General features: G+C 36.7%; 4 protein-coding genes and 1 long non-coding RNA gene across 5 annotated transcripts; 4 read left to right on the top strand and 1 right to left on the bottom strand.

Annotated features, from left to right (window-relative positions):
• The first annotated feature begins 8205 nt into the window (after positions 1 to 8205).
• Positions 8206 to 10311, top strand: LOC306887371. Its single transcript, XR_013785677.1, has 3 exons — positions 8206 to 8380; positions 8702 to 8795; positions 8880 to 10311. It is a non-coding gene; the product is annotated as an uncharacterized lncRNA (long non-coding RNA).
• Positions 10312 to 13383: 3072 nt separating this feature from the next.
• LOC306886849 (kinesin-like protein KIFC3) lies at positions 13384 to 24253 on the top strand (the record flags this gene model as incomplete). The annotated part of the gene is made up of 19 exons (XM_079444180.1): positions 13384 to 13482; positions 13842 to 13938; positions 14031 to 14194; positions 15076 to 15328; positions 18865 to 19037; positions 19328 to 19393; positions 19568 to 19705; positions 20085 to 20282; positions 20359 to 20532; positions 20699 to 20846; positions 21458 to 21588; positions 21696 to 21807; positions 21894 to 22075; positions 22238 to 22342; positions 22479 to 22609; positions 23232 to 23352; positions 23428 to 23557; positions 23662 to 23891; positions 24122 to 24253. The coding sequence occupies 19 exons, from the start codon at positions 13384 to 13386 to the stop codon at positions 24251 to 24253; spliced, it is 2784 nt and encodes a 927-aa protein (XP_079300306.1).
• A 1959-nt stretch (positions 24254 to 26212) lies between these two features.
• On the bottom strand, positions 26213 to 33002 carry LOC306887392 (coiled-coil domain-containing protein 12-like). The gene is made up of 7 exons (XM_079445078.1): positions 32847 to 33002; positions 31956 to 32029; positions 28537 to 28616; positions 28287 to 28348; positions 27458 to 27492; positions 27270 to 27346; positions 26213 to 26589 (listed from the first exon to the last, which is right to left on the bottom strand). The coding sequence occupies exons 1-7, from the start codon at positions 32928 to 32930 to the stop codon at positions 26510 to 26512; spliced, it is 492 nt and encodes a 163-aa protein (XP_079301204.1). The 5' UTR covers positions 32931 to 33002; the 3' UTR covers positions 26213 to 26509.
• Positions 33003 to 35707: 2705 nt separating this feature from the next.
• On the top strand, positions 35708 to 99058 carry nbeal2 (neurobeachin-like 2). Its single transcript, XM_079444903.1, has 54 exons — positions 35708 to 36128; positions 48662 to 48750; positions 49372 to 49533; positions 49735 to 49816; positions 50331 to 50443; positions 51116 to 51198; positions 52719 to 52804; positions 52922 to 53234; positions 54908 to 55014; positions 59372 to 59455; positions 60244 to 60342; positions 61707 to 62338; positions 62766 to 62898; positions 64111 to 64230; positions 64316 to 64658; positions 64760 to 64842; positions 66645 to 66737; positions 66940 to 67111; positions 68414 to 68547; positions 69433 to 69592; positions 69779 to 69881; positions 69990 to 70140; positions 70690 to 70848; positions 70973 to 71132; positions 71217 to 71305; positions 72282 to 72968; positions 73779 to 73954; positions 74596 to 74752; positions 75160 to 75306; positions 78124 to 78441; positions 80322 to 80471; positions 80688 to 80845; positions 82334 to 82458; positions 82672 to 82789; positions 85853 to 86013; positions 86782 to 86915; positions 87046 to 87153; positions 87355 to 87450; positions 87870 to 87994; positions 88234 to 88374; positions 88856 to 88986; positions 89076 to 89185; positions 90096 to 90213; positions 90305 to 90402; positions 90827 to 90940; positions 91082 to 91168; positions 92387 to 92496; positions 92908 to 93080; positions 93951 to 94045; positions 94878 to 94994; positions 95099 to 95260; positions 95479 to 95627; positions 96698 to 96833; positions 98047 to 99058. The coding sequence occupies exons 1-54, from the start codon at positions 36078 to 36080 to the stop codon at positions 98152 to 98154; spliced, it is 8310 nt and encodes a 2769-aa protein (XP_079301029.1). The 5' UTR covers positions 35708 to 36077; the 3' UTR covers positions 98155 to 99058.
• A 6002-nt stretch (positions 99059 to 105060) lies between these two features.
• On the top strand, positions 105061 to 118115 carry nradd (neurotrophin receptor associated death domain). The gene is made up of 6 exons (XM_079444675.1): positions 105061 to 105442; positions 110669 to 110801; positions 110915 to 111283; positions 113621 to 113852; positions 114032 to 114174; positions 116292 to 118115. The coding sequence occupies exons 1-6, from the start codon at positions 105389 to 105391 to the stop codon at positions 116603 to 116605; spliced, it is 1245 nt and encodes a 414-aa protein (XP_079300801.1). The 5' UTR covers positions 105061 to 105388; the 3' UTR covers positions 116606 to 118115.
• Positions 118116 to 121896: the final 3781 nt, after the last annotated feature.

The raw sequence follows: 121896 nt of genomic DNA on the forward strand, positions 1-121896 counted from the left end.
TACAGCCCTACAACGTCAGGGTAGAATACAGAAAAGGTGCAGACAACCCTGCTGATTACATCTCCCGTCACCCCATCCCGATACAGACGAGCGAAAGCACAAGAGCAGTGAAAGTGGCAGAGGAGTATGTCAACTTTGTAGCGGAGCATGCCACACCAAAAGCCATGACTCTCCAGGAGATAAAAGATGAAACACTAAAAGACCCAATCCTGCAAAAGGTTAGTGCCCACATCAGAGACAACACATGGCACAAAATTACAGGCGACACACAACATGCTGGAACACTGAAAAAGTACAGACAGATTAGTGGGGAGCTCACGGTGTCCCACACCGACGACATCATCCTGCGAGGTACGAGAATTGTCATCCCTGCATCCCTCGAGCACAGAGTGTTACAGCTAGCCCATGAAGGACACCAGGGCATTGTAAAGACTAAGACACTGCTCAGGTCAAAGGTCTGGTTTCCTAACATAGACCAGAAAGCAGAACTGACGGTCAAGAACTGTTTAGCATGTCAAGCCAACACGCCTATAACACAGTCCGAGCCACTGAGAATGTCTGAGTTGCCAGAAGCCCCCTGGTCTAACATCAGTGCAGATTTCTACGGGCCACTTCCAACTGGAGAATATCTACTAGTTGTCATAGACGAATATTCTCGCTACCCAGTTGTTGAAATTGTAAGATCTGTCTCAGCCAACACAGTCATCCCAATCATCGACAAAGTGTTCTCGATGTTTGGAATTCCCAGAGTTCTAAAAACAGACAACGGGCCCCCTTTTAACAGTGACCAGTTTTCTAAGTTTGCAGGCCATCTAGGCTTCCATCATCGGAAGATAACACCTCTCTGGCCTCAAGCAAATGCAACAGCAGAACGTTTCATGCGCACGCTTGGAAAAGCAATCCTTGTGGCAGAGACACAGATTACCCCGTGGAAACAGAGACTCAACACGTTTCTCCGCGAGTATCGCGCCACACCACACAGCACCACAGAAGCGTCACCTGCTGAATTGTTGTTTAAGCGCAAAATGCACACCAAGATCCCGTTAATCACCACCACCTGCGAATATAACAATGATCACATCATCAGGGAGCGGGACACTAATGCAAAAGCAAAGATGAAATCCAACTCAGACGCGCGCCGTCGTGCTAAGCCAATCACATTCACCCCTGGTGACAAGGTACTCTACCAACAACCCAAGCATAACAAACTCACTACCCCATACAACACCAAACCATACGCTGTGGCAGAGGTCAATGGCTCCATGGTCACAGCAACCAGAGATGGACATTCAATAACAAGGAATTCGTCTTTCTTCAAAAAAATAATCTCCAAGACAAAAGATGAGCCTACTCTGGATGAGGAGGATGAGAGAATTGTTGATAATGAAGACACTGTTGCTGTGAAACCAAGGTATCCCTTTCGAGGTAACCGCCAGCGTCCATCATACCTCAAAGACTACGAGCTTGAGTGAAGAATACTTACACCCAATCCAGCAATAGATTAGTCTAAAGATTTCTGAATGACTGTTCTTTCTCTTTTCAAAACCATTTGCACAATGCATAAGTGTACTTCAGTGACTATGAAGTACTGTTGCACTTTGATACTGTTCATTCTAAGCACACTTGATAAGTTACCTGAATGTGTTTGTTCTAGCAAAGTTCTAAATTTTATGTTTACATTTGTACTGCCGAGCTACGTATGAAAAGTTATGTTGTTGTTACAGACGACAAGTAAATAAGTCACGTATGTCCAAAGTAGTGGATCTAGTGGTTAAAAAAAAAAAAAAAAAAAAAAAAGAGTGATGTAGTGTTTAGGATATGCAGTATGATGTTTACGACAGTGACGTTTGACGTTATGACGCACGGGGGTACGCCTGCCGTATTACACTGTGTAAGAACAACAGAGCACTAGCATTAAGCCCGCGAGGGACGACGGCTGTCTGTGTAATAACTGTCAAGATATCACAGTAAAGTATACTGAATGCACACGTCTGTTTTCTTGTCAAATACTCAAACGAGAACATCACAACATCATGTACTAAGACTGACGGAAAATTAAAAGTTGCGATTGTCTAGGCTGATATGGAACTATACTCTCATTCTGGCGTAATAATCAAGGAACTTTGCTGCCGTACCATGGGTGCAGCAGGCACAAAGATATTACACAGCGCCTGAAAGTAGTCCCCAGCTATATCATAACTAGTTACCTAGCTGGGGACTACGTTCAGGCGCCCCCCCTTTCTTTTATTTTTGTTATTTATTTGATTTGGATTATGTTTTAAAATTTCAATTTAGTTTTGTTATTTACATTTACATTATATTTACATTTTGTTATTTAGCAACTTGAGGAAAATAGAAGCAATCAAAACCAACAAAAGAGCAATAATATGCAAGTGCTGTATTAGTATATTATTATAGTGTAATATTTCAATTTCACAATGTTACGTTCCCGTTCCCCAGTCTAGGGTTGGGAGTGGGAGTAACAGGTTTAACTAAAACTATTAAGGAAGAAATTAATAAAATGAGGAGGAATCACCCCAGTCCTCTGCCCAAGAAATTCAACAACTACTTCGCTTTGACAAACTTAAACAATTTATTTAGAAAAGCAAGAATCATGGAAGTAATAAATGTTTTCAGGAGAGGGCCTGGCCAAAATAACAAACAAAACCGCAGATAACTAACAGGAGGAGTTCTAAATAACCTATCCAGGTAAAAGAAAAGAAATCAACAACAAAAGCTTTCCTCAACTCCCTCACGAACCAAAAACAGGGATAAACAGGAGCACAAAATAAAATGGCACCCTCTCCCTACAGCTTCCCACTTAATCATAAAGCAAATAAACAAACAAAGAAAATTACAATACCTTTTAATACTGTAACACAGAACCTAAGTAAAAGGTAGACACACTACCTGTCTAGTATCAGCCCAACACTGCTAAACAACAGGAATGTACTTGTAACAATCAAAAGCTATTTAAAGGATAAATGTTCAAAGTTTGCACCACACTCAACAGACAAAGATTTAGTCAACACCCAACACAACTCTGGAGCAGAGAAGAAGTGAACCTCTCCCAGCAGTGTTCACTCTGCTCTTTTGTAGACGCACACTCCGCAGCACACTCTGATGATCACCACCTGTGTTTAGTATTGCAGGCCATTTCATCCCCAAGAACACAATAATCATTCCTAAACTGTATGGTGCCCACCATGATCCAGAGGTCTGGGATGATCCATACAGCTTCAAACCAGGTACAAAACCACACATTTTCCATCTTTTCTAATTTGCATATTTACATGGTACATAATGCAGTGCTCTTTAACTGTGACAGTGAATCTGATTTATTGCAGGACGCTTTTTGGAAGGTGGTGGCGGGTCCCTTCGTGCCCTGATTCCTTTTGGAGGAGGGGCCCGACTGTGTCTGGGAGAGGCAGTAGCCAAAATGGAGATGTTTCTTTTTACGGCCTATCTGCTACGAGACTTTCAGTTCCTGCCTGCCAGTAAAGAGGAGCCTCTGCCTGACCTGCAAGGTGTTGCCAGTGTGGTTCTTAAAGTCAAACCATACACAGTTATAACAAACCCAAGAGAATGGTAACTGATTATGAATAGATAGCCGTAAGGAATGAGTCCTAAAACCCAGATACGAACTGACATTTTTTAACTTCCCGCTCCATAATCCCAATGTGAATGGGTTTTTTTAACAAGTTTTGCTTAAATGTCTGAAATATGGTCTGTGGCTAACACAAGCTCAAGATTTTTCACATTTTATTCTACAGCAAAGTACATTAGTAATAACCTACTCATGATTTTGTTAAGCTTTTATGTGGTTGCTAACAAGTGGCTAAATGGGACTACAGAGGTTGTCAGGGACATTAAACGGCATCACACCTAGAAGACTCATCAAATCTCTAGTCCACATTTAAAGTCTTGTTGTGTTTATTGCCTTACAATTCTGACTCAAACTTTCCAACTTGTAGATATTAAATAAAAATGGCAAGAGCTGTCCGAAACTTAAGAGTGGTGATGCTGAAGCCATGTGACCATAGTGTAGTTCTTCAATAGCCTAATTTGAGCTTTTTACTTCTGGCGATTGTATTTAGGCTTCAAAATTCATAAAAGCTGTGTTCATTTGTATCTTTAACAAAATCTGTAGGAATCATAAACTTCTATTGGTCACAAACCTTATTTTCTAACTATCCAAAATACATTAGAAACATCCTGCTAGCTTTTTGTCGAGGGAACCAGGGTGATGCTATCTTCCAGGTTCTTGGCCTATGAAAAAAATGTCATCCATGCACTACTCTTTCTAAATTGTTTTATAATTTAAGTTATAAACACCCTGTATTTTTTCGTATGTATTTTAGGTCACACATCACAATTTTTTACAATATTGTTTAACAATGGAAGTCCTATTGTTGACTACACAACAGTTCATTGGTTTTGTAAGATTTTGTCATTATTATTGTCTGTAAACATGGTGATGAGTTAGGCCTATGTAATTTTTAGTAAGTCATTTCTATAGCACCTTTCAAGAGCAGGTGTCACAAAGTGCTTTACAACAAAAATGTAAAATGAAGAATAAAAACAGATATAATCATTAAAAAAAAAAACACAAATTAGACAAAAGCAAATTTGAAAAAGTGAGTTTTCAGCTACTTTTTAAAAATGTCGACAAGTCCACAGATTTCAGTTCCAGAGGAAGAGCATTCCACAACTTGGGAGCAATTACTTCAAAGGCACAGTCTCCTTTTTTCTTCATTCTAGAGCGTGGAACAACTAGCAGGATCTGATTTGAGGATCTCGGATTCCTACTAGAGTTATAGGGTTTCAACATCTCTTTTATATACACAGGGGCTTGACCATGCAATGCTCTAAACACCATCATGAGAATTTTAAAATGAATTCTAAATTTGACAGGGAGCCAATGTAAAGAAATTAAATTTGGGGTTATGTGAGATCTCTTATGTTAAAAGCTTAGCAGCAGCATTTTGAACCACTTGTAAAGGTTTGAGGGATGAATTACCAACACAGGTAAAAAGAGAGTTGCAGTAATCAAGGCCGGAGGAAATAAATGCATGTATAATCATTTCCATCTCCGCTTCTGGACACAACTGGACTCAATTTTGCAATGTTTCTCAACTGATAAAAACAGTTATGAACCAAATAATTCACATGTTGATCAAGACTGACGGCTTGTCCCATATGAACACCTACATTACAAAGGGTAGATTTAACAGAATGTGATAAAGAACCAAGACTTTCTATCACTTTTGTGAGAACACCAACAGAATCCGAGATAAGTAATTCTGTTTTTTCTGGATTTAACTGCAAGTAATTATTTGCCATCCAGACTTTAATAGACTATACAATTTCATGAGAAATTACAAAAAAAAGAAATATATAGTAGAATATCATCTGCATAGCAGTGATAGCGAGTGCCTTCAAAATTACTTATCAATTGCCCCAGAGACAGCAAATACAAAGCAAAAAGCAATGGGGCCAAAACAGCACCCTGGGGAACACCACAGGACGCAGGTACTGTTGAGGTATACTTTTGAACTCTTACTGAAAACTCTTACAACAACTTTTTCCAGGACCTTAGCCATAAAAGGTAACTTCGAAATAGGTCTATAATTTTGGGGTAAGGATGGATCAAGATTTATTTTCTTTAGAATAGGTTGAACCACAGCTTGTTTAAAATAACCTAGAACTTGACCAGATGTTAATGAATTATTAATTATAGATAACACACAGGACATGTCAATAACATTTTTAAACAAGGCAGTGGGTACCACATTCAGAGGACTAGAAGAATTTTTCATAGAACTAACTACCTTAGTGAGATCATCAATTGTTATCTTGGAAAAAATCTCCAGGGTTACTGACCTGGAGACACAAGGTATTTGAACTGAAGGAGAGAGAGTAATATTATTTCGTATATATTGTTTATCTTATGATTTGAGATTTGAACCACAGGTGATGGAGGAGAGACAATGTTATGTATAGTGGCAAACAAAATTTTGGGATTATGTCTCCTGATAGATATTAAATTACAGAAATACTTAATATCCTTAACCTTGTTGTTGAAATCTATTAAAAGTTATTTTAAATGCTGATAGTGAACTAGTAGTCAAGTAGATTTCGAAAGACGCTCGGCTTTACAACAAATATGTTTAAAAGAGCAGATACTATCATTAACCAGGCTTCCATCCAAGAATTTTTTTGCGAAAAAATATTTAGCGCTTTAAAATATTTACGATATAGCTGATGGAAATGCCAATTATCGATTAAATTTCTCATGTGTAGACAAAATCTTTTTCCGTTTAACTTTAGCGCATAAATTCCATATCGATACTTCAAATGTCGCAAAAATTTGTTTGGAAACTATTTTTGTCGAGAAAAGGGGCTTTAACGCAAATAAATGTGGTGTCACATGACAGAATTAGCCTATAGGAAGCCAGTTCATGGTGTTGCTCACGTTAAAGCACCGTTTCCCTATGGTTCAAAAGCGCATTAAATCATATTCATATTATTAAATTGTATCTAAAATTATTTTATACATGGTAAGAAAAAGAGGAGTTACCTCTCAAACATACTTATCTTAATTTGGTGTTAGTAGGCTAGCCTATGTTTACATGATTATTTTTTTTTTTTTTTACAGTGCACGGTTCAGTTTAAATAGCCTGTAGTCCCAGCTTGACTACCATAACCCTGTGATATTATGCCAAGCACGTTTTACATATTGGAATGTGAAGTACAAAAGTTTAAATTAATTTGTTTTGGCTTGTTAGCTTCTTATATTTTTATTCTTGCTTTGTTCTGAGTTCTTTCTACCGTTAAATTTAAATGATTTGTTGTGGAGTGAGGGGAAATAAAATATTTTTTTCATGTTTCTTCAATATTTTTGGCTGACTGTATTTTATTATGACATGAACAGGCTGTGTTGTGGAGGCTATGCTTAACTGCACATGAGGCGCCGGCGCGATCACTCCTGTTTTTGTTTTTTTTTTCCTTGTAAAAGTGGAAACAACTTACACTAGCATACTCCTTCATTTGTGGTCATATAAGACTAAGACATTATTCAAAACTATTCAAAATATTTATTTTATTTGTGTACATTCACAATAAAAAACAAAACGTACTTTTGTGAAATAAAGGGAAACTGAGGCTTTCTCGAGTGCATCACAAAAATTTACCGAAATTCTGCATATAGGCTGCTAATTGTTGCAGTTTTTTTCTTTCGTTTTGTTAATTAATTAATGATTTAGAAAAATATATTTTGCATAAGGGCCTGTTTCTTTTATATATTATAGCTTATGTTTTTCTCCATTTGCAGAAGCGCTGCAGGTGTGTGAATCCTCACCTTCATGTTGTTTATGCTGCTTTTTGCGTGTATAAAATGAATACCTGGAAAACAAATTTAGGTATTTGTAATGGGTCAAGCCACCTATCAATTTAATTTAATTGTAATTTAACATAATCTTGTCGGTTAACGGTTAATACGGCTTAACGGCCGTCGGTTAGGAGAAATAAAATAACCGGAATGAACATTCATATTTCCTATAAACATTTATCAGAAAATTATAATACAACTGCAACTGTTTATGATCATTGCTTGATTATCAACAGTAGCCTATCTATCTAGTCTATAACAAAGTACAAAAAAATATCCAGGCTGTAGACAGCAAATTTCGCAAAGTTTTTTTTTAAGGCGTATCTCTTTGTCGATAACAAAACAGCGCAAAATCTGGATGGCAACTTAATTGATCCAGGGGGTGGAATTTATCAGACAAGCTGCTCTGGACTTACAGGAGCAACTTCATCCAAGACTGAAAGGCAACTTTTACACTAATAAAACGCATATACTTTCAAGAATTTTATATATAGCTTACCTGTCCAGAAGAAACTCCGCCTGCAATGTTGTGTTGAACCCATTTCATCAAATTCCTCCCTCTTGTAAAAACACTGCGGTCCGAATTCAGTGATTGGACGAACATTTTATGGTCCTGAGTCTTCCACAGAAGACATATATTTGTATTTTTACATTTAGCCCACCTTAGTTATAAATTAATATCAGCATGTGTGAAGATACTCTAAAGAGGAAAATCACTGAATGCTGCACCATCGTTTTTGACTACTGGTGCTGTTCCTCTGTCTTCCGCTAGAGGGCACAACACACACTTTACCCGCTAAACGCAGAACAGCAGGACACTTCCTGTGTTCGCTCGAGTTGTTGATAAACAGCGAGCATGCTGAGCACAATTTTTGTCTCATAATAAAATGACAACAACTTTGATTTAAGTACTAATTTAGTAGCTTGACATTTTGCAGTTGCCATGTCTCTGCTATTACACGCTGCACTATGAAAGACTTCACTACTCAGGTATGGTGTGGCAATCCTATTCGCTACAGTTAGATTACAGTATGCAGACATTAATGTAACTGTATTAGATAGTAGCTTAAATTGTGGTCGTATGATTACTACATGGTGCATTATTTGTTTTCATTATAGCTGTTTTAACTGCAAGTTTATTGTATTATCCAGTGAGAGTTTGTATCTGCCAGTGCAAAACTATTTCACGTTTTCATTGTGATTCCCATCCTTTGTATTGCAGTAATGTTATACTTAAACATCATGTTTATAGTGCAGTGCACACTTATAAGTGCACTGATTTACACAGCTGTGTTTTATGTGTTCATATAGGACATTGATGGATTTTATAAGCGAGTTTACCACAGCTGTGGCATGTGTGATTTTGTCTGTCTCATCATTGCATGCTGCTTATCGGCTATTCAAGGTAAATATCCATTCAGTGTCTTGAATTCAGCAACTGTTACAAACATGCATATGCACTGTTTTGACTTTCTTTCTTTGTTCACAGGACCACAGAGCCTCATCAGTGGGCTTCCTCCTGATTGGCTTTTCCTCTGTCCTTTCGCTCTTTTCTCCCAGTAACAAAACTCTCAAATCACTCCAGAACGATCTAGAATGGGCAGGTGAATCACTTGGTCCTGCTCTTATTACTTTTGACTTCTTGTGGCTAAGTGAGGACCACATCACTGCTCGTATCCTCCTGATTGGCTCTACTTTTTTCATAATGCTCTCTGATTGGTTATCGTCAGATGGGTTGGTCATTATGTCACGCTGCCTGGCATTTTCCACCCTCTCCTGTTCGCTGACAGTGTGTGCGTTTGCTGAAAATGCAGCAGGGGCAGTAGGGAGTGTTGCCCTCAGTCTGCCTTTATTAGTTTCGCCGAGGACCACATCTGGTTCTTTGGGTTCCCTCGTGATGCCTACAGAAGGACTTCTCAGCTGGATCCTCAAAGTCATCATAGCATTAGGATGCTGGACCACTGGGAAGGCCCTTAATAAATACCTGTATGATTTAAAAGGCTGGGACTGACTGAAGCAATGTTTTCCAAAGACAACAGAGAACCACAAAATGATTATAATCAGGCTTACACACTGTGGGTTACTGTTGCACGTAAAGGCCTTCTGTCTTAATAAGCTAACATTATATTGTAATGTACTACAGAAACTGGAGTGTTTTTTTTTAATGTTTGTAATCAAATGTAATAGAGTTTGCTTATAACATTAAATCCATTACACCGACATTGAGGGCTAGTAAAATCCAAGAGCAATGAATAAATTGTTTTAGCATCTTCAACAATGAAGTCTGTGTAAAGAAAGAATGGGACTCTGTTTAAACCAGTGTTGCCATGTCCAGTCATTACGAGCAACTTTGGTAAATGTGCATGATAAATTTAGATGTCCAGTTATGTGAAATGTTTATTTTTGTAAAATAATATAATTATTAAGATGTCAAAAATGGCACTTAAATGGATAATTCACCCAAAAATGACAATTCTGTCATCATTTACTCACCCAAACCTGCATGAATTTACATTTATTCATTTAGCAGATGCTTTTATCCAAAGTGACTTACAAATGAGGTATAGAACAAGTGATTCATCATCATTTCTTTCTCCTGCTGAACACAAAAGAAGATATTTTGTTTAGTCACTGTAGGTACATGTAATTTGTTTTTCTTGCGAGATCTAATCTCTGACAACACTGGTTTAAAGATGCTTAGTATTATATGTTTGTGCAGAGGACAGGTTGATTCAAACAATGAAGCACAGAAAAGAAACATCAGTATGCTGTTACAATTTATTTTTATTTATATATTTTTAACCTGAATTGGCAGGTTTGGTGAATAAGTCACTAATTTATGTAATTCAAAATTAGGATTTTGCATACACTTAATTATATGAAACATGTTGAATAAAATATTAAAACCAAATACAGACATTATTTCTTGCTCACTGGATGTGATGTTATTTTAGATATCATGCTGATGCATCTTGTTAATGAGGTGTTCGGCAATCACGAAGGACACATGGGAATCGCAAGCCTAGATTTAGTGCTTGTAGTGCACTAATGTAAAATCCTTTTAGGAAGTCTCCATTGAGATATGATTTTAAATTAGCCAGAAGACTTTTATTTTTTCAATATTATGAAACTTGTATTAAGGGAAGGGGAACGCGATTAGGATGGTCCATTATAGTCAGCATTTAGTATCCTGGAGGCCTGAGCATAAGGCACTTTAATCATTCTGATTGATGATTATCCCTGGCACTTTGCAAACGATTGTATCATTAGACAGAGCATGGTATCAATAAAGTGTCCCATCAGTTTTACATTTATTATAGTAGCAGTAGCCCTCCTACTTCTGCCTCAGGTTAGTGGTGCTAGCTAAGGGAGGCACCTTTTGGGTTTGCTTATGCAATTGACCGTGGAATTGTGTTTGCTTGTACTTTTTAAAAACTTCTGACCCTCCGTATTAAACTTAGAGGCAAATGATACCCTTTATACCTTATTTTTGCCTAGTACACAATTAAACAGACAAAAAAAAGTCCTAGTATCTAGGCACTGGAATGTCACAGAACCTTGCAAATGGGCTCATTTGACTTGTAAACTACTAGCAACCACCTAGCCCCAGTCATCCAGAACACCCTACCAAACAACATGCAACTACTCTAACAACTACCTAGCAAACACCTATAGTCAACCAGAACATTGTAGCAAACATCCAGCAACCATGTAGAATACTCCAGCAAACACCTAGACCCCAACAGCCATCCAGAACATCCTAGAAAACAATTATTTACTTGTTACAAAACCATAGCAAACACTTAGCAACCATTATAAACACCCTAGCAACAACATAGAATACTCTAGCAAACAACCTCTAGCCCTAGTTACCGTACAGAACAATCTAGAAAATATTTTGCAACCATCTACAACACCTTAGCATTCACTTAACTATAATAAGTACATTAGCATATCTTAGCATAGTGTAACGTAACTTCAATAACAAAATAAATGCCATGTTCTGTCATGAAACTATAGATGGCGCAGGCTGATGGGTCGTTTATGATTTGAATGATAATTAAAATTAATGATATTCACAGCGTTAAACTACTTGGACAGCCAATAAGCTTGCTACTTTGTATTTATATGGCTGGTTAGCATCCATCGTATCGGCATATGTATTGGCAATAGCAAGTTCCTGTACTTGCTTTGCAGCAGCAGCAGCAATAATCTACAAAAACAAAAGCGTAGCAGATCTATTCCGCCAAGACCAAATACATTAACATTGTCATATCCATTACCATGCTAAAATCTTCAGAGAGTTGTCATGAGAGAAATATAAACACGGTTTTCCCCATTTCCCCCTCCATTGAAATTGCGTTTCAGGGAGATCGCTTAAACCCGCAGACTAAGAAACATTCTGCAACAACGGTGTAAAAGTAGTTCAATTTTCGCATTCATTAAGATTCGCTTCACTGTCCTCACTCTGCTGCCCACCCTGCATCATGCCACAATATTATATTTATTTCTTTCATGACAACTCATCATGATTTAGCATGGTAATGTACATGATAGTGTTAATTTTTTTGGTCTTGGTGGAATAGACCTGCTACACTGCTGCTGCGGCAGAGCAAGTACCGAGACTTGCTTCTTCCAATACATCCCCAACATGCTACTGTAAGGATTTAAGAAATACTGCTGCTGCACATATAACATAAATGAAATAGCCCCCATATAGCATACATGAATCCAATGGGTCTATAGCAGATCTATACAGGTGGAGCTGGGGAAGGTGGAGGGTTTCTGAAGCAACTGCTATAGCAAGCACTAGCCAAGTATTTAAATGTTGAGCAGCAAACTAATTGGCTGCTGATAAATTTTTTTTTTTTTAAATCTGTTACGCCATTTGATGATGTCAGATTGAGGTAGACCTATCTAGAGTGTCATGACAGAACTTTGGATATATGGATCATGTCAATATAAAAGAAACTATTTAAGAAACAAAAAAGGGTCACTCCTAAAAAAATTTGAAAACCAGTGCCCTAGCAACCATCTAGGATACCCTACCAAACACCAAGCAACCACACAGGACACCTTAGCAACCACTTCGCACATAGCATCTTGAATACAGTAGAAATCATATTACAAAATGCTAAAACCACTCAAAACACTTTAGCAACCTACCACAACTCCTTAGTTGCCAATGTTTGCACCGCGCAACACCACTCACATTTTCTTTGGAAAAAGTAAAAATCTAGTTATTATCACCACAGTCGTTTGATTACAGGCTGAATATATTATCATCAGACTTTAAGCTCTATGGGTTTTTTGTTCATTCACAATCTTGCTGTGTTAGAAACTAAGGAAAGAGCAAATACTTTTGGTTCTCAAGATTCATCACCATAGAATCCTTTTCTATGGTTGTCACTTTTAATTTAGCGATATCAAATTGCTTTGTTGAGGACCTGACATCCTGTTCCCCCTCTCTCATCAATCTCCATTAGTTTCACCCCACCACTGCAGTGCATGGCACCTCTGCGCTGAGCGCACTCAAACACTGGTGAGGAGAGAGAGAGGAAGGGGGAGGAGAGAGATGGATATTGAGAGTGGAGGAGAAGAAGGAGGGGGAAAAGGAAGCCAGGAATAGCAGGTTGGACAGATGTGCAGAGTCAAGAGCTGGTGTTGCCATCCAAATCCCGGAGAACAGGCACAGAATCATCATGTAGAGCTTCAAAGCTGAAGAATGAGAATGCAGTGAACGCAGTTGTTGAGGATCAACCTCAGCAGATGGTAAGACTCTGCGAAACATTGGGAATAGCATCATTCTCTGGAGCTTGACGACAATGGGAATTTCATCCAGACTGGATTTGTTGTGTTAGATTTGCTTCTGGTGCAGCGCTTTTGTAACACATGTCTGATTGCATTGCAGTGTGAGAAGAGCAGAGGGATGCTGTGAAGCCAAAGCATTTATTTCCAGCCGCTGTCGTTGTAACATCCGCACCTCAGGAAACATGTATGCCTTCTATTCTCTGCTGGTGTACATCTTCTACACGGTTTTCAAAAAGGAGGAGGAGGCAGCACTCGAGGGGGCGTGCGGAGAAGCCTCGGAGGTATGTGTGGCCACAGCAGACAGACGCCGATAGACATGCTATTATATGCATTCTCTATTGTCTGCATAAAATATGTGCAAACAAGTCTTGAATGTAATGATTAGATTTTTTTTATATTTAAGTAAAAAATAATACAATTTGTATAAAATAAATTGAAATATAAAATAAGATAAAAGGTTTTTATAAAATATTATATAATCAATATAAAATATAATATTATAGGCAAAATAGAAACTAGAGGCAATTTCACTGAGGTGACAATTTGATAATGCACGCATGCACACTCACGTATCGTATGTCCTCAGCGGTGGCTTTAACACCTTCCAATAATCACATTTGTCTTCCTCTGTAACTGACAGGAGCCTGGCCATGTTTCCATGGCAACAAAGAGCAAGGGGAAGGGTAGCCACACCCCCAGGTTGGGCAAAAGAGGCTGTGCAAGTCTGAGTGATTCGAGTAAGACTGTTTCTGTAATATTGTTTCATTACATGATGTTCTAAATACAATGAAGTGCACTCAGTATGCCACAATTGCCTTTTAAATTGCAGGCAGCAGTAGTGATAGTGATGGGACGTCCCTCAGTGATGAAGATGATGAGTTTGATGAAGGTCATGGATTACCTGCCAAAACACCATTAACAGCTTTCCTGTCTTTCAAGCAAGAGGCAGAAAAGAGAAGGGCCACTAATTGTGCAGCAGAAGCAAATGAAAAGGTTCAAACTACATTCACATTTGCCATGTTTCATAGTGGTGTTTTGGTGAAGTAGTTTGCAAGATTTGAAAAGACCACTAATTGTATGTTTAACTTAGACACACATCTTAAAATGCAAAGTTTGTTCTGTGATTATGAATAATACCTCAAATTTTGAGGCTTGAAGAGGTGTGCTATTGTGTTTCAAAATAAGTAAATTTGATAAAATGACAGAAAAGACTTGCATTGAAGGATGGACCCAAGTCAAGGACCTTATTAGACCTTAGTCAGGGTAGATGACATATTTAATTTTTTCATGAATTAAAATGAGGCTGAACATTGATGGTACTGTACATCATTACCGAAAAAATCCAATATGGTGTCCTTGGGAAAGTAACCACCAAGAATTGATATTTCTTACTTCGAAAAATGTCAATTTTAAACATATTTTCTGTTTACATTTTAATTTTAGTTAACGTTTTAGTAATGTTGTTTTGTTTTTATTAGGATTTTTTTTTAAATGGCTACATAGTTTTTAATTAATTTTTATTTCAGTTTTAATTTTAGTAAATAAAGATAAACTAAATTAAATTGAGAAACAACTTGAAGAGTTCCTCTATTATGTCCGTTACAGTTCATTTTATAAGAATTATTATTTTTTTGTTTTTAGGTTATATTTGATTAAATAACCCTGCCCAAGTAATCACCCAAAACCCTAGCAACCTCTCATAACACCTTGGCAACCACATTGCAACATGCAAAAAAACCTCAGAGAACACATTAGCAATTGTTTAGCACACATTAGCAACTGTTTTGTAAGCACTGGTCACAGAAATCTAGTTAAACATGAAAAAACTGTATTTATTAAATAATTCCGTAACATATTGAATGTGTATTTTACAGGTGACAGAGTCTCCATTGCTGTCTGTGATGTCACACCTCCTGAGTTTCCTGGAGCAATATTCCCACCTGCAACAGCTGCAGCAGCAGGCGGATCAGTACCGTCTGCAGCTGCGCAGACATCGCGTCCAGCACCGGCGGAAAATGAAGGCCCTGCGTGCCTCCTACCGCCAGCGCCTCAGAAACAAGAACAGTGTGATTAACAGCCTGGAGGAAGTGATTGCTCAGCAGCAGAGCCCATCATCTGAAAATGAGGGTGAGACCTTTTGAACCTAAAGAAATAAGAGAATGTGTGAATAACAATGAGTTTCATATTAGATACCGCTTGATATTACCCCAATATTGATTTGTTGGGGGATGCTAAATCTGTTACTATCCTTGCTGTTTTCCCTGTTGAAAAAAACCGCATATACTGGTTAGGTATGTTTTGAAGCATGGCTGCTAGTGCATGAGCAGGAGCTAGTTGCTTAGGACCAGCTTAAACCAGCACACGACCAGCTCAAACCAGCAGCCATTCTTCAAAACATACCTAACCAGCATATGCTGTTTTTTTCAACAGTGTTGTCTGTCTGAAGGTATCAGACTATGACTAGTTCATTATAGTCTTTGTCGGCGATTCTGTTGATTTCCACAAAATCTTTGGCCCGGATTCATGACTTTTTCAGGTTTCTTGTACAGTAGTTTGACCTCAGTCACGAACTAGATGAGGACATGTTCACATGATGTAGACAGCTAAAAATTGTACTTTAACTAAATGAGAACAATTGGGGGGGAAAGTGCCAAAAATAGCAGACTGATGGTTTTAGAAACCACATCTGGCAGTGACCTCAGAGCTACAGAGGTCATCTGGACTTTCTAGTTGTCTGTTTCTGCTCAGACATCACCAGATGTTCCTCTGTCAGCTGTTACAACAGGTTTGCTGTCAGCCAGACTCTCACTATAAAACATTGCATGGGTTTAAAGTGCACGTCTCTTGCACTAATTCAATGTCAGATGTACTTGTCTTTGTAGTTCAGTGCATGCAGATGATCCTTAATGCCATCAGGATTTACTGAGCTATATTAAGCCCAAAGGTGTTTAAAAACGAGGTTCAAGATACTGGCAAACTTGAGAGGAAGCTGACAGAGAAAATATAAGTCCATTTCAAGGTTTTAAGATCCCTTTAAAAAGCAATCATGCACTGGTAAAGTGTCTAGTATTATATAATGAAATATATGAAAAATTAGTTTATATGTATTTCGATCAAAGGAGAAGGTGTATTGTTATCCTACAGCAGGGCTAACTGGGCTAAAAACCAGACAAACCTTGCCAGATTTTTTCATGAGACCCACATGTCTGCAGATATTTAAATGTATCCATTAGCCACCTGAAATACAGATAAGATTCATGTTAATCAGATGGATAAATGTCATATGCAATACATGTGTTTGTTGCTCCTGAGACCTCCATATTTTTTACTAGCCATGTAGTAAAAATACCCATCTGCTAGGCTGGCACGTGTCTACAGTACTTGGCTTGTTTCTCCGAGGCTCACAGAGATGAATAAAACATTGTGAGAGCTGCTTCTCTTACAAATGCAAGTGCACTTACAAACACTAGCAGAGCTGAACTTCACGTGCACCATTGCTAGATACTATATCTGGTGTACAGTGGAAAGGAAAATCACCTTTAAAAGATGAAGGTACACTTTTAAAAATGAAGGTTTTTTATTGGAATCAATGATTCTATGAAGAACCTTTAAAGGGAAAGTTCACCCAAAAATTTAAATTCTGTCACCAGTTTCTCACCCTCAAGTTGTTCCAGACCTTTATGTGTTTCTTGCTTCTTTTGAGCACAGAGAAGATATTTTGAAGAATGTTGGTAACCAGACAGTTGACGGTAGCCATCGACTTCCTCAATATGGAAAAAAATACTATGGAAGACAGTGGCTAACTTCAGCTGTTTTTGGTTACCAACATTCTTCAAAATATCGTCTATTGTGTAAAAGTAAATGATGACAGAATTTTCATTTTTGGGGTGAACTATCCCTTTAACATCTCCATTTCACAAAAGATTCTTTTTAGTGGAAAAAGGTTCTTTAGATTTTTAAAATGTTCTTCACATAAAGACAAAAAATGGATCTTAAAAATAAAAAGCTTTACATTTTAAGAGTGTAAATATGATTATACATTATTATTATGTAACAAGAAAGAGAACAGTAAACCTTCAGTAGCACAGCTAGGAAACTGGTGCCAGTCAATTGCAGTCAGTTATGAAGTTTAATGTTCATTGTAAAAAAAAAAAAAATGTGTCAACAGAAATCAGAATCAAATAGAAATTTGTGTAATACTTAATGAGCTTTTTGCTTAAGCCTGTTCCTCTATCACGTTTGGTCCACATCACGTTTGCAGTGGCGTCCCCGTGAGCGAGTCTCCATTCATCCTTCCCACCAATCCACTCGCTCCCCCCGAGAGACTGACAGCGCAGATCTGACACCGCCTGCCTCAGTAATTAGTATACAGCACAGGAAGAGACAGAATCTCTGACTCCGCAGATCAATAATTAATGGCAGGAATCTAAATAAAATGTTGCAGAGCAGTTAGGCCGTCAGGCACGTTGCATGGGACTTTGAGTTCAAAACTCAGGTTTTTGAGGTTGTCTTGAGCCATTGCTTAATGGAGTTCTGTCATTTCTTAAAAAAAAATAACAACTGGAACAAATTTTGAAATGAAATCAAATTAATGTGATTAGCAAAGGAGTCAAATTAGATTTTTTTTATATATTTACATTAAATTCTTGGGCTTTGATTTGATATCTTGGCAAACCTGAGAACGGCTTGCACAACTCTGGAGGAGAAACATGATATTACTGGGCAGTTTTTCTCAAGAGTTTACAAATGTCACATCTCAAAAGGTTTTCAGATGTTCTCCATTTAATGCAGTTGGTATCCAGGAGAAACAATTTTCTTTGTGATGTTGTTATAAAAAGGAACCTGGGTGATCTACATAAAACATTCAAACGTGGATATTTGGTCTTGTCTTTAAGCCCTTTTGTGTGTGGAGACATGTTTGAGCCGATATCATTTGGAAAATCTATCAACTGAGAAATCAAAATATCAGTTAAGCAGTTGTTGTTCGTGCAAATAAAAAGATAAAAGTCTGCAATTAAACAATTAGTCAATTAAAAATGTTAGAATAACTAGAAAAAAAACTATATTTTACTTTATAAGTGGTAAAGATCAAATATATTTATCAATGCAATTAATTGCATTTTCAATTTATCTACTGCTTTTTTCTTTTTTTAGTACCGTTTTAATGATTTAATCACTTGATTGAGTTAAAGTCAGTATGAATTAAATTATGTTAAGTTATGATTAATTTCTTATTTATCTTTGTTTTATCAAGTTTGTTTTTTATGGCAGGATATGGTAATGCTGTCATTTCTTACCTTTTTTATTTGTAAATTAAATTAAACAAATAATCAGTCATTTTAATTTAGTGACCCATAAAACCATTTTTTTTGTTTGTTTGTTTGTTTTTAGCATTCTTTTGGACTGCTTTTGAAGTCAGATGAATGAGTTACACTATAAAGAATGATTTTTTTGATGTGTTAAATAAAGCAAAGATTATTGGAGTACATTTTACAAGAAAATACGATGTTAGTCTACTTCAAAAGTTTATGTTTAATTCAGTGTGTTATTTGCTGATTCTTTGTAATTTTTTGTGAAATTTAGCTATTTCTGAGTGAAAATTGTTTTACATTTTTCAGTGTACTTTTGAAATTCCACTCTAAACATCTATGACGTGTGTGTAGGTGACTGCATGCTTCCTGTAGCGTCTCCGGTTGGGCTGCATAAGTTGGTTCAGTCTCTTTGCGGGCTGCAAGTAGAGAAGAGTCAGCTCAGAGGAGAGCTACGATTGCTTCATTCCCAGCTTGAGCAGAGAGAACGAGATCGCCATACTAACATACAGGCTTTCCAACAGCAGGTGCTCAGCATTACACTTCCCTTCTATTCATTCAGTCACTGATTCTATTCATTCATCTGCTCATTCAACCCACCAAATGTATTCATGCAATCAGCCATCCATTGACAATCAGTATTTTAATAGCACACTGTCTGCCACACCAATGATTGTTAAAGTATATTGGGTTTCCAAAATCAGGTATTAAACTCTATTGACATTTTATCCATGTATCTGTTAATTCAGTTTCACCCCCTTCACCCATTTTTCTTTCCAGACTTGCTAAGTTGACAGCATTGATTCTCTCCCTGTAGATTGATGAGCTGAAGAGCTGTATTGAAGAAAGAGAAGAGGAGCTGTCCAAACTCAGAGTTGCATCGGTAAGCTTTTGGAAGAATCTGTTCCAGTGCTCTGCATTTGAAACTGAGCACATTAAAAATCAGGCCAGACAGTCTCAAAATGATTCATGACCAACAGTTTATCTGGGTTGTTTCATCAGATACTTTTTTCAGGCCAGCTGTAACTTTTTTTGGTGTGGTTTTTTTTTACACCAGGGAGTAACAGACTCAGAAAAAAGAGTGCTTTGCTTATCAGCAGAGAACGAGAGTTTGAAACACAGCCTCACAGTGACACAGGGTCTTCTGCAGCAGCTGTCAGTCATCCCATCCCAGTCCAGCTCCGTGCTCATCAAGGTAAGGTTTTAATGCACTGGGTATAAATCTAGGAAATTAAAACTCCTGACACTTGTCTTTATTCCCTGTCTGATTCCTTTGTGACATTTTCATTGCGCTTCACCACTGGCATTGGCTTGCACGTATTTGTAAAATCTGGCTCTACAAAAGTTCACATTTTTTGTATCATTATTTTCTATTTTAAATAAAATACAAAATGCAGCCTGTGATGTGAAGTTGTACTGCAAGCCTATTTATGGACATAGGACATGTTTCATACAAATTACAAGGTGCACACACTCCCTCATTTAGAATGAACTGAATTCTAAACCTTCTAATCCTCTGCACACGTAAATGTGGAAATTGTATGAAATTATTAATGTACTGTCTTACCCTGTAGGAAAATGAGAACCTGCACAGTCGCGTTCTGCAGCTGGAGAGTTCACTACAGCAGCGGGCAGAGCAGTTGTCACATCTGGAGCACCAGAGGGAGCAAAGCGACTGGAGAAAAGCAGAAGAGCTCAGGAGACGAGAGGAGAACGTGAGAGAGCTGCGGCTCGAATTGGACAAAGAACGCAACAAGGAGCCTGTGGTTAAAGTAAGAAAAAATGCAAGAATATGAACTTAAAAACCTTACCAACAAACTTGATAAAAATTAACTTTTATTCCTATAGTATGTTACCCAAACTGTGGAGGTAGAGTCACCTGCAACTCTACGCCAACTATCCGAAGCCAGAAAACAGAATGAACATCTTTCTGAGAAGCTAAGCAATCAGAGACAACGATGCCGACAATTGGAAGAGAACATCAGGCATTCAGATGAAGTCAGCTGCAATTTGCAACACAAGGTTTTTCAGCTTTATCCATTTGTGTTTATAATTACAGTATAACTGCAGCTAAAGAACTCAACAACCTCTGTTGCTGGTATCTCAAATAAAAAAGTCATGAATTATACAGTGCATGTCAGAACACTGTAAAAAACCTCAGCTCTTCTAAAAAGTAGTAGCTTCACAGATTGCCGCATATGAGAGGGAGATTGGGACGTTAAGGGAGGAGCTGCTGAAGGAGATTGGACATCTTGAGGAAAAGAAAGAAGCAGCTGTAAAAGCGGCAGCTAACTGCTCTCAGGAGCATCTCCAGAGCCTGCAGGATCAGTTCACAAGTGAGTTTTCTGTATATATAGTACAAATCTTATACTTCTTGCCTGTTTCTTAAAGGAACAGACAATACAAAAATGTCTCACGAGTTTGTTTCTGTATCTAAACATTTGGAGAAATGTATAGCAGTACATAATTTGCTCACTAACAGATCCTCTGCAGTGTCTGAATGTTTTTTTTTTTTTTTTTATTATGAGCACAAAGTTTTTAACTTCACAAGAAATTAACTGATGAACTGGAATCGTGTTGATTATTTGTGGATTATTGTGATGTTTTTATCAGCTGTTTGTACTCTCATTCTGACGGCACCCATTCACTGCAGAGGATCCATTAGGGAGCAAGTGATGTAATGCTCAGTTTCTCCAAATCTGTTCTGATTACGAAACAAACTCATCTCTATCTTGGATGGCCTGAGGGCGAGACTACTTTCAGTGAATTTTGTGGGTGAACTATTCCTCTAAAATGGTTTTGGTGATTTCTAGAATGGCGTACTTTATATTGGCTTAAAGTCTTCGGAGTTTGCTCATGAGTGCCCCTATTGTTGACATTGTTAAATGTGCAGCTTAAATGCAGCAAAGTATTCAGCTTAGTTTATGTTTATGTGTGGAATCTCCAGCCCTCCAGAAGCGTCTGAGTGCTCTGCCTCCCACATTACGCACCATGAAGACCGATTATGCCAGCCTTCGCAGCCAGGTCCGCAACTTTTCTGACTTCTATGGAACAGCTATCAAAGAAGCCAAGAAACAGGTACTGCAAGCTGCACAAACTTGTACTAAATGTAGAACTTCTAAGATCTGACAGTTGATATAGTCACATTTTATTTGTTGCATTTCATTTATGAATCACTACAACAGATTATGGCAGCTATAAGTGAGATGTCAGAGGCCAACAAAGACCTTTTGGAAAAATATAGAAAGGAGGTAGCTCTCCGCAGAAAGTACCACGAGCAGCTGGTTGAGCTTAAAGGTAGGCAGTATTCACCATTCTTTCACCATATTTTTGATCTAAAATGCAAAACCTAAAACAAGTTTTTTTTTTTTTTTTTTCACCAGGTAATATCCGTGTGCTGTGCCGTGTAAAGCCAGTACTGAAGGAAGATCAACATGAGGAAGGCCAAGCAATAGTTGTGACAACAGACCCCAATAATGAATCTGCACTCACAATTTTAAGCAAAGGAAAGGCTAAAAACTTTGAGCTGGATAAAGTCTTCCACCCTCAGGCCACTCAAGAAGAGGTAAGCAGGGTAAAAGTCATATTCATGAAAAACTACCTCACTATCACTAAATTGGTCATTTTCATGGCCAATATTAAAATTATATTTTTTCTAAAGCTATAGCTATCTAAAAGAACTCTTTTTGATGTGTATTTTTGACTATTCTTGGTCTTTATCTCTCAGGTGTTCCAGGAAATTGAGCCACTCGTCACATCCTGTATAGATGGATATCATGTTTGCATCTTTGCTTATGGCCAGACAGGATCTGGCAAGACCTATACTATGGAGGTAACATATAGGGATCTGTATCGATAAACCTGTCATAACACACAGTTCCAATTTCATACTTTTGACCCAGATGATCTGTTTCCATTAATTATTCAATAAGACTGTCAGGTCTCATTAACCATCCGTGTCTGTTCAGGGAACTGTTGAGAACCCTGGCATCAACCAACGAGCCCTGAAACACCTGTTCAATGAGATTGAGGAAAGAAAAGACATGTGGACATACACCGTCAGTGTCAGCTCAGTGGAAATTTACAACGAGGTCCTGAGGTATTGCATTTTACCCCTTTATCATGCCAAAATCTATGGTGGTTGCAACTTGAATGTAAAATAAATAGTTGGCCATTAAAAAAAATAATAACGTTAGAAGCATCAAAGTAAAGTGAGCTTTTAGATCATGAAATAACCTGACATTCGATTGATGTTTATGAGGAATATTAAAGGATTAGTTCACCCCGAAAATGAAAATTCTGTCATTAATCACATTCATGTTGTTCCAAATTCATAAGATTTCCTTTCAACTTTAAAACTGTAATAAAGATATTTTTATGGCACGTAAAAGAGATTTCCGTCCTTTCTTTAAAAGTCAATTCCAAAACTTTGGTTCTTAAATATGAATCACTTGTAAACATTGATTAACACATACATAGAGCACATCAAATATGGTAAGTGAAAGCTCAACTGTTCTTGCTTTACATGCAAGAAAAAACCTCATTGGTAAACAGCTAGAGCTCCTGTTTTCTTTTACAGTCGCTTTATGAACTTTTTAATTTGTCAAACTTTTGGTTTAATGGACTTTCAATGGAGGAACAGAAATTTCTAGATTCATTTTTGGATGCACTAAGCCTGTATTACAATTAAATCCTTAACATTGTTTTATTATTAATACCAGAGATCTGCTCAGTAAGGATGGAGAGAAACTTGACATCAAGATCAACCCAGATGGGACAGGTCAGCTTCATGTGCCAGGACTCAGGGTCATGGAGGTCAAAAGCTTCCAGCATATCAAGAAAGTGAGTTCATATGTCAAGATAATGCTGACTATACAAAGACCACTCTCTCCAATCATCTGTTGTAACTTTTTGCAGATTTTGGCCATAGCTCGAAAGAACAGGATTACATTTGGAACACAGATGAACCAGCATAGCTCTCGATCCCATGCCTTGCTCACTGTGACTGTGCTGGGTACAGACCTCGCCAGTGGAGCCAAAACCACAGGTCAGTCCCAGCGATTCTGGATCTTCAGATTGCTTGAGTTGTGCGAGAATTCTCAAAGTCATGAGTTCCCCTTCTAAAAACCCTGGCTGACCTCTCCTTTACAGGCAAGCTGAATCTCGTGGATTTGGCTGGTTCTGAGAGGGTGTGGAAGTCTGGGGCAGAGGGGGATAGACTGAAGGAAGCCCAGAATATCAACCGTTCACTGCTGGCTCTAGGAGATGTAATCCAGGCCTTGAAGGCCCACCAGACTCATATACCCTTCAGGAACTCACGGCTCACCTACCTGCTGCAGGACTCACTGGGAAAAGGCAACAAAACCGCCATGGTTGTTCAGGTACAATGATTTACAAAGACTCGGCAAGTAACCCTGTTAGCTTAGCTGTGCCAAGCCCCTTTCAAAACGACAAATGTGAAAAATTGCTCAGGATTAAACGCGGGGTTTAAAAAGGCAATAATCCAGAGTTGGTTCAATCACAGTTAAAGCACCTCCTACATTATCATGTCAATTTTTAAATACAGACAATGAACAACAATGCTCATGTACAAATCATTTGTTTTCTTTAGGTTTCTTCTCTTGAGAGCAATGTTGGAGAGACCCTGTGCTCGCTAAAATTTGCCCAGCGAGTGTGTAAGGTAGAGCTGGGCCCTGCTGCACGAAAAATTGAGATGGGGGGACATAACGAAAGCAAAAATTAACGCATACCATCAACCTTCACAAGTAAACACCAGAAATGGCATCAACTCAAGTGCAGATGGACAAGCCTTGCACTTTTCCAATCCTACTCAAGGGCTACAGTTCTGGAAACATCTGTGATGCCACATAAGTTTCTTCTTGCTACCTAGCAATGGTTTTCTCCACCAGCTGATCTGCATGTCAAAGTCTCACCAACACCACCAGTATCAAGACAAGCTCTCTGTCACCATAAGTTCAAGATATCACAGAAAATTCTCCACAGGGAAGACTGGTGAGGATATTTCAGTAAATCTTGCATAAAAAAACTTTGTGGAGTGACTACACAAGAGGCCACAGTATCTTAATTGTGTAATGCTTGAAGTTTCTACTGATATTTACACAGAAACCTTTAAATTGTTTGGTATAATATATAGACTAGAAAATAATGGCCAAATGATGTCTTTTTTGTGTATGATCAGTGTGGACTTCTATGATTATGTGTGTTGAACCAGCCAATCTGTCTTTTATTAGGTTCAGAGGATGTGAGTTCAGCCAAATTGCATGAGATCAGCATCTGCTGATTTTATTTCTCTGATAGAGGTGGTGGCTTAGCGTTTCAAGATCCAGGGTAATAAACATAAGGTCTCATTTTCAACCCATAGGGCCTCATTTATAAAGTGTTCGTATGCACAGATTTGATCTTAGAGTGTGTGCTCTTAAATCCATGCTCATGTTTGTAAAAACTGCCTTTGACATGGAAAAGTGTTTATCGTCATGTCAGGGTCTGAGCAGGCATAGGCCTACATACTTTTTCTTGTCGGAGTGCTGCAGGTTTTTGGAAATGTAAGCTGTTCTTGCAGCTCGCTGTTCTAAATTAAAGGATTTGGATGATGACTGGTGATCTTTTGCGTTAATGACATTAGTTAGGAGTCATTTACAAGGCAAGAGAGATGAAACCTTTCAGTTGCACTCAAGTTCAAGATTAGTTGCGATTCATAGATTTCACATCTGAAAGAGAGGCATACGTCCATTCTATGAATCCCACATACGCATATTTGAGAGATGATTGTAAGATCAAATTTAGGATGGTTTCTGCGCAACATTTTATAAGTGAGGCCCCTAAAACGGTGATTCATGAACTGGCTGATTCTTGAGTTATTTGATAACACCACTCTGTCACTGAAGGAGGAAATAAAGCCAGGATTTGGATAAGAAAGCATCTGCTAAAGATGAGAACGAATGTATCTATACTTCGCAGTGCCGTAGCACCTCTTAGTGGTGAGCATCTCACTGAGAGTGACCACACAGAACAAAATGTTACTCTTAAACAATAATATATATATTTTCATTATTAATTAGTAATAAATGTACAAGCATACAACATATCAATATATTTAAATTATATATGATTATTAACTATTTAAGGATGTTTAGAATAAGTTTACGTTTAATGTGAAATGTCATTATTGGTTTTTCAGTTTTAGCCATGTTACAGAGGGCGGTGAGGAATGCACTTTGTTGTCAAAGACTTGGGTCCATACAACTTGTCTTTTAACCAAAAACGTACAGTAGGTCTATCAGCTTGTTTTCTGAAAATTTGCATCTTTTAAATCATGGCAGAATAATTCTAGAAAAAAAAAAAGACTGATTTAACGCTCCTTTAAGCAAAAATATGCTTGATTTTATTAAGTACTTGAATAGACTGGCTCATGTACACACACTAATTTATTCTAACTTATTCTAAATGTCTTGAAGCCAGAATAATGTACTGCAGTTTTATCTGTACTGTTCTCCTCAATTATGATATTGTGTTCTTCTCTGTAACATGTCTGATTTTAGAACGCTCTCATATTAATGAGAAAGAGAAAAATACATGAAAGTATGAATTTAGCCCTTCTTTATCAGCATTCAGGTTCTGTTTTAAAAGAAGTGTACTGAAATTGGAAAATGTTTTTATCATAAGACCCAGAAAGGAAAAAGACTGAAAAGAAAGAACTGTTTACTTATAAACAACAAAATAACAATAAAAAGGAGAAAGTCGTCTTTGTGTATTCCATATGAAATCACAAAAACACCTGTATTCCTCTCATTCTTCCTTTCTGTATCTCCCTCTCTCTCACACAAACACTCACACTTCTAATCCCCTGATCTGGATGTGTGTGAACTCATGCTGAGCTCAGCCTAAGAAATCCATTTTAAACACACACTGCTATGTAATGAGGATTTGGGCAGGAAACTTCTAGAAAATCAGTTGTGCTGGACCATCATTCTCAACAGATTCAATCCGAGTCTCCCTCTTCCACGCCAACTGCTCCGACCGCTCCAGCCAGCTCTTCCTCACTTCCCTTGAGCCATTCACCTGTGGAATGACACAAATGCCCAGACATAAACAAGCTATGAACGTCAAACATGTGTTTCACCAAAAACTCTTGTGTGCTCCGACCGCTATGTCTGATTTGGTGATCCATAAAATACTTGTTTTTAAGAAATTACAGAATTTTCATTGAAATTGTTGGTTTAAGAGACAAAACTAGTAATGTTAGGTCTAGTTTGTGCCAAAGGAGCGTACAGACACAGGAAGTCCATATATGATGTCATTAAGAGACATCAGTTCTCCAGAGCTTTTGAACCTTCTCAGCAATTAGCCTTACATCAAGTCCTGCCGGAGCTTAATGCAAAAATTCTCTACAACTATAGTTTCAATATATTACTGATAAAAGAAGTGATGCAGAGATGGATTAATGCTTTAGTTATACATTGTACATTATATTAGTGTCCACACCAAAGGGACGTTCTAACATTCTTATTAAACGCGTGTTGCAGTTGTCATCGGTCACTTTAAATGCTCAAGCTCTTTCAAGTTAATGTTTTTATCATTCATCATCAGCTGGAAAATTAATTCTAAAAGTGATTCCAACGATATGATTTCTCTGTCATTATCATTGTGTAGACTTGCCTATTGTCATAGAATTAGAACAATTATTGAAAATTTGTTAGAAATCATCCTTGGTGCCTTAGTCTCAGTCATGTCATACTCACGTATAAGTTCAGCAATGGCTTTCTGTGTTCGCCTCTCTAATTTCTCAAGCTTCTTGGCAACGTCCCTCTTTAGATCCCTATTACAAACACACAACACAAGCATTAAATGAATGAAATTTAAATTACAATGGATCTGAATGAATATGATGCATGATTGCGTTTTAGCAGTAATAATTTAAGGTTTGTACCAGTCTGGTTTTCTGGGGGCAAGATTGGCCAGATCCTGAGAACACAAGTCAAGAGTGAAAAAAAGAAAATAAGATTAGTTTCAAGTCAGGCAAGGGCTGCCCAGTGCTTCTTGCACTGTTTGAGATGACGCTTTGCCACTACAAAAGAAAATTAAACATAATGAGAAATAATGACAAGTAAATAAGTCTACAAAGACAGAGCACACATACAGCGTAATTTGATTAATGAGCAAACAACTCTTGTGAGCTGGTTCTTTTAATGAATTGTTCAAAACAAAACTCACAAATTATAGGTTACAAAAAGTTGTTTTTTTTTGTGTTTTAGTAAATTAATACTTTTATTTAGCAACGAACTTATCAAAAGTGAAAGCAAATACATTTATGATGTTACAAAAGATTTAGATTTTAAATAAATGCTGTTTTTAACTTGTCAGGGATCAAAGAATCCCGATTTATGGTTTCCAACCTTAATAATAAGAACTGGTTTTAATAATTGAGCACCAAATGCAAATATCAAAATAATTTCTGAAGGATCATGTGACTGAAGACTGGAGTAATGGCTACTGAAAATGTAACGTTGCATCACATAAATTACATTTTAAAATACATTAAACATGAAAAATTATTTACAAAATACATTTTCACAATATTACCGTATTTTTGATCTAATAAATGTGGCACTGGTGACTTCTTTCAAAAATATGTTTTAAAAATCTTAATTATTCAAAAATTTTGACTGGTAGTGTATATATATTCAGGAAACACTGGTGCTCTCCATATGGCATCATGTTTGAAAACTGAGATTTGTATGAAGAGACAATCCACTCACCACTTCCTCAATCACAGGCTCTGGGTTTGCAGCTTCCAGCTGGTCCTTGACCTTGTCCTCCACTAAAGTAATATGAAACAAGACCAGTCAAACAACCTGTAACCCAACACCTGATCACCTGCTGTAACATTATCACCCAGCATCACTGTCACTGAACGGTCTGTTTAATTTGCACGTATAAACATTTGAAAATATAATTTAAAGGTACAGCCAGTAATCTGTCTTGCAGATAAGCCAGAAGTGTTCACACCTGATGCAGGTTTTGCTTTGGGCACCTGTCGCTCCTTCAGCTCCTCGTCCTCCGGCGTGTAATTCCTCAGCTTTAGCTCTCTGTAAACATAATTCCAGAATTATGTAATTCACTCAGTTATAAACAAGTGTTTTGTCACTGCCCCATTATAACATATTCAAGGAGATATTACAAAGGCGATCACACAAGCAATCACAGGAAACCCCCGTAACCACCAGGTGGCAGTGCAGATAAACATTTAGTTTGGACCGTCAGCAGCTGGTGCTGTTGGATCTCTGAATCCGGCCTGAGACACCATCCAGAGTACATTCGCTCACCATGTGTAGAAAGCATCCCTTCATCTTTGTAGCACTAGCTAATTAGCATGTAGCACCTGACTGTGTCAAGGGACTGCTGCCACCCAGCTGAGAGGAAATAAAACAAGCCCAATGATGCCATCGCTCAACTGGCAGGTCTGTTAACATCTTTGCAAGTTACAACAAAATTGGCTGCTGGACATCCAGGGGAGCATAGAGCGTTCTTCACAGCATGATCAACAGAAGATGCATGTGAAGGTTCGTGTAGGAGACTGAGAACTCATTTTCATTGAATTGCTCACTTGTTTGTCTCCAGAGATGTGTGCCCATTTTGTCCTCAAAAAAGGGGTCTACATTCATCACCACTTTATGAATAAATCAATTATATTTAGAAAAAAAACTGATGCATACACTCACATGTAATTAAGGTAAATGTAATTACTTTTGACATGACAGTTATACCACATGACGTTTGCAATCATTTAACTGAAGCTTTTCTTTAAAGTGGTATAAATGTTTTCAAAACCACATGAAACCAACGTCAATAAACATACATTTAAACACAAGAACCTGATACATATAGTGTTGAACTAGATTTTTGAAAGATGATTCCTCTTCCTAATTGTGGACACTCTTATTTGTCATTGACCAGACTACATTCATCACCAACTTTTTTGTCATTTTGTCATTATACTTTTATTCAGGGTTTAGAACGACATTATAAAATGTTTGTCCTCCAAATCAAAGACATGTGGTGCGACCAACATTAAAAAAATGATATGAAGGACAATAAGTCCATTTTGCGACTTGTGACTTTTTCATGACAAAGCAAGATTAGTGCAACTTGTAAAATGTCATGTGGTGCGACTCTACAAAAACTAAAGATTGAAAATTATTTTTAAATGTTTTGAAACAATTATTAAGATCAGGAAAACGTGTACTAACATTTTACTTGATGGTTACACCACCTGACATTTTTGAAGCCAATAAACTAGAAGTGTAGAATTTAAATAATAAGCATTATTTTAAGTGGTGTCTAAGCATTAAACTTTTCTTTAAAATGGCATAAAAAGTTAACAAACCATAAGAAACCGACATGAATAGAGAAAGTACGCGTCCTTTTAAACTAGACTTCTAAAAGATTATTTATTTTCCTTATCATGGACACTCTTATTTGTTACGGACCCGACTATAAAAAGCTCACATTCATCACCGCTTGATCTATATGAGTGCAAGTAGAGTCAAACCATGTAATTGGATGGGCTGAGACCAAAGAGATTGTTAATGTAAGATGTGTCACTATTCTTTTTCAATGCTCTTGGTTGTTGGGTTATCAAACTAAAGCATAATAAAATGGAAACACATGTCATCAAAAACAAAGCATTGTGACCACTACCTTAACAATACTCAATTTCACAGCCAAACCCTCTCAAGGCCTTGCAAAGCTGCACCAAATATTATGACCCCAAACAAGAGCATTGAAGGGTTTTGGAAAAACACTCAAAACAACAGACTGAAACAAAGAGCTGGGAACTCCTCCCGGACCCTGGCCTCAACTTTCCTGAAAAGACTTCCTGACCACCTGCTGGAACAATACAAGACCACTGGCTTTCCTCATCTACAGTAAAGCGGCCAAACAATCCAACACTTTCAGAATGTCAACAGCTGTTTGTCAAACTCTAAGTGAGCATTTCGAACATCCTGGAGTCCTGAATAATTTGTGGCCAAGGGACTGAGCGAATTGGCTAGAACAGTATCCTGTTTTCTAATTTAATTACATACAGAAAGACGCATTAATGCTCAAGGGAAAGCTCTTGTGTTCTTGAAGTGCTCAGAGGGACGAGCTGAACTGAGGGCCTTGACAGTTTGGTGGAAGGTCTCTCGTTTCTCAGAGCTTGCAAAACAACCGAGGGCACCATCATCAGGCTTCCTTCAACCTAAAATAAGCAGCAGCGGTACAGTAAATCCTGACTGCTGACAAAACTCATTTAGAGAGAACAGAAATAACAAATATGATGTGGTAGGATGGGTTGCTTTGCTTGGGAAAATTCCAAGTCAAGTTGGACATTTGACATTTGTCCTACTGCAGTGCTTAAGCTGTGACCAAATAATACTATCTGGCACAGGTGAAAGACTGAGCTGCATTCAAAAGCTGAGCAGATATTCATTATCTGCCACACCTCACTTCAAAATTTTGACAGCTTAAACAAAAAGACCAAGCTGTTGCCCAACAAAAGTATTCAGTATGGAACTCAATAAGCAGAAAACACTTATGCACAATAAAGTACACTACTATTGTCAAGGTTTTTTTAATTACAATAAACAATAATTACAATAGAAATTGTTGCTTTGCTTTAAGTAGATTCTCTGTCAGGTATAGCAGCAAAGGAAGTGTTAAAAACAAGTGTGCTGGGTGGTGAATCGCCTCTCATTGTTTACAAACTGTGTTGCCATTTTAATAATGCATGTTTAAGGAGACACACCTTGAAACATTCTCTGCCTGACAACCTTCAATATCACCTTCATTTCAAAAACCAAAGTTAATGCCTTATAGCCACAAAATTACGGATCTATTAAGTGTTAAATAGGTTAATTCTGTTAATTACCCAGCCTCATGTTGTTCTAAAACTGCATCATTTTCTTCTAAGGAACATGAAATAAGACTGTCATACAGGTTTGGAAGGCCATGAGCTCAAGTAAATGACACTCTTTTTTTTATGTGGACCATTACTTTAACATCTACTAATGGAGACAATGTCCAGATATTGTGTAATGATTGTTTAGGAACCTTTGCAAACTGTCAATGCCAAACACCTCTTGAGCTCAGGGAGGGAAGCACAACGGCTCTGTGAATCTGAATGTAAACAATGGGGGGAAAAAAGCAAAGAGCTTGAGGCCTTGGCTTGAGCCTGAAATAGAGCTGAGAGCAAGAGAGACCTTTACCTCACAGCCCTTCTTAAGATCATGTAAACAGACTACAGCTTTATTTATTGTCCATTTAGAACAGGCAGTCTATTCAACAAGGACCTATTTGGTTCTAAAGGATAGAACTGAGAATTTAGTTTAGTTTCCTTATGTATAAATGGCACTAGTTTTTATATCTTTGTGGGGGGTTTTCTTTACCTGTGTCTGTCCTCTGTCTCGAAGTCCTCCAGAGCTCTTTTTCTCTCAGGCTCTCCATCCTCAGATGCCTGTCCCTAAACAAGAACAACAACAACATCTAGTTAATATAAGCAAAGAGACAAAATCCAAATGATGCGCCAAAACTCGAATAAGATTAAGATACAATGAAGCACAGGCAAGTTCTGATACACAAAGAAAGAACCAAAGCTCTACTGTGCACATTTAAGGAAACGAAAAAATAAATATTCAAACAGGGTTAAACGGAACTTCCCAAGTTGTAAGTTAAACTCTAACAATATCTGTGGCATGCCGGAAACCACTGATAATAATTGACTTGTTCCTCCTCATCCAAGGCAAACGACAGGAAGCCACTAGTTATGTTATTGTAGCCTATATAAAGAGAACAAATCCTGATTCCATTAATTGTGTTGATTATTTCTTTATTCTGTAAGCTGCCAAAATTGTTAATCAGTTTACATGAGACAAAATAGCTAAACTGGTTTGCTGTTCAAACTTTTAAACAGTGTAACTGAATGTAGAGGAGTCACTGAACTAAACAGGAAAGCATTCTACTTGTTACACATTAGTGTAATACAAATTAGTGAAAAACAGTATTTAACGATCATTCAAACACAAAATCAATTGAAGCGTAACTTCTAATATTTATTTAAACTAAACTTCCTTCTTTTGATAATAATAAATGTGTTTAAAGACAAGTGGTGGAACAGTCCATAGCTAAAATTATTAGAATGCATCTTCTTGACTTCAACTGATGCTAAATTGCTTATAAAACAATGCAATGCTTCACTGTTATGCTAACTAAAGCATGTTAGCCCGTGAGCGCGCATTTCCCCTGTATCTTAAATAAATAACATATATTATCACACTCACTTGAAATTGCCGGTCTCGTATAGCTTTTAATCTTTCTTTTCTTTTTAAAGCTTGCTCTTGTAAAGAACCCACAGGCTTCTCCATGGTGAAAATAAAGCATGGGTAGCCGGATCGATTAATCTATTATTGATTATGCAGTCTGTTCAGGGCTTGATAGAAGAACACCGAACACATCGATTCCTCAACTTGTCAGTCTTGAACATAATTAAACTAGCGGTAAAATATGTAAATAATAATTTTTATATATTATAATTCACTGACTATAATACAATGATAACATAATTATAATATTACATTCCTTAAAATATAATAAAAAGAGTTAAACATAAATAATAAATTAATCTGTGCATATAGAATGATGGTAGACATATAGATAATTTGATTATAGTGACATAATGCAGGAGTTTGATAATTGACTTTGTGCGCATATGATATGTTCAAGACTTTAATGTAAGCATGAGCTCAGGTTAGTACTCTGGATGTGTATTTGTTTTCTATAGCCTAACGAAAAATCAAATATATTGTCATTTAAGTAGACCTACTCCAATTACACATAATTGTCTTTTTTCCATGAGACACAAAAGATGATTCTGGAGCTTCTGTTTTTCACACAAATACCATGGAAGGTGATTTACAGGCTACATATGTTAGCTATAACACTAGGCTAATGAGCTAATAATTTCATGTTTGTACTGGAAACCGATAAATGACTGATTTACACACACACAAAGAAAAACTACACTAAAAAATACAATCAAATAAAATCAACAGTTTACAACTGCATATAGACTTTAAAACATCATAACAGTAAAATATGTAAGATAGATAACCAATATGCTACTTTGCTCTGGTCTGTTTAAAAAGCCTAAGATAGAACAAGTAACACTTGATTGTGCAGATTTAAGTAATGAACAACACATTTTAATACATGAACACTCACAGCTCTATGCATAAAATAAAAATGAAATCAAAAACAAATTCAGAGATCGCAACTCATCTGAATAGAAATAAATGACCCAAACAAGTTCCCCAAACAGGCGAACAAACACCCCGAACATGACATGGTGTGGAATGTAGGGCATTGCCATGGCAATACAGCTGCCTCTAGGTCCATCCTCTTCCCAGTGACCAAACAGTCACAAAGATGCACTTAGCAATGGGATTAATACAAATGGTGCATTATGACCCCCTCTCTCCTGGACTATCATTCTATTTGATTACTAAAAAGGGTAAATATGTGCTTTGATTTAGAAAGGATGTATTGTTTAAGTTGTGGTATCTTTTAATCTATGTCAAAAGGTTACCGTCAAAAGCATATTGTTGTTCCAGTCAGGCACTAAACACAATAGACCCTTCAGAATTATATTAAATGGTGGTGTTATTGCACATGCAGTTATAGACAAAAACAAATGTGCCAAATGAAAATGGAAAGACACTAAATGAGATCATTCAGACTCTTTACTAACACAAGTTTATTTGCATAGAGTTTGCATGGGCTCTAATGGGATCCAATTACCATATGGATCTTGAATCATTTTGAATGTAAAATAATGAAGTTTTACTCTCAAAAACTTGAGCTGTGGAAAAAAAAAACATAATGTCACACTCTTTTTGTGATTAAAACAAGAAGGAATATTAATACTTTATAAAACATGGCAGACTAAAGGCATGTATTAGAAGAAAAAACAAAGAGGAAAATATGTTTTATTTATATGTGTGTGTGCTTCATCTCTAGATCCCGTTTGCTTCTAAATGGTGAAGTGAGAGTGTGTTTTGTGGAGAATAATAAACACTGCAGTGTGTTGTGTAGAATGATGACACACTGTGCCAGTGTGTGTGTGTTGATTTTACCTGTGCTTTCAAAGCTTTTTCAGGCTCTCCAGCCTCAGGTGTCCACCCCTGTAGTTAAAATAAATTACAACTAATGAACATGAGCAATGTGACAAATCCCAATTATGATCCAAAAATCACAGCTAAACCCTGAGATACAATGAATCAGAGCCAATGTCCTAATGTGCAAATTTCAATCAAGATGGAAACATCAAATATTCAGGCAGCATTAACTGTCCATAAACAACTTTCTTATGCATTGCACTACCAGAACAAACAAACACTCATCACCAATGAAGGACTGAGACCTCTGTAGGCCTGAAAGAATAAATTTCCTGTCACTTTCATTTTTAATAAACTTGTTAGTGAGGCTTCATTTGATTATTGTTTTTCTTTCATTTTTGGTGAACTATACCTTTAAATAGGATGTCAGCACTTCCAAATCTTTGGAATTAACTTTCATAAATAAATGTATAAATGAATGAATGAATAAATAAAAATGATAATAAATAAATTAAATTCAAGTAAAATGTAATAAAAATTTAAATATTTTATACATAAATTTGATAAATAAATAACCTTCTCTTCCATAATTATATGACCTGGACCACAAAACCAGTCATAAGGGTCAGTTTTTGAAATTGAGATTTATACAACATTTGAAAGCTGAATAAATAGACTTTCCATTGATACAACTATATGAATATCTGAATATCTGAGGGTGCAAAAAAAAAAAAAATTATATATATATATATATATATATCTTTTTCTGTGCACTGGAAGCTACACAAATAAATGAATGCATCTGATTTTGATTCTGATCTTGTTTATTTATTTAATGTAAATTTCCTTTCTACGAAGCAAGTTACCAGGAGAAGTTCCTGTTCTCCAGTGCCATTCCATCCCTGCTAATTCTCACAATCAGCTGTGACACTATGATGCTCAATGGTTTTCCTTCATCTTGCGCAGCTTTGAGGCAGAACTCCTCCCGGCTATTTCTTGCTTTGCTCTCTGCTGCCACTGTAACGCTCGAGAGGAGGGGAGTGAGTGCGAACAGGGTAATGAATGCGTGCACAGGCAACTCCTCTAGAATTCCTCCAGCAGAGATGTGCGTTTATCCAACGCCTAACCTGCGAGATTTCTCAAATGTTGCGCTCTACATTCTGTAGTTTCTTTATTCGGAATTGTCATTTTTACCCACCCTCCATCTAAAAGACATGCAACTTTGGGGGAGCTTGGCAACCAGGTGGACAGACAGCTGTACAGCAGCATGCCGTTTCTAGCAAACAGTATTCCCTGGATCTTCGCCGAGTCAATCCATGGCCACATCGTTTGTGTATGTATATTCAGATGGTTTGATTGACGCCTAGGTGGAGAGAATACGCAGAAGGGCGAGGGAGAATGGCTTCGAAAGAGCGACTGTACGAGCTGTGGATGTTATATTATACTAAGGTGAGTCACTCGACACCTGTTGGCTCCGGAGTTTATTCTGTCACAAACTTGCCACTACTGTCATTTCATATCATGTTGCATCCTGCATATAGTTAAAAGGCAAACATTCTCGCCATAATTCCCTGTACCTTTGTGTAGAAACAGTTTCAGGAAGTGCATCCGTGGTTATTTTTTGGGAAGGTTGCGCGTGCACGTACACAGTGAAAACATTTGACTCTCGCTTAATATTTCATGTTGTTATGAAGTGACTGACCATTGGGATGACAAGGACTAATGGCATTTTCGCTAAGCATAACGCTACGGTTCACAACAACAGGTCAATTTAATGTTTCCAGTTATTCTGTGTAGTTGTAGTGTTTACCTGTGAGTCAGGTAATGCCATGCCTCTTCCTGCTCACTTCTCTTTTCCTTTGCATTATGCAGATATAGTCTCTAATTCATAGACAACGTGGTTTGCAAGTTCTTTTATTTGAAATAAATCAACAGCAATACAGAGGATACATGTTTAATGTTTCATTTAAATCTTTAATCACAATACCGGGGAACTTTAATTACATGCTTGAATTGTTTATAGTTTATTTAAAATATTCATTTTATGTATTACGAGCTCGTTGAATAGAGAATTGTATGTTTAGTTTGAGAGTTGACAGTTTTATCAGCAGTTTTATGACTGTTTTTATGAGCTGAATCGTGGTTGTATCAAAGTAAACACTGGAGCCTATGAAATTACAGTATACAACCCGTTTATAATAAAGCTTTATCAAGTTAATGTCCTGGCATAATAATAGGCCATATCAATATGTGTAGCCTACTCATGGATTATTTTTTTCCTGAGACATTTAGAGTATGTAATATTCAAGGATGTTAGGGGCCATGTGATTATGTCATGATTTAAAAGAATCGCTGAATCATTTTTTTAGCCGTTTGAAAGAAACTATTCTGGAATAACCTGATTCACAGAAATGAGTCGTGAGAAATGGACATGCCACATAAAGAATGGTTATGTTGACAACACCCTCTGGCGGAGTAGTGCATACAAAGACTACACTGCACTCTTACACATTTTTGAGAGCAATTATATTATTAAAACAATGTGTTGAAGTTGGGTGTCCATGTATTCTTTCTGAAACTCTGTCATGATGGCCACTTTACTGGTGAGCAGATGAAGTCAGCTGTATTGACTCACTATAGCAAGTGTTCTTTATGAATTGCTACCATGGTAACCAAAACAGCAGGTGCAGGATACAAGAAGCACCAGGGGTCACCATAGAGAAATGTATACTTGCAGATCACTGTTTTAATTTGACACTCTTTAAAAAATATTGTATAGTTAGCAGATTGCATGGAAAATAAGCTTTATGAATTATGCAATAGTGTTCCAGTCTGGTCTTGCTGGTCTTGGCACAAAGTTCTCTTGATAGCTGGGAGTGTTTCTCTAGATCGCGTTCATTCATTATCTAAAAAGCAACCCTTTGTCATTCCATTCCCTTTTATTAAGAACTTCACACATAGAGCTAACAGGAATCCATACCAGACATGCAGAGTAGATGGACTGGTTCCTCTGACTTGTTGCAGCAGGCAAATGTGTCTGCCTTTTTCCGCAGTTACACTGATATAGATGTGATTTTTTAGTGAAACAAGGATAAAAGGCGTATGTGATTTTTGCACACCCATATTTGAGTTAGTTTCCCCTGCATGGTTGACAGCACAATGCTTTCCAATGTTTTGAATCTGGCTTGAAACACCCATTTTAAATGCCTCTGCTGACTACTGTCTGCTGCAATTTAATCAAGATAAGGTTGAAAATTTGCTTGTTTTCCTCTGGGCTCATGAGGCCTTGCTCTGTTTTAAACCCATGTAAAGCTCTCCTCACCTATTATGCAGTCTTTTGACCGTAGAATGAGTCCTATGTTCTCCCAATGTAATGAGGTCTCATGGGAAACTGACACAATGTATGTCGTCCTTTATTAAGCTTTATTTTAGTTTATGTTTTATTTTATATGTTTTATTTTACATGTTATTTTGTCTGGTTGCAGGCATAAAATGTTTGCTCAAGATTAGCATAATGTATAGTATTTAGCATAAAGTAAGCTTAAAATTAAAATTCACCCTGTTTATTTTTAAAATGCATCTTAATGATCTTATTGTGAATGATTAATTCATTGTATGTCATTTTTAATAATTTTTTGACAACATAATTTTTTTATAAAACAAATACACATCTCTCTTTGGTGACGCATGTAGGACATTTCATCATTTAGTGTGCTTTTTCTTCAAAGTGTTAAATATAATAAGACGTTATTATCCAAATTGATCTTTCTTTCTATCGAACGGTTAGAATTTTCAGCACTGACAACAAAAACAGCAGATGGGCTGAATGACAATGCAAATTCATTCTCTGACACTAGGTGGCTCTTTTGGACAAGCAGAAATACAGTGGTTGCTGTGGCCCCTGTAAACAAAGCAGTGCTGCGCTTATAAACACTATTTTACTAGGCATTTATACAGAGATAACATGAAAAAATGTCAACAAAACGTTTCTGAAGAAAGTCAGTTCACTTTCATTCATTATGTAAATACCGGTAAATACACTCCCACACCTTGCTCATCTTCCTAGTGAACATTTCTCTAAGCCCACAGTGAGTGACGCAATGAAAAAAACGTGTGTGAGGTGAAATGAAATGATTTTGTTTTCTGCTCTAGTTATTCACTTTTCAAAATAATGTATTATTTTTAAAACGTAGCATTAATGACTGCATTTCGACTAGTCGACTGGTATTTCCGATGTCAACTAGCAGCTACAGTTCCATTTAGTCAGCTAGTCTTGCACATTTCTACTTTACAGAAGACAAACAAAACTGTTGTATTCAGTAATATTTTATTTTTTAATCATCTTGGACTTAGCATTGCACAAAAACAAATGTTTGCCATTATAGAAATGCATCATTTGCAGTCAGACATGATTAATGTATTCTGTGAGGAAATGTGCTCGGTTAGGGGTGAGCCTACCAAGACAGAGTGAATAGTATTTTGCTGGTCATGTGATCTTAAGATGGCTGCCCCCATAAGGTGACCCTCTCCATGTAGAATAAAACAGATTTATTAAGTTATGGCAGGAGACTTCATCACATGTGAGTCTAAACATATTTTTCATTAATTTCTTTAAGTGTAAAACTTCTGTACAGAAGAGCTCACTGTTAAGCAAGCATTTAATATTTCAGTGATATTAGACTGCATGTGGCTGAATACTTTGTCCCCATCAGAGGCAGCTGTACACAATCGCAGAAGAACAGCAAAGTTTAACGTCATGTCATTCTGGTGATTTTGCTGTATTTGTAATAATGTGCCAGCTATTTTGTCTTTTGGCTGCGAGAGCAACACTGCCTCTGTCAGACCACTTCCTCTTGAGTGTGCTGTTCAGAGGACAACATTGATGTGATAAAAACCACTTCCTGTCATGGTTGCTACCAATTGTAACCTCCCCAAACAACCTGTTTGTGATGGTACACATCATCACCCCAATTCAGCTGAAGACCAATTGAGGAAGAGGTTTTGGAAAATAACAAGTTTGTGTTTGTGTGTTGTGATTTTTGTGAGTTTGAGGGTTGATGCTCTATATTCTGTAGAGGATCTTCATGCAGGATGATATACAAATAAACTTGAGCTAGTTATCTAGATCTGTATTTGAAATGGCTTTCTACAATAAAAGGTGACAGACCTGTTGGATGCCCTCATGGTTACGCAATCATGCATATCACGTTATATTACAACTATTTTTCGGTCGTTTGTTGCTACTCGCACATGCTCCTCCTAGGAGGAAACTGACTTGGCAGGTGTGTATATTTTTATAGACGATAAACCTGCTTGTACATCTGAATAGATTTTAGTATGTTGTCACAATAGGCTGAGAATCCTGGCAGCGGTGAAAAAACATCACCCACCTCAGTTCTCTGAACTGCCATTGTGTACCTTTGTCATGTACCTGTAAGTCAAGTTTTTGAGATTTACGTCACATTTAAGATAAATGTTTGCATATAGTTGCCTTTATTTGACCTTAATCTGGTGTGAATACCAGCGTTTCGCATGTGAGGTTCTTAAAAGCATTTTCAGCTCTTGTTTTATCTTCCCCTCACAATTCTGCAATCAGGGTAACAATTCTATTCAACAGGGCTTTGCCTTTCCGGAGCACTTGTTCATTGTCAGAGAAGTTGGAAAAACTAATTTAACATTCACATTTAAATATAAAAGTTCTTTGGCATTTATGGCTCCACGAAAAACCTTTAATGTCCATGGAAACTTACCATTGCACAAAAGGTTCTTTATAGTGGAGAATGGTTCCTTTAAGAAGGTTCTTTGGCATCACTGTCAAAATCCACATTTTGGAGAGAAGGTGCTTGCTGTAGAGCAAGTGGGTATAGCTTGATGTCCAGCTCGCCTTCTCTGAACATAATGGGTAAAACTTGGAGGTCCAACCAGACCCTAACCCTAAACAATAACCCTATTCCTAAACACCCTGAACACTAGATCAAGCTCCACCCATTAGGTCCACATGGGTGGAGCTTGATCTAGTCCATTTGGCTCTGCAGTGAGTACCACTTTTGCTGGTTTTGGAACCTTTTTTAAGAGTATTGTGTTATTCAGGCAGTCTAATGAAATGTTTGCAGTCCATTTATCCAGAGAAATCTGATTGATTATTCTAACAGTACAAAGTTTAGACATTGAAGAGTTTAGCTGATTTATTGGATTGCCTGTGTTTTTCTTTATAAGAATCTCTGATATTTTCCCTCTTTGATATATGCTACACCATGTTTAGGCACTGGATGATTATTTATCTAAACATAATATTTTGAGAAAAAATATCTACAATATTTATTTATTTGATTAAATATTCAGTACCTCATTACCTTTTAAATGGATTTTTATTTTCACTTGATTAAGCTTGCAAACAGTTGACTAAACTGTGTTTACAAAGTTGTACTGCGTACTTATCACTTTGCTGAGGCCTAAGGCCACTTACGGCCCAGTTTTGAAGAATGAAACATCTTCATAAGCAGAACGCATACATGGCAGTTACCAATGCTTATCTGCCAAAATCCTCTCTCGCTACGTAATAGTAATGTTTTATCAGCAGAAACAAGAACCCGTTACAGATCCATGATAGACCAACTAAATGATCTGAGTATTAGGTGGACATGAGAATGAATCTGCGCTGTCAAACCCAAAGAGCTACAACATGTACTTTGAACAGCACATTAATCAAAAAGATACAAATAAAAGTTGTCTACTTCCTGATTTTGTAATGCATTTTATGACTATCACATATTTTGTTTGAGTCATTGACGCAGCTGCTGACTTCACCTGCTTGAAGACGCAGAGGATGTGTGCGCACACAATCAGACTGTCTGGATAAACCAGAAGGCTGTGATCTTAGCTTTGACTTGCATTGATGTGCCGATGCTGTTGTTTTTGTACAATGGCTTTGTTTTTATGTTGCAAGATGTTCTGTGTTACTCAACTGCACGTTTTTCTGGAGACCACATAGAACTCATTCTGTTATTGTAAATCTTATGAATCAAGATTTTATCTACGTGTTTGCTTATAATTCAGCAAAATATCAAACAGGAGAGTTTACAGTCATAGTTCTGTTCCAATACCTAGTAAGTTGCCTACCTAGACACCTTTTTTGGGGGGGTTAATAGGCCGCTTTTGACCGAAATCTAAGGTAATCTCAAAATGCATTACGTAGGGCTGCACGATATGGGAATGAAAATTGTGACTGCGATTTAAATTGTAATTAAAAAATGTTAGGTTTGCTGTGCTTGTTTTGTAGGGCTGCACAATTTGGTCAGAATTTTGTGATGTACAGGTGCATCTCAAAAAATGTGAATATCGTGAAAAATTTCAGAATCAGAATGAGCTTTATTGGCCAAGTATGTTTACACATACAAGGAATTTGTTGTAGTGACAGAAGCTCCACAGTGCAACAATTAACCAAAAGGCAATGTACAAAGCAGCAAAAACACAATATATAATATAGACAACTATGTATGTACAGGTCAAGTATGTGTAAATTAGAAATGATAAAATTAGTGAGTGTGGTAAATGGATAGTGTATTATAGTTGTGTGTTCCACGTTTATTGTTGAGTGTTCATGAGATGGATTGCCTGATGGAAGAAACTGTTCCTGTGTCTGGTCTAGACACAGGAACATAATAATTCTAGATTCATTACATGTAAAGTAATACATTTCAAAAGTTGTGTTTGTTTTAATTTTGATGATTAGAGCTTACAGCTCATGAAAGTAGTATATAAAAACAAATAAAATCCAAATAAATAAATAAAACCAAATAAAAATAATAATAATTGATATATCCATCACAAACTTTTGGCCAAATTAAAATCCAATATTATTACTACAACATATAAAAAATATATACCTGTAAATGACTAAAAAACAGAATAAGAAATGCTACTATTTTAATATATCATTGTAATGTAACAAAATCACATTTAAGAAAAATAATACAATTAATAATACTAGCAATTAATTTTACATTACCACTGTAAAATTACAATGCTAATATTTAGTCTTAATTTCTTAATTTACAAACATTAAATCAAATTTTTATGGAAAACAGCGCAAATAATATTTGATGATCATACTAAGCCATATCATGATTTTGTTTAGTTTTTTTAGTTTGATTGGGCAGCTCTAGCATATAGTATACTTTCCTAGCATTTGGAAGGTAATATGATTTTGGTTTTGGAAGTGATACTACAACTATTCTCTAACCTAACTGAAACCAGTTCCTTTGTGGTTAACGAGATGTAACAGTTGTTGTTGTTTTTCTGTCATTGATCTGTATAGTATTGCATTTATGTATATTACATTTCTATTTAACATAAAAGATTTTAATATGGGCAATGCAGCATTTAGCTGAACATTGGTTTCTTATTATTGTTTGTCATCTTCAGTTTTTCACAAAAATTCTTACATTTTTATTAAGTAAATGGCAGACCTGTTAAAAACCAGGTAGCAAGAGGTGCTTTAACGTTTTCAATGCTGCAGGGAAATCCACACAGATTTTTAGAGAAAAACTGTAAAAAAAAAAAAATCCCCAGGTGGAGGGATAAGTCCAGGCCGCTGCTGTCAAGGAGCTCCAGTACTTTCCGAGACTTACCCGTGGGACTGTTTAACTATATTTAGCCCTCTTTGACTCATTTAGCAGCTTCAATAATCTGGAAGAAGGCTAATCAAGAGCAGTAATTCAGCCATACTACTACTTTGTTCAATGGTATGTCATGCTATTTATTCTGATCTATTATAATTTTGATCCCCCAGTCAGTCTGTGGCCTAATTAAGAGGAAGTTATCATTTCCTTCTTTTACATTGATGCTTCAAGGACATTATTCAGTTTGCTTGTGTAGTGGGTGAGGCTAGTAGCCGTTGGTGGAGATGCGGGCTGTTTGTATGGCAACTGGGTGGGCCTTTTTTATTTGGCTAGGTGTGTATAAAGTTCATCTGTCTTAAATAATTGGGAAAATCTTAAAGCATTTTGAATGTGTGTTGCCTCCTGAAGAATATTTGAGGATTTTCACATGTATCCTGAGGCCTGTGTTTACTGACATTGAGAATAATTAATAGAAACCCAGAGAAAAACTCTCTTTGTGTCCGCTGTGCAGCTGCGAGCTCTCAGGGCCGCCAGGAATCTCAAACAGAATGGCTCATCTGTGATTTGCCATCTTCACAGAACACCACTGAAGTCAAATAGCATTCAAGAACTGACCTGAATTTAACTAACTCTACTTTATCATCACTAGACAATTATCATATTAACAGAAAAGGGAAATGAATAGCAATTAGTTTCCATGAGTAGGCTACAAATTGGTGTCTCATTAGAGAAATGAATTTGATCAAATATTGTCTAGCATGAAATTAATCTATAATAAAAAGTAGTTCATTCTAAACGCATCAAATGTCTCCATCCCCCCTTAAAATGGGGTTTTGGCCTTTTCCACATCAGAGGTTTGGACTTTCTTGACTATATCAAACAATGAAATCGCACAACAATGTCATAATTTCAACATCAAATTACATAATATTCTGACACCCATTAAGTATTATGAACAGAAAGACATAAATAATCTGATTTTAATTTTTTACCCATTTTAACTATTTCATTCTATGATCAAATAAGGTATTGTATGAAAAAGATATTTGAATATAATTTAAATATAGGCTAAGTCCAATAACTTAACTAGAAAATGCAATGTTTTTATTTATTGTTAATTACCCAAATTCTAGTATGTATTTATTTCCCAATTTTGACTGATTCGTTCATGTTTCAAGCCCTGTTTTGTACCTTATTCATGGTAAGAATCAGAAAGTATTTACTGTTGCTCATGAATACAAAAAATAACGACGGTTTCACAATATCTGTTTCAGTTCTTAGATCTGCATAAAACTTTTTTCATTTCCCATAATCAATTAAAGAAATTTAGCATGTTGGCTGTTGCTGTTATTTTTGACTGTTTGTTTGAGGAAGTGCAATTTATAATTGTTGAAATGAAGCAACCCTGACAGATCGTCTAGTGGTGTAAGAGAGGTTACAAGACTGCCCACCCTCTGTGTAGTACGTACAAAGTACGGTTATATAGTTATCACATATTTCATATGTCAATAAATGTTTTTGTTTCTTTAGAAAAGCATCCAGAATAGAACATGATTGCCGTAGCTGTCTCGTAAATCTGGTAGTCTCAATAAATTAAATCTGTGTCAAGTTCAAAATCTAATTTACTGGATTCAGCTGTGCCAGATCTTAAAATGGAAAACTCATTAAGGGTGATGATATAAACAGTAGGCAACACTGGGGCCACAGAGACTCACTGTTGGCATTTCCCCCTGTTAAGCTCAGCACTTAGTTAGGATCAAGTGATCAATCGGCAAAGTGACTCAATACCAGCTCAACTTCAGTTCCGTGTCATTGCTTTATGAGTTTAAATTTAGGGTTCATTCCGAATGTGGTTGTAAAAAGTGTTTTTTCATGCATCTGGTCAAGTCAGGGCATGTCACTTCCATCTGACTGCTGATTCATAAGATGACTAAATCAGTGATCGTTGCTCAGTCTTCAGGTTTGCCTCCAGCTATTACTTGAGAGCCACACCAAATCTATTTGTGGGATAAAAGCATGCTTTTACAGTGCTCTCAACCATGGTCTCTGTACCAAAATGAGAGGATTCTCTGTTGCACAACTGGGCTTTCAACTCTGTCAAGGTCTTTAGAAATAATTAAATTACATCATCACATTTTTGTCAGTTAGCTTTAGGTAGCATGATGGTTTACAAAGCAGTTGTTGTTTTTTCAGTTTATTGAAAGTGATTGACAACTGGGTTTGTCCAGCTTCAAAATGACATAATGGACTGTAGGCTATTACAAATCATTGTAGGCTAAGTCATATGGTTAAGTCATATGTCTTGTTAGGATCGGACAATATTTGGCTGAGATATAACTACTTGAAAATCTGGAATCTGAGGGTGCAAAAAAAATCAAAATACTGAGAAAATCGTCTTTAACGTTGTCCAAATGAAGTTCTTAGCAATGCATATTACTAATCAAAAGTGAAGTTTTTATATATTTACGGTTTTATGTATTTACGGTAATTTCCAAAATATCTTCATGGAACAGTAATTCCACCAGTAAATCTTATCAGACTTGCTATCCTAATGCTTTTTGGTATAAAAGAAAAATCAATAATTTTGACCTGACAAATATACCCCAGCGACTTAAGACTGGTTTTGTGGTCCAGGGTCACATATAAATCGAGCGGTTCTAGAGACGTGCTTGTTTAATTTAGGCTTCTATTCAAACATTTTATAAATCATACTTGCTTGACATGTAAGATCAAATCTCATTGCTTCAAGCAAGTAGTTTGAGCTATCATTTAACATAATTGATGTGCTCTATGTATGTGTGTTGATCAGTGTTTGTATGTGAGTAAAAGCCTAAATTCACAACACTCACTCTCTTGAGAAGACTTGGGTTAACCCATCTGTACATATGGGATTTGTTTTAAGGGTTTAAAAGACATGAGTGTGAGTAAATGATGACAGAATTAAAAAAATTTCATGAGTCAGATTTCGTTCAATGATTCAATTGATCCAGTTAACAGAACTGATCTGAATGATTTGCTCAAGAATCAGAATGATCCTGTTCTCAAATTTAACTCAGTGACGTTAACAGCTCTCTGGACAGGAAGATTAGCAGTGTGTAATGACTTCAATTCTGAATTTTTTGTGACACAAAGACTCAAACTTTATAGACTTTTATAGTGCTTTTTGTCATTTTTGAAGCTTGAAAGCATGTAGCTGCATGGGGAAGTGCAGCCAGTCCGTTATTCTAAATTTCTCTTTTTGTGTTCCTCAAATGTAAGAAAGTCATGGTTTAAAACGACATGAAAGTGAATAAATAAAGACAGAATTTTTATTCAAAATGTTGTGAAAGGTTGCATCAGGTGCACTGTAGCTTACTGGTTTTAGTTCGTAGCAAGGCGAACATAGTCTACCAATAAAGCTGTTGTAGTGGCAAAGGAGGAAGAGTACATGGTGACGATGAGCCCAGCTCAGAGAAGACAGGAAATATGGCTCAGTTAAAGTGACTTGCTATTTCCTGGTTGCTTGTCAGAAGTACAGACAGCAAGAGAGCAGAAAATAGCAGAGAAGTAAACCAGCGGAGGCATCATGATGGATTCCGAATGATTCTGAGGCTTACAGGCAGATACATTCTGGACTTTTTAGAAGCAACTTGGTGGGGGCTCAGCAGAGAACGGGGTAACAAGAGCCCCTCCACCTCACATCACTTGCCATGAGACATGGACTGGCCCCTAAATGAACAACAATTGGTAAAGTTTGTTTCTTTCCACCTTGAACAGGTCTAGTCTTATTTTACAGTTGCTTTCTGCTGTAGTGCACATTGTTTTGGTATGCCAGAAGCCCTCTGTATTTTGCTATCAGAGTGTGTACACACATCAGAGCGTGTTTTACGAAGCTGTTGACAGCCCAACTTCCCCTGAGTAGGCGGATCAAGCCGCATCATTTAAGCTAAGCATAGCTCCTCGCTCTTTGAAATGTTTTCCACCAGCAGCTTTCCAATGACAGTCACATGCAAGGTTTTGTTCATGTTGGTGCACATTTGACTCATTCTTGACAGAACTTTACAGTAAATGTTATTGTGATCTCTCCCTCAAAGATTAATAATATCAGTAGCTCCTTTTATTCATTGATGGTGATGACCGAAAAAAAAGTCAGAGTTATGATTCTACTGCATTCTGCTTACATTGCATTCAAGGTCTACATTTGATCAGTTTCAGTTTTCTTTCTTCTGTGACTAGTATGCATTGCTACGTGAACCTTCTACAAAGACTTTATCTTATTAAATTATCCAGAAAGGATATGTGATCTGTTTAACTAGGCCTTCTGTTTCAGTTATTATGGATTCATGAGATCATATAGCAGGTTTGCAGTATGGCTGAGGGTGTATGCACCTTTGCTGGCATTAGATGCAGGTGTGTGCATCAAAGTTGTTTCTTCACGCTCATCCATGACCAGCTTTCTTTCCTCCTGCTCATTCTCAACTAGTGAAAAGATGTCTGAATTTCATGCTTCAAAGCTCAGAAAAAGGGACTTCTAACAAAAATATGATTTGAAGAGCGATAATGGGAATTTCTCATAGATTAGGTTGCAATGGTGGACGATTTTAAGATCTGTTTATCAAAGAAACGAATACAGCTACTGATAATGGTTGGCATATAGCAAACATTATAATGTGTAAATGTGCACATTAGGTGTTCAAAAGGTTTTTACTCGGGCAGTACAACATGTACCTCATCTACACCTAAAAGGTGCATATTTGTACCTTCTTTTATATTTGCACAAACAGTTTAATGCAAGACATTATGGATTCAAGTGCTAGTCGTTTTTGTCTCATAGATAAAACCATTGTCACTGCTTTTATTGCATTATGAATTCACAGTATCCACTCTTACACTGCACAAGTTTGCATACCCTGTAGTTTCCTGTTGTGTTAACACAAGTGTGTGCATGCTCTGATTTTGGAGATAGCACCCAGTCATGCTCATGGTGTAAAGGCTTTCTACGTCTGTGCAAAATTACATAATTTCCAAGCTGAATAGTTTTTAAGTTGCCTGAGAGACTGTTGACTGGGTTAGTTGATATTAAGGAAGTTCAGAATAATCTCGCTTCGGGTTCATTTGCCCCCGATAAGTTGTGTTTCTCAAGGGGCTTTCACAAATGATGTGTTCAAAAACAACTGGACTGGGCACAATGGATGTGGTTTTAAAAGTAGAACTTTTCAATGTAAATGCAAAAGGAGTACTCATAGACACAGACAGAGATCAGCAGTTTGGATGGTCTTAAGTGCGAGTTTGTAACCTAAACCTCTCTAACCTTGGGGCTGTCCTGTCAAAAAATGTTTTACAGCCTCTTACTTTTTCCTTTTATCTCTCTCTGTCTTTCAGAAAGATGTCGTTTACCTGCAGCAATGGTTGGAGGCATTCGTGGTGTCTTTTGAGAAGGTCATTGATGTGCAATCGACGGAGCCTCGCCGGTGAGTCAGTAACATGCTGGCCTATTAAAATGTCACAGGCACAGGGAGTTGATCTGTAGGTGGTCAGGTCCAGATGGAACTCTAACTATGATGGTATTTTAAGGCCTATATTTGTTTAATTGCTCATTTAACGGTTGGTGAGTTAGAAAAATCCATATTTTGAATACTTTCATCTCATTCTCCAGATCTGATATCTTGATGTTTGCTAGTGCACACCAGATCTGTGATCTAAAGATTAACACACATACTATGTTGGAGATGAAGGATCAATTCCAGCCCAATGTTGTGGTTCAGCTAGGGTTGCCTATTTAAAATTTAGAAAAAGATCAGTTATATAAAAAATAACTTGAGGCTTTCTGGAAAAGATTTTGAGTAACATCAAAACAGCAAAATGTGATGCACCAACTTAAAAAAATTGAGCAAACGAAACATTAACTTGTGCTCTGTGTGGACAACGCCAAGGTGTGAGTCCAAGACATATGTTCAATGACTGAAACAGTGTTTTGACATTTTTAATGTCTATTTATCAGTGCTTCATCAAAACAAAATGAATCAAAATAAAACAAAAAGCAAAACAAAAAACAAGCAAAACAAACAAAACAACCTTTTTTTTGTCTGCAGGCTGGAGGAATGGAGCGCCGATGTCCCCCTCCTCCCCAAGGAGGTGTTGGTGTTGCTCAGCACCCAGCTGTGGCACAGTGCCCTCCACATGTCAGGGCAGGATCAGATCAGCACTGCTCCACACCCACTGCTCCTCATCAAGTTCTTCATCATCATCTGTAGGTCAGTGCCCACTGAGCACAGAGTGAATACCATCATTCTCTTTGCGATAATGCCCCAGTGACTCAAACCCCTCTTGATAAGCTTCTATCTTCAAACAGCAGGGATAATGCAAGCCAGCAGTTTATGCTAAATTGCATAGCTGATGTGGATCTTCCCTGAGTGTACAATAATACCATTTCTGATGTGAATCTCTGCTTGCAGGAATATGGAGAATATAGACTCTGAAAAGACCCCAGGGTTTGTGTTTGAGACAATCAAGCTTCTAAACTTCTGTTTGACTCAGGTAAGAAGTCAAAAAGACTATGAAACCATTTCATAGCTGCTTGCACCCCTGCTGATACATTGAATCATGTTGCTCATGTGGGAAATGCAAGTTTGAGTCTAGGTTTCATCATTTCATAATCCAGTTCCCCTTCATCATTTTATTTTTTTCTTGTCACCTCTCCATTATTCTATCAATATCAGGAAGCCATAAAAAAATACTAAGTAAAACTGTTATATTCATGATAATTTTTCTAGATTTACTCTGGTATTGTTTAAAGCTAGTTCAAATTTGTTGAATGTTTGTTTATTCCAAACATACCAATGAAACTTTAATTTCTTAATTTTATATTACTATGCATGTGCTTTTGGTGTTATTGTAGGTTTCTGAACTAACAGAACAGGTTGAACCAGAAAGCTTTGGGTGGAAGACCTCTGCTTTATTCAAAGGAATGTTTGTGTGTTAACAAGCCAAAAACAGATAGGTTTGTGTATTGTGTAAGACTCAGTCGAGTGCGTCTGTATGTGTGTTACAGCTGAAGAAGCAGCCAGATGATCAGAGCACTTTACAGTCGGTGGTACAACATGGCCTGCTGCTGTGCGAAAATCTCTTTGACCCTTATCAGACGTGGAGGAGACGGCAGGCAGGGTGAGTGTGTGTCTGTGAGTTGGGCAGGGTGTTAAACCACAACAAGAACATTGTATGAGCCATTAAGAGCGGCTAGCTCTGTGTTAGCTCCACTCTAACAATTAATAGCTCTCATTTTTTGGTGCAAATACATTAAAGTAACTTGACATTATCATTGTAGTCCAGCAATAAAACATAATGGCAATATATACATGTCAAAGTCAGGCATGCCCCTTTGCCAGCTGTGATGCCTGGTTACTGGTTTAAACTTGGCCCAGGTTTTTAAAGGATTTTTGGGTCAGCACACCTTAATACTGAAGCTTTAACAATTGATTAAATACTCGTAATTAGACTACAGTTACTTTTTTATTGATTACATATTATTCACCTAAGAGCAATAATTTATTCATAATTCATTGATTCTCCCTAAATTTTTTGTCATGTAATTTGGATTCAATAACGGATTACAATTTGCAAGTAATCTACCCAACTACACTACTGTTGTTCATTATTATTAAATAATATTTTTAACTCTTTGGTAGATTTGTGCTTAAAACATGAAAATTCAAGATATATTCCTGACTGTAGATTAAGAAGATGATTTACTGCAGTGTCCTGTAGCTTATTGCTTTAGTGGTAAATAGGAACTAAGTAGATATTTCCAAAAAGAGCTTTGATTTGTGTGTTTTTCAGGGAGGAGGTCAGTATGCTGGAGAGAAGCAAGTATAAATTCTCCCCTCTTGTTCTACCAGAGGAGCTTCCTTTGCTCTTCCACGGTATGTCACCCACTCCTGCCTTCTGATACAATCTTTAACCTCCATTTACTCCAATCTTCACATCCTGGGAGATATCGCACATCCCGGCTCCTAGGAGACAAAATGTTGTTTGTAAAGAAATGGCGATCTGGTCCCTAAAGTATTAATCGATAGTGGTTAAAGGCTCTGTTGTGTCATGTTATTTGCCTTTAAATATGCTTCATGTAAATCATCTTTAATCAGCGAAGTTGTCCTTTTTTAAGTGATAGATGGTTATGACTTGTTTCTTCTGTTAGTTTGTGTCAAGCTCTGTCTGGACATTCTGTAGAAGCAACCTTCCATGTATATGGATATATAGGGAGAGATCTGCATTTTATTTATAGATTATTGAGATAATGTGATGCATAGGACCGTTGAGGCAGCAAAGAGTGAGGAATGGGATTTGAACATGATGCAGTCTAGATTTGACATGGACTCTTTAGAAGCACACAACTTAACAAATCTGAGAAGCAGGACTGTTGCAGCCTGCAGGGAATGACTAAAACAAATAACATAATCCTGATAGTGAAGCAAGATTTGTTCAAGTGATTATAAGCTCTGTGGAGCAACTTCCACATCTATATGTAGTTAGTAGGCAAGCTGCAGTGAGTCCAGGTTGCCTGTGGCCGTGAGGTGAGGTAAACTAGATTGTTATGCTGAAAAGTTGTTTTTCACCAAAAGGTTTCTCCACAGCGTATTTATGATGTAATGCTAAACTTGTTTGTATGAGGTTTGTTCGATTTTCTCATCTATTCAGCATGTCCTAAATTCAAAGGTTGGGTGGCCATATGAGCACACACTTCGGGGTTTTGGAACAGAATTTTGTGTTTATGTGAGTGGCACGGCAAATCCCCCTAAAATGAAATCTCAGGTCCACACTGTGGAGGAAATTAAAACTCAAAACCTCTCCAGGTTTTTTGCTTTGCTTTGCTTTGCTTTGCTTTGCTTTGCTTTCTTTTGGTTTTGACCTTTTTGTTTTGCTTTTGTTTCTTTAGTTTTTTTGTGGTGTTGTTTAGTTTAGTTTTGCTTTGCTTTGTTTTTTTGTTTCAGTGTTTATTATTTCTTTCTTATAGTTTCATTAAATAGAACAACAAAAGAATTGATGACCCTGTTAATTCTGACTATCTTTGTGTTTTAAGTTTGATGATCTGTATTCATTTGAAGCATCAGGGTTTTTGTATGATAGGTGGTTTCTATTTCATGACAGTTGGTTTTTAAGGGATAGTTCACCCAAAGACGAGAATTGTCAAACAACATTGGACCACATTGACTTTATTTGTATGAAAAAATTTCGAAAATTGTCTTCAGTGTTTTAGAAAATAAATAAATGCGCATGTTTGGAAGTGAGTAAATGATGACAGAGTTTTAATTTTAATTTTAATTTTAACTTTCTCTCCATCAAAAATAGTTTTGTGTGCCTTAAAATGTAGAAATAATGACAATTGCACAAGCAATGCTCAGCTTTAATGTTCTTGTGACTAAATGACTGGTTACACCCACAGGCTACCTACAAGAGAGCGAACTAATCCCAGAGCCACTTGTGGTGAGACTGGTGCATCTACAGGGAGCTGTAATCAGTGGATGCAAGGTAAATGAGACTCTCTGGTCCTGTTTACATTAACATGTATTAACGCATGAGGGATTTCAGCAACTACATGCCTTTCTATATCAGTGTGTAATGTGCTGTTGTTTGTGTGTGTTTCAGAGGAATGGCCTTCTCTCCATCACCCCCCAGGCTGTGAATGACCTCATGTCTGTGCTGCGTTCCTGGTGTCTCACTCCTGCCTCATCCCCGCAAGAGCCCAAGGATCCTTGGCTGCTCAAAATGACCCTGCGGTGCCTGACTGTAATGATCCACCTTCTGCACTCCAGCAGCCCAACCGAGGGGCAGGTGGAGATCCGGACAATACTGGATAGTTACTTCCAGCTGCTCAACTGGAACCGGCCACCAGACAGCCAGCAGGGAGATATGCAGACCTGGGAGGATAACCTCATTACCCTTCTCGAACATATGCTGAGTAAGAGAATATTCGCCATCACCTTTTAACCCCATTTTGATTTTCTTCTGTGGAACACAATTGAAGATATTTAAAAAAATGTCTCAGCATTGCACCCCATTGGTTAATATATATATATACTACAAAAATCTTTTTGTGTTCTGCAGAACAAATAAAGTCATACAGGTTTGTAATGATATTGAGTATATGATGCCAGAATTTAAATTTTCAGGTGAACTATCCTCTGAATGCACCAATATTGCCTAATTGAAGTATTCTGCCTAATAAGAGGCCTGATTTCAGCCTGATTTAAGCTAAGACTGCATTGCATGGATCATTTGTAGAGAAAGCCCGAAATGCCTTGCAACAAGCCCAGTGAAATGGCTGAATTTGTGATTTGAAATATATTTAATTTTGATCAAATTGATTTTTTTGTATTTATTTAGTTATTATGCTACTAGCTTAGAAACATGTTAATGTCAGGCTTTGAGTGTTATTTATTAATACTTTCTTGCAGATTCATTAAGCAGAAAAAACTCATCAATTGGTTAGTTTTTGCTATTCTTTGAGTTTCAGGTTTGATCTCTTTTCACCCAGTATTCTATTGTAGTTCAAATTTCATAACATTTCGTTTTAAAAGGATAGTTCACCCAAAAATGAACATTCTGTCATTATTTACTTGCCCTCAAAGAAAGGTCACTTGAGCCTGTACTCTTTAATTCAAAAGGATACATGCATGGATGAATGGTTTTATCCTAGAGTGTACAACATTACAGGACTGTACATATTTGAATACACCAGTTTTATTAAGCAAATCATTATATATAATGAATGGTTGTGTTTGTACTTGTTTGTTTTGATGAAGGTTTGCGTTGTATTTGCTCTGTCTGTTTGTGTCTATTAGGTTCCCAAAGTCTGTTTGTGTGTTTATAGCTTTCGTGATGCCTCTGCAACTTTGTTACCCCCTCTAGGTTTCTGTGTTTGTTTGGGTAGTCAATATTGAATTACAATTTTAGGTTGAAATTTATATGAATATATAGGGGAAATGTATGGTCACCATTTCCTTTTCACTATTTTAAACACTTTTTGCCTTCACTAGTTCATTTATAATTTACATTAAATGGCAGTTTAACAATCATTTTTGAAATACAAATATTTCAGGCCTCTCAGTTAATATAAGATCATAAACTGCATGCATTATAATTATAAAACAAGCAGGAATATGCAACTATGCATCTATCAACTTCCCAGAAGTATTTCAATGTAATGGGCATGTAATATGATATTATGTCATGATGTAACTGTTGGTATTTTGCAATAAATAAATCAAACAAAACCTTAAGATTGAATATCAACACAACATTGAATTGTAGTGCTTCTAATTCTAGATATTTAACCCAGATGACTGTGTGTGATATGTTTGATTTTGTTTTTAAACATTTAAAATGTGTTTGTAATGAACTTCAACCCCTTTTGCAGAAGCTCAGAGTAATTGTAGCCAGCTCTCTGGAACCAGTTTGAATAGAGAAGTTGCAAAAGGTCACAAAACAGCTATTTGGTTGCATTTCATTTCTTCTCCATGAGTAATGCGGCTGCCCCAGCGCTGTTTAAGTGCTTTAAAACTGGCACCGTTCTATCTCTCCAGAAGGCACAAGTCAAAAAGACTGAATGTTTTTGTGTTTTTTGCCCTGCAGATGCTATCCCAGAGATCCTGCAGTGTTCAGACCGGCCGGTGTTGCAGGCTATCTTTCTTAATAACAACTGTTTCGAGCACATCCTCCGCCTCATCCAGAACAGCAAGGTCAGCATGTTACCTTCTTAAACCCTCGGAGATATCTGCAGCAGCGCTTCACATTTCCAAACCTGAGTATTGAAAAATGAGTCTCATGGCAGACATTGGAAATGTGGTAGTCTGCTGATGTTTGTTCTGACAGAGTACTGAACAAGAGTTGACTTGCCAGGGTTCAATCCAGAGGTTGCTTTAAACTAAAATGTTTTTGTCATTTATCAAATTTAAAAGTAGTGATTGCTATTTTAAGATTACAATTAGTTTTCATAAGATATCTGATCTATTGATTTTTCCCTACTCTTACTGAAGGATGTCAGCATTTCTTTTAAATGTATTTCATCAGCTGAATAAGAAGAAAAAAAATCTTCATTTACTATTAAGGTTTTTAATTGATTTAGTTAGTTTTTATAGAAATATTTAAAATTTATGTGCTTTTTATGTCATTTTTATGACCTTTATCATTTTATTTAATTTTTTAAAAATATTTTTGTTTTTCTTTTAGTTTTTAAATATATCTAAATGTATTTTTTTTAACTCAGTCAGTACTTTTAGTACTTCATCTAAACATATTTCAGTTACCAAGGCAATATTTAGCTAATATTTATATTTTACCTCAGATTTATTTCAGTTATGAAGCAGTTATTTTGCATACATTTTGTGAATATAACAAAAAGAAAAATCTTATAAATGTGTATAAATAAATACAAATATTTGAATAAGCCTCAATAAGTTTCATTTGAAATTTTCAATGAAAAACATTTCTCTGCCAAATAGAAAAAGTAGAAAAAACAGGAAATTATATCATAGAAAGGATCACTGCAGACAGAAATATCAGATAGTTTGACCTTTGACAGGAAAAGTTGTGCAAATGTTGTGCAAAAATCATGTTGTGCAGCTCATTAACATGTAATGATATTTACAATTGTATTAAAGGTAATTATATTTAAATGAATAATTCATTTGTAAAAAAAAAAAAAAATTGTATAATGATGTGTACACACGTTACTATTTGACTACTTAAATTGGAACTTTCTTTAAAGATGATATAAAATGTTTCGAAACCACATAAAACCATCATGAATACAAAGGTTGCAATTCTAAGAGCTTGTGAAAATCTATTTTAAACTAGTTTTTTTTTTTAAAGATTGAACACTTTTATGTGTCATTGATCCATTAAGCCAATATATATACAGATAAAAATAAACCATGACAGACGATTTACAACCCAGTGCATCAAAGTGACTAACAGTAATTATTGGTAGCACAGGCTGTGCTTCCATCCTGTGATGAAATATAGGTTCTGAGTCATATGTTCGTATGTGATCACAGTCAGTTTGGGTAAGCTGCGTGGTTTTCGAGTGTGTTGTAACTAGGCATTACGTTGTGTAATGAGGACTTCTTGGTGCTTTTCTTTTTCGTCTATTACCTTTTCATTTCTTTTTGCTTGATCTGTCAGTAAGTTCAATTTCTGTTTGCTTGTTTTATCTCTGTCTCACTTCTGTTCATGTGTTTGTGATGCTGTGTATGTGTGTGAATGTGTGTCTGTCCTGCAGCTTTATCAGAGTAACAGGTTTAAGGTGGAGTGTGAGGGCCAATGTGACCTCACTACACATTTGCTCACAGAGGCTGAAGTGGAGCAGGTACTTTCCCTTCACCGCTGATCAGTGTGACTTTCGTCAGCAGGAAACGCACCCTTCACTTGACTGACACAAACACAGACATGCAGACGAATACACAGATGCACAACTGCTGACTGAGCAACATTAGATTCTGCATAAACAGCGTGCAATGTTGTCTAGGTGAACATACAGTAGCAAAACATCTGCATGTGTCGTTGCGTGTGCCAGTTAGTGACAGAGTTGACTTAAATGCAACGAAAAATATGAAACCTTAAAACATTGTGATGCTATTATTGTACCATGGTAGCTGGATATGTTTTTTTTAAAGATATTATTAGTAGTGGTATTATTAAACCTACACATATTACATTACAGGATTTTATATTATTATTATTAAACCTACAAATATTACATGATTTTATAAAAGCAGAATGCATAAAATTCGAAAATAATTTGCAAAATGCTTTTTAAAATCGTTTTAGCTGGAGTATAAAAAATTTCCCAAAATGGTTCAATATCAACACCATTGATTCTCAGTGTTGTTGTAGTATTATTTACTATTATAGTTTTTATTAATATTTTGAATTAGATTTTATATTTATATGTACAGTTTTAATTTTAATTTTGAGTTTTATGTGCTTTTGTTATTTTTTTTATTTTTTGCTTTTTTATATTTATAAAAATAATTAATTAATTTTTATTTGAATTTTAGTTTGTTTGATTTCAGTTAATAATTTTAGTACTTCACTTAAACTTTGTCCAGTTAGTTGCCAAGGCAGCATTTCTCATTTTTGATGGTTTGTTTTTAATCTAATAAATATATATGTGTTTGTTTACTTTAGCTGTTTCAGTTAACAAATGTTTTTAATAGACTTTTTAACAACACTGTTGTAAATAATTATGGAGATCACATAGTACCATGAAATTAACATGTGATACAATGGTACCACATCAGTACATTTTAGTGCAGCATCAGTACACAGAGTTGGAGGGTGAGGATCCTGCTGGTTGTGGTTTAGTGTGTGTGTGTGTGTGAAGTTCGTTAGATGTACTTGCAAGGCTGCGTCGCCTTGCATGTTGTCTTGTAGTGTGTGGAGTGTTTCTAGATTTTTAGCATGTCTAGTGTAGCTGTGGTGCTGTGGGTGTAAGATTTGGTGCGTGTTTCATTTGGTGGTCTTTGGTGGGATATTTGTGGTGGAGTGGTGGTAAATATTTGAGGTTAAAAGTGAGAAATCTGCTTTACTGTTGCATGTTTTAATCTCTTTAATTTAATTCATAATATTAATTTGTATTCAGTTTGTTTTTAACAGAATCTTGTGCTTCAAGGAGAAATGTTCAGAATTCATATCTGCATGCTTCTCTCTAAAACTGTTCAATTAAAAAGAATATTTCACACAAAACTGTTTACGCTATTGATCACAGGTTTGGGGTCGGTAAGATTTTTTTAAATATTTTGAAAGCATATATATACTCTACAGCCAACAGAGCAATTTTGTCTTTACTGTTCCAATAATTTAGTATGGCACTGTATATATATATATATATATATATATATATATATATATATATATATATATATATATATATATATATATATATATATATATATATATATATATATATATATATATATATATATATATATATATATATATATATATATATATATATATATATATAATTTTTTGGTTCATTTGGTAGCAATGCTTTATTTTCAGGAGCCATTACTACAATATGTACTACAAAGTGTCATGTGACCTTTCAGAAATCATCAGTCTGCTCAGTTAATGTTCAAGAAACATTTCTGATTAGCCTGTTGTAAGGAAAAGGCTTATGCTGCTTAATTTTTTGGGTTTTTTGGAAATCAAATATATATTTTTTTATTTTGGTAATATAAAAGTCTGTCACTTTTGATCAATTAAATGCATCCCTGCTGAATAAATGTGTTAATTTCTTAAAAATCTTACTGACACCAAACGTTTGAATGGCAGCGTCATTATTTCCTCAGGTTTAATGTAATTCCAAACCCATATATTGCTATTATTAACTGTGGAAGACAAAAAGAGAAATTCTGAAGAAAACAAAATTCCACTTACAACAATATTTATTTTGACTACACTATATTGCCAAAAGTATCAGGTCACCCCCTTGGTGTTTGGTGATGAGTTTTTGGCTCAAGGTCTGCATATAAAGTCACACCAGAGGTGTTCAGCTGGGATTAGGACTTTGCTTTCTGCAGACCAGTCAAGTTCTTCCACACTGACTGAATCAATCATGTCTTTTTGAACCGTGTCTTATATACAGAGGCACTGTCATGTTAGAATAGAAAAGGGTCCTGTCCAAACTGTTGCTATAAAACTAGAAGCACACAGTTCCCTAGAATATCATTATTTGCTTAAACATTAAGATTTTTACTCATAGAAATTACTAAAGTAGCCAAACCTGTTCATTAGAAGGGGGTGACCCAATACATTTGGCAATATAGTGTATGTGTGTCAAACTCTAAATGGTCTAAAAACACCATAAATACAGACTAAAGGTAGTCTGTATACACTATATTCCATTTTTTCTGAAGCTGTAGGATTACAAAAAACATTTGTCATTGTTCATGTCCGTGTTAAAATCAATGTTTTTTCAAAAAATTCTCCAATGGGCTTGGAAATACATATTCTTGGGTGAACTAATCATTTAATACATAAGAATGTGAATATGAACTAAATGATGTGTGTATTTTGCATATATGTGTGTAGGTCTGGGAAAAGGGTTCTGACTGCATCACAGTACATGCCATTCGAGTTCTCACTGCCATAATGAGCAACTCGCCCTCTGCCAAGGTATGACATGTCATCGACTCATTTTTACACCACTCGTTCCTTATGTATGTTTCTCCTAAAGTCTCTGAAAGGTCAGCTTGCAGACGTCTCTCGTCTTATCAGCGTGATAAGTCAAAGTGCTTGCGTGTGATAAATGTGCCCAGTATGCGTGTGTGGTTAATCTTATCAGCACATTAGATGTGGTTCTACAGAACCAGGTCACCCATGGTGACATTACGACATGCACTTCCTCCTTTATTTTATGGCACTTACGGAGTTATTTGTCAGGTCCAAAAGTATCATAATCCCATATCGTGTTTTTGTTTATTATTAGTGTATTTAAGTTTCTTGTACCAAAATGCAATGTCATTATGTAGATTTCATGACATTGTTGAGTTTTTCTCCTCCTCAGAATGAAAGGCTACTTCTTTATGTAAATGTCCTTGTTGTTATTTGCTAACCTCTTTGCTGTTGGGTCAAATATAGTTTGTGCCGCACTGTTCTTCAATAACACCCTCTTTGCAAAGTAAACATTATACTGTGGCACAACTATGAAGATTTATGGTTATGTTTTCTCTGTTTTTGCAAGGCAGTTTCAATAAATAATCTGGGTGGCCATGCATTGTGAAAGCTATTTACATAATAGACTGTCTAATTTAAGTTAAATTTGAAGTAAAATCCTCTTTTTCATGATATCCCCCTTTAATATTCTGATTTCATGTGATAACGTTGCTTTCAAAAACAGTCGTTGTATTGTGTGCTTGTTCAATTGCAATGTAACTGTGGTTTTGTATGGTTTGTCTTCCAAGGAGGTCTTCAAGGAGCGGATTGGCTACTCACAGTTATTTGATGTGTTGAAAAGTCAAGGACAGCCCACCAAAAGACTCCTGCAGGAGCTGATGAACATGGTGAGTGAGAAGAAACTGTAAGTGTAACTACTATCACAGATGGTGTGACCTACATTTCCTTCCTTTTTGACATTTAGTCAGAAATGTGTACTCTGTATTTTTTTTTTTTACCCATAAAGTAGTAAATAGTACTTTGTAACCATATAATTAAAATGACACACTTTTACGTGAGTCTCCAATCAGTAGCCTATTAAAAGTGGGTTAATTTTACATAGAGAGAGGGTCGCTTCATGGGGGCGACCCGTGTAATAACTTCATAGTTATTACTATTAAAGTTAAAGTAATACTAAAATTATTAAAACTGAAAATAACAAAAACAAAACTGAAAGTATATATTTTTTCAGTAACCTTTAACAATAAATGCCGTTTTGACGCTCTTTCATGTGCCATAACAGATCGCTGCATAAACGCCACAGTTCAAACGGCAGCGCAGAGCGCAAATTAGCATGATCATCGCTTCCTCTTTACTACTAGTTTTAACATGAAATAAACATGAATGAACATCTCAATCAGTGTTTCAGCCAGAGAAAGCGTCAATAAAACAGCTTGTAAACAAAATGTCACGTAGCATTTCATTTACCCCAGGCAAGTCATCTGGGTCCACAGCTTGTTTGTTCGCTGGATAAATGAAATCTAGTGAATTTCATGAAATATTAGACTATATACTCATTATATTTTACTTAAATTAATATAAATGAATATATTTCAACAACAAATTTTTAAAATTGAATATTATGAGTATTGAGTACTGAGTATTGAATATTATATTTAAAAATAAATAGTAATTAAATGGAAGTACGTTACACCCCTACATAACTGTCAAAACACAACAAGATTTATTCAACTTAAAAAGAAAATGTAAAATATAAAATTAAAATATAAGAGAAAATTTAGTTAGTTAGTTAGTTAGTTGCCAGGCCAACTTTTTAATCTAATTAATTGAAGTTGATATACTAAAATGACTAAAACTAAAATAGAAAATAACTAAAAACTAAATAAAAAAATAAATAGACCTATTAAAAAATTTGAAAAATACACCAAAAAATTACTAAAATAAGACAACTAATTTAAGATTAAAATGAAAATGTAAAATATAAAAATAAAAACGAATTTGAAATTAATTAATACTATAATACTTTATTAATAGTACAAAAATAACACTGAATTTCATACTACACAGATGCATGCCTATAAAACATACTTATTAATGGTCAACAAGTAAGTTCTTCATCAAATGCAGTAAGTTTTGTAACTCTGAATTATTTCAGGAGTATGATTGAGAATCACTATGCTAAAAACACTTGTATCCTCATATGATCACTTTTTGCTTTGTCCATCCCCTTGTTCCTTGTTGTTTCTCTCAGGCTATTGAAGGAGAGCATTCCCAGGCCATGCAGTTGGGCATCAGTAATGAACAGCCTTTGCTTCTGCTGCTGCAGTGGTTGCCTGATCTAGGCTCTCGCTCTCTGCAGCTGCTGGTGTCCCAGTGGCTGGCGGCCGTGTGTCGAGGAACTCTGTCCTGCCGCACCGTAGCCGTCGAGGTGGGCTTAGTAGGCGCTCTGCTGGAGGTGCTGTCCGAAGCCCCGGAGCGGCTCGACCGGCAGTGTGCGGACGCACTCTTGGGCTTGCTTCAAGACTTGGGATCTCTTTCTCTACGGCCCTGTGAACTGAAGAGTCTGCTGAAGCTCTTGCGGACTGAGCCCGGTGCACCCCCTCACCCATACTGCGGGCGCGTGGTAAGGGTGCTTTCTGCCATCGCCGCTCGCGGAGAGGGTGGGTGCAGCGCCTTGCAGTATTTTGATCTTATGCCCCCTATGGCGGGTATTATGGTGCCAGCTATACAACGCTGGCCAGGAAGCGCATTCGCTTTTCATGCTTGGCTGTGCCTCAACACAGACTTTCCTCCACCCCAGCACCACTACTCAGAATCTCACCTGACAAACCCGGACAATATGGTTCGAATGGCTAAGGGACCTCGCAGAAAACAGCTTTACAGGTATTCTCAAGATAGATGGGTGTTCTGGGCGTGCATCTGAAGTATGTGATCATTTTCATTTATCTGTAATCAGTAATTACAACTTACAAAGTTAACGTTAACAATTTTAATACTTAAGTTTGATTCAGATATGAGATTAAAATATACACCTTAGCTCTCATGACTGCAGTTAAACGTAGAAGAATTGCAAAACGCTGATTAAAATCATAGCAATATTTACAACTGTAGATTAATTTTATATTGCAGATAAAATCACTGTAAGTGGTTAATATTCAATATATTGCCCAGGCCTATTTGTAACAAAATGCTTGTAAATATTGTAAGTCTAGTACACTTAGAGTAGTCTAGAAATAGCAATATTGACAGCATGCTGTACTGGTCAACAAGAGTACTTGTTTTGTGTGTACTTATTCCTTCCTGTGTGTAGTTTCTTCACAGCAAGCGGAACTGGCTTTGAAGCTTTTTTCACCACAGAAGAAGTTCTGGTGGTGGCAGTATGTACTAAAAAGGAATACATGGCCGTCTCCCTGCCAGAACACCCATTTAATGATTGCGCCTGGGTTAGTAACCATACCGACAACTCACACACACATTAACATAGACAATTTAAGGAAGAGAAGACAGAACACTTGAATGAGTATGAAAATAAATAATAGAAAGATACAGTGGTTGGAAAGAGCCCCCTTTCTGTTTACAAAAAGTTTACTTTTTTAATAGAAGCATCATGTATTTTTGTTTTACTGCAGAATTACCTTTAGCTTGGTTAGCCTCTTTAACATGATTTCAACTAAAGAAGTTAGTTGCTTTATGATAGACAGTGTTGGATAAAGTTACTAGAAGTAATGCATTACAATATTGCATTACTCCATTAGAAGGGAACACTTTATAATAATGTTCAGTTGTAAGTCATTTATAAGTAATTAGTTAATGATGAACTAATCATTTACAAAACATGACTATGCGTTCATAGATGATTAAAAAGTGATATGTTAATATTTTATCTTTGTTTTGTAGATTAAGTTATAAATCATTTACAAGTAATTAGTTAATGATGAACTAATCATTTACAAAACATGAGTATGCATTCACAAATGATTAAGTAATATGCTGACGATTTTAAAATCTGTCCATAAGTTATCTTTAAAAAAATAGCATCATGAAATAATTAAACAAATCCTTAATGGTTAATGGTTACTAGTTAATATATTATTAATCACTTATAAATCATTGCGATGTCAACATTGTACTATTATCTCAATAAATGTTCTAAATCATTTACAAAGCTTTCTGCATCCCCTAATCTAAAGTGTAAACTACTCATCACTTGTAAATGTGTTACACATCATTTGTAGATCTTTCTTACCTGTTACAAATGATCTATAGCTGTATACAAGACATTTACAACACATTCTGCAAAGTGTAAGCTACTCATCAGTTGTAAATCATCAACAAATCACTTAAAAATGACTTACAGCTGAACGTTATTATAAAGTGTTACCCATTAAAAAGTATCTGTGTTACTTAGTTATTTTTTATGGAAAGTAATGCATTACTTTGTGTCACCTGGTCTGGGCTTGCTTATTTGTTTTTTTAATAACAAAAAAAGTTATATTTTTGTTATTTTGTTATTTATATGAAAACGTAACTTTTGTTGTAAATTTAAAAGTAATGCGCTACTTTACTAGGTACTTGAAAAAAGTAATCTGATTACGCTGATGATATTATTGTAAGGTTTTATTCCTGTATTCATAGTTTTATTCTTACCCTTCTAGCACTCAGTAGACATTGTTCACGTTCCTGGCCGTCGGCCCTTCGGACAGAATGTGGTCACTGTTTATGTGGACGGAGTGCTGTGTAAAACAGCACCCCTGCGCTTTCCTTCTCTGAATGAGGTGAGTAAATGTTATTGTCTGCAGGAGTTTGATTTATTATGAACCTGTTTTGTTTCATTGGTTTGTTTGACTATCGACATTTCAGCCCTTCACTTCCTGCTGCATTGGATCAGCTGGTCACCGGACCACTACCACCATGACTACCTCTCCGACACTGCCCAACCCGTACCACTCGCCCTCCGAGATGGCATTTGCAGCACATGTTGGGCCACCCATCCTTGCACGTTCCCAGTCCTTCCCTGCATCCTTTGCAGCAGCTGCAGGGGGGCGGCCAGGTGTGAGTCGGGACAGTCCAGTTCACACCATCCCGGCAGGGCTACAGGACACTGCGTGGGGCTCTCCTTCATCACTGGGCGGACTTTTAGCCACGGTGTTCATCTGCCATGAAGCTCTGCAGCCTCCTCAGGCACGAGCCCTGTTCAATGCAGGTATAAATGAGAAATCCACCGCATTCATAATGCAGAAATTTAGATTTCCAACCAAAAAGAAACAAGCGTTAAAGAATGTCCATCTCTGTTTCGCTTGGCAGGTCCCAATAATGTTTCTCTATTCAAAGCTGATGGTGAACCTTCAGAAGTCAACAGTAAACTAGTGTTATACTACACCCCACAGGTAATTATCTTCCCAGTGAGCCATCTGATACATACACACACACACACACACAAGTTACAGCTGGAGTCGGCATCTCTCTCGCCTCACCTGAGCCCATTCACTTTTAACAGACCCCCTAAATCATGAGGTGGGTTTGGTAGGGGGTAATTGAGAATGAATGGGGGAAATCCACATGAGAGGAGGCAATGCCTCTGTGATATGATTGGATATGACTGGTTATGATCGGCTGTGATTGGTTCATGCAATAAATCCCACCTCTTGTGCATTCTGTGTTTGCGAATCAGTCTCAATAAACAATATAATGGCATTAATGGGAAGACTAATTTAAAAGTAACAGTGAATAAACTCACACACTTAGATATAACCACTTTGTTATGTCAAAATAAGCCTTAAAATGGCATGAAAATATGATCTTTAGGAGTTTTTAGTGAGTAATCAGCTTGGTGAAATTTAAAGTAAATCTCCACGTCTGTGACCAGTATTTAGTGAACTTTGATGACTGATGATCTGAAAAATTAAAAAATAGTTAGAAGTTAACTATTAAAAAGAATAGCTGAACATAAGTTCACAAAAAAAAAATATTGTTTAAACTACAACTGCCTTGAGTTAAATTGGAATAAATGTAAAATAAATGTAAAGCACAAACTTGATGAGATTCATACTTGGCTTTAATAAATAGAATATTGATTACATTGATTACATTGTTAATGTAAATTGTAGAAGCGGGACATGAATTTCCCTTTGATAAAAAAAAAAATGAACACACACCCGGAGCAGTGGGCAGCCATTTATGCTGCGGCACCCGGAGAATAGTTGGGGGTTCGGTGCCTTGCTCAGGGGCACCTAAGTTGTGGTATTGAGGGTGGAGAGAGCGCTGTATATTCACTCCCCCCACCTACAATTCCTGCCAGACCTGAGACTCGAACTCGCAACCTTTGGATTACGAGTCTGACTCTGACTCTATCCATTAGGCCACGACTTATTTGCATCAAAAAATATTGATTTTGTTTTTCTTTACCTGCTATTGGGATACGGTTAAAAATAAGGACAGGTTTAAAGGTGGGTTAAGGGGTTGGAATAGGGACGACAGTCTAATTATAGATGTGACTACAGAAATTAATTACAGATAAAATTACAGGAAGGTATTTTTAAATGTACAAACAATTATAATGTAAAAGCAGGTATGTAGACAATAAGTCAGGCCCAGTTCTATAGGGGTGATAGAGGGTGCTAAGCACCCACAAACAAAATAAATAGCACCCTCAGTTAAAGCTGTAATAATGACATTTCATTGCAAATTTGGCATACTAACCAGTGTTATGGTTTGCACTATGGAGATCGGTTTCTATTTCAATGTGTTTTTGCAGCGTTGAGCAATGTAGCCGGTCCCAGACAAATCTGTTGATTTCCTGATCGCAACAGCCAATCAGAGGCATTTAAATTATAATGCACTCACCACTCAAATCGCCAGAGTTTTTGTTCAGGTGTTGTGTTCAGCACGAATCATCTCAGATTATAACATGCAGCAATGTCAATAAGAGATTCATTGTGCTGCATAGTGAACTTTTTGCGATGAACAGATGAGTGACAGATTTTTAGTGATTATAAATGGAGAGCTCGTTGCGCCATAGCAATGGAGGCCACTAAAACCATTATAGGCTATATTAAGAGCACCCTCATGAATTTAAGAAGCACCCTCAGAAATTTGATTCTGGAGCCGGGCCTGCAATAAGTACATTGTATCAAATGGTTAATTTAAAGATAATTCTTATACACATTATCCACATTCTTTTGTCCTGTAGGCCTTTAAGAGCCAGATCTGTTTGGATTTGTCTCCCAACCATCTTTACGATGGCAGGCTGACAGGTCACAGGGTGGTGAACTGGGACGTCAAGGTATGTATCTGTCACTGAGCTTCATTGTCTTTAAGTTTAGAATGACTCATCTTGTTCTGACATCAGCACAGCCTTTTGTGTTTGACAGTGTTGGCAAATGTGTGTATTCAACACATACTTCTAGAACAAAGCTCATAATCTCATACATCCCTGCAGGAGCAGTAACTGCTAATTATGTTTTATTATGTTGTCTTGCGTGTAGGATGTTCTGAGCTCAGTAGGTGGGATGGGAGCTCTCCTGCCCCTGCTGGAGCAGGTGTGTTTACTGGATCAGGGCGAGACTGTAGGTCAGGAGACTTCAGATCTTCTCGGGCCAGAGCTCACGTCCTCCAGGGGCCCTGCCGGCATGCTGCTGCCACTGGGGAAGTCATCTGGTCAGTAGTCTCTCAGCCATGTCTGATTCCAATCCCTCTCTCTCTTCCCATAATTCATGTCCATATATGCATCAAATAAAAAGCATTAGCTTAAAAGTATAAACAGATTCTGCAAGTGAATCTCACAAAACTGTCAAGTTTGAGTCATATTTCACTCCAAAACCAATTTGTATGGCCATTGAAGTCATGATAAAAAAGGAGTGGTGGCAGATCTTTTCTTCTGTATCATGACATACCATAAAATAGGGTGGGGACTTGGTTGTAGCCATCAGTTGGTGCCTGGATTTTGAGAGCGTTACAATCAAAAGTCTATGTAAGCTTGCAATTGATTGTGGAGGGGTGGGTTTAATGGGCTGAATGACTGGGGTCCTGTATACATCACCAAAAGGAAGTCAGACGTTTTCACCAGAAGATCGAGTTCTGATATTTTAAATAAGCATAAGGTCAAAAAAAAGGAAAAAATTAAATGCAGGCATAACATTACATTATTTATTTTTTAAATATATAATTACAGGAAGATATTTTTAAGTACAATTTAAAAACATGTATGTACATTGCTTTATATCAATTAATTTATCATATATATATATATATATATATATATATATATATATATATATATATATATATATATATACTGTATACCGACTAGTTGTATTCCAACTAGTTGCCAAGACATTTCTCATTTTCATTTAGTTTCAGCTGAAGCACTCAAATTAAAATAAAGTAAATAAACTGGAACTAAAAAAACTAAGACAATATTGGCATATTTTAAAATTGAAACAGTAAATGTATAAAGACATTTAAAAAAAAATATGAAAATGACACTCATAAAACCTAAAAACCTTTATTACAAATTTAATTTAATTTAATCAAAATACTAGCAAAAGCTTGTAGTAGACAGAACTGTGCAAATTATAGTTTCAATATTTTCCTTTTTTAGAATAGTTTTTTCACAGTTACGTTAACAGTAACAGCTTGTTATGTGGCGTTTTAGAGCTGCTTTGCACATTTATGATGTAAATTCTTCTGTAATTGCAGTATGAGTCACCATAGATGTTTTCTGAGCACACTGTTTGATTTTACTGAGGTAGTGATTCATAAAGTTGTGTTTGAGTGATTCTACATGTTTGTATATGCCTGTGTGAGAGGCTGTAGGCGAGTTTGTGTTTTTCGTGTTCTGCAGTTGAACTTTTTATTACCTTTGGCTGTTGATTTCCCATGTAATGGCATTGCAGCAATTTTGTCAATGTTACATTTTGCTAATGTGAAACTGATTGCTGCTTTGTGTGTGTGTGTTAGAGGGCCGTTTAGAGAAGAACAGTGTAGCAGCGTTTTTGCTGATGATTAAGAACATGCTGCGCAACCATCCGGCCAATCAGGAGAGTCTGCTTCAGTGCCATGGGCCGCCCATCATCGGAGCCATGCTCAGCAAGGTACGCACACACACACACACTGGTGAATAGAGAGGGCGTCTTGACGTCTAACAGGACATATTGGTGTATGTGACTTCAAGGCGTCGCATCCTGTTAGGAAACACTTGTGTTAACAATCCCATGATATTGCACAATGTACACACAACCACAGTTTCTCATGCTTTAAGGTTTTATCTGGTGCCAGGAATCTTTAAAGAAATGAATAAGCGAGGTTTGAGTGTCTGACGTAAACTCATTCAAATCAAGAATTCACATGTATATCACAACAGCATGTTCCAACATCTGTGACATTTAACACATATTCAATATGAAAGTTTCAAATAGAAGCTGCATCGTTTTCATTACATTGGCAAATCGATCAGATACTAGGCATGTGATATTAAGCAGATAATTTGATGAGACTTTGATAAGTACAAATGATATCTATGGGCTTCTGTTACAACAGCTCATAGAAACAGATGCTGATATATTTCTGATCTGTTGTAAGATCATTAGGCTCAGCAGTGGCCTTTATTGGTCCACAAAATTAAAAGTCATATCTGATTTTCTTCTGATGTACTGTGACTTGACAGGCTTGTAAAGTCCTTTGAAGAGAGTTTCTCGGGTTTGAAAGTTGAAAAGTACACACACACTCATAGTTACATAAGTATACCATCCTCGGGCCTAAAACATGAGCTGTCATTTATGTATGACAAGTCTCAAATTTACTTAAATTAAAATACATACATTTATATATGTATATAAAAATCTGTTGCACATTTGAATTTGTGTTTGTCAGCACATATGAATTTGATCATTATATCATGTAAATAATTTGATTATGTATTTTAATTGATTGACGGCAAAACACTTCATCTCCTGTCTCGCATTCTTTTTCTTCCTTAGGTTCCTAGCAGTATGATGGACATGAGTGTGCTGATGGCCTGTCAGTTCCTGCTCAAGCAGGTGTCCAACGAGGGCAACAACGCCCTCCTATCACAGCTGTACCAGTACCTACTCTTTGACTTCAGAATCTGGAGCCACAGCCACTTTGCAGTCTGCCTGGGTAAACAAACAAGAAACATCTCAATAGCATTATCCATTGCTTTTTTTGTTATTCAACTCACTTACATTAAATGCAAATAATAATCAGGCCCTAAAGGAATCGTTTACCCAAAAAGGACAAATCCATACCTGATTATTTCATTTCAAACCCATTTATCTGTAAGCCTGTATTTATGTTGGTTTGTAGGTCATGTGCAATACCTAACCACCGTCATCAATGAAGGGAAGCTGAAGACTCGTAAGAGGTATGGTGTTCAGTACATCCTGGACTCAATTCGGACACACTACAGGTACGTTCATAACTGAAAAGTACTATTATGATTTTGCTTGGAGATCTAAGAAAATTAAATATTTAATTTTGATGAAAGATTTTTGTAAGTGTTTTTTTGTGTCCACAGTGTGGAGAAGGATGGCAGTCCTCTATCTGATGAGAGGCAGACAGTGCAGATCTCTCTTTTTGCTCTTCTGAAGGACCTTCTGAAATCTCCCACTGCTGAGGAGCTGCACAGTGTACTTGCCTACGCTGCTATAGTGCAGGACGAGCAGCAGGTGACCCACACAAACACAAATTTTTCTGCTCCTAAACCTAGTGTGTTCCTTCTGAGAAAAAAATTCATGCAGATAGCTATCGGTGTTAAGACATTGGTAGGTTGAATTCCTGAATAGAGTAAACACTGACTGAACTACTGGTGTTATTTTGGGGTGGAACTACCTGTTTGCATTTAATTGTTATTCTATGTATTGCTCATAAATATTGAATGTAGTAATGCCAATTTTATGGGTTCATAAAAAAAGACCACCACAGGTTTTCGTAAAGTTGGTCATACTGACACGCATGCATTTTCCGTGAAATTTTGTCTCAGAACGGTATTTGTTTGTCATACGTCTTGTCAATTATAAAAATAAAAAACATTGAATTAATAGCTTGGCATGCCATGGATTACACAACAGTTTGGTTTGTCACTTTCATGTCAGTTTCATATTGTGTGTTGGAATATGAAATGTTTTGAGCTTGTCCACTTTCAACCACGAGGTAGTTGAAAACGTGTCCTAATTCTTAAACATTAAAAGCTGACCGAATGTTCTCCTTCTCTGTAGGTGATCAGTATTCTGGATGTGTTACACACTGTATTGAGGAGTTCTCCATCTCCACGTGAGCAGGCTGTGACGGTTCTTCTGGAGCGAGGGGTGGAGCAGCTCTACTGTCTGCTGCTTAAAACCAACTATGGAGACGAGGCTCGCGAGAGAGTTTTCAGGGTCAGAATAAGCTTGTATTTTAAATGTTGGCATTGCAATAAGGCATGTATTGAGATGACCTTTTGAAACCAAAACGATTAGATCAGTATCTTTCAGAGTGATATGAACACATGTTCTCCTGCAGGTCTTGTATAAAGTCCTGAAGAGTGAACGTATACCTGAGCGCAGTAAAATGCGCATCAAACTCAAGGACTCTGGCTACCTTGGGCTGGTCTGCTCCTTTGGAGACGTCCCCATCACAATGGCGACTGTACGCTGTCTGTATGAGCAGGTGCTCGCCACAGGTAAACTGAAGAAAAGGTGGATGGCAGTTATCAACTTTACACTTCAGTTATTGATTGGTCTGTTTTGTTGTTTATTTGGTCCAGATCCCACTCCTAATTTTAGAGATCTGTTGGCATTGGCATACCTGTCCCATCGCGCAGACCTCAGCGTCCGACTAGATATCTGTCGTAAGGTGAGTGACTAAAAACAGTTAAAACCAGCCTAAGATGGTTGGCTGGTCTTACCTGGTCTTCCAGCCTGGTCATAGCTGGTTTAGCAGACTTTTGACTGCTTGTTTATCTGGTAAGGTTGGTCTTAGCTGGTCAGGCTGTGAGACCAGCTGAATACCAGCTTGATAAGGTTAAACCACATCCAGCTAAGACTAGCCAACCAGCTTCAACCAGTGTTAATGATAGTTTATTTCATGGAGTGTTGTAGCTTTTCAGTTTGACTTTTAAAACACAGTTTTTTCAGTTAGACTTTGGTTAGCTATGTTTTTTTATCATGCAGTACAAATGTATACCAAAAAGGATAAGATTGTTTTCAGTTAGCCTATGGCTAGCAAGCTTGCAGTTTAGCCAACTGTTTAGCCAACTGCCTTAGCATAGCGTTAACTGTGCCTTTAGGTAGCGTCAGAAATATCATAATTACGACGAGTACATGAATCATACTTATGATTGGAAAAAGCAAGATTCTAGATAATACACAAATTATCTAATTGTGACGTTGGGTAGGGATGTGTCAATTTAGCAGAAACACTGACCTATAATATAGATTAATTACTCACTAAACAAACAATTCATTCATGGATTACAGATTTGTATTAGTCTGATGAATCCTTTACTAATGAATCACTGCATCTGTCATTTTAAAGAGTCTTTACTGATTCAGCAGCTGACTCACTCAGGTTCAAATCATATCAGGTTCACATGTCCAAACAAAAGCCAATCTCCCATTTGACCCATTCTACCCATTTGACAATACAAGTTTCACTTGCTTTACCTCCAAATACAGTCCATCCGACATTTACTTGCAAAATGCAACACAACGATAGAGCATTTAAAACACTTTGAAGCAAAACAAAACCCAGTTGTGAATGGTATGTTCTTGGCTAAGTAGTTATCAAATTAATAAATTAACATTTCTCTCTACCTCTTTCATCCCTGTAGCTCTTCCACTTGATCTACTCCAATGAAGAGTATGTGAAGCAGCTCGCTCGTCAGTCAGGCTGGCAGGATGTTCTCACCAAACTCTACATCAAAGAATCGTACGAGTCTCGCGTTCTCAGCCAATCCAATTCTTTGTCCAGCCCCACCACCTCGCTGGACCCCGTTCTTTCCAGACCTGTCTTCCGTCGTGAGGACAGCGTAATGGAGGACACTCGGCAGAACGTCTACATTTCTCTCACTGCCCGCCACGAAGAGGAGTACGAGGAGGAAGAAACTCAGGATGCGTCTGAGGGCTACTCTGACCTCTCCCAGTCCCCCCCGTCAACCGGACAACTCAAGAGTGATTCCGGACACTTCAAGCCATTTGACTCCGGAGAACAAAGCAGTCATTCATCCACCTTGTCCAACACAGTGGACATTCCATCATCGTCCCGTCTGCTGGAAGAAGAGGAAAGCGTGTATCAGCCACTCTCACCCTTCAGCTCACCCTTTGAGCTGGAACCAAGCCATCAAGGACCCCAGACACCTGTGGGTAGCCAGCCAGAGACCCCTTCTCCTCTGGAGCACAGTAAGAGCTTCCTAGGCATGAGGCCACGCAAGAGCTCCAGTCTGTCCAACGTTCTGGACGACACAAGCTACAGCACCGAACCTCCTACAGACACCATCTCCAACACATCCAACCCACAGGTACATGCTGAACTGGGGGTGGACAATATGATTTAAAATTTTATATCACAATATGAGTAATTTTATTTCACAGTAACGATATATATCGCAATATAGTTATTTTTGCTTTAAATAAGAAAATTTGGTACCATAAAAAGTGTATAATTCTTGTCACTAGTGTTAATTTCACAAAAAACTAATACTAGCCTAAATAATGAGTTCTCTTTCGCTGCTGATTTCGTTTCAAGGCTTAAAATCACATGTTTTTAAACCGCAATGCTTAAAAACGTGTGCAAACAAAGTTTTCATAACCACGTAGCACAGCAATGACATGTTAGCATGTAATCACGATAGAGTCCAGAATCTCTACTGGTTGACACATGTCTACTGGTTAATCGTGCTGAACAGTTGCTAATTTGTCACTCACTCATTCAGTTGATTGTTTTAGTAAAGTCATGTAGGGAATAGTGAATAAAGGTTGAGGGGGTGATTGCGGAATTCAGCTCCTGAGACAAGGTAACTACAGCAGACTGCAGGTGTAATTAAAGATTAAATGAGAAGCAAGGCCAAAGTAAATTAATAAAATATCATCTAATTATCTCTATGGACAGTTTTATAAAGAATATACATTCCTCTACTTATGCCAGACCATAAAATGTTATTGAGCAGAAATTGTAAATAAATATTTTTTTAATAAAAAAATCCTTATCTAGTAAATCGCAAACAGCTGGAAAGGGGGCCCTCAAAAATTTTTGTGGAGGCTGAGAGCCACTGCTCTTTACTTTAATAACTTTGTTAGCTGAAAACTTGTCTCTCTATCTCCCCCATTAGGCTCCTGAGGAAGAGTTGTGTAATTTGCTGACGAACATCGTATTCTCTGTGCTGTGGAGCAGCACTGAGGGGTCTGAGGATGTGATATGGAGAGAAAGGGGTCAGGTGTTCTCTGTCCTCACCAAGCTTGGCTCATCCTGTCAGCTGGTGCGGCCACCTGATGACATCAAACGCAGGTCAGAAGCTTAAAACTTTAATGCTTTAAAACTTACTGATTCAGATATAATGACAGCTCATAAAAAATTGACCAAGATGGCACTGCATTAACAATTCCTCTGTCCCAGAGAGATAAAATGAAGACTGACATCTTTTCAGACTGATTAAACTTTGAAGATTAACTTTTTGGAATTGGATGAACCTTGAACAATCACCTAACCCTCCTGAAGTATTTAAATGCGTAGGAGAAGTGCTAGTGACTTTAAAGAAGAAAGAAGAAAATGGGCATCGTTCTATTTTTTGCCCTGTAAAGCTTATTTTAATTTATAAAAGACCTCCATTATGAGAAAACCTACTGCATTTGAAATCTAGTCGAGATCAGTGAGCTGAGACTGAAGGGAGTGTTCTCTGGATTCCTTTGGTTCAGATGAGGGCAGGGTGGAGATCTCTGGAGGGCAGACGTTCTTTTTGCTACTGGGTTGTTGCTTTTCTTTGGTGTGGCTCCAGTATTGCATCACCATAGAACTTGTTTTCTCTTTAAGTCTTAGGGTCTGTCTGTCTGATGACTTGTTCAAGACATTGTATTCTCTTTGTTTTGCTGCTGCGAACAAATATTATAAGCTGGTGGGAATGTTACAGATGCATTATGTGTATGTTGTAGTTTGTTGGAGATGATGCTGGAGTCGTCTCTGTCAGATCTGAGGGACTCTCAGGGTGTGTCTCTGCCCCATGTGCCTTCTTTGCTCCGCCTCCTCAGACTGCTTCAGGACTTCCTGTTCGCCGAGGGCACTGACAATCAAACACTATGGAGTGAGAAGGTGGGGAATGGATGGATATGTTCTTTTAAAGAGTTTGAATCAGGAAGCTGAAAGAAATCCACATTTAGGATATTAGGCTGTGCATACAAAAGCAATTAGATTTTTTTTGTTTTTGGAAACAGACCTAGAAAATATTGCACACTTTGTATGATGTTACACACCACATCCCTAATGACTACATTACTACATAAATTACTACATTGTACAGTAGTATATAACATACAAATTCATAACTATAAGGATAAGTCTCTCAAACATATAAACTGAAACATACTGTTTATACATATATGTAATATTGGTTATAATAAGTGTACAAATTCTTATTTAGGGAAACTTTATTCTGTTGTTTTATTGTATACAATATGTTTATTTGTGAATGAGTATAATAGTGTCTATATTTGTGGCAGATTTTTGAGGGGGTGGTGAATCTATTGGACAAGCTGCAGGCATGGCACACGACCCCTGGGTCAGCGGGGGCCGCTGAGCTCAAAGAGATGTCTCTGATTGGCCTGCGTATCATCACTGGATACATTCAGCAGCAGCAGAACCCACAGGTACACACATATACACCCCATTTATTAGGAATTCCAGGGTTGTGTTTTAAAATGCTTGCTCTTTGACATTTACAAATGTGTTTTTATTCGCCGATTATGTGGGATGAACTGAACAATTACTATGACAGTGTCAAACAAAACTCAAAATCACTCATGGTGTTGAAATCGTACGCTAGGTATACTCCCTTCTACAGATAGAGTGTTGAAAATACACACACAGTTATGTTCAGGATTATTAGGGAAGGGGGAAAGGAAGTGGTGTGTGGCCAAGTATGGTGACCCATACTTGGAATTTGTGCTCTGCATTTAACCCATCCAAGTGTACACACAGTAGTGAACATACACCTGGAGCACTGGGCAGCCATTGCTGTGGCGCCCGGGGAGCAGTTGGGGGCTCGGTGCCTTGCTCAAGGGTCTCACCTCAGTCGTGGTATTGAAGGTGGAGAGAGTGTTGGTTATTCTCTGGTTCGAGTCTCAGGTCCGGCAGGGATTGTAGGTTGGGGGAGTGAATAACCACAACACTCTCTCCACCCTCAATACCACGACTGAGGTGAGACCCTTGAGCAAGGCACCAAACCCCCAATTGCTATGGCTGCCCACTGCTCCGTGTGTATGTTCACTACTGTGTGTACACTTGGATGGGTTAAATGCAGAGCACAAATTCCGAGTATGGGTCACCATACTTGGCCACACACCACTTCCCTTTCCCCTTTTTAAAGAGCTTTTTTTGTAAAGCGCTTCAGTTCATTCCATTGTAGAGCAGATGTCCATATATGGATATATGTGGGGGTTTTTAATCGTTCTCCTCCAGACTCACTCAAACCCATCCCACACTCAAATTAGATTATATCAACTGACTGAAGAAATGACTTACTGTGAGGCAGTCTGAGAAAACATGTGCCTGCCTCAAGACTCTTTACAATGTGTTGTTCAAAAGCATGTTTGTTTCCTATAGGAAGGTTGTCTGTCTATACAGCACTAAGTACTAAGTAATTATTTTCTTTACTATAAAGTGCTGTAAAGTTCTATTGTAGTTTGGATAAAAGACTCTGAAATTACAAACAGTTATCTGACATACATATTTCTTACTGGCCAATGAACATTGCTATGCATTTTAATTAAAAAAATGTATTGTTTAGCTAATACATACATTGGGTATTAGGCAAGTGTTAATTTTGACCATAAAGCTTGACATGACTTCAATATTCATAGAAATCCTGAATTGGATCAAATAATGAACCTAAATGCATCCTTAAATCTAGAAATGAAAGTGAGCTCGTAAAAGCGAGCTGCTGTGCTCACAGGAACTCTATGATAAGCATGGACAAACAAGTGCCACTCAGAGTGAAAGCCGTGTTTCAGAAATAGCCCTAGACAAAGACAAGAGGCAGACAGGAGTAGATGAAGACTAACAAGGGGACACGACACAGGTGTGCATGACCAATAGGAGAAAACCTTTTTTAACATGATTTTGAACACTGTGTATTCAAAGGAATAATAGCTTACTGCATCTTGTGCACTATATAAAAAAGTTCAAATAAAAAAAAATTATAGTCCAGTAGTTAGGCAATTTTTTCTATTAATGTGGTATATTTTATAGTATATTGTATACTGCATCGGGTAAAACTATTAAAATAGCTTTTGTTTATTTAAATATAGCTGAAACAAAATAAAATGTAAATATTCAAATGTTCAAAACAAACTTAACCCGGAAATTAGAAAGGTTGCCTTAACAACTAACTGAAGTAAAATACAAGACCAATCTTAATAAATGGGGGGAATCCTGAAATCTCAAAAACTGCTTGCTGAACTCACAATGAAATTACATGTGTCAAATCAGCAACAAAAATCTGAAATGAATCCCATGAATGTTGTTTCTTATGCTCAAATAGCATTTAAAAAGCTTATTTTTCAGGCTAGACCAGCCAATGTGCATGCGGAGTCATAACGTGCTTATAACTGCGGATGTGCATTGACTGGTCTAGTCAGGGCTGCGTTCAGCCCCGACAAAATGTTGCAAAACGTTTATTAAACGGAAACGGTGGTGCGTTGAACACCCTGTTCTGATGACGCAAGAGTTGCAACTACGGCAGCTGAGAAGGCCATTCTTTGTATTCTTTTTGAAGAATTTTCGGAGCCTGATAAATTCGGTATAAATACGTGTTTAATACTGCAAAATACGCTCAATGTTACAGTCACAGCCCTTGCCGTCCATTCTTGTGTAAAGCACTTAATTACCATTGTGTATGAAATTTGGTATATAAATAAACTTGCCTTGCAATGAAGCTAAAAATATAAACAACTACATCATCATGTTGATATGCTATATGTTACTATAAAACTCTTACGACAAACATGTCTTCTAATATCTTAAATTATTGCATATACCGAGCTGCAGCGAACACGTTTGTAAACGCCTTCACTTGGACCCATTCTGCGAGCTGTCTATATAATACCGTGTGGTTTATATACATGTTGCTGCTGATGAGAAAACATATCTCAAACCCCGTTGCACGCCGTTTCCAGGAAGCATGTCGTTCAACCCGGAAACCATAGCAAAACGTTGCACACTGGTTTGAGCTTGAACGTGCCCCAGGTTTCTATGGGAAATATGGCTCTTTCATGTAGAAGGTGGAACTATTCCACAGCATGAATACAGTAATAAATAACATGATTGTATGCTATTCTAAACATATTCAAATATCTGATACACATATCAAAATAAAAGTCCAATATGAACAAAAAACAAGACAAACACAAATAACACCAAAACCATGACAGCAACAAGTAATATCTGCTGGGGGTTTTTTCTCTCAGGTGTGTGAGATGGCACGTTTAAAGCTTCATAGCCTGCTGCAAACTGTGTTATGTCTGTCCTGGGAGGAAGTGTGTTTTCTTCTGGGTCGTCTTGGTGTACCACTTTGGCCTGCAAACTGTGGCTCAGACCCAGGCGCCGAGGCTTTGCTGAGCCCGCTGGTGCCCATCATCCGAGCGCTTCTAGACCAGCATGCGGATCGCACCACGCTTCAGAAGATGCTCCCTAACCTGCCTGCCACCAACGGCAGCCCCTCCTTCGCCCAGGATCTCCAGAACTACTGCAGCACCGCTGAGTGGCAGCAGTTCTACCAGAATCACGTCAGTACAGCGCGATCCCCCTCTCACACACACACACACATGCTTCACTTAGCAGACACACGGTTAGACTGTTTACCTTACGATAAGCTGGCAGCTCCTCTGCCGCAGTCTTGTCAGTATATGTTACCACATACCTGTTTTGTTTTACCTTTTTTGGATGCAGAATGTCAGAAATAAGTCTCTCGGTGCTCATTCTCAGTCAAACATGAGATAAACTCACAAAATTCAATCCTGAAGGATTATACACATTTTTCTTTGAAACAACCCATTCTCTTATTCACATCTGTAGCATACTATATATAATCATTTTTGGATTCATTTAGGTTTAGCTAAAGCTGATTTAAGCAGTGGTCCAGCATCAGAGCTGTAGTCATCTCTCTCTAAAACTCAGCAGACGTGTGTTTGTTTTAGCGTGAGGGCACTTTGACGGTTAATCCACTTCCATTGTAGTGATGAACTCTTTATTTAGACTCTTTTGTTCATCTAGTGCCAAAACAAGACAGAAAAATGCTGATTTATTCCCCTCATCTCACAAATCTAAAACAAGCCATGTGTTTAAATTAAACAGACATCATGCCAGAGTGAGCTGGAGATGATTTAGGAAGGCTGGTGTGTGACAGCATGTGCTTCTAAATCTAACCTGTTTTGACTGTTCGTATATACAAATCACACGGCATATTAGCATGCCTTGAATCGGGAAGTAAACCAGGTTTATATCATATATCTGGGTGCAGGGAGGTGAAGAGAAAGAAAAAAAAAAGTGTGTATTATACGTTCAGTATTACAATATAACATGTGTACTAACTGTGTAAAAGGTTGATAGAGTACATATAATACACTCTAAAAAAATTGGTGTTATATAGCACTAAAAGCGGTTCTTGGCTCGTAATCATAGAGGAACCACTTTTGGTGCTATATAGCACCATATCTTTAAAGGTGCTATACAGCACCTTTGTCAAATGGTGCTATTTAGAACCATAAGAGGTGCCATATTGCATTGTATGATGCTATATAGCACCTTAATCACCCCAAAGAGCCACTGAAGAACCAAACAGGAGCTTACCAGGTTCTGTATATGGTAGCGGTGCTATATAGCCCCTCAGTCATGCCAAAGAAGAACCACTGAAGCACCAAGATTTGGTGTTATACAGCACCAAAAGTGGTTCCCCTATGATTACGAGCCAAAGAACCACTTTTAGTGCTATATAGCACCATTTTATTTTTTTTTAGAGTGCAGACTATATTTTCAGTGTAAATGAAAGCAGCAAAATGTCAAAAACAGCAATATGATTTTAATATTATTATAAATGTATACAATGTATTTTAAAGTATCAGTTATTTTAATAGTTGTAAATTGTATACATTTATAATATGATTAAAATATTTATTTTATACAAATTATTGTATTCATTAATTTATGTAATGATATTATTTTTACTTTTTATAAATTACATTGTAAAATAATTCACGTACATTTATAAAATAATTAAAATATTGTTCTGTTTAAATTGTTTAATGCACTATTGCTATTTTTTTTAATTTTAACAGTTTTAATAATTGTAAATAGTTTGTTTGCATTCATAATATAATTCAAGTAATTATTTTACACTTTAATTTATGCAATGTATTATATTATATTTCAAACAATTCAAAAAAAAAAAATTGATTATCCTAACTGTTAACTATTTATGTTTGATTTGTACAAACACATTAATATATATTAATTGGCACATTAGTATATATTTCTGATTTGTGGTCCCAGATATTGGCTGCTTTACAGTAACTTCAAACATGTCTCATTCAATCAAATATTATTGCAAGTAATACCTTTTGTTTTTTTTTTGTTTAAATGACATGTTTTTCATAATGTATGCCTGTAGGTGGAGCCCACAATGCAGCAGTATGAGCTGGATACTTTTGGGAAGAGTCATGACCTGATGTCTAACTTTTGGAATTCCTGCTTTGATGACCTCATGAGCTCTGCACAGAGGAGAGACAAGGACCGCTCCGACTGCAAAGCCAAGTTTCAGGTGTCTGTTAACCCCATTTATTCAAACACAGAGGGAATATGTTGGGCTAGTAAACAAAAGATTGGTGTTCAATCCCCAAATTTAGCAGACCATGAGTTTCTGCTGCTTGGGAATACTGGGATTATTCATTGCACATCTCAAATCCCAACCAAACCATACATGTTTTTATGACAGATGAGTTAATAACATGGACTGTTTGTGTTCCTCTCTTTACAGGAGCTCATCATTGACCAGTACCTGAAACGAATGCGCACAGAGAACAGCCGCTACCACAGTGTGCAGAAGATGATTAACAGTCAGCAGGTGGTGGTGTGGAGGCACTGGAAATCACTGCACAGGTTACTGAGCAGTGAGAGAAGAGCCTGGGGACTCAGGTCTGCATGCATTCAAATGTTTTGATTTGAATATTATACATTAATGCGTTTTTTGTCATTTATCTCTCATATATTTTGCACCATTATCATTATCAGAATAAATAAATAATATATATATAGAGAGAGATTTAAAGGGATAGTTCACCCAAAAAATGCAAATTTGCTGTTAATTTAAACCTCAGGCCATCCAAGATGTAGGTGAGTTTTTTTCTTCGGTACAGTAAAGAAGAATTTTAGTTGTCCTTGGTTTTTCATAAAATGCAAGTCAATAGCTACCGGCATTTTGAGAGTCAAAAAAGCAACACAGAATTAATACCTGTGGCTCCTAAATATTTATTAAGGTCTTATGAAAAGAAATAATTGGTCTGTGCAAGACAGTGAACATTATGTACATTATATCATCAGGAGCTACGGGTATTAATTTTGTGTTGCTTGTGTTGCTTTTTTGACTCTCAAAGTGAATAACCAAAGACCATGGTTTAAGCTAAAAAATCTTCTTTACTGTTCTGCTGAGGAAAAGTCACCTAGAACATGAGGGTGAGCAAATTAACAGCAAATGTTCATTTTTGGAGTGAACTATTCCTTTCAGATAAATAAGATTTAAGTAATGTCCAAAAACCTGAGACTACATTGGAACTCTGGGATTTAAAATTTCATTTAAACCTGGAAATATTACGGTGCCCGGCACGTCACCGGTAGGAGAAAGAAAAACAATCCGTGGCGACGGTTTTGCAATCCGTCCTCTCAGTTTATAAACCGTACTCACCAATTCTTAAACTGTTCCCTGGGTTTAACAAATCATGCCCACGGATTAATAAACCGTACCCACGAATTTCCAATCCGTGCGCTCAGATTTTGTAAACCGTACCCTCGGTTTTTGAATCCGTTCCTACAAAGTCATAATCCGTGCGCACGCATTCACAATCCGTTCCCGCGTTAAGTTTAGAAGAACAGCAAGCTCCTGGGTAACCTACATGTTAACAAATCATATTATAGCCTATTATTGTTTTATTGCATATTATTATGTGGAATAGGCCTCCTACAGCAAGTTGTCTTTAGTGATTCTCTATCAGTTGAGTACGAGGTGAAATACAACGATTTAATAAGAAAGATGTGCATCAAAATCTTATTTAATTTGTAATAATCTTGGCGCTTGATTATTATTTATAATAAACCTGGCATTGTGACTGACTTTGTAATTTGTTCCTCTTTTGTAAGTCGTTTTGGATAAAAGCTTAAAATATATTTTTCCGTAAAATCTAGACATGGGGATTTTGGGGGATTTAAAAATATATAAAACTTTACTTAATATTATGTAGGATTTTTCACTAATTTTGGGTCACTAAAATATATTAAATGAAATATATAAATTTTGTCTGACTGTTGTAGCTCACTGTGCGAGGTGGAGTTGTATACACTGATGCTGTATATTACAGTATTATATTGCTGTGTGTGATGACGGACTGAGTGGAAGTGTTTGTGTTTCAGGGTTCAGCCAGCGGTGAACTGGAGTCTGTCGAGTGCAGAGACGTACTCTAAGATGCGTATGAAGCTGGTGCCAAATTACAGCTTTGACTCCCACAGTGATGCCAGCGCACTGAGAGATAACATGGGTCAGTATCACTCTGGAAAATGTCCGTGTAATCTGTTAAATGAATTAATGATATTTAAGAAAATCAGTAGTGATTTTAAAAGATCTCAGAATGACTGTTGGTAAAATAATTTTGCTTTGACCAGATATTTTTAAATAATCTCTGTCCGCTTGAACTCCGTTATTTCACAGTTAATATTTATATATTGGAGTGTTTTGGTGTTTTTTTCTGCAGGAGCAGACAGCCCTCGCAGCTCAACCGAGCCCATCCCTCTTGCTGTTGCAAAGGAAGCCAAAGTTAGTGACATGGAGGATGACAAACTAGAGGATGAGGATTTTGTCTTAATTGATGAGTAAGTGTTTTAATGTAACTGTGTGAGACACATTTACTTTGTAAAGTAAATTATCTAAACCAAGAGAATTCAAACTTGTAAAGTAATAAAAACATATAAAGACAATAAATATATGCCCAAAAAGAAAACTAGGTATGTTAAAGGGGTCATATGAAGTTGCTGAAAAGAACATTATTTGGTGTAATGCAATGTGTTAATGCGGTTAAAGGTTAAAAAAACACATGATTTTCCACATACTGTACATTATTGTTGCTCATCTATGCAACGATTTTTAAAGAAGCGAGGTGTGCTCTGATTGGCCAGCTATCCAGTGCGTTGTGATTTGGCCGAATACCTCAAACGTGAGACGGAAATGTTATGCCCCCTTACCGTATTGTGATGCCGTGTCCCAGCGCGATGACACAAAAACAATAAAACCCATTATAAACGAGGCATTTGTTGCATCCAGTGGGGACATAATTACTGATCATAATGACTTATACTGTCTTTTTATGCGGCACCGTGCAAACCATGCCTGCATTTGTGATCGGAGAAACACTAAACAAGCACTACTCTGCACAGCTCAAAACTCGCATTTGAATCGTCAGTGGCAAATTTTTTAAATAAGAAAACATACTTACAGGCTGTGACTCAGAAGCGCCAGACTGTCCTTGCAAAGTTGGAATCGCCCCACTTTATAGAAACAGCCTTTGTGCAAGCCAGCATTGTAGGCTACTCTTCCTCCGTAAAATGTGCTGCACACACTCTAATATTTGGGTTGAACTGTTCTGGAACAGTGTTGTAAATACAACTTAACCACTGATTTCTAGTTGAGTCCACTTTTGGAAGCCCAAACAAATTAGTTTCGATTTCACAATGAAACACAACGTCTCCAGGACATGGCACCGGCGGCAGCAACAATACTACAGCGAGAATAATAGTTCCGCCTTCTTTCATTGCGTAAACATTTGGGTGGTGTTTTGCAAATCTTCCCACACTGTGACGTAGACATGTGGAGGTGGGTTTGAATGAGCAGCTTTAGGTGGGCGTGGTCGAGTCTTAACTTTTATAAAGAATATCTCTTTGGTTTCCCTGATAACTTCAGGGATCTTATCTATGCACAAACAGATTGTAACACTTCAAAGAGAAAGGAAAACTTGAAATCACATCATATGACCCCTTTAATAAAAGCTAGGTATCTTAATAAAATAGAATAGCAAAATAATAAAATATTTATGATTACATTTTCATAATGAGATTCATAGCCTTAAATAGATCAATTTCAAAATCAAGAATAGAGCCACGATATGCAAGTGCTATGACAAGTCTCAGTTAGCCTAACACAGTACATGTAGGAAGGTTTTTTTATATTATTTAATAAATAAAAATTAAACGGATAGAATAGAAAAATAATAGAGCAAGCTAGTGTTAGAGGCCTTTTTTTTGCGCTTTTTTTTTTTTGCAAGTCTCAGTTAGCCTAACGCAGTACATGTAGGAAGGGTTTTTATTGTATAATAAATAAAAAGAAAACATAGAATACAAAAAGAATAGAGAAGCGAGTCACTCAAAAAAATTATTCATTCTATGAACTCAATTTAATTGAGGGCAGGATTTCCATCCAATAAATATGTGTAGCCCCAACTCATAAAAAACTAATTAATGCGATGAAATGTAATTGAGTTGGGCCAACTCAATTTTATCAAATATAGTGTAAATGAAATTGATACATTGAAGTGATTTTTTTTTATTTTATTTTTTTTATTCTTGTTGAACTAAAACGTTTAACTGGAAAATAAATTATCAGGCAGACATCCTTCTACACTCAAAAAAAAAAAGAAAGATTTGTTGGATTTACTTAACTTTAGGCATTAGCATAAGCTGGTATTGTTTCATCCATGGCATGCCCATAGTTGTTTTTTTTATTATTAAAACAACTTTGCTTCATGTTAGGAGGTCCTCCACTCAAGCACATGCTCTACACTTTACTACAATGGTAACCCCTCAAAACAATAACATACCAGAAACTCTTTTAAATACAAACATAAAAGAGCATTAAACATTAACAAGTCTCCCAATTTTATCATCTGAATAAAAAAATGCCTAAAATAACATTTTATTTCAAGATTTACTCTGCTTATCCAGCCCTGTGCAAAGCATGATGGGGAGGGGAAATCCACTTCCTAGTTACACAAGTAAAATCATTTGTTATTTCAAAATGAAAATATTGAGTTGAGCCAAAACGTAACTGTTTCAAGTCAGTTTAACACAATGCAATTGTATAAATGGGAAACTTAACATATTGGTGTTAAATGAAAATTATTTTTTAAAATAAACTGAACAGTGTTGGATAATCATTTTTTTGAGTGTGTTAGATTTTTTTAAAGAAAACAAGCAGTTAGTAAAGGAATAGAGTGCAAGTGTAGCTCATCTTTTTTTCAAAATCTGAACTAGGTTAATATCTGCACGGCCCAATAAGTTTAATAAACTAGAAGTTAATATTGAGTAACTTGCCAGTGTTATTTTAGATTTATTTATATAAAGTTACAGTATTTATTAATATATTGAATTGGTTTATTTTTATATGTTCAGTTTTAATTTTAATCATACTTAGTCATTTACACTTAGTCATGCTTTTGTAATCTTTATTAGTGTTTTTTTATTATTCATTTTATATGAAGTTTTAATCATTTTTGCACATCAACTTATTTCAGTTAGTTGCCAAAACAACATTTCTCATTTTTGTTTGTTTTTCTCATTTAAGTTTTACATGTGATATTTATAGTTTATTTAATTTTAACTTTATTTTAATTACCAAACACAATTTTTTAATAGTTTTGGTTTTAGTTAACAAAAGTCTGTTTAGTCTATTTATACTGAAAATAATTCCTCAATGAAGTCAAAGCAGAATTAACTGTTACACGTTCCAGGGAACGCACAGTAGTGGTGTTTTGTTCCTGAATGAATCATTTGAGTAATGATTCAGCCTTTTTGATACCTGCAGAGGCTTTGTGTGTACAGCTTTTGAGATATGTTTAGTGTGATCGAGTGTATGTTCAGCAGGGTGTGGTTGTGTATGTTCCTCAGGGCGGAGGAGGGCGAGGAGGAGAGCCAGAAGGAAAAGCTGGTGCTCTCAGAGGAGTGTGAGCTCATTACTATTGTTGCCGTGGTACCAGGTCGTCTGGAGGTCACAACGCACCACCTGTACTTCTACGATGGCAGCAGTGAGAAGGAGGAGACCGAGGAAGGTGAGTAACAGCTTGTATTGCGTAGTTCGTATATCCCATCATACCGCCCAGCCAGTTTTGTTTGTCTCACTGATAAGCCTCCATTCATTGTTCACATAATAATTTGAAGTAGTTCGAAAGCTTCATTTATTCAATCACAAATACAGTAAAAACAGTAATATTGTCAAATATAATTTCCTTTTTTTTATTTAATGCATTTTAAACTATAATTTATTACTGGGATTTTTTTGTAGCCATCTTCAATCACATGATCCATCAGAAATCATTCTAATATGCTGATTTGATGATTATTAACTATTATTATTCATGATCAATTATTGGTCATTTTTATTATCAATTTTGAAAACCGCTTTTGCTGATTCATATTTTTGATGAATAGAAAGCTCAAAGGAACAGCATTTATATGAAATAGCAAAAACAGTTTTCAGTATAATAATAATAAGAAATGTTTGAGTAGCAAATCAGCATATTAGAGGGATTTCTGAGGGATCATGTGACACTGAAGACTGGAGTGATCTGATAAAAAAAAAAGTTTTGCCATAAAAATAATAAATTGTATTTTAAAATATATTCAAATAGAAAATTTTATTTTAAATTGTAATAATATTTCACAGCATTACAATTTTTCATGAAATAGTTGCAGCCATAAGAAACTTCTTTCAAAAACATTTTAAAAAACCTGAATTATTCCAGACTTTTGACTGGTAGTGTATATAAGATATAATTAATGATTATAATGTGAATGCTCTGGACTGCCCATCTTTGCAGGCATTGGGTTTGATTTCAAGAGGTCGTTGTCACAGCTAAGGGAAGTCCACCTGAGGCGCTACAACCTGCGGAGATCGGCACTAGAGCTGTTCTTCATTGACCAGGCACACTACTTCATCAACTTCAGGAAGGGGGTGAGCTAGACACATACTAACTTCTATACTGCAGGAGAAACTACAGTGGAAAAGGATGCATAGTAGATGGCCACAAACACTGGTGGCATTTGAGGTCTGTGTGTTTATATTTATTTTGGTTCTCCAACAGGTCCGGAACAAAGTCTACTCCAGGATCCTGGGTCTCAGACCACCCAATCTCTTCTACTTTGGTTCTCGCTCTCCTCAGGAACTCCTGAAAGCCTCCAACCTGACTCACGTACGTCTCACATGATGCCAGTATTTTCCATTTTTGCTGGTTGGACTCATTGTTGCTCTCTCCCAATCCAATTCCTCCCTTTCTCCCCATAGTTTCTATGCCCTCTGTACTGCATCTGCCAACAAAAGCTGTCAAAAAGCCCCACCCCCAAAAATTTCCAAATCTAACTATTGTTTATTTTGATTTTTGTTTCTATTGCAGAGATGGGTTTGCAGAGAGATCTCCAATTTTGAATATCTGATGCAGCTCAACACCATTGCTGGTCGCACATACAATGATTTATCCCAGTATCCAGTGGTGAGTTGTCACAGAGCCTATTGATTTGGTTTTGTTTTGTAATTTTTGTGTTTTTTTTTTGTATCTGTTCTGTTTTGTTTTGTTCTGTTCTATTATGTTCTGTTTGCTTTGTTTTGCTTTTTGTTTTGTTTCCTTTTGATTGGTTTGTTTTTTTCTTTTGTTTTGTTCTGTTCTGTTTGGTTTGTCTTGTTTTCGCTTTTATTTGTTTTGATCTGGTCTGTTTGTTTTTTGTTTTGTTTATTTGCTTTTGTTCTCCACACCGATTGTCCTATGCAGTATAAACCAAGATTTCATTGAATTTATTTAAACTGGGTGATTAATAAGCATTTAATATCTATTTCGCTGAAAAAAAAAGTGTGTGACTTACTATATGGGTCACATGTCTTCTTTCTTCTTCATGTGCATGTCTGTATTCTCAGTTCCCCTGGGTGCTGTGTGATTACACGTCTGCTGAATTGGATCTGGAGGACCCAGCTGTTTTCAGAGATTTGTCCAAACCCATTGGTGTCGTCAACTCTCGACATGCACAGAACGTCAGGGAAAAGTGAGACAGGGTTACAGTCCTTTTTGCAGAATTCCCAGTATGAAAGAATGTGTTGTTAAAAGATGTATCGCAAAAACTAGAAAGATACCACTAGCTGATATCTACATGATTTATAAATATATTTAAATTTGTAAATAATAACAGTATGTTCTATAATAAGATAAAGTAGTGTAATGTAGAGTCTTTTGAGTATTTCATCTGATTTTCTAAATGTCTTTTTGCTGTTGTTGTTTGATTAGGTATGAGAGTTTTGAGGATCCGACAGGCACTATCGATAAGTTCCACTATGGCACACACTACTCTAATGCTGCCGGCGTCATGCACTACATGATCCGCACAGAGCCCTTCACCTCATTACATATACAGCTCCAGAGCGGCAAGTAAGACACGCACTCACACACCACTATACTGCAAGCTAAAGCCAGGGTGTCCAATCTTGCTCCTTGAGGGCCACCTTTAGTTTAAACACACCTGAACCAGCTATTCAATGTCTTGAGGATTTCTGGAAACTTATAGGAAGGTGTGTTGGGGCAGGTCAGAACTAAACTCTGCAGGATGTTAACCCTTCAGGAGCAGCATTGGTCACCTCTGCTCATGGGTTATTTGTCCTACTGGAGACATTTTTATACAAAAGTTGTACAACATGAAGTATCCATACAGAAATGTAGATCACCAACATCAAATTGTGAATATTCTGAATATTAATAATATTTTAAATATTGTAAATAAAATGTTAAGATTATTGGCACTCCATAGTATTGACCACTAGGTTGCAGTGTTGTTTACCTGATGGTTTTCAAGTAATCGTGTATTGTCCTATGTTTGGGCTGCACTTACAAGTGTGTTTGTGTGTGTGGCTAGGTTTGATTGTGCCGATAGGCAGTTTCATTCAGTAGCAGCAGCATGGCAGGCACGAATGGAGAGTCCAGTTGATGTAAAGGAGCTCATCCCAGAGTTCTTCTACTTCCCAGAGTTCTTGCAGAACAAGAACAGTCAGTGTGCCTCTCTTGAGCTTCTCAGTGATGAAAACTACACTGGCACTGAAATATATATTTTGAATTGGAGTATGTCATGTGTGCAGGTTTTGATCTGGGCTGCTTGCAAATCAATCAGGAGAAGGTCAATGATGTGTTGCTTCCCCCCTGGGCGTCTTCGCCTGAAGATTTCATCAGAAAACACCGCAAAGCATTGGTGTGGAAACAGATACAATGCACAATACACTGATTTCAAAGCAAACATACTAAACAAAACAATCAATTATTTTTGTAACCGTTATTTTGTAAATAGGTTTTGTAAAATACAAAATACTAATAAAATACCATTTACTATAGTCTTATAAGTTCAGTGAGTGAGTCAGATATTTCAGTTAACTGTTCTAACAAATTTAAGTGATTTATTAGACTGATTCAAATTTTTTTAATGATTTGTGGAAGGAATAATTCACCTAAAAATTTTAATTTGCTGAAGATTTACTCATCCTCAGGCCATCCAAGATATAGATGAGTTTGTTTCTGCATCTGAAAAGATTTTGAGAAATCTAGCATTACATCACTTGCTCACCAGTAAATTTTCTACAAGTGAATGGGTGCCGTCAGAATGAGAGTCCAAACATCTGATAAAAACCTCATCATAATCGTCATGACTCCAGTCCATTAATTAACTTAATCTTGTAAAGTGAAAAGCTGCATTTTTGTAAGTAAACTAATCCATCATTAAGGTGTTTTAACTTTAAATCTGGCCAAAGTACCAGTCTATAATCCATAATAACGCTTCCTGTTTTGGACTGTTTATGTTTGTAAATGGTGCTTGATCTGTGCATATTTCTCTCCTGATTCAGAACAGATGACTTTTTCACTGGAGAAAGCAATACTATGGATAGAGGACTTGCATTTTAGCCAAAAGCAACAGTTTAAAGTTGAAAACATTTTATTGATGAATTTATTACAAGCAGCTTTTCACAAGATTTGTGTGGATTACTTGTGGATTGTTGATGTTTTTACCAGCTGTTTGGAGATCATATTTGGGTAAACTGTTCCTTTAAAAAGAATCAGCTCAAAAAGTAATGCGTTTGTGAATTCTTTGTGCATCTGTGTGTTTAAAGGAGAGTGAGCATGTGTCTGCTCACCTGCACGAGTGGATCGATCTCATATTCGGGTATAAGCAGAGAGGACCTGAAGCGGTGGAAGCTCTCAATGTCTTCTACTACTGCACTTATGAGGGTAAGAGAGCTCTTATGTTGCAAGTTCGTATTAGTTTAAACATGTTCCTGCATGGAAAGATTGACTGATCACTGTGTGTTTTGGCTGTCAGGTGCAGTGGATCTGGACGCCATAGCTAATGAGACTGAGCGCAAGGCCCTGGAAGGCATCATCAGCAACTTTGGCCAGACGCCCTGTCAGCTTCTCAAGGTGGGACATCAGACAGATGTTTCCCTCTCTAGTCAGCATAAGCTTCTTTTTATATGAGCTTCCAGGTCTGATGAGTGTGTTTTTATATAGTAAAATAGTAATTAGTAATATTTTGAATTTGCTTTTATTTTTGTTTTCAGTTTTCATTTCAGTAATCTTATGTGCTTTTGTCATTTATATTAGTTTTTTATATTACTGTTTATTTTTATTTCAGTTTTCGTTTTGATTTATGTCAAGGTAGTCATTTTAGTGCTTATTTCAATTAGTTGCCAAAGCAAGTTTTTCATTTCAGCTTTATTTCAGTTAACAAAAATGCATTTAATATATTTAGTTTTAGTTAATGCTAAAAACCTTGGTTCTGAAAGCATTTGTATAATGTATTGTGGGTAATATGGCGCAAGTAAAACCTCTCTGTGTAATTCAGGAGCCCCATCCTCCCCGTATGTCAGCAGAAAACGCATTCAGGCGGCAGGCCCGTCTGGACATTCTGCCCCCCAACCTTTTTGATCAACTCACTAAACTCAGATCTTTTAAAGAGGTGAACCCCAATTTATCAGTATTTAATTTGAACTGAATATTATGCTGAAATGCAACTTTTTGAGCACCGTGTGCTAATGGTTTGATTTAAGGAGTTTAAGGAAACTGGGATTTGTGTTGTTTTTGATGTTGGCTCATGTAGGTGGTGAGTGATGGTCTGCCTTTAGTCCAAGCTGTGGTGCCCAGAAATCAAACCCGCTCCTTTATCATCCCTGGTTCGGACATACTGGTGAGATTATTTCATGATTATGTTCACTTGTCATGTACTAATATTTGAATAAGTTCAGAACCAATCTTGAGGATCAAGAGGGTCTGTGGAAGAGGGTGTTATTGCTTCTCAACCATGGGGCCAGGGGCCACTATGGGGCCTCAGAAAACTTTCAAGAGAGCCTTAAGATGACTTAAAATGTTGTAAAATAAGACAAAACAACCATTTTTTCTAACACTGTAAAAAAAAAAAACTCAAAAAAAGGTAGCTCAACTAGCAACTTAATAACTTTAGTTCATCTAATGCATAAAACATTTGGATATGTTGTTAACAAACACCTGAGTATCTAAGTATTGTAAACAAAACATCTTTTGCTAGCAACATGTTTAGAGTATTTTTTTTGGTTCAGACATCTACTAAAAAAAGTTGTGTGCGTGTCTTACATTTGTTAGTAGAACTATTCGAAAGTTGGATTTTTTTACAGTGAATGAATGAATCTCAGTTGTAGTTTGGCTAGTTTCAAGTTTGTCATTTTAGTGCTTGAACTTCAGGAATCACAAGATTATTTTATGCAATAACAAACTTAAAAAAATAAAAAAAAACTAAGAACATTGTTAAAATAATGCATGTAACATCAGTGGTTCAACCGTAATTTATGAAGCTACAAGAATACTTTTTGTGCGCAAAAACAAAAATAACAACTTTATTCAACAATTTGTTTCCTCCGCGTCACCCTAGAGCGCCATTTTGGAGAGCATCACATACATAAGCAAAATATGCAAAATATATAACGTATGAACGCGGATACGTTGTTTACGTTCAGATCAAACACTCTGACACAGAACAGCATACGTTGTTTTCTTCAGTGAAACCTTGAAGAATATATTTTGAAGATTGTGGGGGGAGGGACAGTTAATGGTACCCATTGACCTCCATAATATCCAAAATATCTTGTGTTCAGTAGAAGAAAAAAATCATACAGGTCATATTTAAAAAAAAAAAATGATAAACTATCCCTTAACACACATACACACACAAAAACAGATAATATTATAATAATTTCCTTTGCTTTAGTACAGTGACAGTATAAAAACTGGAAACAACATTTTGTCTATCTTACTCTTAATGTTTTCTCTCATCATATATTTTAGGAAGGGGGTCCTTCACAGATCATATTTAAGGGTCCCTGATCAATACATTAGTTGATGTATTTGTTGAACGGCATTTGTCCTGTTTCAGGTGACAGTGAGTGCTAATGGAATGATAGGCACTCATAGCTGGCTGCCCTACGACAAGAACATAGCTAATTATTTCACCTTCACCAGAGACCCCACTGTGAGCAACCCAAAGTGAGTTTGAACATGTACACATGTATAAACACATTATATAATCATGTTCAGATTGATGTCATATAGTTTTAAAGACGAGAGGTTTTGATTAGGCACAAAGTTACTTTTATAGTGACAACATTGGGTTTTGGACAAATAATCAAAAGCTTTATAGCAGCGTATAAATAGCAGCTCTTTGACATTAAGCTCGGGTGGTTTGGCTGCTTTGGTCTCTATGAATGTTCTTCAGTCAAATTGGGTCCTTTGTTGAAAAGCTTATTTGTTTTGCCAAGTCTTTCTTGTTTCTTTAAGTGGTCTGCTAACATGTCGAATCTGATTCTTAAACACAACATTGATCTATTTCGAATGTTCTCCCGCTGACAAGTTCAGTCCCATTTGTTGGTACGAACCTTTTGTTTGATCTGTTTTTAGGACCCAGCGGTTCCTCAGTGGGCCGTTCTCCCCAGGGGTGGAAATGGGGTCCCAGGTGCTGGTGGTGTCCAATGACGGGCGTCTGCTGTTCAGCGGGGGGCACTGGGACTGCAGCATTAGGGTCACTATGTTAGGCAAGGCCAAGCTGGTGGGCAGGATCTGCCGTCACATAGGTGAGAGCCGTCTGTCCGACACAGACTTACCCAAATAGTACAAAGCCAAGACGCAGCTGTATGCTTTGGAATGAGCTTGATGGAGCTGTTGAGCTGAATCCTAAATAAAATTAGCTGCTGCCAGATTTGGCAGAGATGTTTGATGAATCATATGTTGCTGAAACAGAACCATTAACCCTGAAATATGACAAAATGGAAAAAAAAAAAACAGTTTGCAGTTATGAGGCGTTTATGACTCATGTGGTATGAGGCCCAAACTGAGCAAAATTATGGTTCAGTTGCTGGTATTTATATCTTATATTACTAACATAAATACATATCTCCCAATAATATGTCTTAGTACGATGATATTTAAATGCTTATGATCAAAGCTCTCTAGTTTTAATTGTGAGGGCAAAACTTAATGCATTTCAATACAATGATAATTCAGAGATGTACAAATAAACATTCCTCAAAGGCTTGATGTATCATATATGATGTTCACATTTTATCAAGGTTTTTCTAAAAAAAAAAAAAAACCGTATAGAAAATCAAGTAAACCAAACTTCCTTCAGTCCAATAAGTGTTCATCTTGAGATATTGCTAACAGTGTAAAACAGTGTAAAGTTTACTTAATAAAAATCAGTAAATATTAGACAAGTTTAGAATTATACTAAAAGATATTTTACTTTCTAAAAAGTATAAAGGGCTGAAGGTATGTGTGCAACAAGTTTTGATCATGTTGATAATTTAGAAGCCTTAGAAATGTGACAGCTCTCTCTTGATTTCAACTCCTCGGATGATGTATGGTGTAAATTGTTGATTATATAATTCAAATGTCCTGATGGCTAAATAATGTGTTTGTTTGTTTTGTTTTTTTGTGGGGTATAGATGTGGTCACATGCCTGGCTTTGGATCTCTGTGGTATCTACCTCATCTCTGGCTCACGAGACACCACCTGCATGGTGTGGCAGGTCCTACAGCAGGTTTGCTCACACAAAATACTTGTGCTTAGATAACAAGTTAATACAAAAATAAAAGGGTGTGAAGGGTACATCTGCTCCCCTGAGCAGTCATTTAAATTTGAACAGAATGTACACTGTCTTGCAATAATTTTTTTTTTTACAATGTTAATACTTTTGTTATGCAAGGGCACAAAACAATATCAGAAGTAACAGTAAATCAGCATATTGGAATGATTTCTGAAGGATCATGTGCTGAAAATCATCCATGCTGAAAATTCGGCTTTTCCAGCACAGGAATAAATGACATTTAAAGAAATAGAAAAGTTATTTTAAATTGTACTAATATTTCACAATACTGCTCTTTTTACTGTCATTTTTCATCATATCAATGCAGCCTTGTTGAGCATAAGAGACTTTTAAAAACATGAAAAAAATTGTACAGACCCCAACATTTTTGAATGGTAGTGTAAATAGCCAGGAATAGAAATCAGATGTGTCAAAAATAAAATTTGTGCTTTAATATCTGGGTGTTTTCTCACATTATGTGCTATTATGGGTTATTAAGTGTTATTAACTTAAATCAGTATTTATTTAACTGACAATTACTTGAAGCCTGTATTCTAATGTTGTTAATATTTATTTTTATATTTAAGTTTTTAAATAAAATTGTGCTCAGGTACTTTTTTGCTGTTATCAAGATTGGTGTTATTTTACTAATATACAGTAATTTAGCTATTGCGACAACTATTGCTATTATGATTAGTCTTTATGTTGCTATACTATGTTGAATTGAAGAAAAAAATAGTTAGCATGGTTATGTAGTATACTGAATCAGAGTGTTTTTTACCTGTAGGGTGGTTTCTCGAGCGGTCTGTCTCCACGGCCCGTGCAGGTGCTCTGTGGACATGATCAAGAGGTCGCTTGTGTCGCCATCAGCACTGAATTGGATATGGCGATCTCAGGGTCAAAGGTCAGTTTAGATCAGACCACTTCTTAATTGTGCCTTCAGGACTTATTGCAGGATTTAGGATTCATGAATTGATGAGTTTTCTCTCACTCGCTTCTCTTGCTCAGGATGGCACAGTAATCATGCACAGTGTGCGTCGTGGACAGTATCTCCGGACCCTGAGACCACCTTGTGAGAGCTGCCTTTCTGCCCCTGTGGCACACCTGGAGGTCGGCATGGAAGGGCACATAGTGGCACAGACTGTTATGGAGGGCCGCTCTGCTGGAAAGGTGTGAGAATGGAAATTAACAAAAAATTAAATATAAAATAAATAAAAAAATTGTAAACCAAAAAAATGCTTTATATAGGACCACTAGTGCAATGCTTCTCAAATATGGCCTGCACTCCTTTTTTTTAAAAAAAGAGGTTTTTAATTAATTTAGAGAGAGGGAGAGGTATTAGATTTTTTTTTAATTATTATTTTTTATAATTTGTTTTGTGCCTATAGGAGAAGTATGCACTGCATGTGTACTCTGTGAATGGCACTCTTTTAGCATCTGAGACCTTGGACGAGAAGATTTCAGCTTTGCATCTGGTGCCTGACTACCTCATCGTAGGCACACATCAGGGGAACCTTCACATTCGAGACTTGTACAGGTAAACACACATCTAATGGTCATTTTAAATGTACACCATGTTTGTAGTCAGTATTTTATTTTTTACATTTTTATGTATTTTAGGAAATAAATATTTTATTATAATTGTATTTAGCGTGGACATTTTTATTTGTATGAAAGCCCGTTTCCACCACTAAATTAAAAACTTAAAAGGTAATTGTGACTTTTTATCTCACAATTCTGACTTTATTTCTCGCAATTGTGAGTAATAAAGTCAGAATTGCGACATAAATTGAATTGAACAGAATTGCAACTTTTTTCTCACAATTCCAAGTTTATATCTCGCAACTCTGGCTTTTTTTCCTCGTAATTCCAACTTTTTTCTCAGAATTGTGAGATATGAACTCGCAACTCGAAAGTCAATTCTTTCTCGCAATTGCGATTTTATATCACACAATACTGACTTCATAACTTGCCATTGTGAATTTATATCTCACATTTCTGACAAAAAAAGTAAGAATTGCGCGTTTATATCACGCAATTCTGCGAAAAAAAAAAAAAAAAAGTCAGAATTGCAAAATGTATATTTGCAATTTGGCAGAAGCCAGAAACGGGCGTCCATAGATTTGACCAAAATTACAGTAAAGCCTTTTTAAAATAAATGCTGTTGTTTTGAATTTTAAATTTCTCAAAAAACAGTTTTGAACATTCATAGTAATAAGAAATGTTTCTTTAGCAGCATATCAGAATGCTCTCTGAAGGATCATGTAACACTGAAGACTGAAGAAATGGCTGCTGAAAATTCAGTTTTGCCATTAAAGGAATAAATTACACTTGAATAGAAAATAGAAAACAGACATTTTAAATTGCAATAATATTTTTTAAATATTACCGTTTTCACTGTATTTTTGATCAGACAGATGCAGCCTTGGTGAACATAAGAGACTTCAGTAGTGTAGGCCTATAGCTGCTCAGCTGCTCATTATTTCCCATTGTAGTAGATGCATTCTTAATAAATCCTTTGTGTCGTCACAGTAAATCTTCAGCAGCTGGGTCCATATTTGCTTCTCATTCCCAAGTCTCTTTTTCTCTGTCTTTGCGTGTGTGTAGTATGAAACTGGCTGTTGCGCCCTTGGCCCTGAAGGTCCCTGTGCGCTGTGTGTCTGTCACGAAAGAGAGCAGTCATATTCTGGTGGGCCTGGAGGATGGCAAACTCATTGTGGTGGGAGCAGGAAAACCGGAAGAGGTGAGCTGGAGGGGTTGCCAGTAGGTTTTTACTGCCTGAAATAAATTCCATGCTGCTAAATTGTTATTAGTACATCATAATGCTGATTGGCACAATTTACACCTTTAAAAAGTATAGATTTTTTTTTTAAAGTTTACTTTTACATTATAAGTATAAGAATAAAAAAAATAACGACATATGTACTAAATATTGAGGAAACAGTAAAAATGTTCTTTAAAAGAAAGTACTTTTTTAATTTCTATTAAAAAAAAAAAAAAAAAAAAATGAATATATCTGACTTTGTCTGATAATTGTGAGTTTATATCTCTCCGTTCTGACTTTGTAACAAACAATTGTGAGTTTCTATCACGCAATTCTGAGAAAAAAGTCAGAATCCTGAGATAATATGTTGCAATTACACTTTTAGTTTTTATTCAGTGGTGGAAACAAGCTTCCACAGTGAATATTAATAGAAATAGTGAAAATAAAAAAACTATTATTATTCAAAATATACAATAATCTCTCAAATATACTATCATTTATTGTTAGTTCATAATTAATGTATTGCTAAAATGTGTTTTTAAAATATGCATGACGAAGTGAATATTAACCAAGATTAATAAATGCTTAAAAAGTATATTTTTACAATTATTGTCTGTTGTTAACTATTAAGTACACTACTATGGAAGCCCTTTTCCGCCACTGAATAAAAAAGAAAAAAGGTAATTGCGACTTTTTATCTCATATGTGATACAAACTCGCAATTCTGACTTTTTTCTCAGAATTGTGAGGTATAAAATCACAGTTGCGAGTTATAAAGCCAGAATTGTGAGATATAAAGTCAGAATTGTGAGTTATTACGGCAAAATTGTGAGATATATACTTGCAATTTTTTCCCTCAGACCTGGACTTTTTAACTTGTAATTGTGAGTATATCTCACAATTCTGAGAAAAAAATATCAGAATTGTAAATTGTAAACTCGCTTTTGCGAGAATTTCAAAATTGAGATAAAAAGTAACAATTACCTTTCATTTAAATGTACTTATTTTTTATTCAGTGGCAGAAACGGCCTTTCATAAACTACTGTATCATGTTACCAAAAAAAAAAGGTCACCTTTCCTTTGTTGAAGATGTTAATTTATGTGTAACTTGTGTTGAATTTTTTACTCGAGTCAGCAATGTCTTTTCTCAAGGACTAAAAAATTCAATATTTAAACATTTGTCTTAATTCAGGTGCGGTCTGGGCAGTTTTCCCGCCGGCTGTGGCGCTCCACACGCAGAATCTCCCAGGTATCCGCAGGAGAGACCGAATACAACCCCGTCGAGCCTCCTGCTAAATGAGCCCCACGTGCCTTTAGCAAACCCTTTGTATCCACAAGAGACCACTCGTCCGCTTTCCTGCCCTTCTAAAACGGATGGCTTGGGAACAAGAGTAAAGGGAACGCAAGTGGTGAACATACAAACGTGCACTTTTATACAAAAAGGGAAAAGAACATTCTTCTCAAAAATGCCATGATTTATACTGCTTTTAACAGACGAACATTCCAAAGATTTTTGAATCAGGCAGTCGCCTGCAAACTTTTTAAGTGTTGACGGCAAAGACTGAACTTTTTAAAAGCGGTATGTTCTGTCCTGTGAATCACATGGCTGGAGCGCGAGGCACTGTAGCTCAGCGTGATGGACTTCACTGTCTCTGTCACTGAGTGACAAACCGTCGTCACCTGAGCCGTTTTATAGTATAGTAGATCTTCCTATGCTGATTTATGCTTTTGTTTTTGCTGATCACGTTCAGCACAGCAGCACTGGTACTCCATCTGACACTTGAAAATCTTCTTATATTAAACAATGTCATCTATGACGCCAGATTGTTCCATGGGACAGGCACCAACAGAGACATTTTAGCTCTGTGTATGTACAGTGTGTGGGTGTGGGTGTTTGTATTGCTTTGCACGGTTACTTGCAGACGCTTTGTATAACGCAATAATTAATGTGACGCCTAAATTAGAACAAGATCCTTTCACTCTTGTTTAATGATGTGAAGCGCTTTGAGCCCTACTAAGTCTTGAGACTTGATTCAGTACCTGTGGTGCCTTAAAACAGGTAAACAATAGAAATGTCCATAATTATGATTGATTATGACATGAAATATATTAAAGGGGTAGTTCACCTGAAAATGAAAGTTTTGTCATCATTGACTCACCCTCATGGTGATCCAAACCTGACCTGTATGACTGATTTTCTCCTTAAAAAAAAAATATATATAATTTTATATATATATACAACAATATATATAATATATAATAACATGTTGGTGAGTAAATGATCACATAATTTTCATTTTGGGCTGAACTATCTATTTCCTTAATTAGGTTCTGCTGATAAAAACAGCTTTTTTCAATATTGGCACACATTTATCTCTCTCACACTGTGTAAATCTTTCATATCCTGTTATATATTATAAAAAGGAAGTGCCTTTCCTGTCATGGATTTGCACAGCCATCACAAAAAAAACTCTTAAACGTGAATATGACAATGAGTGCACTTGCGTGTGTGTTCTTCCACAGGGCAGTGCACTTTCTAAAATGGGCATAAATTGCACTTAATATAATTGCGGTTTTGGCTTCTTTTCATATAATAGTTGCGATACGGTTTCAGCACATCCTCACATGCCGCTTAACGTGCTGTGCTTATAAACCCATTTACAGAAAATCTAAATCTTAGCTGGAATTTTATCCATTTTTAACTCCGCAAAGTGCCTCAACTGTGTTCTTCGCTGTAATTATGAAACTATTTGTAATATGTGAACCATACACCAGCTAGTCTTAATTGTCCTGTGAATGTGTTTGTTGGCTGGGGCCACAATTCTGTGTATGTTACCACTGGAATTTTTTGTCTAGATGTTTTTTTTTTTCTTCTTCTCTTGACGCACTGAATGCTTTGAAGGCTGTGCTGTGTGAGTAGTGTCTGTGCGACACATGGGTATTTCAGGGGAGAGAGCAGAGGACACATCTTGTTGGCTTCTCTGGGATGGTTGCGTTAATTCTGCTGCTCTGCGCTGGATAGCAAAGCCAGCAGAGAAATTGAAGCACCGAGCACAACGGCCAGCAGTTATACACTGTTTAAAGGGATAGTTCACCTGGAAATTCTATATGTTTTTTCTTAAGTATTTACTCACCTTTGTGTTGTTTTAAACTCGTATGACTTTCTTTCTTCTGTTGAACACAAGTAATTGGGCTGATTGCTGAACCACAATGAATGAACACTGGGTCTTTCAGACAGAAAAGCAGCATAAAAGTTATCCATACAACTTGCACGTTAAGTTTTCTGAAGTTGTTTGTGTGAATGGTGTTATTTGCTAAAAATTTTCCCCTCAGGTGAGGAACACTGAGTCAGTTTGATTCATGAATCATTCAGGCTTTGTGAACTGGATCGTTCACTGAAACGTTACAGCTCAAAAGAACGATTTGTTCATGAATAATGGCTTAAAATTCCGCATTCAAAGCTACCGTATGAGTTCAGAAGTGAAATATAGAGTATGGATCGCTTTTTATATGGTTCTTTTGAAGCTTTAGTCAACATTAATTTTAATTATATGAATGAGAGCAACCAGAACGAATCTTCTAAATCCTCTTTTTGTGTTCCATAAAAGAAAAAAAGTCATACCGGTTTGGACCGACATGATAGGGAGTAAATGATGACCGTTTTAATTTTCTTCAGTGAATTATTCCTTAAATACAACATTGTCCTCTGTATCAAGTTCAAACACTGCCACTGAAATGATTACTGTAAGATAGCTTAAGGGATTTTTTCACTGTGTTTCTTCGCTACACCCACACAAACCCTCGCACACACACACTCTTGTTTGAGTTTAGTCTTGAAGATCCAACAATAGAATTTCATTTGTGTTGGGAAGCTGAAGCCATAAGAGATTAAGTCCTGTTTTTATGAAATGCTTACGACTAAACCACTCCACGATTCTTGTTATGCAGTAACTATGATGTTGAAGAACAGGATGAATTATGTTAAGCCTCATGTTTGTTCAAACAAATAATGGCTTCAAAAGAGATCTAAACAGCCATTCTCTGTTGACCGCATTCGGTTTCACAGCCTTCTTGTCTGAGTGAGTGATGTGGTTGTGTAAATGTATATGGTTTCTTTTAATTAAATATATTAGTCTGTCAATTGACTTGAGTTGTGACTTTTCATCAGTGTTATACTGTTATAGATTTTATTATAGTAATTTTTTTTATATATATGTCTGTTTTTAAAATATGTGGGTACTAAAAGGTCTTAATTCACCCTTCCACAAATTAAGGCCTAAATAGGTCTTAAATTGAAGCAGAACTTCATGGCATTAAATGTACTGACAAAAATATCTTCCTGTCAGTGTTTTTGTTTTCCAATCCAAAAATCGAAACATCCTTAAGTCAAGATACGTTACCCGAGTTTCAAATGTAACGAAGCCCCGCTTTCTGAGATATTATAAGTTAGTTTATGCTTAAAACAAGAAAAAATATATGTCATTAGGGAATGAAAACTTGATTTTCCTTTGAATTAATTTTATGAGAAGTTGTATTTTCCAACTTTGAAGACATTATTGTTTAGAGACCATACTGACATATTGTGTTCCATTGTTTATTTTTAAATATTCTTTACTGGGTCCCAGAAGTCTTAAATGTACAGTACCTTCATAAAACCTGCAGAAACCCTGTAGTTTTTATGAATTTTAATCCCAGTTATAGTTACTTTAGCACATCAAGTTAAACTAAATGAAGTTGAAAACTGTTGTCTTGGGAACCAGCTGAAATCCTTTTTTTCATATTTTATTTAATTATTTTACTTCTAGTAACAAACATATTTTTATGGTTTTAGTTAACCCTGCTTTTCCTCTAATAATCTAAATATTGTAATAATCTAAATGCTTTTTTTTATTTGCATTTTTGTTAATCTTTTTTTAAAAACTTTTTTTTCATAAAGTAAACCTAAATATTTGTCATAATTAATCTTACATTGTTTTATTCCTTCTTTGATTTGACTCCAAGATGCTTAAAAGCAGGTTGTATATGTCTTTTCCTTTCTCAAATCAAGTCTGTGTTTCTCTCTGTCGTCTCAGCCTTTTATTCCCTTCTCCTGTCCTGACGTGCTAAACCCTATTAGAGTTGAAGAGGTCACAGTTACACCACGTTTATCTGAGCCGGGAATCCTTTGATCTCCCGATGGGCCGAACATCCTGTTGGCTGACCCATAAACACCCCAAGGGGTACGTTTGAGTGGACGACCGTGGAAGGGGGGTCGGCTCTGGCATGGAGGGATGGAATGCGCCTCTTCCAGTCACTACATGCAGCGGGGCAGAGAGGAGATGGGACAAGCTGGTTATGGTGGCAATTCGGCTCTGATTTATTTGGATAACAATGGGAGGGAGGGCTTGACACTTTGCTCTTAGTAAAACCAGGCATCCCCCCCACCCCCAAAAAGAAGAGATGGGGGGTTAAAACATCCTGACAATCACTTGTTGTCTGGGTAGTTCCTGAACCACAACAACCTGCAAACAACCACAAAGCCCCCAGTCTCCCCCAATCCCCTTATACCGTCTCTGCGTTGTCAAGCCGTGGAATCATCTTCCATCAGTTTTACTATTTCTTTGCTGTGATCTTCAAATTCACACTTTGGTAACAGCTTGCCAAAGTCTTTGCATCTCTGGAGGGTTTATAGTTTTGTCCCTGCAGTTTTCTGTGGACTACGAACCAGAGATTGCAAACTGTAAGAACTTGTTAATGACATTAATGACACAAGACCCACTGACATGGGTGTTGGCATGTGTTTGATTCATAAAACAAAAACAGTTCACACTAAGAACGATAACTGTAGCGATAACTATCTATTAGACATTAGCCTACTATAGTGCCCATGAACAGTAATGTTCTGTTTATTATAATTACGCACATTGCGGTTTTGTTGGGTCTTCTGGCGTATTCAATGCTCAGACTCTTCTGGATTCTGATTGGCTGCCAATGTTTTTATAATTCATTAGTTGGAAAAAAATCGTTCTGAAAGTGATTCCATTTAAATTGTCTGTAGCTGTGGGGTGGACTTCATAATTCTCATAAAATTTAAACGATAGTTAGAACTCTATAGTTATCAGCCTCAATGTTAATTGGCGTTAAGTGTGGTCCTAATTTTGGCTTGTTTAGGCCCGTTCGATAACTAAGAAGGTAACTGTAACGACAACTATATTAGCATCCACTTCATTGTACAATAACGTTCCATCGCTTAATTATGTGTGTCAACCTCTTTAATTGCTTGAGCTTAATTGCTTGTCCATGTTTTTATCATTCATCAGCTGGAAAAATTGTTCTGAAGCGATTCCAACAACATCGCTCCTCTGTATCGTTACCATTGTAGATGTGGTGAAGACTAGTCTCATAGAATTCAAACTGTTATTTAAAGTTTACTTTATTTTTTTTGCATGGCCTCATGGGATAGTAAAGTGCCCACCAGATTCCCACTCTGAAATCTCAGAGGCATAATTGGTCCTCCGAGTACTTTTCTCGTACTGTTTTATAAATAAATTCTTACTACTTATTTTGCTTACTATTTTCTAGTCAATTTAGATGCCATATTAAGTTTAACACAGATGAAAACGAGGCTGTAGGGGATAGACTTAGTTTTTACAATGGCACAGACTGTATAGGGTGTAGATCACATAGTCATTTTTATAACTCACGACTTTCAAAATTGTTTTATGACTGCTCTGATCTACCAATTTTTTTTTTTTTTTTTTTCTCCAGAAAGAATTTTGTCACCTGAACAATCTGTTAAACACTTCTAGCCTCATTTTCATTCCTGTCAAAAATTAAATGGCACCTGACTAAGGTCTAGTATACAGGAAAGTAATATGACAAATGTAAAATCTTGTTTTTTTAATTAATGAATTTATTTAGTATATTTAGATATTTAGTTTCCTTTTTAATTTAGTTACCATTTGTTTGTTCCTAGTTCTATAAATACAATATATAATTAAGTTGTAAGTTGTAAGGCCTACTAGGCCTACAGTTAATTAAAAAAAAAAGTTAGAAGTGAAACACACCCTTTTATGTGTACATCTACTTTAATTTTATGTTAGATAATTTTATCATGTTTATTAAACATATCGAATAGCCTAGATCAAACAAAAACTAAATTGGATTTGTGCCACTTACATTAAAAGTCATTTGCAAATTTTAACAAACTGTCAGCAAAGATAGAAAGAAGAAGAAAAAGTAATAGCTCTGTAAACAAACAGGGCATCTTCAATAAAGAGACGCGTATTCACTCCAGCAGCTCGCTACTCCGTTTCAGTCATTATTGACACCATGAACGAAAGGAAAAAGCGAAACGAATTAATGGAACACCATCTCTTCTTTACTTTATCCTGTGTCTATTCTCGATCATTTTCTGAAGCTCTATGACCATTGTATGCGAGGGAAGTCTCCATTTGTTTCTCTCTGAAGTCTGGAGACCCCATGCTGAGTTTTACGACGTTACTCAAAAACCCCTCAGATCTGAAAACTTAAGCCACTCTTTTTATCTCAAATCCCCAGCTTTTATCTCAAAGCCTCGACCGGGTAAAATGGGCTTTTAATCTGTTCTATTAGCTATTTTTAGTCCAGAAATAAACCATGGTAACCACAGTAGGCTTATTCGTCCAAAATTTCAGTGTTAATGCAGATAATCTAATACCCATATTTTATTTGGGTAAGATCCCGTTACTGTCTATTTTTCTAGTAGACTATAATTCCTATGTTTTGTCTTTGATGGACATAAAAAACAAAACGTTTTTGAAAAGTCAAAGATTGCTTTCAATGTTTAACCTTGTATACATTTTTTTTTCCTTCCCTCTGGCACTTTATTTTCGTGATCTGTCTTTTTTTTTTTTTTTTTTTTTTCCTGTTGTTATGTACTTGTTACATTTTAATTTTTGGCATTAATAAAAAAATAATAATAATAATAATAATTGAAAAAAATTAATTAAAAATACCCATATTTTAGCAGAAAATAAAAAGTTTTTTAAATGCCAATAACATATTTCAAAATATTTGTGTGACACTGGTCTGTTGTATTGCTGATATGGCCATGTAATAAATAAGCACTAAAATTATTTTCCCACAAGAAACTAGGATCTATCCACTTTTCTCCATCGCTCTCCAGTCTGTCCAATCAGAGCTGTATCTGGGGGCTCATGTCCATCCCCTTCAGAAAAAGCTATTTAGTCACCAGCTGACCGTGACTCGAGCAGCAGTCGAGTGAAGGATCAGCACTAACTAGCAGATTTCACTGTAGAGACAGAAAAAGACATGATGCATTAATGTTTTGAAGCTTCATACGAGGATTATCCAGTAAGTTATACAGTTTCATCCTGGAAGTCTCGAAGAAAAAACACTTGTGTGAGAAGAAGATAATGTTCATATCTTTGGAGGAGAGCGCCAAACACTTTGAACAGGGACTGTAGATGTCTTATGTTTATGCTTTGTGGTTGCATTAGTGGGGTTTGAGCACAAGAGACTCGTTGTATTATATCCCAAACACAGGAAAACTCATGAAGGGAGCAATGGCAGCGCTTCAGCTCTGTTTGTGGATCTTGGCTGTAAAGGTGAGTTATTCGTTATTCTGCTTTACAGTATTTCATATATGACTTTTAAACTCGTAACAGCTCGTTTAGTTTTTTATTTGAGTTCGGGTGGCTGTAAACACACAGTTTTCACTGTTCATATTTTCCAATGTTACTAGGTCTTTCCAGTTGCTTTTTAATTAGCCTACAGGAGCGCTTTGTAACACTTTTTTTTCCATGTTTGCTTCGAACTGAAATAATTTAGAAATCCACAACTTATGAATTTAATGCCAATTAATGTAAAGTTCAGAAAAGTGTACTGTTGTTACCAACCTACTCTTTGTAAAACTAATAAAGTTTATTGTGGTAATTAAATGCACTTGTTCAAAATAAATAAACTACACCCACACTTTTTTTAAATTTTAAACAATTTTATTGAAACGTAGGACATTTTAATTCAAAATATAAATAAATAGTATCACATTAATCAGGAGAATCTGATTCAGATGACACCTCTTTCATTTAGCATTCTTTAACATATAAGAAAAAATGAAATAAGTTTGACATTGAAGTTTATTTTCTTCCCTCAAAATAGCTTGGTTCTAATTGATTAAGCTGAAGATGTTGCATTACAACACCCCACATTCTCCCCTAGAATGTGTTTTGAACTATATTAGTCTGTCAGGGATTCCGTATATGATTGATTATATGTGTTTTGCAAACATGTTGTATTATGCAGATTGTTATTTTTCGGTACTTGTGTGGATAATATGTTCCTTCTATGATTTGTTTTTACACTGTGTATTGCTTGGCACAAAAGTAAAGGGGTCAAGGACAGGAAAGTAACACCCTTTGTCTCGTAGGATGTGCATAGCACAACTTCTGTGTTTTTTATCACACTGGTTCCGTGTAATAATCCAAATGGAAAGATATCTCATCATGTTTTCCGAATGACAAATTATGCTCCAAGAAATACGCCCTGCAGATGTCAACGCAGAGCCAAATGGTCGTGTGATTTATTCTCGTTAAACCGAACACCAAAATAAAAGGCGGCTTTGTCACTCCAAATTAACTACCACTGACTTTTCAGGTCAGTGGTAGTTAATGCATTAAATGCTACAGGCCTGATCCAGATCCATGTCTCCTGATCCAGATCCATGTGTTCAAGCAGTCTGTGGGGGAGCCAGGGATAGCAGCACCCCCCTCATGTCTGTTGGTTGATAGGCAACCACAGCTTAAGTACTGCTGGGGCCGGGATATCCGGAGCATTGTAATTATCATCATTTTCTCTTGGTCTGTGGAGAGCTAGGGGGTAGAATTTGCAGCTCAGTAATTTGACTTTCCATTTAGCCACATCACTTTACTTCTTTTGGTGGGGGTAGAATCGCGGTTTCTTCTTGAACTCCCAACCTCATTTTTTTTCTTCCTTCTCTCTTGTTCCCGGCTTATTTTGACAGAGAAGCCCACTGTCTCTGGCAGCAGACTGACACTTTTGTAAATGGTCTTGAAGTTCTACAGGCCCGAGACCATGTTCAGCCTGCCGTTTAATGTGTTCTGCCTCTTTTCTGAAATGTAGATTCTGCTACTGTTGGCTGCAGTGAGATAAGATAGTGGTCAGTCTCTAGCTCAGTCTCTGTGGATGTCTGTGGTTGTATGTTTAGTTGGTTGGGGGTGAGGGGTCAATCACTGTTGCCTGGGGCTCATGGATCCTTTCATGTTCTCATCATTCTCTTTCCAAACTCATGGGCAGCACACATGTGCTCATATATCACCCAGTTGATTGATAACGTTAATAATTGCAAAAATTGTTTTAAGTTTATGTCATTGTATAATTAAATATGAACTGATTTTCATAAATGTTCCGAAACGGAAACCTGAAGTCTGAATAAAGCCAGGTTCAAAATTCTCGTTTCGTTTTGTTGACATATTTGAGTTTTTACAGTCAGGATTTTGGATGTTATTTTATCACTCCATAAATCAGAAAAATATCGTCACCAGCCACCATTATGGAATAAAACCATGCAAATCATATATGCGCACATATTCATTTTGAGAATACATATTCAGTTTTCTTTCTGCTACTCTGAACAAAGACATGTTATAAAAGCAAAATGTGCCGAAATTTCAAAACTGACAAGAGAATGAAAAAACAATGTTTTTTGTCTGTAGTGTCTTGCCTTAAAAGGATAGTTCACCCAAAATGGAAATTCTGTGATCGTTTAGTCACTTTCATGTCGTTCCAAACCTAACTTAGTTTCTTCTGTGGAACACACAAGACTTTTGACTTGAACAAAAACAGCTGAGACATTCTTCAGAACATCATCTTTTGTGTTCTGCAAAAGAAAGTTATACGTATGGAACAAGTACATTTTCAATTTTGGGTGAACTGTCTTTACAAAAGATCCCATCATTCAGCAAGCATGTGTGTGGGGTGTGTTTGACTTACATTTTGGGAACCAGTCAACAGTAAATGTGGCATCCAGACTGACATTGTCCCTCAGAGGAGGGAACGAGATGTTTGGGTAGATCAAAGACGTTTTGTGTGAAGTGGCATCATTGAAATGCATTATCTCTCTGCATTATGTGGAATCAGCACTTAGGCTGGAAGTCTCTGTAGTGTTTATGCCCCCCGCCCTCCCCTTCTCTGAGCTCTACATTCCTGCCTCTGCCCGAATGTTTATAGGTGATACATCATTTGTTTGCACTTTGTACATTCTATTTAGCTAGACTTAGGTACAAATTATATGGTGATATATTGTTATGGAGGATGTTAGGACCCCCCCCCCCCCCCCCCCCCCCAGCTTACTGTGTTTGGTGAGTATTAAGTATTAAACACCATATTAGGAAACTGACAACAAAAATTCCAATGATACTGCTCAGAAATTTCTCTCTGCCTATCTGTGCCCTCCCTTCCTTTCTGAGAAAATGTATTTTTGTTTTGTTTAATTTGTATTTTTATATGTGTGTGTATGTATGCATGTGTATATATATATATATATATATATATATATATATTATTCAATTAATATTTTATTTAAAATGAAATCAAATTATTTGTCATATATTAAAAAGTCATGTTGTGAAGTATTATTAAGATACATACAATTTAAATAAGTTCTTTAGTGCTGGGCAGCAATTAATCGCGTTTAATCACATCCAAAATAAGTTTTTATGTACATAATATATGTGTGTGTGTGTGTATATATATATATATATATATATATACAGATAGAAAGTTCAAAAGAACAGCTTTTTGTAATTTTTGTAACATTCTGAATGTCTTTACTGTCACTTGGTTAAGTTAATCTATCCTTGCTGAATAAATGTATTTCTTTCTTTCAATATAACAATCTGACTGAAAACTTTGATTGGTAATATGTATAATTTATTAACTTGTTTATTTACTACTGTAACTTCCATGGATTTCCCAATATTCAAGTTTGTGGTCGATCGGTTTTGGCTTTTTACATGACAGATTCTTAAATATTTAAATTTGGTCTCTTTCAGTATTGAATATCTCTTTATAAACCATGAAAAGGTGTATCAAAGCAAGCTGGTGTGGCTTAAATGCAGAAAGAAGCTGCTCTTTTTACTTACAAAGTGAAGTTTGTTGCCCTGTGGGTAACTGTGTACAAATGTGAATTAGCGTTTCTATGAGATTATGAGCCTGTGCACTCGTTCAACAGGTTTACACACGCTCACATCCCAACAGAGATCAGAGAGGAGAAGAGAGAGACATCAGAGAGGCTGTGTGGGGTTTGCTTTCCCTCTTTGGAGGAACTTTACATGTTAGGCATCTGTTGGCTCTTGTCAGAGCCCCAGGGGGGAGTTGTGAAGCGGAGGGGGTGTGTGAGGGGTTATTTTCCTAAACATATGCATGCCGCAGAACTGACCTTCTCTATCACACCTGCAGAGCTGAGGGGGGCATCAAAGTCTTCTGTTACCCAAACAGACGCGCACACACACATACATCACACCCTTCCCTGAGGTCCCAAGCTGCACCGGTATCCCCACTGCTGATCCGTCTGTTTGAAATGGGTGCTAATACACATAATGTTACATTTCCATGAGCAAGGAATCTTTTTAAACATCTCTTAATGATGCTCTGTCTCTCTCATTTTTGATATTGTTTTGTTATAGATGTGTGAAAGGGTGTGTTGTTCCACTATTTACACTCAAATTGGAGTGTTAAACTCACGAGGACTATTGAAACCCACTTCAGGCTCTCACAGGAAACACTGTGCAATTAAAATGCCTAAGCCCTGTTTAATGCAAAATCACAGGTGTGTGTGTGTGTGTGTGTGTGTGTGTGTGTGTGTGTGTGTGAGAGTGAGAGAACAGTGTCCCACATATGTCAGTGTGTGGACTACAAGATATGGCAAGTTTTCCTCCAAATTAAAAGCTGTAGTTTTAAGAAGTTGCTTGAATGTGTATCAGACTTTTATTTAGAACTTTATCATTTTTAACACCGCCCTGCATCATGAAATCCAATACTTATTTCTTATTCATTTTGGGGTGCTGATTCCAAAAATAGTGTCTGTTTTGCTCTAGCACATCATACAAAATATGATATGCATTTCAGAGCATTTCAGCTTTTGACAACCATTTGTGCGGTGAAGAGGTCTTAATCACCAGATAAAACTGACATGATTCCTATCTTCCTCTGAGCCAGGTTACAACTGTTTGTTCAATTCTTAGCCGATTTTTACATGTATGAAATAATTTTATGTCTGATCCTGATTTCAAGGTTAGAATTATGGCCAGTGACAAGAAAATGCAAACATGATCCAGGCAAGATGTTTTCTGCGACATCTGTAGGTGTTTTACTACATCAAGACAGAAAAATTGTGTATAAAAAAGAAAAAGCTTATTTATAAATCGGTTTATGTAAAGTTTGTTGACATTTACATGGAATATTTGAACATATTTTTTTGACTCCTTTGTAAAATGTAAGTTAAATTATACATTTTCCATCCATCCAATTTTGATTAGATCAGATTGAAAGTTTTAATATTTTTTAATTACATAATATTAGGCCTATTGTTTTGTTTTTTCAATTAAATTACCATTTATATAGTTTTTAGGGTTTTGAACATATTCCACAAAATATTTGAACATAATTTTCCAGCTGAAGATCAGTATATCTTCGTTTCATATAGTGAGACTTGAAAACATAAAATTGTCTTTTAGGTTACTAAGATCAAAATTATGCTACAAAATGCATGTAATTATTAATGTTAATTTGAATTGTGCTTGTTTGTTTCGCAGGTGGCGTTTGGTAAGGTCTGTACCAGTGAGCAGTTTACAAAAACAGGCGAATGTTGCAGCATGTGTGCTGCGGGCACTGGTTTGGTGAGCAGCTGTGGTCAGGAAGACACCAAGTGTCAGCCGTGTCAACATGGTGAGTGTTTTCAAAACATACATTTTTTATTTGAATAAATGCCTAGATGTAAATGTTGTTTTGCCAATATTTATTTCTGTATTATTGATAAAATGACTTTAAATCTCTCCCAGGTGTGTCGTTCTCAGACTCGGAGAGTCTGGCAGCTTGTCGTCTGTGCGCCCGCTGCCCCGCTGGCATTCCTGAACTGGCACGCTGCACGCCCACTCAGGATACCCATTGTGACTGCGGTGAGCATTTCTTCCTGTGGCGAGATGGTAACAGCACAAGTGGACTGTGCGCGGCCTGCTCCATGTGTGGGCGTGGAAGCGGAGTGGTTCGGGCCTGTGGGCCGCTGGGAAATACTGTATGTGAGCAGTGTAAACCAGGGACTTACTCAAAGGAGCAGAGTGACAGGAAACCCTGCGTGACCTGCTCACGCTGTACTGATGACGAGGTGGAGATCAGACCCTGCCAGCCGGACTCTGACACCGTCTGTATGGGTGAGTGCGGTGATCATCACATGCGGTGATCATGTGTTGCTGCATGTTTCCTAAATGCTGTATTAATCATTTAACAGTGAAATATTACAATAGTACTATATTTCTTATTTTGTTTAATAGTTTTATTCAGTAATACTAACAATAATAATAATTTTAAATAATAATAATAATAATCATTGTTATTATTATTTATTATTAATTTGCCAAAAGCATTATTAAAAGGATAAAATAAAAAAGCTTAGTAATTCGGCTTTACCTTTTATTTCTTATGGAAAAAAAACTGTGAAATAGTTTAATTTAAAATATTTGAGCAATATGAATAATATATAGTTTACTATATTTAGTATATTATATAGTTTAGTTTAAATTTGATTGATTTTAAAAGATTTTTGATAATAATTATGCTTATTATCAAATTAAGCTTGTTATAATTAAGCTTGTTAAAAATGGTATAAATGTTTTAAAACCCATATGAAAACAACATGAATTTATTTCTAAGAAATTGGCCCATGCTTGTTGAACTAGGTTTTGAAAGAAATTTTAAAGTAATTTCCTTTTCTGTATCTTGGGCCCTTTTACTTGTCATTGATTTGACACACCTGTTAGTAAATACGGTTGCCAATTCCAAACACTGACTGTGTGAACGTAACCCGAGATGCATGTGTGTCTTGGATGAAGATTGTGCCAAACTATATATAATAACATTTATGCGTGTGTGTGTGTGTGTGTATGGTTAGATTGTTAACATGTGGCAGACACCTGTGTTCAGTCAGAGAGAAGCTTTTGAGAAAATACAGCTCTCACTTTGACTTCAAATGTTCTTCTCATTCTTCAGTGAGCTTAGCAACAATCCAGTCATGATCAGATTAAGAAGATAAACACTTTTGTCTGATCTCTAAACAATCAAATGTGTCATTTTTAAAACTGTTTTTAGTGTAAACTGTCATTTAAAAAGTGCCACATCTTTAATTGATTGCATCTTAAACTTTGCCCTGAGGTGTGTTAAATGGGTTTAGAGGTTAACCAGCTGGCTAGTGGGTCGCATCCCACGTTGCCCTCTGTCCTCTGTAGTGTGGAGTCACCAGTTAGACCACTCGACCTTCCGAGGTCAGGACAGCCACACTGAGTGTTTGATCCACACAGGAAGCCTGTGGGGTGTGTGAGAGAGTGAGTGGACAAATGAATGCACGCATCTGTGTGATAGTGTGTGTGTGGGGTGGCCTGCATGATCTATTTCAGGATGGAGGGTGGGGGGCATGAATCCTCTTGACCATTCCACACTGTTCAACATTTCGATCTGGCATTTAGTCTGTCAGCTGTGCTGCGCCCACTGATGATGTGTTAATCAGACTCACAGCAGATGTGTGTCAGATGTGGGTTTCAAGTGAAGGCTAAAAAGAGCATTTCCTTTTTTTGCAGTCTAGGTGTTTAAGTGCTTCAGGGTGTACTTCAGTGTTTCAAATGTCTAGTCAGAACTAATGTGAGTCTAATGACTTTGAATTTATAAAGCTAGCACAACTTACTAGTATTCATTTTCAGATACATATATCGTCAATATTTAATTTAGATTTTAGTGCTTGATATTCAATTTAAATATATATATATATATATATATATAAATTGAATATCAAGCACTAAAATCTAAATTAAATATTGACGAATCATTAAAGCTACAAAAGTGATTTCCTCTTTTTTTCTTTTGTTCTTTGATTAACAGACGTCACAGCAGCTGGATTATTAGATTAATTGACTGCTATCACTTTAAGAGCTGCCACTGCTGAACGTGACGTGGATCTGACACACATGCTCGTAGTTTCGTTCGCGCTTGATGATATGATGAAATGATACAGGCTACAGCAGGCACTGCCATATTTGTGCGTGCAATTTAAGAGCACGTGCTACAAGCCCAGTATAACGGCTGACAGGACAGGAAGATGTTATTACTGACATATTGCCATATAATAACATCTCATCTGACCACAGTTCACTGTTATTCTACTGAAGATTTTCCATGCTCGTTTGACTATCGCCTGTCGCTAAGGTGTAGTTGGAGCACGCGTCTGAAAAGTCTCCTGTTTGATGTGCTCATAAAGACGTTCTGCGTCTAAATAAATGCAATTCTTGTCAAGAAAAAAGAGACAGAAGCAGCAGTTGTGAGTGGGGTGGCCAACCCTAGCTCCACCCCTGCCCTGTGTTAACTGCGTTAAATATTTTAACGCCGTTAAACTGGAAAAATTAATTGCCTGTGTTAACACGCTAATTTTGACAGCACTAATATACATATATCATTTTTATAAAGGCAGTTCAAAATGACCAAATGTGTGGGGTTTTTTTCAGTAAAAGACCTTAACATCCTGTCCCGTCCATCTGGTTCTGATGGTCCACTTGAATACCCCCGAAAGCCGTCTATGAATGAGGAAATTGAGAACAGGAGCAGCCCAGCACCAGGGTCTGGATCCCCTCGACTCACTCCACAGGACCAAGGGGGCAACAACAACAACATCTTGGTCTACGTGTCTGTACTGGCTGCGGTGGTGCTCGGCCTCCTGCTCTACGTCGCCTACAAATGGTGAGGTCATGCAGCAATCTAAAGAAGAAAAATACACTTGTTGCGAGGTTATGCACATGATTTACACAAATTCATTCTACTTGTATATGTAAGATTTAGAATACCATAACGTGTCTGTGAAGTGAAATAGTCTTCTTGTTTTTACTTGATGATAAACTTGTGATTTGGTGTGTGTCCAGCTGGAAGTCATGTCAGCAGAAGCAGGCTCTGGTGAAAGCACGGGTTGGCGAGTTGAATAATGTCGGGGAAGGAGAGAAATTACACAGCGACAGTGGCGTGTTTCTGGACTCTCACAGCCTTCAGGAAAGCCAGCCTAGCAAAGGTATGAGAGAACGGCTTAAACAGAGATAGGGTTGGCAATCCATACAGATTTCCTGATCATAATTTCTACCATTCATTCATCTTTTTAACAGTTAAAGAACTAGCTCATAAGAGTCATTTGTACTATTCATTTGTCTTTTTTAACCATTCATTTGAAGAAATCAAGCGTAGCGTTAGTTCTGGCAGGTCAGAGTCAAGCTTGCATCAGCTGACTCTGTGCGACACCTATCACCATATATAAGATCCTTCAGTATTATCAGCAGCTTTCGCATTACTCAATAGCTAATTATTAATTATTTATTAATTATTAATAGCTCCATCCCCAACTCCTCCTCTCGTCAGAGACTAATTTCTAAAATGTTACATTAAATTATTGAACTTTTATGATCTTTGCAATATATTTATGTTGGTTCTGTTCTGTTTACCCTGGGGGTTATTGCTGCTCTTATCCATGCTAGGCTGCATGGATGCGCAGGAAGTTCTTGCCCAGAACAGAAACATACCGCCAATGCAAACTATATGCTAAATGTCAGTCATCTTTGACAATAGTGGTCCTGACAGAACAATCTCGTAAGCATAATTTGTACTATCCATTCATCTTTTTTAACTGTTCATTAAAAAACTGGCTCCTAAGAGTCACTTGTTCTATTAATTCATCTTTTTTAACTGTTCATTAAAAGTATCGACTCGTAAGAGTAATTTGTGCCGTTCATTCATCTTTTTGAACTGTTCATTAAAAGTATCGACTCGTAAGAGTAATTTGTGCCTATCATTCATCTTTTTGAACTGTTCATTAAAAGTATCGACTCGTAAGAGTAATTTGTGCCTATCATTCATCTTTTTGAACTGTTCATTAAAAGTATCGACTCGTAAGAGTAATTTGTGCCGTTCATTGATCTTTTGAACTGTTCATTAAAAGTATCGACTCGTAAGAGTAAGTTGTGCCGTTCATTCATCTTTTGAACTGTTCATTAAAAGTATCGACTCGTAAGAGTAAGTTGTGCCGTTCATTCATCTTTTGAACTGTTCATTAAAAGTATCGACTCGTAAGAGTAAGTTGTGCCGTTCATTCATCTTTTGAACTGTTCATTAAAAGTATCGACTCGTAAAAGTAATTTGTGCCGTTCATTCATCTTTTTGAACTGTTCATTAAAAGTATCGACTCGTAAAAGTAATTTGTGCCGTTCATTCATCTTTTTGAACTGTTCATTAAAAGTATCGACTCGTAAAAGTAATTTGTGCCGTTCATTCATCTTTTGAACTGTTCATTAAAAGTATCGACTCGTAAGAGTAAGTTGTGCCGTTCATTCATCTTTTGAACTGTTCATTAAAAGTATCGACTCGTAAAAGTAATTTGTGCCGTTCATTCATCTTTTTGAACTGTTCATTAAAAGTATCGACTCGTAAGAGTAAGTTGTGCCATTCATTCATCTTTTTGAACTGTTCATTAAAAGAACCAGCTCATAAGTGTCATTTTTACTCATAAGTGTCATTTCATTTTTACTTATTTAGCTGTTCATTAAAAAACTGCCTCATAAGAGTGATTTGTTCTATTTATTTGTCTTTTTGAACCAATTGTTAAAAGAACAGAATCATAAGAGTAATTTGTATTATTAATTTGCCTTTTTCAACTGTCCATTAAAAGAATTGGCTCATAAGAGTCATTTGTTCCATGCATTCGTCTTTTTAAACTGTTCATTAAAAGAATGGGCTGATAAGAGTCATTTGTTTTAATTGTTTGTTTGTTTGTTTTTGTTCTCATAAGACCTTTTGGGTATCAGGTTACATTGGTTGTGTTGTATGTTATTTGGTTCACCAAAAATAATTAGTTCATATAAGTCATTAATTTTGGGAAATGGGCAACATTCGTCACATTTTGTTTTTAAATCACTAAAAAGATGATGTTAATAAGTCACTCAATTCGGGAATCTGGAGGCATTAGTTGAACTGTACATTTGATTCACAAAGAATTGGTTCATAAGAGTCATTTGTTTGTGAATTGAACTAAACTGGTTGCATTGGAAGTATTGTCACTTGTAGTTTACTGTAGGTTGCTTTCACTAAAAGTCTAAATGGCTGATTAGTTATTATTTGTTCCCTTTCTCACACGTTTCACAGGCAGTAAACGAGACAGCAAACAGGACACGCGACTTTATGTGAACCTGCCTCCTCAAAGGCAGGAGGAGGTAGAGGGGCTTCTCGCCGAGGGGGGCAGTCGGAGCTGGAGGCAGCTGGCGGCCACACTCGGTTACGAACAGGACCGCGTGGACGTCTTCGGACGGGGCCAAGACCCCATCCACACTCTCTTAACTGATTGGGCCCAACAGGAAGGCTCCACATTGGGCTTGCTCTGCTCCGCTCTCGCACGCATTGAACGGCCAGACATCATCAGCGCCCTCACCGCCCCCTCTCAAGGAGTGTCAGTGGTCTGAATACTTGAATATATTCCTCACGCCTTCATGAAAGTGAAAGAGACACTAAAATCATTGAGGAATTGCGTCAACCGACTCATTTTCGAATGCCTTGCTTGCACTAAGACTTTGAAGAGCAGGACTGGAAATAATAAGGGTTTTATTCAACATAATGTTTCACTTATGAATTTAGTTTCAACAGCTTGAGATGTTCCGCCACCTCAGAACATTTTCTGCTCAAGACAGATGTTTCCTCCAGTATTCAAGGGATGTTTATGCTTTATACTGTCCTCTTTGTAGTGTCGAAACAAACTGTGTTTTCTCCGAGACACATTCATGCTCAATGTTTTGGGTGGTTGTGGTTTCAGCTGTGGTTGGTATCAAAGAAACGGACATTTCGTGAACATTTCTGCGGCCTCGTGAATGACAGTTTTCCATTTGTGCGGAACGTATCGAAGCGCCAGAGAAAGCACCATGCATGCGATTCAATCGTGCTTTTGTATTTATATTTCAGCGCTTCTGCCGTTTGAACAATAGTCAACACCGAAGCTGGATGGAGTGTTCAGCTTTTATCCCGTGGCTTGTCAAGGCCAATGTAACACTGTGAGGTGTTTTATGGTTTCCAGAGAGGAAAACCACTAAATTGGCTGCACGAGGGAGTTGTATATTTGGATGCAAGGTCAAGTTGCCTGAGCAAGTGATTCTCCGTATTTCATTCACACTAGTGCATGGTTTGCACTTTAACCAACAATGCAACCTAAAAGTAATGTTATGTTTTTGTGAGTTATATGAGAGGAAAACTCTTTGGAGCCTTTATTTTGAACGCTCAGGTTTGTGCTTTGCTGGTTTACTCTGCCCATGTATATATTTTAAGGTCATTCTTTGTTAGTGCTGAGTTCTGGGTGAGACTTGATGGTTTCTGTGCTGAGATGCTTTTTGTAGAAACATTCATGTTTTGTATCTATCACTTATGTTTGTCCTTTTTAATAATGCAGCAATAATGTTTATAGGTCTCTTTGTATTTAAAAACAAATAAATAATACATAGTGTGAGCAAAGAAGTAGTATTTTATGACCCTGAGGATGTATAATGGTGCAGTGCTACAATGAAAACAAGATCTGAATTTGGGATTACAGAAAATATCTTGCATTTCAAAGGCCTCTTGTGCACTATTAACACAAACAATCAAATCTGGAGCCGCTGGGTCTGATTATGCTCTTGTTGTTGATTCATTCTTTTGATTTACTCATAATAATAATAATACACATCTCTTTTCCCTTCCTGTACATTTAAGCAACATGCTCTGAAAAAATAGTGTTTCACTTTAAAACCATGGCGAAAACTCAACTCGACAAAAAAAAAAAAAGAGCTGTGAGAAATGTAAATCTTTTGAGGGTGAAAATAATGTTGTGTTAATGCCAACTCAACACCCAACCAAAAACAGCAGTTTCTTGGCAGTCAGAATTTTCTGATGTAATGAGAAGCGATCACAATAGCATGCTTTGTTTACACAATAAACATTCTTGCCTGCACTTCTTCCTGTGGTTATTACAACATTCAGGAGTGTAGGAATGATTTTAAAAGAATGCATATATTAAATAGATGTTTTTTGCACTTATTAAATCGTTCCTAAAAACACTCACTGAAAAAAGTGGTAACATTTAAACTGATTTCACATCAAAAATATTGAATACATTAACCTAAATACATTATTTATGAATTAACAAAACATTATTCATTATTAATAAAACCAAATATTTATGCGATAAATCAGGTAGAAATAGCTCTTTTAAGATACAGCTGCTGGTTACCATATTTCACAAATGTTATACATTATATAATAGATACATTTTTAAAGATATTATTTTCAACCCTATGCCTTTAAAAAGACAAAACTAAGAATCATGCTTATTTAATTAAGGACTTACCATTCAAGCCAGAAACTTTATCATCATTTAGCAAGAGAGACACTGTTATCGGTTTTAAGGTATTCATGTTCCACTACAGTAATACTGTTTGAATGTACCGTATAACAGAATTGTTTTTAAATTTTAAATGCAATTACACCCTAATTAAAATAAACGATCTGGGGTGCATTTCCCAAAAGCAACGTTAGCTGACTATGGTTGTTAATTCTATTGAACTCTATTGGTAACGACGGAACTTGCGACCATAGTTGCTTTTGGGACACACACCCCTGAAACAATTAGCCTACACTTAGACCATTACATTTGCAGAAAACATACTTTGTGTTCAAAATTAGCCTAAAATGCAAAGTATTAAGCCTAGTTAGGGACAGTAAAGATGTATTTTCAAAAAGGCACAAACACAAAATAACATTTAAAATGTAAAAAAAAAAGTATATTCAGTTTGTTTTTTATGACATTCTGATTTGTTAATTTTTTGTAAACTTATAATTTTGTTATAGTACTGTTCTATAGTCGTGTTTTAGTTAATTGTATTAAACAAGGGTTATTTTGATCTAATGGAACCCCAACCAATTAAAAAACAAATATACAAAAATGTGTTGTTTCAGGGTTTTTTTCATAGATAAGTGAGATTTGAGTAATATTCTTTGACTATTGAACTGAGAAATGTTCCTGGTTTCTATTTCAGAACACCAAGAATGCAAACCTACTAGAAATCAGAGATACAACTCAAGAGCCATGCTTCTGAAAGACACTTATGAATGTGGGCAGAAAGGACAATTGGCCCTGCTGTTACTGTACAACGTTTTGCAGCTCCACAGGTGTGTGGATTTCCTAGTGCTCTCTCAGTTCACATCTCGCTGAAATATGTTAATGATTTCAATGACTGCTCTGGTAAGTTTGCAGGGACTTGGGCGGCTCGGCATGCCGTCACGTACTCCAGACGGAGCTGCTTAACTGCGGTCTGGAGAAGCCCAGCGGAATGCCCTGGCCCTGGGAGAAGGGCTCTGCAGAGGGGAGGGGAAACCAGCTCTGCTCAGATGGTTTCGGCACCATGTAGGCAGAGTCTGGAAGAGCCTCTAATGAAAGCACTGCACCACTTTGATTCTATGATTTAATAGAGCCAGATCTGTGCTGCGGTGGCAGTCACCCCATAGGGTTTAAAAGGGTTTAAAGTCAACATGTATTTACCTTAATATACATTCTTAGTTTTAATCTACATAATCCATCAGGGCACATTATTTTAAAGAAAAAAAAAAATCTGTTACATATTTGTTGGAATGCTAATAACTTGCCCCGCTTCTGAAAGGACATTCCTTTTTGGCTGACTTCACATATGATACATTTGTGAGGGAACCACTTCCTAAAATAAGAGCAACTATCTTTCATGAATTAATACTACTTACTGTATATTAAAATAGCATGATATAAAAATGTTTTTCAAAGTTAAATGGACTTTTATATTGTCATTGTACTGAAGCACCTTCCAAAAATATAAATGTGTATTAGCATTTATGCATATTAAAATAGATAACTGTGATATTAAACAATTGTTTCCAAAGATAATTTGGCTTTTTTTTTTACATTATACAGCCAAAATAAGTAATTTATGTGTATATATACACTCACCTAAAGGATTATTAGGAACACCATACTAATACTGTGTTTGACCCCCTTTCGCCTTCAGAACTGCCTTAATTCTACGTGGCATTGATTCAACAAGGTGCTGAAAGCATTCTTTAGAAATGTTGGCCCATATTGATAGGATAGCATCTTGCAGTTGATGGAGATTTGTGGGATGCACATCCAGGGCACGAAGCTCCCGTTCCACCACATCCCAAAGATGCTCTATTGGGTTGAGAGCTGGTGACTGTGGGGGCCATTTTAGTACAGTGAACTCATTGTCATGTTCAAGAAACCAATTTGAAATGATTCGAGCTTTGTGACATGGTGCATTATCCTGCTGGAAGTAGCCATCAGAGGATGGGTACATGGTGGTCATAAAGGGATGGACATGGTCAGAAACAATGCTCAGGTAGGCCGTGACATTTAAACGATGCCCAATTGGCACTAAGGGGCCTAAAGTGTGCCAAGAAAACATCCCCCACACCATTACACCACCACCACCAGCCTGCACAGTGGTAACAAGGCATGATGGATCCATGTTCTCATTCTGTTTACGCCAAATTCTGACTCTACCATCTGAATGTCTCAACAGAAATCGAGACTCATCAGACCAGGCAACATTTTTCCAGTCTTCAACCGTCCAATTTTGGTGAGCTTGTGCAAATTGTAGCCTCTTTTTCCTATTTGTAGTGGAGATGAGTGGTACCCGGTGGGGTCTTCTGCTGTTTTAGCCCATCCGCCTCAAGGTTGTGCGTGTTGTGGCTTCACAAATGCTTTGCTGCATACCTCGGTTGTAACGAGTGGTTATTTCAAAGTTGCTCTTCTATCAGCTTGAATCAGTCGGCCCATTCTCCTCTGACCTCTAGCATCAACAAGGCATTTTCGCCCACAGGACTGCCGCATACTGGATGTTTTTCCCTTTTCACACCATTCTTTGTAAACCCTAGAAATGGTTGTGCGTGAAAATCCCAGTAACTGAGCAGATTGTGAAATACTCAGACCGGCCCGTCTGGCACCAACAACCATGCCACGCTCAAAATTGCTTAAATCACCTTTCTTTCCCATTCTGACATTCAGTTTGGAGTTCAGGAGATTGTCTTGACCAGGACCACACCCCTAAATGCATTGAAGCAACTGCCATGTGATTGGTTGATTAGATAATTGCATTAATGAGAAATTTAACAGGTGTTCCTAATAATCCTTTAGGTGAGTGTATATATATGTGTGTGTGTGTGTGTGTGTGTGTGTATTAGTGCTGTCAAACGATTAATCACATTCAAAAGAAAAGTTTTTTTTTTTGCATAATATGTGTGTGTGTACTGTGCTAATTTATTATGTATATATAAACACACAATGTATTTTCAATGTATTTTGAAAATATTTACATGCATATGCATTTATATATTTATATTCTATATAAATATATTTAATATATAAACATCATATGTTTCTTAAATATATACATGCATTTGTTTGTATTTATATATACATAATATACACAGTACACACTCATATTATGTAAACAAAAGCTTTTATTTTGGATGTGATTAATCGCGATTAATGGTTTGACAGCACACACATATGTATATATATATATGTGTGTGTGTGTGTGCGTGTGTATGTATATACATATTCCTTTATGAAAAATACATAAAAATACAAATTAAAACAAAAATATGTATTTTCTCAGAAGTTAAGGTAAGGCACAGATAGTTAAAAAACAGAATATTCAAAATAGAAATCTTTTCTAACAATGTC

Source organism: Barbus barbus, assembly GCF_936440315.1.
Source record: "Barbus barbus genome assembly, chromosome: 21".
In the NCBI taxonomy this organism is placed as follows: Eukaryota; Metazoa; Chordata; class Actinopteri; order Cypriniformes; family Cyprinidae; genus Barbus; species Barbus barbus.

Coding starts and splice junctions, on each gene's coding strand:
- nradd (XM_079444675.1), top strand. CDS start 105,389: ATGAAGGGAGCAATGGCAGCGCTTCAGCTCTGTTTGTGGATCTTGGCT. Junction 110,802..110,914: donor GTGTCAGCCGTGTCAACATG/GTGAGTGTTTTC, acceptor AATCTCTCCCAG/GTGTGTCGTTCTCAGACTCG. Junction 114,175..116,291: donor GGAAAGCCAGCCTAGCAAAG/GTATGAGAGAAC, acceptor CACGTTTCACAG/GCAGTAAACGAGACAGCAAA.
- nbeal2 (XM_079444903.1), top strand. CDS start 36,078: ATGGCTTCGAAAGAGCGACTGTACGAGCTGTGGATGTTATATTATACT. Junction 89,186..90,095: donor GAAAACACCGCAAAGCATTG/GTGTGGAAACAG, acceptor GTGTGTTTAAAG/GAGAGTGAGCATGTGTCTGC. Junction 90,403..90,826: donor CGCCCTGTCAGCTTCTCAAG/GTGGGACATCAG, acceptor TGTGTAATTCAG/GAGCCCCATCCTCCCCGTAT.
- LOC306887392 (XM_079445078.1), bottom strand. CDS start 32,930: ATGGAGAAGCCTGTGGGTTCTTTACAAGAGCAAGCTTTAAAAAGAAAA. Junction 32,030..32,846: donor TACGAGACCGGCAATTTCAA/GTGAGTGTGATA, acceptor GTTCTTGTTTAG/GGACAGGCATCTGAGGATGG. Junction 26,590..27,269: donor AGCCATTGCTGAACTTATAC/GTGAGTATGACA, acceptor GTCATTCCACAG/GTGAATGGCTCAAGGGAAGT.